General features: G+C 50.0%; 12 protein-coding genes and 3 long non-coding RNA genes across 20 annotated transcripts; 8 read left to right on the top strand and 7 right to left on the bottom strand.

Moving 5' to 3' along the window:
• Window positions 1–2,711: 2,711 nt before the first annotated feature.
• On the top strand, window positions 2,712–6,236 carry LOC120704310 (tyrosine-sulfated glycopeptide receptor 1-like). The gene has a single exon (XM_039988654.1). The coding sequence runs from the start codon at window positions 2,768–2,770 to the stop codon at window positions 6,047–6,049; it is 3,282 nt and encodes a 1,093-aa protein (XP_039844588.1). The 5' UTR covers window positions 2,712–2,767; the 3' UTR covers window positions 6,050–6,236.
• A 17,298-nt stretch (window positions 6,237–23,534) lies between these two features.
• Window positions 23,535–24,023, bottom strand: LOC120702278 (keratin, type II cytoskeletal 2 epidermal-like). Its single transcript, XM_039985997.1, has one exon. It carries the CDS (start codon window positions 24,021–24,023, stop codon window positions 23,535–23,537), a length of 489 nt encoding a protein of 162 aa, XP_039841931.1.
• A 12,728-nt stretch (window positions 24,024–36,751) lies between these two features.
• Window positions 36,752–38,348, bottom strand: LOC120705246. Its single transcript, XR_005687853.1, has 2 exons — window positions 37,377–38,348; window positions 36,752–37,105 (listed from the first exon to the last, which is right to left on the bottom strand). It is a non-coding gene; the product is annotated as an uncharacterized LOC120705246 (long non-coding RNA).
• A 6,194-nt stretch (window positions 38,349–44,542) lies between these two features.
• LOC120704308 (tyrosine-sulfated glycopeptide receptor 1-like) lies at window positions 44,543–48,480 on the bottom strand. The gene has a single exon (XM_039988651.1). It carries the CDS (start codon window positions 48,077–48,079, stop codon window positions 44,894–44,896), a length of 3,186 nt encoding a protein of 1,061 aa, XP_039844585.1. The 5' UTR covers window positions 48,080–48,480; the 3' UTR covers window positions 44,543–44,893.
• On the top strand, window positions 48,111–49,485 carry LOC120704309. The gene is made up of 4 exons (XM_039988652.1): window positions 48,111–48,248; window positions 48,453–48,502; window positions 48,839–48,926; window positions 49,060–49,485. The coding sequence occupies exons 1-4, from the start codon at window positions 48,240–48,242 to the stop codon at window positions 49,174–49,176; spliced, it is 264 nt and encodes an 87-aa protein (XP_039844586.1). The 5' UTR covers window positions 48,111–48,239; the 3' UTR covers window positions 49,177–49,485.
• A 3,803-nt stretch (window positions 49,486–53,288) lies between these two features.
• On the top strand, window positions 53,289–54,008 carry LOC120704307 (probable calcium-binding protein CML29). Its single transcript, XM_039988650.1, has one exon. It carries the CDS (start codon window positions 53,416–53,418, stop codon window positions 53,887–53,889), a length of 474 nt encoding a protein of 157 aa, XP_039844584.1. The 5' UTR covers window positions 53,289–53,415; the 3' UTR covers window positions 53,890–54,008.
• A 9,739-nt stretch (window positions 54,009–63,747) lies between these two features.
• LOC120702277 lies at window positions 63,748–65,748 on the bottom strand. The gene is made up of 2 exons (XM_039985996.1): window positions 65,703–65,748; window positions 63,748–64,352 (listed from the first exon to the last, which is right to left on the bottom strand). Exons 1-2 carry the CDS (start codon window positions 65,746–65,748, stop codon window positions 63,748–63,750), a joined length of 651 nt encoding a protein of 216 aa, XP_039841930.1.
• Window positions 65,749–75,186: 9,438 nt separating this feature from the next.
• Window positions 75,187–80,367, top strand: LOC120704305 (IAA-amino acid hydrolase ILR1-like 6). 2 transcript variants are annotated; one of them, XM_039988648.1, is made up of 3 exons: window positions 75,201–75,860; window positions 77,100–77,225; window positions 78,773–80,367. In XM_039988648.1, the coding sequence occupies exons 1-3, from the start codon at window positions 75,369–75,371 to the stop codon at window positions 79,634–79,636; spliced, it is 1,482 nt and encodes a 493-aa protein (XP_039844582.1). In that variant the 5' UTR covers window positions 75,201–75,368; the 3' UTR covers window positions 79,637–80,367. The 2 variants fall into 2 exon arrangements, with proteins under 2 accessions (XP_039844583.1, XP_039844582.1); XM_039988649.1 differs by lacking the exon at window positions 77,100–77,225 and having other exon boundaries at window positions 75,187–75,860.
• Window positions 80,368–90,510: 10,143 nt separating this feature from the next.
• Window positions 90,511–92,242, top strand: LOC120702276. The gene is made up of 4 exons (XM_039985995.1): window positions 90,511–90,565; window positions 90,721–90,847; window positions 90,905–90,977; window positions 91,061–92,242. The coding sequence occupies exons 1-4, from the start codon at window positions 90,511–90,513 to the stop codon at window positions 92,240–92,242; spliced, it is 1,437 nt and encodes a 478-aa protein (XP_039841929.1).
• Window positions 92,243–92,248: 6 nt separating this feature from the next.
• LOC120702275 (nuclear polyadenylated RNA-binding protein 3-like) lies at window positions 92,249–93,067 on the top strand. The gene has a single exon (XM_039985994.1). The coding sequence runs from the start codon at window positions 92,249–92,251 to the stop codon at window positions 93,065–93,067; it is 819 nt and encodes a 272-aa protein (XP_039841928.1).
• Window positions 93,068–103,072: 10,005 nt separating this feature from the next.
• Window positions 103,073–107,089, top strand: LOC120704303. Its single transcript, XM_039988646.1, has 6 exons — window positions 103,073–103,594; window positions 103,740–104,598; window positions 104,685–106,363; window positions 106,441–106,497; window positions 106,575–106,661; window positions 106,738–107,089. Exons 1-6 carry the CDS (start codon window positions 103,524–103,526, stop codon window positions 106,880–106,882), a joined length of 2,898 nt encoding a protein of 965 aa, XP_039844580.1. The 5' UTR covers window positions 103,073–103,523; the 3' UTR covers window positions 106,883–107,089.
• A 450-nt stretch (window positions 107,090–107,539) lies between these two features.
• On the bottom strand, window positions 107,540–108,766 carry LOC120704304 (thaumatin-like protein). The gene has a single exon (XM_039988647.1). The coding sequence runs from the start codon at window positions 108,592–108,594 to the stop codon at window positions 107,839–107,841; it is 756 nt and encodes a 251-aa protein (XP_039844581.1). The 5' UTR covers window positions 108,595–108,766; the 3' UTR covers window positions 107,540–107,838.
• Window positions 108,767–116,917: 8,151 nt separating this feature from the next.
• On the top strand, window positions 116,918–121,267 carry LOC120704301. Of its 5 annotated transcripts, none has more exons than XR_005687522.1 (5): window positions 116,931–117,569; window positions 117,676–117,838; window positions 117,965–118,057; window positions 118,913–118,995; window positions 119,175–121,267. It is a non-coding gene; the product is annotated as an uncharacterized LOC120704301 (long non-coding RNA). The 5 variants fall into 5 exon arrangements; XR_005687519.1 differs by having other exon boundaries at window positions 117,062–117,569; window positions 118,913–120,940; window positions 121,050–121,267; XR_005687520.1 differs by having other exon boundaries at window positions 116,934–117,569; window positions 117,673–117,838; window positions 118,913–121,267.
• Window positions 121,268–122,559: 1,292 nt separating this feature from the next.
• On the bottom strand, window positions 122,560–124,168 carry LOC120704302. The gene is made up of 2 exons (XR_005687523.1): window positions 124,054–124,168; window positions 122,560–123,822 (listed from the first exon to the last, which is right to left on the bottom strand). It is a non-coding gene; the product is annotated as an uncharacterized LOC120704302 (long non-coding RNA).
• A 4,617-nt stretch (window positions 124,169–128,785) lies between these two features.
• On the bottom strand, window positions 128,786–129,985 carry LOC120704300 (ethylene-responsive transcription factor 3-like). The gene has a single exon (XM_039988645.1). It carries the CDS (start codon window positions 129,756–129,758, stop codon window positions 129,156–129,158), a length of 603 nt encoding a protein of 200 aa, XP_039844579.1. The 5' UTR covers window positions 129,759–129,985; the 3' UTR covers window positions 128,786–129,155.
• Between the last annotated feature and the right edge of the window lie 9,852 nt (window positions 129,986–139,837).

Raw genomic sequence — 139,837 nt, 5'->3', positions numbered from 1 at the left:
CTTCCGCAGGAAGACTCGCCCACCTACCGCATTTAATGCGATGGACAAGGCGTGCTCTGCCACCGCGGTACACAAGACAGCCTTTTGTCAGGCCCCGCTGCGCGCCGCGTATTACCAAGGAGCACAGTGGAGCCGCCTGAGCCGCGCCCGCGCAGAGCCCGTCTGCCGCATTAAATGGATACGACGGCCCGGCACTTTTCCATCATGCCGCCTACGCCGCACCCTACACAGCCGCTCAGCTACGTAACAAGCGATGCTACTAGCTGCGTCGCGCTCCGTCTCGACAAGACAACGCCAAGACATGATGGACGGAGGGCTCCGGGAGCAGGCGAGCGAATCCAAGAGAGAGATCTCCTTCGCCTGCAACGCCATAATGTGTGAACACCTCGTTATTTTATATCGCATCGTTGGGCCCACCTGTCGGGGATCCAACAGTCGTGTACGCGCCCCCTTGAGATATAAAAGGGAGGTGCCCGCTGTGCACAGGACAATCTACACAATCCAGACAGGCAAAAACTCTCGCACCTTCTCACTCTCGTGGAAGGCAATACAACACACAGTGGACGTAGGGTATTACGCTCCGGCGGCCCGAACCACTCTAAATCCCGTTGTGTTCATCGAGTTCTTGAGGAAGATTGATCTAAGACTAGCTAACCCCCGAGTACACACCCTCTGGGCTAGGGCGGGTGCCTTCCGCCACCCGGCTGTGGTTTGCAGCACCACGACACACTCAATGTCTCTTTCAGAAGAGTTTTAGTTGGGGATAAGTTAACTGGTGGTATTTTCTTGTTGTAAGTCTTGTACATATTAATCTAAATGAGGGGATGTATTGTTTTACGTGGAATCTACATAAAAGTGGGGCATTCACAGTTAATTCAATGTATAGGCACCTAGTCAATAACGGTTTCAAGGCTACGCAAGAAATTTGGCATATGAAGATTCCTCTCAAAATAAAAATATTTATGTGGTATCTTAAAAGGGAAGTGGTCCTAACAAAAGACAATTTAGCTAGAAGGAATTGGAATGGGTATAAAGCTTGTTGTTTCTGTAGTAAGCCGGAAACTATCCAACACCTCTTTGTTGAATGTCATTATGCGAAATTTTTATGGCGTGCAATTCATCTTGTGTTAGGTATACCACCACCAATAAATATAGAATTTTTGTTTAATAACTGGTCTAAACAGGGAGGGCACAAGCACAATATATTGTTATTGACGGGGGCCGTAGTTATTTGCTGGTCAATTTGGCTCACAAAAAATGATACTGTGTTTAACAATTATAGACCAAAACTTTTTTGCGGGTGCTTTTCAGGGGGACATATTGGCTCCGGTTGTGGGCTCTGTTGCAGCACACTGATGACCAAAGAGAGTGGCTAGTCGAAGCTTGCCAGCTTCTAGAGTCTTCAGGTTTGCAATTATTCGCATCCTATGGATGACCCTTCATTTTATGTATTGGTCTTTAATTTTAAACTCAGTTTGGTTTAAACTCTGAGGGTGTGACTGTAATAATTATGGACTGATGCCTCTCTCTAGAGAGGTTTGAAGCCGGATTTTTTTTCCATTATTTAAAAAACTTATCATCTACCACCTCTCCATTGACCAACCTTTTCTTTATAATAGCCGATTGGACATCAATGCCTAGTCACCATCCCAAATAGAAAACACCCAAAGGTGCATTTTGTTATTTCTTGACGAGAAGAAAAGGACACTCCCGAGTTCCTTATAATATCCAGTCTTGCAAACCACTAATCCTTGTCCCAACTAGCCATGAACCCAACGTACATTTAATTGTTCATATATATACAATATTTCTCTTGAAAAAATGCTCGTCTACTCCCTAGTTGTAGACTCACAATTGCAGCGCTGAATCCATGACACGGAAATAATTAAAAAAACTCAAGTTTTTTACTTTCTAACATTTTCAGTTACGAAATTCATCCGCCAGATTATAGAAACTGCACGCCCATTCGTCAAGGACCCGGACGGCAACCAAAAAAAAAACCCCCTCCCCTACAAAAGCCCATCCTGCAGTTGCCATCACGACACGTAAGGCTAGTGACATCGACGAACCCAAAACATTACCACTCCAACATGCACTTCTAAGGCTGTGTTTAGTTCGCTAAAAAGTTTGAATTTTGATACTGTAACACATTTCGTTATTATTTGATAATTAATATCCTCATCTCGTATGAAATAATTATACTATGTAATTAGTTATTTTTTTAATTACATTTAATGCTCCATGTATATGTTCAAAGATTTGATGTGACAAGGATTGTATGAAATTTTTTGGAACTAAACAAGGCCTCAATATTCCTCTGACCGACTAACCATTGGCTCATCAGCTGTAGATAATTGCAACATGTTTTCCGTTCCAAAAAAAGATAATTGCAACATGTTAAAGAATAATAAACCGTCCTTTCCACACCCAATCACGGTTCAGCCAGGAGGGGGCAGTCCCAAAAGTCAACCCTGCCCCTACGAGATGACTTGCAGCGCACTAGCATCAGCTCAGCTGCCTGCAGTTGACCTGCATGTTAATGACCATTTCAGTTTGGGTTCATGAGCCACTAATTCTATTTTTTTCTGTTTCTAGAAGAGGGCATCAGCTAACAATTGACAGTTCGATATTCTATTTTTTTGAGATTAAACGAAGCGAGCTGTTTCGAGATTAAACGAAGAGAGCTTTCTCGACCACGCTTGAGACTTGAGAGTTCTGTAACCCCATTGGTCACCACCATGCGTAGCACCTGGAACTCGGCGATTTCATGGCGGTTGGGCAGCGGCCGATGCAACTGAATCGCCAGGTCATCGTCTCGGGGGTGGTACTACTGCTAATCTCGTTGCTGTTTCTCTGCGACCGCGCCGGCGCGTGCACGGCGGAGGAGAGGGAGGCCCTGCTGTCCTTCCTCACCGATCTCTCGCCGCGGCCCAGCGACGGCATCGCCGCCTCGTGGCGAGGGTCGCCAGACTGCTGCGCCTGGGAAGGCGTGAGCTGCGGCGGCGATGGCGCGGTCACGCGCGTGTGGCTGCCGCGCCGCGGGCTCGGCGGGACGATCTCGCCGGCGCTCGCCAACCTCACCGCGCTCACGCACCTCAACCTCTCCGGCAACGGCCTCGACGGCGCGTTCCCGCCGGCCCTGCTATCGCTGCCCAGCGCCGCCGTCGTCGACGTCAGCTACAACCGCCTCTCCGGCTCGCTGCCGGACTTGCCGCCGCCCGATGGCGCGGGCGGCGGCCGTGCGCTCCCGCTGCAGGTGCTCGACGTGTCGAGCAACTTCTTGGCGGGGCAGTTCCCGTCCGTGATCTGGGAGCACACGCCGAGCCTCGTCTCGCTCAACGCCAGCAACAACAGCCTGGAAGGTGTGATCCCATCCTTGTGCGTGAGCTGCCCGGCGCTCGCCGTCCTTGACCTCTCCGTGAACGAGTTCGGCGGCGGCATCCCTCCGGGGTTCGGCAACTGCTCGCAGCTGCGCGTCCTCAACGTCGGCCGCAACAACCTCACCGGCGAACTCCCCGGCGACATCTTCGACGTGAAGCCGCTGCAGCGGCTGCTGTTTCCGTCGAACAGGATCCAAGGGACGCTCGATCCCGAGCGCATTGCCAAGCTGAGCAACCTCGTCGCCCTCGATCTCGGCTACAATGCGTTCACCGGAGAGTTGCCGGAGTCCATCAGCCAGCTGCCGAAGCTGGAGGAGCTCGGGCTCGCGAACAACAACCTGACCGGGACGCTCCCACCGGCGCTCAGCAACTGGACCGGCCTCCGGCGCCTCGACCTCCGGTCGAACAGCTTTGTCGGGGACCTCGACGCCGTCGACCTCTCCGGCCTCGGCAACCTCACCGTCTTCGACGTGGCCGCCAACTACTTCACCGGCACCATGCCGCCGAGCATCTACTCCTGCGCGTCGTTGAAGGCGCTCCGCGTGGCGAACAACCAGATGGGAGGGCAGGTGGCGCCGGAGATCGGCGACCTGCACCAGCTCCGGTTCCTGTCGCTGACAATAAACTCGTTCACCAACATCAGCGGCATGTTCTGGAACCTCCGGAGATGCCGGAACCTCACCGCGCTGCTCGTGTCGTACAACTTCTACGGCGAGGCCCTGCCGGACGCCAGCTGGGTCGGCGACCATGTCAGGAATGTCCGGCTGCTGGTGATGAAGAACTGCGAGCTGACGGGGCAGATACCGTCGTGGCTGTCGAAGCTGCAGGACCTAAGCATCTTGAATCTCGCCGAGAACCGCCTCACCGGCCCGATCCCGAGCTGGATTGGCAGCTTGAAGAAGCTCTACTACGTGGACCTGTCCGGCAACCAGCTGTCCGGCGAGATCCCGCCGTCGCTGACGGAGCTGCCGCTGCTGACGTCGGAGCAGGCCATGGCGGATTTCAGACCAGGCCACATGCCACTCACGTTCTCCCTGACGCCGGACAACGGCGCGGCGAGCAGGCAGGGCCGCGGGTACTACCAGATGTCCGGCGTCGCCGCGACGCTCAACTTCAGCAACAACTACCTCACCGGCACGATCCCGCGCGAGATCGGGCAGCTGGTGACGCTGCAGGTGCTCGATGTCGGCAGCAACAACCTCTCCGGCGGAATCCCGCCGGAGCTCTGCAACCTCGCCAGGCTGCAGGTTCTGATCCTTCGCCGGAACAATCTGACGGGGCCTATCCCGCCGGCGCTCAACCAGCTCAATTTCTTGGCCGTATTCATCGTCTCGTTCAACGACCTCGAGGGGACGATCCCGACGGGCGGGCAGTTCGACGCGTTCCCGCCGTGGAGCTTCAGGGACAACCCCAAGCTCTGCGGCCCGGCGATCGCCGTCCCATGCGCCGTAGTACCCCTTGCCGCCGGCGAGTCTTCTTCATCCAAGCTTGTCGGCAGAAGGGTTCTCGTGGCCATCGTTCTTGGAGTCTGCTTCGGGGTGGTGTCGCTCGTCGTCTTGCTCGGATGCGTTGTGATCGCCGTCAGGAGGTTCAGGTCGAAGGGATCGGTCAGCGACGGCGGGAAGTTCGCGGACGCGTCGATGTTCGACTCCTCCACGGCGGAGCTCAACGGCGACGAGTTGAAGGATACGATCCTGTTCATGTCGGAGGCCGGCGGCGACGCGGCGAAGAGCCGCCTCACGTTCCTGGACATCCTCAAGGCGACCAACAACTTCAGCCCGGCGCGCATCATCGGGTCCGGCGGCTTCGGGCTCGTCTACCTCGCCGAGCTGGAGGACGGCACGCGGCTCGCCGTGAAGAAGCTCAACGGCGACCTGTGCCTTGTGGAGCGCGAGTTCCGTGCGGAGGTGGAGGCGCTGTCCTCGGCGGCGGCGCGGCACCGGCACCTGGTCCCGCTCCAGGGCTTCTGCATCCGCGGCGGGCTGCGCCTGCTGCTGTACCCGTACATGGCCAACGGCAGCCTCCACGACTGGCTCCACGACCGGCCCGGCGGCGCCGACGCGCTGCGGTGGCGCGACCGGCTCCGGATCGCGCGCGGCGCCAGCCGCGGCGTGCTCCACATCCACGACCACTGCACGCCGCGGATCGTGCACCGGGACATCAAGTCCAGCAACATCCTGCTCGACGCCTCCGGCGAGGCCCTCGTCGCGGACTTCGGGCTGGCCAGGCTCATCCTCCCCGACCGCACCCACGTCACGACGGAGCTGGTGGGCACGCCGGGGTACATCCCGCCGGAGTACGGGCAGGCGTGGGCGGCGACGCGGCGCGGGGACGTGTACAGCTTCGGCGTCGTGCTGCTGGAGCTGCTCACGGGGAGGCGCCCCGTGGAGGTGCTGCCGTCTCAGCGGCGGAGCTGGGAGCTGGTCGGGTGGGTGACGCGGATGCGGGCGATGGGGAGGCACGCCGAGGTGCTGGACCACCGGCTCAGGGGCGGCGGCGGCGACGAGGCGCAGATGCTCTACGTGCTCGACCTCGCCTGCCTGTGCGTCGACGCCGCGCCGTTCAGCCGGCCGGCGATCCAGGACGTGGTCAGCTGGCTCGAGAACGTGGACACCATCGGCGGCGAGTCATCCGAAGATGTAAAAAAGATCTCTGCTGGCCAGAGCTAGCTTAATTTGACAGACTCTTGCTTGAAAATTGAAACGGCGAGTTCTGCGTCAGTCTGTGGAAGGATGCAATCTTGCGGGAGCTGTCGAGTGTTTTGCCGGATTAGGGACGGCCCTGTTTAGTTCCCAGAAAATTTTCTACAATGCTTGTCACATCGAATGTTCGGACACATACATAGAGCATTAAATATAATTGAAAAAAATAACTAATGACACAGTCTAACTGATTAACATGAGATGTATTTTTAAGTCGAATTAATCCATAATTAGATATTAATTGTCAAATAACAACGAAAATATTATAGCGTCAAAACCCAAAAAAAATTGCGAACTAAACAGGGCCATGCGGTGAGTTAATGGCTAATCCTGGCATGCGCAGCCCCTCCTTGGTCATCGCGCAAGGGGCTAAAACGAGCACGATATTTGGACGGAGGGAGTATATATCTATCCCAAGTCCCAAAACAGAATGGAATTTGAAATCGCCCTCCGGAGTCCGGACCGGAGGAACTGAGAAGCGTCAGCCCTCGCCTCTCTCCTGTCTCCTCCCCCACCCGCCTCCCCACTCCCCCTCGCCTTCCCTCGTCCGCCGCTGAAGCCGTTCCGTCCCACCTCGCCGTCGCTCTCTCCGCCCTCGTATACAGGACAGGTACAAGCACACCTCCGTCCCTTCCCCTCTGTTTTCTCCCTTTGCGGCCTCCGCCTCGATCGCCCGGGTGTAAACGCTGTAGGGCGTGATGATCGCTCCTGTTCCCTTTCATTTTCGCACTTTGGGTGCTTTTCCTTCTTCCGATAGGGTTGTAAGACCTTGTTGATGTGCATTTGGTGGTACTTTAGGGGGCGGGGATGCGATCGTGCAGTGTTGGTGCCGTGTTGCGTGATGGTAGCGATGGAAGTGGATCACTGTTAATCTCCCCTCATTCAGTTCGAAAACTGCTGGCGAGTCGGTGCAGTAGCTTCACTCGACACTCAGCACTATAGGCATGTTGATTTCTGAATGGGGGGAATCGAGAGCATCAGAGGCATTGATATGGTTTTCTGGAATGGTGGATACGGCTGAGCAACGCCTGCTGTAAACTTAACTGCAGTTTGCCTTTTCAGGAGAACGTATTGTCCTGGTTCAGTATATTTATTGTTTTCTCCACAAACGTGTAGATTTATTTATTAATCCAGAAACGTTTATGATAAACACGATTTTCCTTTCATCTTGTGTGATTTATGAGTCTTATTGCAATGCATCCCAGCAACCAATTTCTCCTAAGTTATCCCAATGCTTGTCAGTCATGAAACATTATATATCAATTGATATTGAGGGGTGCATGTTGCAGTGTTGGTTTCATAATACTGAAGCTATGGAGGATTCTGTACAAGTTGCATGTGTAAAGCCAAATGCTGCAGATACTGCATTTCAGATTTACTCAATGAAGCGGTCAGCATATGCTGCTGTGCTGAGAGCATTCTGTGCTCGCTCAGACATTCTCTCAGGGGTACTTCCTCACTCCTATAAGTTCAACTGTGAAGTATTATTACTAAGCAAATAATATACAGTAGGAAAATATGGTGATCTACTGATCTGTTACTCTATACCATGACATGGTTGTCGGTACCCTGTAGCAGAGATACCCACTCTTACTGCGGCAAGACAGGACCCGCGTAGTTATCCGTAACTGCGCGCAAAGGACGGAGTAGCCAGGCCCCACGGGTCAGGCTCTTTCCTCACCAGGCCAACGGCCCCGAACCCGTTCCCCGCCTGGGGATGGGTCCGGAGACGCCACGTGTCTCTAAGGAAGGGAAGGTCCGAGCTGACAGCCGAGGCCCCGGACCCCCCGTAGGGGTCCGGGGCCTCCTGCGTCCATCCGGACCCCCCTTACTGCGTGGGGGTCCGGAGCCGCCACGTGTCTCGGAGGCACGGGCATGGGTTCGTGCGCGAGTCCTCCGCTAGGAGCTCGCGCACCCACCGCATTTAATGCGGATGGTTAAGGCGTGCTCTGTCGCCGCGGCACGCGGGACAGCTTTTGTCAGGCCTCACTGTGCACCGCGTATTACCAAGGTACACAGTGCAGCCGCCTGTGCCGCACCCGCGCAGAGCCCGTCTGCAGCATTAAATGGATACGATGGCACGGCACTTTTCCATCATGCCGCCTACGCCGCAAGCTACACAGCCCGTTCAGCTACGTGGCAGGCGACGCCACTAGCTACGTCTGGCATCGTCCCGACAAGACAGCGCCTGGACATGATGAACGAGGGACTCCAGGAGCACGCAAGGGATTTCAGGAGAGAGATCTCCTTTGCCTGCGACGCCATAATGTATGAACAGTACGTTATTTTATACTACATCGTTGGGCCCACCTGTCGGGGACCCAACAGCCATGTACGCGCCTCCCTTGAGATATAAAAGGGAGGCGCTCGCTGCGCACTACAAGCTCCCCAGACACACAAGCTCTCGAAAACTCTCTCTCGAGGGAAGGCAATACAACACACAGTGGACGTAGGGTATTACGCTCCGGCGGCCCGAACCACTCTAATCCCGCTGTGTTCATCGTGTTCTTGAGAGAGATCTAACTAGGACTAGCTAACCCCCGAGTACACACCCTCTGGGCTAGGGCGAGTGCCTTCCGCCACCCGGCTGTGGTTTGCAGCAGCACGACATTTGGCGCGCCAGGTAGGGGGAGCTTTAGCTGGTCGCAGTTCATCTCTTCCTCGTCTCGATGGTTCGTGTGGACGATGTGGAGATGACAGAGGGTGTGACGTCCTCCACGCCACACACCTATCGCGTTCCTGCTCCAAGGGCAACTGTGCCTGTGGAGCAGCCACCGTCGGCAGCGGCGCGCGCTGCTCGCCGGCAAGAGTCAGGGCGCCCATCAAGGGCCCGCTCACAAGCTGCGAGCGGCGGAGCGCTGGCAACGGCTAGGGAGTTGCTTCGCAACCCCCCGGCTGAGGCAGCCTCGCCAGACGCTCTGAGGCAGTGGCGGGACGACGTTGACCGTCTCCTCCACCTAGCTCAGGCCTCCCCCAGTTCTGCAAAGACTGGGCAACGACCTCCGCCCGACAACGCGGTGGTACCCTACCGCCAGCGTCAGGGCGGTGCGTCGGCGTCCGTGCGCTCCCCCACCGTGAGGGGTGCACGAACAGAAGACCTGCGGGCGGAGCTCAATCGCCGGCGCGCGGGAGAGGATGCCCGCATCTCCGTCGAGAGGGCGCGAGAGCGCCGTCTTAACATTGAGGGCCGCAATCTCAACGCCGACTTGGACGTGGTGGCGCCCAAGCCCCCGGTGAACGCCCGGATACAGTCAGGCGCACCGGTGGCTGGGGTGGGCTGTGCTGCACTGGCGGAGCACCTCCGCGCCGTGGCATGGCCGTCCAAGTTCCGCCTGCACCTGCCGGAGAAGTACGACGGCACCACTAACCCGTCTGAATTCCTGCAGGTGTACGTTACCGCCATTACAGCGGCTGGTGGTAACGGCGCCGTCATGGCGAGCTACTTTCATGTAGCCTTGTCTGGGCCAGCCCGGACTTGGCTCATAAACCTCACACCTGGGACGATCCAGTCCTGGGAAGAGCTCTGTGCGAGGTTCACGGCGAACTTCGCCAGCGCATACCAGCAGCATGGTGTGGAGGCACACCTTCACGCCGTGAGGCAAAAACCCGGAGAAACGCTCCGGGCCTTCATCTCGCGCTTCACCAAGGTACGGGGTACCATTCCTCATATCTCAGATGCGTCTATTATCACTGCTTTCCATCAGGGGGTACGTGACGAGAAGATGCTCGAGAAGCTGGCGACACACGAGGTGGAAAAGCGTCACTATGCTTTTCTCCCTGGCAAACAAGTGTGCCAGGGCTGCTGAGGGCCGCGCATGGCACTCAGCCCCCCAAGACGGAGACACCAAGGCTAGTGGCTCCGAAGCTATCGCTCAGGGCGGTAGCAAGAAGAAGAAGAACAAGAACCGGAGCCGTAGGGAACCGCATTCTGGCGGACCAGTCGTTGCAGCAGCAGCACCAGCAGCAGCGCCGGCAGCGGCAGCAGCGGCCGGGGGCCAGAATGCACATGGCAAACGCCCTCGCCCGCAAGGTGGGAGTGGAGGTTCATGCCCAGTGCATCCCACCGCTCGCCACAGTGCCGCTGACTGCCGTGAGATCCAGAAGCTCGCGAAGCGGGTCAGTGGGCGGCGTGAGCAGTCCTCCAAGGATGGTTCACCCCTCCTCGCCAGCGGCCTGGCAAGGAGAAGGCCTCCGACAGCGGAGCCGCTACTGGGGAAAAGGAGCTGGGGTACCAGTCCCCCGCTCAGGAGCTGAAGGGCGTCTACCACGACGACGACTCCGATTCCGACAACGGCGACCGCCGCAAGAAGCTGTACGTAATGTACGGCGGAAGCTGGGAGCTTGTCTCCCGGCGGGACGTGAAGACCCTTCGCCAAGAGGTCCTTTCGGTGAAGCCGGGGGTCCCGAAGGCGGCGCCTCACCAGAGGTGGATGAACACCACCATCTCTTTCGGGCCATCCGACTGCCCGGTGAATATGGCCGGAGCTGGTGTACTACCCCTAGTCACCGCTCCTGTCATATCCAACGTGAGGCTCTACCACGTGCTGATTGACGGTGGAGCTGGCCTCAACGTCATCAGTTATGCAGCGTTCAAGCAGCTGCAGATCCCGGAGTCCAAGCTGACTCCCTCTCGCCCATTCTCCGGAGTGGGCCCACATCCGGTGTTCCCTCTGGAGAGCATCACATTGCCGGTCACATTCGGGACCGAGGAGAACTTCCGCACAGAGAGCGTTCTGTTCGATGTTGCGGAGGTGAACCTCTCGTTCAACGCCATCATTGGCCGACTGGCACTCTACCGCTTCATGGCCATTGCTCATTACGGATATTTGGTCTTGAAGATGCCTTCCCTGCCGGAGTCCTCACCGTGCAGGGCGACCGCACCGCTGCCGTCGCTGCAGTTGAAAGACTGCATGCTCTGGCGGCAGAGGCAGCACGTTCCGAGGAGGATCCATCTACCTCGCAACCCAAGGCGCCTGCAAAGGCTCCCAAGGTCCAACCGTCCGATCCGGACCATGTTCCCGTGAAGACGGTGCAGATTGGAGCGGACTCCGCCAGGACCACCCCCATTGCGGGGAACCTGGAGGAGAAATAGGAAGACGTGCTCATCGCTTTCCTCCGGGCAAATGTCGACGTGTTCGCTTGGGAACCGTCGCAGATGCCCGGGATCCCCAGGGAAGTGATCGAGCACAATCTGAGGATCTACCCTGACGCCATGCCGGTGCGCCAGAAGCCTCGGAAGCAGTTCGTGGAGTGGCAGAACTTCATCCGCGAAGAAGTCCGCAAGCTCCTACACGCTGGCTTCATCGAGGAGGTCCACCACCCCGAGTGGTTGGCCAACCCGGTCGTCGTCCCAAAGGCCAACAGGAAGCTTCGGATGTGCATCGACTACACCAGCCTCAACAAGGCATGTCCCAGAGACCCCTATCCTCTTCCGCGTATCGATCAGATCGTGGACTCCACCTCCGGGTGTGACCTTTTGTCTTTCCTAGATGCATACTCTGGTTTCCACCAGATTCAGATGTCTAGAGAGGATAGGAAGCATACTGCCTTTGTAACAGTAGATGAGCTTTATTGCTACATTGTCATGTCGTATGGTCTAAGGAATGCCTTACCCACGTTTGTACGAGCTATGAACAAAACCTTCTGTAATCTAATTAGAGACATTGTTGAGGTTTACGTCGATGACATTGTGGTCAAGACTAAGGTAGGGTCAACACTAGTGGAAGACCTGTCCCTCGTCTTCGACCGGCTCCGCACCACGCGCACGAAGCTGAACCCCGAGAAGTGCATCTTCGGCGTCTCAGCAGGGAAGCTGCTGGGTTTCCTGGTCTCACATCGAGGCATCGAGGCAAACCCAGCCAAGATCAAGGCGATCGAAGCGATGAGGCCTCCTGGCCGCATCAAGGACGTCCAGAAGCTTACTGGATCTCTCGCTGCTCTTAGCCGCTTCATATCGAGGCTGGCTGAGAAGGCCCTTCCCTTCTTCAAGCTATTGAGGAGGTCTGGTCCATTTTCTTGGACCGAAGAGGCTGAACAGGCCTTCCAGGAACTGAAGCAGCACCTCACCTCGCTGCCAGTATTGGTGGCTCCAGAGCCCGGTGAGCCGTTGTTTCTGTATCTTGCTGCGTCTGCGGAAGCAGTCAGGATGGTGCTGGTCGCCGAAAGGACGGAGCAAGCTCGCCAGGGGGACACCAGGGTCTCCCCGGCCAAGGATGGTGAGCCGGACCCCGGACACGGGGGCCCGTCAGCCTCACCCCAGCTTAAAGGTCCAGACCCCACACAAGCGGGTCCGGAGGAGCCTCGTCCCAGTGGGAACCCAGAACCGCTGGGGGCCCAAGGACCTGATGTGGTGGATAAGGGCGAGCCGGACCCGGTAATTAAGGTCCGGACCGTCCAGAAGCCAGTTTACTACGTCAGCGAAGTCCTCCACGAGGCGAAGGTCAGGTATCTTGAGACGCATAAGCTTATTTATGCGATACTTATCACGTCCAGGAAACTGCGCCACTACTTTCAGGCACACCGAGTTGTCGTAGTGACTTATTACCCGCTAAGAGCGATCCTGCACAACTCTAACGCCATAGGCAATATCGCCAAGTGGGCGGCAGAGCTGGCTGAGTTCCAACTGGACTTCCAGCCCCGCCATGCAGACAAGAGCCAGATCCTGGCTGATTTCATAGCGGAGTGGACTCCTTCCCCAAGCAATTCTGGGGGTCCGGACGTCAATGCCGGACCCCCGGAGCCGGAAATCAGGACACCAGTCTTCACCGAGCCCCACTGGACACTCTTCTTTGACGGGTCTGCCCGCGAGAAGTGGGCTGGAGCTGGTGTGGTCCTCATCGACCTAACCGGAGATCAGCTGAAGTACATGGTGCACCTTGAGTTCAAGACCACCAACAACATGGTGGAGTACGAAGCTCTAATCTTTGGCCTGACGCAAGCCCTCTCATTGGGAGTCCGGCAGCTTCTGGTGAAGGGGGATTCCCAGCTAATCATCAAGCAGGTCCGAGGGGATTGCAGCTGCAACAATCCCCAGCTCGCGGCATACCTCATGCACGTGAGGAAGCTCGAGAAGGACTTCGACGGCTCCTGAGACCTACCGCCCAGCCAGCCGAACAGGGTGAAGGGGATCAAGCTAGCACCTCGAAGCTAGCAATCCCGGCGGCATCCCACCTATGGTGCCAAAACTGGGTTGTGTGCTCTGTTGAGGATCCTGGTGACCTCATGGAGCCACCCCCACCTGCTCAGGAAGCTCCCGATGCATGGATCTCCGAGATCCGGGGCTACCTGAAAGATAACATCCTCCCTGATGACGATGTGTCCGCTGAGCGCATAGTCCGATTGGCTAAACGCTACTCAGTGGTAGAAGGGGATCTCTACTGCCGTGGCGCCAATGGTGTCCTTATGCGGTGCATTTCCCAGGGAGAGGGCCGCGAGTTGCTCGTGGAGATCCATGGAGGTGAGTGTGAAAGTCATTCCTCATCTCGCACGCTTGTTGGCAAGGCCTTTCGGCAAGGCTTCTACTGGCCAACAGCACTCCAGGATGCGGCTGAGCTGGTAAAGTCCTGCAAAGCATGCCAATTCCATGCAAAGCAAATACACACACCGGCTCAAGCTCTGCAGATGATTCCGCCCTCATGGCCATTCGCTGTGTGGGGTGTGGATATCCTGGGGCCATTCCCCCGGGCCGTCGGCCGGTACCGGTTCCTCTACGTCGCCATCGACAAGTTCACAAAGTGGCCGGAGGTTACCCCTGTGGTGAATATCACAAAGAAATCAGCAGTCGCATTCCTCAAGTCCATTGTGTGCAGATTTGGCGTCCCAAACCGCATCATTGCGGATAACGGGACCCAATTTAAAAGCAGACTCTTCCAAGAGTACTGCGAGGACATCGGCATCCAGATATGCTTTGCGTCCGTGGCACATCCCCGCAGCAATGGGCAGGTTGAGAGAGCGAATGCAGAGATCCTCAGGGGACTCAAGACCCGCACCTACAACTGCTTGAAAAAGCATGGTGCCAAATGGGTTGATGAGCTCCCATGTGTACTATGGGGCAACCGGACCACACCCAGCCGAGCCACCGGGGAGACTCCGTTCTTCCTGGTCTACGGGGCTGAAGCATGCCTTCCCCCAGAAATTCACCTGGGCTCACCACGGGTCCAGGCTTTTGATGAATCCATGCAGGAGCAGCTGCGGCATGACGACGTGGACTTCGTTGACGAACGAAGGTGGCGAGCAGCAATCCAAAATGCACGCTACAACCAGGCGCTCAGGCGCTATCATCAGTAGTTCGTGCACAGTAGGGAGCTCCGGGCTGGCGACCTCGTCCTCAGACGGATCCTGAGCCGAGCAGGGCTCCACAAACTTTCCCCCAGCTGCGAGGGGCCCTTCAAGGTTACAGAGGTATGCCGGCCCGGATGCGTTCGCCTCGCCACAGAAGATGGAGTGCCGCTGTCCAACCCATGGAACATAGAACATCTGCGTAAGTTTAACACCTAGGCAGAGCAGGGAAATAAACTTTTCCTTTGTAATAAGTTAGAGTTAGCGTGCGGCCCAGAGCGGTTGGGGGCCACCCTCATAAACCCGACCTCTGGCATCCATCGCACCATCGGCTAACGCGCGGCTCAAAGCGATAGAGGTTCGACCTCGTAAACCCGGCCTCTGGCATCCATCGCGCAAGGCCATGCACATCAATATTGCAAAGGAAATAATTTCTCCCAAATCTGTCTCTGTGTCAAAATTTAATTTCGCATTCTGATTCTCGAGATTTTACCTTTCTAACCCCCGCGGGGACCTCTACTCTTTGTTGCTACAATTAAGATCTGCATTGAGCTGCTGGACAGCCGTACAGACCTGGACCCTCTTGCTACTAGAGAGGGGTCCGGACCCCTAGGGATCTACTCTGGAGAGCGGGTGCTTGTTTCCTGGGGTGGTCCGGAGCCCTGTGTAGCCGCTTAGCTGGTTCCGTACCCAAAGCCTACACACTCCACCACCCTGTAACGAGTGCTCTAGTACCTGGAGCCGGGTAATTAGGGGCCCGGACCTTGTTCCAGCTCAAGAGTTGGCTTCCTAAGTCCTACACAGCATGTCCAGCCCTATATCTCAAAGGATCGAGTACAACAAAGTGACCTCACCCACTGCTGCGAAGGGTCTGGGATGATGAAGCCGGGTCCGGAAAGATCGTACTATTTCCTGGAATGGTCCGGAGCCTGTGTAGCGCCTTAGCCTGGTTCCGTACCCTAAGCCTACGCACTCCACCACTCTGTAACAAGCACTGAGCTACCTGGACCTGTGCATCTAGAGCCCCGGACCTGGTACCAGCCTGAGATCGGTCAAGGATGAGACCCGCGGGCCTGCTACTAAGCTGTAACTTTGATATGGTACACAGGTTAAGCCCTGACTGGTGGTAGCCAGCCTCAAACCATTGAGCCTACCTACCAGGGGGTCCTGGCATCCGCTTCAAAGGTTTCATGCAGATCAAGGTCCAGTCTCAATGGTAGACAGACTCAAAACAACTGAGTCTATCTCCCAGGGGGCCCGGATCATCCGCTTTGACCCAAGACATCATAAATGGATTCTGCATGTGTCAAACAGCTAAGTTGCAATATCATTACTACCGTATAAGCGAATTTGATTCTTCTCTCTGTAGTTCTGTATGCTACACAGGGAACAAGACGCTTGCTTGCCTTGCAAACTATGCGGCACCTATGCCCAAGGGGGTACGGAGTATCTTCTACGGCTCAGATGGCAGACAGGTCCAATCAACTGAACCTATCCGCCAGGGGACCAAGGCGCCGGGGTGCTACATACCGCAAATCAGCAACTGACAAACAGCTAAGTTGAAGTTTTCTTCTATTTCAAAATTTTCAACTAATACAACGTTTGTTACATAATGCAAAAGATACAAATATACAATCCCCAGCTCAAGGGTCTACAGGCTCTCGCTTGAAGTAGGCGGCAACAAAGTCGACGAGCTCTCGTACGCTGTCCCAAGCGGCGGCCTCCGTCTCCACGACAGGACCATTGACCACGGGCGTCAGCAAGATGGCCGGGTCGTGGCTCCGGAGGCAGGTCAGGATGTGCTCCACCACCATCCGGATCAGCTCGCGACCCTCGGCTTCGAGCTGACCAGCAAGGACCGGCTCTAGACGCCGGAGCCTATCCGAAGCAGAACTCAGCACTGGGAGGGCGTCAGCTATCGAAGCTGGCGGCTCCGCCACCTGGATCGGGCTCATTCCAAATGGCACCAGAGCTAGGCTCGCTTCGGCCGCCCAGTTGGCAATCTGCTGGGGCCCCACGCGCTGGTCCTCCTGGTGCTTCCGGACCGCCTCCTGTACCGCCTCTTGCACCCGGGTGTCCAGAGGCGCCTTGGCCACCTCCACCTCGTGGGACCTCTCCTCGAGCTCGCGGGACCTCTCCTCGAGCTCGGCCTTCCTCTTCTCCGACCACTCTTTCAGCTTCTTGAGGGAGTCCCGCTTATAAAGGGACTTCCGGTCCTCCTCCAGCTCCGCCTCGGCAACAGTCAGCTTGCCTGCTCTCTCCTGCAGTTGCTCGCACAATCCCTGCAGAGTCGCAGAGAAGACGTCGAGCTCCTGCCTGTGGATTTCGAGACCCTGGCTGCGAGTCTCCAGCTCGGACTGCTGGGCCACAAGGCGAGTCTCGAGGTCGGACCGCTGAGCCGCGAAGCCAACAACCTCCAAGGCAAAAGTCTCCTCCCGCTGGGCCAGAGTCTTCTCCCGGCTCGATACCGCAAGCTCCCAGTTGAATACCTTCAGAAGGTTGGCACGATAGGCCTCCTGGTCGGCTTTGAGCTTCGACCGGGTTTCCGCAGCACGGGAGGCTTCCACCTTCGTGTGTGCCTCCAGGCGGGTGTGCCAGTCGGAGAGGCGCTGGCGTTCGCTCTCTAGGGCAGACCACTCCCGCCGGAAGGCCGCCTCGGCGGAGGAGGTTGCCTCCACTATCGACCGCCAGACCTGGGTCAGTACCTGGGGAAGGGGAGTCGCTTCCTCCTCCGGGAGTTGGAGCTACAGGAGCCGCCTGCCAAAAACAACCTCCAACTCCTCCTCTGCAACAGGACCGGAGCTGGAGGTGGGGGCTTCTGCTGCAGCACTTGTCTCCGGCGCCTCCGCCGCCGATGCGTCGGGTGCGGCTGCACCCAGCACCGGCGCCTCCGCCGCCGCAACGTCGGGCACGCCAGCGCCCAGTGCCGGCGTCTCAGCCACCACAGCGTCGGGCGCGGCAGCGCCCAGCACCGGCGCCTCCACCGCCGCAATGTCGGGCGTGCCAGCGCCCAGTGCCGGCGTCTCAGCCGCCGCAGCGTCGGGTGCGGTAGCGCCCAGCACCGGCGCCTCCACCGCCGTAGCGTCGTGTGCGTCAGCGCCTAGTGTCGGTGTCTCAGCCGCCGCAGCATCGGGTGCGGCAGCGCCCAGCGCCGACGCCTCCGCCGTCGCCACGTCGGGTGCGGGTGCGCCTAGCACCGGCGCCTCCACCGCCGCAGCGTCGGGTGCGTCCGCGCCCAGTGTCGGCGTCTCAGCCGCCGCAGCGTCGGGTGCGGCAGCGCCCAGCACCGACGCCTCCGCCGTCGCCACGTCGGGTGCGGGTGCGCCTAGCGCCGGCGCCTCCGCCGTCGCTACGTTGGGTGCGGCTGCGCCCAGCACCGGCGCCTCCACCACCGCTGCATCTGCTGCGCCTACAACAGGTGCCCCCGCCGCCGCAACGTTGTGTGTTGCTGAATCTGGTAATGACGCGCCTGTCAGCGCCACATCGGGCATCATCGGGCAGGCAGAGGTTGTTGTACCTGAGGATCCCGCGCCCGCCGTCGCCGCTGCTGTCGCCGCCGAGGCCGCGGTCGCCTGGCCACCAGCTGACGAGCCGGCGATGGTAGAAGAACTGCTTTGGGCGAGGAGCCCTGGCAACAAGCGGAGAAACCTTCAGCAAAAAGCAGAGCACTTGGCATAGGGGAAGAGCGCAGAATAACACTAACCCAGAGGTGCCGGGTCCCCAGCATCCTCGGAGGCCCGGCCTCCGCTCCTCCTCCTGCTGCTGCTCCCGCAGCTGCGATGCAGGCGCAACCCGGGCTTGCTCCTGATGCAGCTGCTGTTCCCGTGGCTGCGGCGCTGGCGCAACCCGGGGTTGTACCTATTGCTGCTGTTGCCGCTCTCGCGCCCACTGCAGCCACTCCTGCGGCTGCTGCTGCTGCTGTTGCTGCCGGTGGGAGGAATCTCTCGGCGGCGATGGTGGCGGCGCAGTCGCCCCGGAGGACCCGTGAGGGCCGGCGGTCAGGGAGCTACCCTAGCCCGCGCCCTCAGAGGTCCTCTGACGCTTCGTGGCGGGCTCCGAGACCAGGGTCCCGTCGCCCCTGAGTAGCCTGCGCCGAACTGCATCCCCCGACGATGCACCGGAGCTGCTCTGTATCCGGCTGGAACTGGCTGTAGCGGCGCTACTGGCCACGGCCTGCTTTCCCTTCGTGGTGGCACCGGACCCCGCGGTGCTCTGTGTAGCTTGATCCCCTGATGCGCCAGGGATCCGAAGCCCACGGTTCGGATCGCCCCCGGTCTGGCGTGGGGCCAGCCCCCTGTCGTCAAGAGTTGGCAGGGTAGCCAGCACAGCCACCCTCGCGGAGTCCTCGCAGAGGGGAACAATACCCTGAGGGAGGATCAGGTTCTCCGGGATGAAGGCGTCTCCCATCACGGCCCACACCAGGACCTCCAGGGCTTCCTGGGTCAGGTCGCTCCCCTCCCCGCGGTGGGTCCTGCTGCAATCGTTGAGGCCGGTGAAGCTCCAAGCGGGTCACGGGCGCTGCTTCAGGGGGGCGATCCGGCGCTTCAGAAAGTCTCTGAGCACGTGCCACGAGGTGAGGCCGCTCTCTGCCAGCGACCTGATCTTGCCCCGCACGGAGTCGAATTCCGGCTGCAGGGACGGCTTGGCCCTCCAGGATCCGCGATCGGTGGCGGGCCCCTCGGTCGGCAGGGCGAGACGCTCGTTGGCTTCGGTGGTGGCGATCACCCAATCCCTGCGCCACTCCTCCCACTTCCCGCCAGTAAGGCCGGGAATGTAAGGAGTCGGCAGGTCACTCCTTATCTGGAAGTAGTACCCCCCCACTTCGTCATTTCTCCTTCCGGACCTCACCAAGATGAAGAAGTAGCAGAAGAGGATGACGCAGGGCCGCACTCCCACGAACATCTCGCACAAATGCACGAAGATGGACGTCAGGAGGAGGGAGTGGGGCGTCAGGTGCTGAAGTTGGAGGCCGAAGTCTTCCAGCAGCAACAACAGGAACGAAGAAATCGGCAGTCCCACGCCGGTGGAGATGTGCGTGGTGAATAGCACAAACTCCCCGGCGCGGAGGTTGCCAAGGGTAACCGAGCCTGCTCGGACCCCCCAGCCGGTCTCCTGTGCACTCCACCCAAGCAGGCGGCGCACCGTGTTCAACTCTTCCTCCGTCTGGAAGCGGCGGGGATGAACAAGGGATGCCATCTCTCTGTGGAGGTGAGGAGCAGCCTGCGTGAGGAAGAAAGGGGCAAGAAAAGCTCGAAGGCAAAGGGGCGCAAAGGTTGGAAGGAAGAAGGCGAATGCGGGAAAGTAACCGCGGTATGCGGTTCGCCCCATTATAAAGCCTGACTCAACCGGCGCGCCCCGAAACCGTCGCCGGAACCCAAGCGACGCCCGCACCTGGTGTTAACCGCCCAGTCCATGACATGGGGGCCCAGGCCCACCTGTCGGGGAGAGCGGGTGACCAACAAAGGTGTGAAAAGACGGGATCTGAACCGTCGTCCACGCGCGAAGCGAGGCGGAAGCTGAGCTGACGTGCGCGTATTAAGCGCTGGCGTGGCCGAGCTTTTCAGGAACTGCGCCGGTGGTAAATGATCTGTTTACTCCGGCCGCAACAATGCCGAGCGTCGCGCGTGTGACTAGGTGAACCACTGTGCGTGGGGGTCATGAGTCAGTAAGCCGTTGCGATGTGATGAGGCAGCAAACAACCCGATGGATGGTCAAAGCCGGTCAAGACCCCTGCAGTAAGAAGCTTCAAGCTATGCAGAGCCAAATCGCAGTAGTGGCCCCACCTGCGGGTTCGTACCTCCCCCAAGGTGGGCCCGGGGGCCACTGTCGGTACCTTGTAGTAGGGATACCCACTCTTACTGCGGCAAGGCAGGACCCGCGTAGTTATTCGTAACTGCGCGCAAAGGACGGAGTAGCCAGGCCCCACGGGTCAGGCTCTTTCCTCACCAGGCCAACGGCCCCGGACCGATTCCCCGCCTGGGGATGGGTCCGGAGACGCCACGTGTCTCTAAGGAAGGGAAGTTCCGAGTTGACAGCCGAGGCCTCGGACCCCCCGTAGGGGTCCGGGGCCTCCTGCGTCCATCCGGACCCCCTTACCGCGTGGGGGTCCGGAGCCGCCACGTGTCCCGGAGGCACGGGCGCGGGCTCATGCGCGAGTCCTCCGCTAGGAGCTCGCGCACCCACCGCATTTAATGCGGATGGTTAAGGCGTGCTCTGTCGCCGCGGCACGTGGGACTGTTTTAGTCAGGCCTCACTGTGCACCGCGTATTACCAAGGTACACAGTGCAGCCGCCTGTGCCGCACCCGCGCAGAGCCCGTCTGCAGCATTAAATGGATACGACGGCATGGCACTTTTCCATCATGCCGCCTACGCCGCAAGCTACACAGCCCGTTCAGCTACGTGGCAGGCGACGCCACTAGCTACGTCTGGCATCGTCCCGACAAGACAGCGCCTGGACATGATGAACGAGAGACTCCAGGAGCAGGCAAGGGATTCCAGGAGAGAGATCTCCTTTGCCTGCGACGCCATAATGTATGAACAGTACGTTATTTTATACTACATCGTTGGGCCCACCTGTCGGGGACCCAACAGCCATGTACGCGCCTCCCTTGAGATATAAAAGGGAGGCGCTCGCTGCGCACTACAAGCTCCCCAGACACACAAGCTCTCGCAAACTCTCTCTCGAGGGAAGGCAATACAACACACAGTGGACGTAGTGTATTACGCTCCGGCGGCCCGAACCACTCTAATCCCGCTGTGTCCATCGTGTTCTTGAGAGAGATCTAACTAGGACTAGCTAACCCCCGAGTACACACCCTCTGGGCTAGGGCGGGTGCCTTCCGCCACCCGGCTGTGGTTTGCAGCACCACGACAATGGTAATATGATAGATACTTTTGTTTCTTATGTCACTTCTGAAGATATCTTGTTGAAACCTTACTTTTCCTGCCCTTATTAGTTTCCTTACTTTAATCCTCTTTTTTTTAAGAGTATGTTTAGATATTACACTGTTCAGGTGAATTTCATGATAGAATTTTGTTTTTCTAGAAAATGCACGATAGCATATTCAGTATCTTTTTCAGCTACATATATGTGTGTTACATGCTACTTACCTTTGCCTTCTTACAGGACAAAGTAAGATGTCTCACTGAACTGAGAAATGAGCTGAAAATATTGCAGACTGAACATGCAGAATGTCTTGTGAAAGCCATATCAAATAAGCAAATCAAGCCTTTCAGGTGAAATAGTTAGTAATCAGTATTGCTTCTCATAGTAAAACATATTTTTTAGATAAGGGAAATAGTAAAACATATATGCTGATTGAAAGAGTTATCTGTTCCGCAGCTCCAGATTTCTAACCCTTTGAAATTTCCGATGCTATATGTTGGCATCTAGTATTGTTTCATGTTTCTGTTTGGCCTAGATAAATATTTTCATGTTCCTGTTTCCTTGTCTCACCTAAGCAAATTCTTCCAAATACTGATCACCGTCATATTAGATATATTACAAAACAATTTATGTGAACTGCTGCATTTCTTGTCGCAGTGCCGGCTTGCACTCCAAAGGAAACACTTGCAGTACTGAAGTTATAAAGGATTTTGTTGCATGCGTCCTACCAGCTGCTGGAGATACTGCGTTTCAGATTCACTGCTTGGAGCGATCAGCATATGCATCAGTGTTAAGAGCTTTCTGTGCTGTGACAAACCACCTCTCATGGGTATGTCTGTTAGCTATACCTCATTTTCCTATAAACTCCAAATACAAGTAATCGGATCATAGATGATATAACCGTTGGATCACTTGTATATTCTTTTATTATACTCTCTTGGATCCAGATTTTAGTTCACTTGGGCTTTGTCCCAAGTCAAATTTATTTAACTTTGAGCAAGTTTACAGAAAACTGCACCATATTTTGAAATTACATTTATTTGAACCTCCAGATGTTAACATATTTTTCTAAAAACAAAATCAAAGTTAGAGAAAGGTTTGACTTAGGACAAAGCCAAACTGAACTATAATTTGGAACGGAGGGATGATGACATTGTATCCAGGCTTAGCTTTTTACCTGTTTGCTTTCTTCAGTACACTTTCACTTTACCTGTACCATTTTACAGTTACAGGTCAAGCTTCTGTCTGAACTAAAAAGTGAACTTAGAATAACGCATACTGAGCATAAAGAAGTTGTTATGAAGGTCAGTTCAGATGAGCATATCAAGTCTTTGAGGTGAGCATGTTTAGTCATTTGTTCTCAGTACAAAGTGCATGCTTATTAAATGCATTTTCTTTCCTGAAGTTTCACATGCCTAACCTTTCTTATTGAGCAGGAAATTTAGTTTGGCAAATCTGTCTGTTGTTACAAAGACCAATCCAGCTTTTGATGTGCATGCTGTGCTTCATGACAAGATTGGCTCAACTGGTCAGGTTTGCACTTCATCCACAAGCTGCCTCAGTTTGATACAGAAATCACCACTATCAGAGAATTCAATGTTCTCCACAAGGTGTCAATTTTCTTTGTTTCCCACTCACATCAAGTTTTCACAAATAAATGCATTGATGCTCATTTATTGTGACGGCTAATGGAACAGAGACATTGGGATATCAGATACTCCCTCTGTTCCAAAATGTATGTCGTTTTGGATTTTTTAGATTCATAGTATTTGCTATGCATCTAGATATAACATATGTCTATATACATAGCAAAATATATGAATCTAGAAAAGTCATAACGACCTACATTTTGGAACGAAGGGAGTAGCTCTAATGGAGCCAAAGAAGGACCTTATTTTGAATCCCGCACAGTGGTACCTGCTAAAAGGTTGAAAGCTGTAAATGGGCAGGCACCAGCATACTTAAAATGTGGCCCTTCTAATCAGTTACCAGTGGCAGTTTCTGTTGGTGTATATGTGAGTGGCCCTTATGGCCCATGTATAGCTACTATATTACCCACCCTTCTAGGATTTGGAGGAATACACTACACTATTCTCTCCTACATGGTATCAGCTTAGCCTCTCTCTTTCTCTCCCCTCCCTGCAGCCGCCGCCATGGCCGGCCGGCAGCCGGCGCCGCCGTCCCTCTCCTCTGCTGCGAGATCTACCGCGCTAGCCCCTGGTGCTAGCGGATCTGGTGCCCTGGCGCCCTGGAACGCGCTTGCCCAGCGGGCACCCGCCGCTGCTGCGCTAGGCGCGGACGGCGCCGCTGCAGCCGCCGCCCAGGGCGACTGGCGCGCGCCTGCCGCCCAGGACGCAGACGCGAGCGCGGCCGCGGGTGCTGCGGGGGCCGCCGCCGCAGCCCAGGACGCAGGGGCCTTGGTGGGCGCGCCTGCTGCCGCCGCCCCTACAGCCCCCGTGGCCCCCGCGGCTGGCGCGGGCGCTGCCGCCGCCACTGCCCACGCGAGCGCGGCTGGCACGGGTGCGGCCGCTGCCGCCGCCGCTGGTGGCTCTCCTCCTCCCTGGCGTGGGCTGGGCATGCCCCCCGCGAACGCACCGTTCGCCGCCACCGTCTTCCGCGGGAAGGAGGCCCTCATCGCCGAAGCTACTACGGCAGACGCCGCTCTCGCCGCGGCCCACCTCGTCGCCAAGTCCGAGGCTACGGCGGGTCAGGAGCGCGTCCGCGCGGCTGCCCTCGCTTAGGAGCGCGAGCGCTCCGCGGCGGACGCTCTCACTCATCGGGTCACCGAGGTGGAGCACTACTTGTCTTCTCCGGTCAGCAACCCGTTGTCACTGAGCACGGTGCTTCGTCCTCTCACCAGGCTCCGCCCCCCGGATCTGGACACCGGCTTGACCCGGCCGACCCCATGGTCGCCTAGCTCCACCTCCAGGCCGCCGGCGTCCAGAACATCCGGGCGCTGGTCACCGTCCTCCTCGACCCCGTGTCCTCCTCCTACGAGCGCTGGCGGGACCAGGTCCTCCTCGTTCTCCGCCGCTACGCCCTTGACGACCACGTCCTCCTCGACACGCCGGTCGAGGCGAGGGACCTGGGGTGGCTACGCATCGACAGCGTCGTCATGTCTTGGATCTTTGGGACCATCTCCCTGGATCTTCAAAACATCGTCCGGACTCGCGGCGGCATCGCGCGCGAGGCCTGGCTGGTGCTCGAGGCGCAGTTTATCGACAACGCCGAGGCCTGCGCTCTCCGGCTCGATGCCTCCTTCCGCACCTCCGAGCAGGGGGACCTCTCTGTTGGGGAGTTCTGCAAGAGGATGAAGGGTATGGCCGATGACCTTCACGACCTCGGGTACCCAGTGGCCGACCGAATCCTGATGCTCAATGCCCTGCGGGGTCTCAACAGTAGCTATGACCACCTGCGGACATGGATCACCCGCCAGAGGCCCTTTCCCTCCTTCCTGCAGGTCCGGGACAACCTCGTCCTCGAGGAGATCACCAGGGGTCCCGTGACCGGATCGTCCTCGTCCACCTCCACCGCGCTCGTGGCTGCTTCACCAACTATAGTTCATGATCAAATGTCTTGGACAAGCAATTCAAGTTCAATATTGAATTGATTTCATATCTTTGTGATGGTTGTCATCAATTACCAAAAAGGGAGAGATTGAAAGCCCTTGTTTGGTTTTTGGCTAATTGATGACATACCAAGTTGCTAATGGTTGTCTAACATTAGATTAGATATATTAGCAACAAGTGATGACATGGAGCTAAGTGGCATGGGAGATGACCACAAGATCACATGGAGCATGTACATGGTGATGAACATGGTGATCAAGCTCATGGAGAATGGTGAAGGACCAAAGCCCGGGAGATCAAGGCAGGTTTTTTGGTTTAGTGGTCAATGAAAGCGATCGGGTGCTCTAGCCTAAGAGGGGAGGGGGTGAATTAGGCACAAATAAAAACCTTAACCTATGGCTCCAACTAGTTTGCACAAAACTTAAACTAAAACAAACTATCTAGATGTGCAACTACGGTTCACCTTAGTGTGAAACCCTCATCCCAAAAGAGTTTTGCAACCTATAGCCAATCCTAGCAAGATACTACACTAAGAAAGTAAAGGCACACAAGTTGCTATATGAAATGCGGAAGCTTAAAGAGAGGGATGAGAGGAAGCGAACTCTAGACACGAGGATTTATCCCGTGGTTCGGATTGCCACAAAGGCGCCCCTACGTTCACGTTGTTGAAGCACTCACGAAGAGTATCGCTTCCCGGCAATCAAGTCTCTTCCGTGAACACAATCACGGTCACCTTGATCCCGATCTTCACTAAGGGAGATTGCCCACGAAGGAGGGGTCTCCGTCCCCCGCACAATGTCGTTGACGCCGCTCCACACCAAGCCGGAGGGTCGTTGACTTGCCGGCGAGTCACCAAAGCTCCAAGGAGGCCGGCGCACCGAGATACAACTTTGGTTCACTCTAGAACCACAGCACAAGGATCTAAACCTTGCTTGATCACTCACTCAAGAGCTAACCTTGCACTAACACTCACAAAGCTTGTGCTAAGGACTAAGGATTTGATCTTTATGCTCTTGGATGGCTTGGAGATGTTCTTGGGTGTGTGTGAGATGTTCAGGAACTCTAGCAAACTTCAAATGGCCAGGGGAGCTCATATATATAGGCCTCCAAGTCGAACTATCCATTTGTAGCCGTTAGCAGCTTTCTGCGTAGGCATCGGAACATCCGGTGCATAGTGCATCGGTTCTTCCGGTCACTCTGCGCTCTGAACTAGTCGTTGGCTTCTCTGACACAGCTGCAGCACCTTCAGGGACCATTAGTTGAACCGATGCTTATGCGTCGGTTCTTCCGGTGACACTTGATACGCAGATAGCCGTTGCCCTTGCTGACGTCATTGCACCGACGCCTTGCTCCGATACACCACCAGTTCAACCGGTGCTGAAGGCGTGGCTCCCTCGCGCTTGACATCGTCTCTGGAACATAGTACGTTGATTGCACCGACGCTTCTCTTGACACCGTCGGTTCAACCGGTGCTTCATTTTTTCTTCACTTGATCTCCAGAGGCGCTCAGTCTTGCACCAAAGCCAGGCCATCGGATCTTCCGACAACCATCGGATGCACCGATGCTATAGGCATCGGTTCTTCCGGTGCTACTGGTTTCAGTAGAACTCGTCCAATTCAGCGTTTCTTTGAGTTCTTTCTTCATGTTTTGCTTTGTATGGCCTTTCTACTTCATCCCTGGGATCTAGAAATGTTCACTTAACAAAACCATTAGTCCCATTGATTGCGTTGTCATACGATCACCAAAATCACTCGAAATGGCATAAATGGTGCCATGTTCATTACAATCAAGACACCATAGAGGGTGTGATCACATTTAGGATAGATGGTCGACTATCAAGAGGGGTAATCACGGTTTCCGAAGTAGAAGTGCCACTAGGTCCATTCTTGAGAGCAGATGCATTAGAACTAGTGCACTAACCATCTAACCCTTGAGATCGTGCTAGAAAGGTTGCTAACTCTCGTACACAAGTGTTGAGATACTTGGAGTTGGTACACATGCACAAGGGTGAAGAGAAACAGTCAAGTTTCAGCTGAGATACATTGACCGGACGCTGTCGCTGGAGTGACCGGACGCTGGGTCCGTGCGTCCAGTCATGGCAGCGTGAGCGCGGGCCACCTGGCTGGTTTGACAGGACGCTGGGCGCGTCAGGTCGCGAGTGACCTGACGCGTCCGGTCATGTTTTCGGCACCCGGGGACCTCTCTGGAGATGACCGGACGCGGCATATTTATGATGTCAGCACGTCCGGGTGTGAGGACCGGTGCATCCGGTCATCACTTGGTGGCGCGCGAAGCAGGGGTGACAGGACGCAGGCGATTCATTGTTCAGCGTCCTGGTACAGGGACCGGTGCGTCCGGTCGTTGGCTGAGAGCAGGCATCGGTCGTTTGACCGTTGAAATATAATGAATAGTGTTTGAAGCTGTTGGACACGTGGACGGCCGAGGGTGACCGGACGCTGGGCGTGCGTCCGGTCAGCACTCACCGGTGCGTCCGGTCGTGCCACAACGGTTGGAATTAATTCTAGCCGTTGGCTGACTTTGAGGGGAGCCTATATATATGCTTTGGCCGGCTCTTGGGTAGCTCTCTTGGCCATTTGACATATTCTAACATCCCTAGAGCTGAGCATACTCCTCTCCACTCATCTCCTTGCTTGATTGCACATCTTGAGTGAGATTGAGTGAGTTCAAGTGCATTTGCTTGAGAGCTTGCATCTAGTGGCACTTGTTCTTCTTGGTGGCTGCGATTGCTTGTTACTCTTGCGTGTTTCCCGACACGCTAGACGACTTGGTGCAGCGGGATCGTCGACAGAAGCTTGGTGCTTGTGCTTCGTCTCCGATCGGTGGATTGTGAGGGGTCTTGTGCCTTCCCCGCGGGAGATCGCGAAGGGCAACTCTAGTGGATTGCTCGTAGCTTGTGGATCCCCAACCGTAGGATTGGCACCGGCCATTTGCTTGCGAATCATCAAGTGGGTGTATCGCTACAACGGGGACTAGCTTGCCGGGAAGCAAGTGAACCTCGGGATAAATCTTGTGTCACTTGCTCGTTGGAGATTTCTTGTGATATCCCGGTGATTGGTTCATCCTCTACTCATCAACGTTGGTATAACAATCCCCTCTCTACCTTGTACTTTCATTCTTAGCTTTTGCCTTGTGTAGCTTAGTGGTAGAGTTGCTAGTTTGTGTAGTTAGTTTTCTTGCTCACCTAGGAGTAAAGTAGTGACATAGTTGTTGATTGCAATTAGAGATCATAGCCTTATCTAGAATTGTGATAGGTGGCTTGCATAGCATAGAAAGCTAGCGCGTAGAGTTTATAGGCTATTCACCCCCTCTAGCCATTTAGGACGTTTCAGGGGCTCACCGGCCGGTGTAGATAGAGCTGAAAGTTGGGCCGTGCCGGGCTGGCACGGCACGGACCCATCGTGCTTCGGGCTGAACCGTGCCGAGCCGATAAGGCACGGAATTTTACCGGGCCGTGCCTTGCTGGGCCTAAGACCTGAAACCACGGCCCAGCACGGCCCAAAAGCACGTCGGGCCACCTTTGGGCCGTGCCAGCCCAAGCACGGCCCACAGATCATGAATACCACCATTTGAAAGGTTTTTTTCCACAATGGCAAAAATTACAAGAAATTAACACTAGTGATCCTCCAGATCTGCAGCTGCCGGGCCGGCCCAGGCACGGCCCGGGACACCGTGCCGTGCCGGGCCGGGCGGCACAATGGGCCGAAATCTCAGGCACGGCCCAGCCCGCCCTTCGTGCCGTGCCAGCACGGCCCAGTTGTTTTCGTGCTGGGCCGGGCTTCGTGCCCAAGTTTTCGGGCCATGCACGTGCCAGCCCATTAAGCACGGCCCAGATTTACAGCTCTAGGTGTAGAGTACGTGACGGCATCACATGCATACGGGCATTGCCGTGCACTGCTTTGTGCGTAGGCTAATAGAGGAGGAAAGAACAACGGCGCTGTTCGGCTGATCCAATACGCCGGCTGATTTCGACTGATTCAATAGTACTTTGTGAGAGAGAATAAGCTGAAACAAGCTGGCTGAACAATGAAATATGCACCGCCTGCTGCCTTTCCATAATCTCCTTTTGAGTTGGATGATGCTTTGAGCGGTAAAGCTGGTTTTCTGCAAGCCGAAAGACCGGCGGGTTTTATTTCTTTTCGGAGAAACCATTCAGAGTTCAGAACTGTCTTCGCTTGGGGATCATTCTTCATTCCCCAAAGATTGGGCGCCCATCTCCACGCGCGCAAATCCATTATCACAGTCGTTCGCTCATTTCCTATTCGCGCGAACGATCCAACACGGGAGCAATAGGTACAGCCAACCACACGCTAGTCCTGCGGCGCTTCTTCTTCCCTAATTTTTATTTATTTCTTCTGCATGTGCCCACTCGTGTCCACTTCTGCTACATGTGCCTACACACGCTTGTTTCTTCTGCATGTGCCCACTCGTGTCCTGCGGCGCTTCTATTCTTTCTTCTATCCCCTTTGTGTAACCATTGGCATTGGGTCAATTAGAAACATAAAAAATTCCATTATGTGAAAGTTTAAATTAACAAGGATTCTTGTGTCTTTGTTTAATGAGGTTTAGGCATCTGACAAGGATTTATGCTTTCATTGTTTGATGCGTTTAAGCCATCTTCTTGTTTGTTGGTTGAAAGAGTATTTAAAGAAAATAATCCAGATTCAGTTAATTTAGAGAAAGCAAAATTGGCACTCAAAGTGAGATTCCCCTTGAACTCATTATGGCAGTGCTATATTTACATTCATTTCCTCTTATTCCAAATATTTTTTTTTGTGCTTTGATGATTTTTTTTTTTTGCCTTGAATCAGGCCCAAGAAAAGAACCTTTTGGATGCACTTGCTAAGCTTTCTGAAGTACCATATGATGGTACGTCACTTTGTAGAATCTTAATTAGTTCATATGTTAAATAAAGTAAATTCTAGAATCCTAGAAATGCAAGATATGATAATCATGTCTTAGAGCAATGCCATAAATGCATAAACATGTCTAACAAAATATATACACCGAAGATTTTAGCTATCCTTTTCTTTAAAGAAAAGCAAGAAAGTTTCTTTAAACGAAAGAAAAAAAAGGCAGCAATCAGTTTACTAATCAGTGATCGGAACTGGGATTAGCTAGAAAGAAAAAACTTACATAATGTATGGGTTTTCGTGAGTAATTTGAAGACTTGAGTGGATTGTGAACATGACAGATTTTGGCACTTCTGTAACTGCATTTTTTATACCATTTCATATATTGTTGTTCCGCGGAATCTTATATCAAATTCCACTGAATATGGAGATTGTTGTCTTTTGCAGTTTTTATCACCATTTAACCTCATTCTCACCTATACCTACCACCTAACTGAACTTGACGTTTTGCCCTTGAGCTTTGTAGTTGCTTATTTCGGTGCTAACCATAACCATGGCCCGGTCAACCTCAACGAGCACGACGATGGCAAGGGCGACGAGGCAGTGCTGCCAAAGCTTGTGAGTTCAAGCGTCGAGACGTCGCCGGAGACTAGGCTGAGAGACGGTGGAACAGAAAACAAGGTAAAGATCCAGGGCATTGCTTCCGTGGCGTTGTCCCCTTCAGCGGCGACCCCCACCAGCGGCACTGCCAGGTCATCCCCGCTCCTCCTGGCCCCGCCACTGCTCGTGGCCGCGTCTTCTGCCCCTGGCGGGCTGATGGCCGCGGCACCGCGTCCTCGGCACCGTGCAAGAAGCGGTACCATACCAAGTTCACGGCGGAGCAGAAGGAGCAGATGCTGGAGTTCATGCAGCGCTTTAGTTGGCGCATACACGAGGCCAGCGAGGAAGTAGTTGATGCCTTCTGCGCCCAGATCGGCGTCCCCCAACGCGTCTTCAAGATCTGGAGGTACAAGAAAAGGTACTTTGCCAAGATTCCCACCTCGGCACCGTGCAAGACCAAGACCAAGTTCACGGTGAAGAAGGAGCGGATGCTGGAGTTCGCGTAGCGCTTTGGGTGGCGCATGCACACAAGGCCGGCGCGGAAGCTGTCGACGCCTTCTGCGCCGAGATCGGCGTCCCCCAGCGCGTCTTCAAGAATTGGTGGTACAAGAACAGGCACCTCACCAAGATTCCCACCTCCTACCTCAGCACCGTGCAAGACCAAGACCAAGTCCACGGCGGAGCAGAAGGAGCGGATGCTGGAGTTCGCGCAACGCTTTGGGTGGCGCATGCACAAGGCCGGCGCGGAAGCTATCGACGCCTTCTGCGCCCAGATCGGCGTACTATTAGCATCCGCTCAGTCCAGCCAACACTCTACCATAGGTTTGGACTTTTATGCGCACACGGCCCACTTACAAGGCAAGAGCTTACTTCCTCCCAAAAGCCCGGACTGCGCACACGGCCCACTTACAAGGCAAGAGCTCACTTCCTCCCAAAAGCCCGGACTGGTAGGAGAGGGATACTCTCCCTTATAAGGGGCATTGTGGCCGCATGCACAAGGCCGGCGCGGAAGCTGTCGACGCCTTCTGCGCCCAGATCGGCATACTGTTAGCATCCGCTCAGTCCAGCCCAACACTCTACCATAGGTTCGGATGTTTATGCGCACACGGTCCACTTACAAGGCAAAAGCTCACTTCCTCCCAAAAGCCCGGGACTGTTAGGAGAGGGATACTCTCCCTTATAAGGGCACCGTGGCCTCCTTCCCTTGGCGAGGTGGTACTAAACCTGAACAGCCCACCCCCCATAAGGTGGGAGTCCTGACATCCCACCCCCCATAAGGTGGAACCAGGAGCTGATACCAATTGTTAGCATCCGCTCAGTCCAGCCCAACACTCTACCATAGGTTCGGACGTTTATACGCATACGGCCCACTTACAAGGCAAGAGCCCACTTCCTCCCAAAAACCCGGACTGATAAGAGAGGGATACTCTCCTTCCCTAGGCGAGGTGGCACTAAACCTGAGCAGCCCACCCCCCATAAGGTGGGAGCCCTGACATCAAATGTTACACGCGATCAGGTGTTGGGCCGTCAAGATGAAGGAGAACCTGGGCCTCGGGCTGGCAAGTGTACAAGGAAGCCCAATGTCCGTTTCACTGGAGCTGAGTGGAAGTAAGAGTTGTGCCTGCGTGCACGATAACAGGGCAAGGCCCGTGTAAACCTATAAGAGACAGAGAGGCGTGAGGATTCGGCATTCAGAAAGTTGTAACAGAATTCAAACTCTTGCTGTGAATATTGAAACAATTTGCCCCATGTGTGCCCGGCTTGATGAGGATTGCGGACACCTCTTCTTTAAGTGCAAAAGGGTGAAGTCTGTATGGAGGTCTTTGTGCCTGGAGGACACGCGAATTCTTCTGGCTAGCAAAACTTCAGCCTTGGAGGTCATTGAAGCCATCTTATCTCTCAGTGAGGAAAAGATCAAGGTTGTACTTTTGCTCTGGTGCTGGTGGTCAGCTCGCAACAAGGCAAATCAAGGGGAGAAATGCAGCTCTACTGAAGAGATTTGCAATTCTGTCACCTATCACTTGATGAGCATGGAAAAGCTTCAGAAATCATCTCCGTCCAGAGCCCCTTCTCTGAAGGCGAAATGGCAGCCTCCCCCAGCAGGCTCCTACAAAATAAATTGTGATGGGTCTTATCATTTGAATTTGGGTATGGGCGGCTGGGGGTGTATTATCAGAGACCATAACGGTGTTTTCTTAGCAGCAGGGGCTAGCGCGCTGACTGATCTATCTTCCGCTCTTCATGCTGAGAGCATTGCATGCATGAAAGGCCTGGAGCTAGCTGCATTCCTGGGAATGCAAAGGGTGCTGATTGAAACTGATGCTCAAATTTTGAAGTCAGCTCTGACATCCAAGGAGTATGACCTTTCTGATCTAGGAGTGTTATTTAGGGAAATAAAGAGTAGGATGGTGTGTGAGTTTGTTAATTGTAATGTTTTGAAGTGCCAGAGGGGTTGTAACCTTGTTGCTGACTGTCTGGTTGCTCATGGGGCGAGTTCAGGTGTTGCTGATACTAGCTTATGGCTAGATCACGCACCAGACTTTATTTGTAATCTTGTATCTGGCGATATGCCTGGAGATGTCTAATGCATATGGAATGTGTTTCCATTCAAAAAAAAAAGAATTCAAACTCTTGCCTAATCATTCATCATGAACCCATCTTCTTCTCCGCCTTTGCTATGCATCTCGTCTAAACCTACCGCAGTTCTCCAATTCCCTGCCTATTGCTAACAATCGGCATCGGATTCCACCGGGTCTTGGCCGATTCCGTCGCGTGTTCAACTCCGATTCCTTCGATCGTCGTTTCCACAAGGCTCCGGTTGGTTCATATGATGATTCAACTCGCGGTCTGAGCAATCCGCGCGAGTAGAATCAGAGATCCCGTAATTCAGTCCACCGGAACACGATCTGAGCCGCGCTGGATTCCGCCCTTCCACCAAAACCCCTCTCCCACGAACACTTTACTCGTCGCCAACATCGCCTTGGAGTCATGAATCCGAAACAAAGTTGATCATCGATGAGCTCAACAAGTAGTTCAAGGAGCACGACTAGAAGTGGGATGCGTGCATTGCCGAGCAGGAGTCCAATCTGCAACGCCAGATCCACGATCTAGAGTTGTGGCAAGGAGCGCGCCTATCCGCCCTAGAGACTGCCGCCAAGTCGTTCGATGAATGGCGCCCTTCGATCGAGGGCCTCGTCGACGACATCAAGCTCACCGTTGACAAATCGAAGATGGAGGTCTCGAAGATCTCGAGGAACTGGGAGCGCGCTGTCCTGGATCTGCCCGCAACGACACTTGGAGTGTTGGCGACTTCCCCTGCATCAGCGCCAGAGCTCTCATCAACAACGTCACTCGAGCGTCCTCCGCCGCCGTCGTTCGTACCGACTCAAGCAGCGCCGATCGAGCGTCCTCCACCCTTGGCGTTCGACGGCAAGGCTCCTACGGTGGTCGAGCGACCCCCACTGGGCGCTACTGAATCATCGCCCCATGGGCACGGCGTCGTAACACATCACTGGGAGAGTGGATACGGCGTCGTTTCGACCCTGATTCATTCCCCGATCAGGGGTATGCCACCATTCCCACCTCCTCTTCCTACCGCTCCTAATATACATCCATCTCACGCTCATGGTTGTCGTGGTGTGGCAAACCACAGCCGGGTGGTGGAATGCACCCGCATAAGCCCAGAGGGTGAGTACTCGGGGGTTAGCTAGCGACTAGTTCGATCTCGCTCAAGAACACGATGAACACAGCAGGTTTAGAGTGGTTCGGGCTGTCTGAGCATAATACCCTACATCCACTGTGTGTTGTATTGCTTGAGTCTGAAGGGCTTGGAACTGAGTCCAGCGTGAGTCAGTGTGTGCTCTAGAGAGCTTGTGAGTGCTTGTCCTGTGCAGCGAGCGCCTCCCCTTTATATCTCAAGGGAGGCGCGTACATGACTCCTGATCACCGACAGGTGGGCCCAATGATGTAGTATAAAATAACGCACTGTTCATGCATTATGGCGTCGCAGGTGAAGGAGATCTCTCTTCTGGATTTCCTTGCCTGCTCCTGGAATCCCCCTTTCAGCATGTCCAGGCGCCGTCTTGTCGGAACGGCGCCAGGCGTAGCTAGCGGTGTCGCCTGCCATGTAGCTGAACGGGCCGTGTAGCTTGCGGCATAGGCGGCATGATGGAAAAGTGTCGTGCCGTCGTATCCAATTAATGCAGCAGAGGGGCTCTGCGCGGGTGCGGCGCAGGCGGCTGCACTGTGTACCTTGGTAATACGCGGTCCACAGTGAGGCCTGACAAAGGCTGCCCCGCGTGCCGCGGTGGCAGAGCACGCCTCAACCATCCGCATTGAATGCGGTGGGTGGGCGATTCTTCGAGCGGAAGACTCGCGCTCGAGCCCGCGCCCGCGCCCGTGACTGCGAGACACGTGGCGGCTCTAGACCCCCCGGCGGTATGTTGGTTCTACCGCGTGGGAGGTCCGGATGGACGCGGGAGGTCCCGGACCCCTATGGGGGGTCCGAGGCCTCGGCCGACAGCTCGGAGCTTCCATTCCTCAGGGACACGTGGCGTCTCCGGACCCGTCCCCAAGCGGGGAGCGGGTCCGGAGCCGTTGGCCCGGTGAGGTAAGGGCCTGACCCGTGGGGTCCGACTGCTCCGCCCTTTACCGCGTAGTCACGGATGACTACGCGAGCCTTGTCTTGCTGCAGTAGAAGTGGATATCCCTGCTACAGGGTACCGACAATGGTGATGGTAGCAGTCAATCTGTTGGTAGCATGTCTAGTCATCCCAACCCAAAGGTCCCCAAATTTGATTTCCCAAAGTTTGATGGTTCACAGCCCAAATATTGGCTTAGTCAGTGTGTTGATTACTATGCCTTGTATGGTACATCCGGTGTTTCACGTTTCCCAGGTCAAGGCAGCTGTATTGCCAGGTACCATAGTCATTCCATCCTTGCCTTCCACTACTGACATCTCCCGTGTTCCAGAAGAGATATTACAGACCCGTACAGTTCCTTCGCCATCCGGCTCGACGGAGCAAGTGCTGATACGTTGGTCCGGCTGGGATGAAGCGACGGCTACCTGGGGCTCCTGCTTGGGGTCAAGCAGGTTGACTGGGGAATGTTACACGCGATCAGGTGTTGGGCCGTCAAGATGAAAGAGAACCTGGGCCTCGGGCTGGCAAGCGTACAAGGAAGCCTAATGTCCGCTTCACTGGAGCTGAGTGGAAGTAAGAGTTGTGCCTGCGTGCACGATAACAGGGCAAGGCCCGTGTAAGCCTATAAGAGACAGAGAGGCGTGAGGAATCGGCGTTCAGAAAGTTGTAACAGAATTCAAACTCTTGCCTAATCATTCATCGTGAACCCATCTTCTTCTCCGCCTTTGCTATGCTTCTCGTCTAAACCTACCCCAGTTCTCCAATTCCCTGCCTATTGCTAACACGTACCCCCAGCGTGTCTTCAAGTAGTGGTACAAGAACATGCACCTAGCCAAGATCCCACCCTCGGCTCTGTTGGATGTGTTCCAAATTCAATTGACCATGACACAGGCCGACTTCTGACGAAGCATAGCGGAGGCCCGTGGAGGGCCCGAAGGCCGGGCCGGAGCGAAGGCCCTATAGGTGATGGTTTGTTATGTTCAGGATGAGTGTTTTGCCAGATTAGGGAGAATTGATCCTTATGCCGCATGTCTGATCACTGATCAGGGAAATACTTGTCTTGTTCGGCTGGCAGCTTCAGCCAGCCAGCAACAGTGTTTTCCTCTCATGCCAAATCAGCCCAGCCACTAGTCAACCAACAGTGTTTTCCTCTCAAGCCACCCGCCACCAACCACCAGCCAGCCGAACGAGGCGACTCTCGGTTGGCCGGATAACAACGAGCGCCGAGCGATTTTGCACTTGGGCGAATAGCAGAGCAGCAGCAGGAACTGCGAGAAAACTGTCAAACGAAGGGAGGGATTTTTTACGGCCTGTGTGGGCTTGTATCCCACTTGTTGTTAATTGTTCGGCCTCGGAGAAAAGCCTACAGATTTTTACTGGGCCTTTCAAGTTTTGGGCCTGTATGGGCCTTTAATGCTCTATGCGGAGCCTGTACATGAAGCGTTTGTATGGGCCTTTAGTGCTCTACTATGCTCTATGCCTCTATGCTCTATGCGGAGCCTTTAATTTGACAGACTCTTACATGAAGCCTGTACTCAACCAGTAATTTTCAAAATAGAAGAAAAGAAAAAACAAAGTACTCAACCAATCAGCGTTTCTTAATTCTGATGAGCTGGGCTCCAGAACATTCGGCGGGCACATGCATGACGGCGTTCGGGAACAAAATTATAAATTCACGACTCACGAGTCTCGGAACCAGGAAGGAAACAACAGACCAACAAGCTTAGTTTCTTCCATGTACCAAGAAGAGCTTTATGTATTACAGCTGCCTGCAGCCTGCTAAACCAACAAATAAAAGAACATCTGAAAAAGAAAGAGAGCAAAAACGGAAAAGAGCTTAGCTACGCTGACATAACCTGCTAGCTACTGCCCATCTGACTGGCTAATTAACATACACTAACAATAACTATATAAACCAAAAAAAAAGGGGGAAAAACTAGTGAACTACTAGCACTACAAAATTGCAAAAGCTAGCCTAGGTAGCAGCTAGTACATGCAGACGCGACGACGATCCTAAAACTCGATCGGACGGTGTGCGATTTCCTTGCTCCTCGATCGCGCGCGCTTCCAAACCATCCAATGGTCAGGTTCGTCCATGCGACCATGCCCCATGGCTGATGGCTTCATTCGGGACCAGGACCTCACCGGCGCTAATTCCCTGAAACATGAAACACCATGCTGTCCATGCAGAAATCAGTGGAAGTTGCAGGCTGCAGAGCTTGGTCCTGCTCTACTGGTATTCCCATGAACGAGCACTACGGATCATGTGTAAGCAAGTGAAAAAAAGAATGATAGAGGGAGGAGAGGACGCTGCTAATTGCCACTAGTTTTAATTCTAGAGAATTTTAGCTTGGATCAAAATTCACACGCCAATTTTGTCCATTACAGCATCGTGAAAAAGAATGATGAGCTAGCATCAGAGATTCAGAGTGTGCGCGTGTGTGTATACCTCATCTGTTCTGGATCGGGTTCCAGCCGGATCTGGGTATCCTCCGGCCGAAGCTCGCCGCGGCCTGCTTGAATGGCATCCTCCGGCCGTCGACCCGCATTTGCTGCTGCGCCTGCTCGGCCTTCTGCCGGCTCGTTGACGGCCGTGACACCAGCATCCGCCGAGCCGCCGGTCGGCCGCTGGCGGCACCCGCGTCGGCAGCGCTCGTCAGCTCCGTGCACCACGCAGCTGGACACGAGCTCAGGAGGAGGAGCGCCACTAGCAGCAGTGGCAGCGCCACTGGACAAACCCTGCTGCTGCTGGAAGAACTCATCATCATCTGCAGACTGCAGCAGGAAGTGCAGAGGGCTGCAGGCCCCTGGTGCCTGGTGGTGTGTTCCTCCTGGGACAGTGTGCGAGCTCAGGGAGGTAGTGGGTGGTGTGTGGATTAGAGCAAGGATCGAGGAGAGGTGGTGGGAGTTAACATGGGCTTTGGGCGGGTTTTTTTTCAGTGCCGGATACTATAATCACTATCATACCACTAGCATGTAGCAAGCGGCGCTATTTGGTAACCGGGGGTCGGATCTCGGACCCGGTGGCGGATTCGTACCGCAAGCCGTATGATTTCATCAAAATTCAAAATCAAGTAGACAAATAGTGGTAGTGCAAAGAGAAAATGCTTTTCCAAATAGAAGACTTATTATGGAACTCCTGCGCCCCAACTGATGACACTGGCCAAAAAAAAAACATGCGGTACAAATATACAATTCTTCAGTATGCATGCAGCATGCACACCGATTTTGTTTTTCCTTTGTTGAAACCTGACAAATTTCGAGAGAAGATTCAAAAAAAAAAAAGACAAACGGAGTCGGATGCTACACGGTGACCCGAACCCGCTGCATACAGTGACCACCACTGACCACCCAGAGCATCCTGTGGGAATTCATGTGCTGATTGTTTTCTGCATCTTCCCACTAGGCGGCATGTGCTGCATCTTTGACTGCACTGCTAAACCCTTTGGCTTAATTCGGTCTAAGACTGGGGTTAGTTGGTCCCAAGGACTAATGTGCCAGTTTTTTAACTGCTCGCCACGTTCCTTTCTGCAGGGGAGGTGGCTGGATCACGTGATGCAGGCACGTGATCTGCGGAAGATGTTCGTGGTTCCTGCTGCTCCATCTCACTTTTACCGGTCGAAGTTTCTTCTCCTAAACAGTCAGTCCGTAGAAGCATAGCACCTTCTGTTCTTCTTGTTGTTAATTACTAAACCGTTAGGCAGAAGTAGATTATCTGGAGAGTTCCAGTTTTCAGTTTTCACCTCATCAGACTCAACAATGGCTACATCAAAACCAGGAAGCCTCAAAAGAGTTAACTGCATGCTGTTTTTTTTTCAAACAGTTCATACATGCTTTTGCAGATAAGTTCAAACTGAATCCAAAGAATCAGAAAGTCGGCATAGCACCGACACGATTCAGATTTCTGAACTTCGAGCATTAAAGACTGGCCTCTATATTAGCAGGGACAGTTTGAACTTGCTGGTAAACCTACCCTGAAGTCCTATCACAGTCAGTGGTAGGCTGGTAGCAGTAGTCTGAGTCGCACTTGAGGCACTTTTGGAACAGCAATAGACTATTGCAAAGCATCGTGCCCCTGGCGTGCCCTCTGAATGTCTGAATAAACAAGGTGGGAGACGATCTGAGTGATCGCCCGGCCACGTCAAGGGGAGATTGGTTAACTGCAGCGCCCAAATTGTCGGGTGCATCAGTGTATGCAAGTTGATCGCGGTTAAAATTTTAAAGTACACAACTAAGTCGCTAACCTTCTGATTAACACTGACTGACTGGAGACGAACCCTGCAGGTTCAGTGACAGCCTGCCACTCTGCCAGTGTCGTCGTGCATTCGCGTTGGGATCGGCGTCTCATCAGTCAGTGGCAGGAATGGATCCTAGGAAGGAATAATATGGCAGGCACTCTCGATGGGCGAGACGGCTCAGTTACCTTTTGATGGTCGGTAATTTGTTTAATCAGGCTGCGTGATGACGCACTTTGTTCCGCAGATGCTCTGAATTTCGGGTCATTCTAGTTCAGAGTTTCAGACTTCAGACAGTCTGAAAGTCTGAACTCTGCAACCACTGTACTTCACAGTTTCTAAATTTACATCCTGCAGCGTTCTTAAGCCTGTAACGCGGTAATAAGACGACGAGAGCATCTGCATATGAAAGCAAAGATTAGCAGAGACTGTATGATGAGACAGCGCCCAAAAGGCGGGGTGCTGATCCATCATCCATGGCTGAGCGAGCGAGTCAAGCGACCGCCACACAGCTGTTGCCGCGCGTGCAGGACTAATAAAATATACAGGCCGGGTGGGCAGGCGCCAGAGCTAGCTGGTGATCAGCCATGGCTGGAACGTGAGGCTCTTTTCCTGGCGCCCCGATCGGTACGGCGGCGTGCCGCCGCCACGTGCCCCCCCGGCGGCGAGCACCAGCTAGCTTCGGCTGCCTTTTCACCGCTCGCCTTTTGAGCACGGTGCGTCGAGTACGCGGTCCGTGTGTGTACGAGCTGCACGCGCGGGCGACCGGCGACGGCGGCGGTGAACTTTTCCCGGAGGATGGCCCGCCGCGTACGGAGAAATGGGGGAATGTGACCTGAGTTTCTAAGCCCAATTTTAGTGGAAATTTTATGGTCACAGATACCTAGACTAATCGTGCGATGAAACTCTCCTTACATCCCATAAAAATTCATACTTCTCTCTTCTTGCCACATCAGCAAAATTGACGACATTTGATGTCATGAAACTCTCCATAAAATCTTCATTGAGACTGACCTAACGGTGTACGCACCGACAGATTTACTGCTACTGTTTACTGACGGTGATTAATTTATCGGCGATTCTTCCTTAACCGTGTCTGCTGAAACTGAAGCTGTTCCTGGGAATGTTCCGTTCACTTGCACTTGCACATGAACCGAGCATTGTTCAGTGATGAAAAGAAAGCTAACCTTTCTTCCCGAAACGGATGGGGATGGTCCAAGTCCAAGCCCGACGCGGCTGCTTGATTAGGCGTACCTGATCAATGATCATGAGGTGTCCGAATTGTTTTTATGCAGTGTCGGATTGGATCGCCGGACACATACGATGCCTCTGCTGCCCTGCCTGCGCGCACGGATCCCCATGTCCACCGTCGTGCTGCTGATGCTGCAGCTGGAAGCAGAAGCATGGATTGGAAGCTGGAGCGGGGAGCAAAGCAATTTAAAAACCGAGGGTGCAGGCCTGCAGCAGGGAGGGATCCAAGAAAAGGTTGTAACTTCTGCAGTGTGTTAACGCCTAATTTCAGTAATTTGTACTATAACCATCACTCACCATGATCTACCGGATGCTAACCTCGGATGGAAATGACTGTACATTTGCAGGTTTCTTCGGGCACGGTTAGGCGTCGCTTCAGGCGATGTTAGCGCCAACCATCATCTGAAGCAATAAGCGGGATCAATTTTTCTTCCGCGAGAGCACTTTCTATTAGATCGAGATTTTAGACCTGTCACGGTATTCGGACTGTTTTCCCTTTTTTTCATGTGCATGCATGCAAGTGAAGACAAAATTGATGATATCACCCACATGCAAGGGGAGTTTGTACAAAAAAACGATAAATCTTAAACGGTGCGTCCAAATTAAATTCCAACTAGGTGATACCCCGCGCGTTGCTGCGGGATTTCTTAAATTTAACGTGAAATTTGAAAATAAAAAATTAAGATGATTGCATGGCAACATTCACAAAAAATCGATGGAAAACTTAAATAGATGGCCCTAGTTGATGTTGATGTAGCATTTGATATAATAGATTCCTATATGATGCGGATAACTTGCATGTTAAGAGAAATATAGTTAATGACTTTAGTAGGTGTCATCTATATAGGCTATATAGTTGATATGAAATTTATTTGCATGTTATTTTTTATCAAGATCCAGTAGAAATCGATAAACTAACGCCAATAGAATATTTGATCACATTATAAAAGAATAGGTGCTCAAAAAAATAGAGTATGTATATGAGTCTTTACGTTAATAGATTAAAGATTAAAAGTATTGCAAAAATAGAGTATGTATATGACTTTATGTTAATAAATTAAAGATTAAAAGTATTGCACATAGTAGAGATTATATGGACATTTTCTTGTTTATTGAATCTCATAAAAAATGATAAGCTAAAATAAGAAACACCAATAGAATATTTGATGACATTATAGAAGAATAGGTGATGAAAAAATAGCATATGTATATGATTTTATTTTAGTTAATTAAAGATTAAAAGTATTGCATATTGTAGAGATGACATGAACATTTTTTGTAATTAATAAGGTAGTTGAAAGTTAGTGGGACACTTAGTGGAGAATGATGTGTACATCTTGCATGAATAGAGAAATAGTTAGTGGGTGCTATCTATATAGTATATATAGATTACACCACTATCTTTTTTATGACAAGATCGTCAAAACAAGATCACACTTGCTTATGTTTGCACAATATTTTTTAAAGGTAGTTTTAATACTAAACAATTAATTTCGACTACTAGGAACAATTATTTTAACAACACGAAAAAATGATAATTTTCTACGAACAAAAAAATTAAACATGACGAACAAATAATAATATACTACGAACAAACAACTATAGAAAATTTGGATTCGTACCATTAAAAGATCCCAAAGTTAGATATATACCATCGTTATCTCACTGACATATGGGGCTCACATGAATCAATGACACGTGGATCACGATGGTATATTTCTAACTTTGGGATCTTTTAATGGTATATATCTAATTTTTCCAACTATTAAACATCGCGAACATTTAATCGTATAGGATAAATAACAAAAAATGCATGTCACGAACAAATGGATCAATGCCACGGAACAATTTAATATATAAAGCGAACAAATAATTTAGAATTATGAAACAAATTAGTTACACGCAAAAAAAATAATTTGGCACGAAGAAAAATGCAGCTACATAGTTAAAAAATATTTTTATGAGCGAATAATTTAATCTACAAAGAATGTCGCGTTAATCTTCATAAAGAAAGTCTAAGATCCAGCTGCGTAGATTAGAAACAAAAAGAAACAAAAAGAAAAGAGTAAGAAAACAGCAAGAAAAAAAGAAAAGAGTAAACAAACAGTATGCTACTCAGGGGTAGACTAGGAGAAGAAAAGGAAACAAAGAAAAATAAAAGATCAAGAAAATAGAAAGAGAAAAAAAGAAAGAAAAGAGTAACAAATAGAAAAAAAGCCTAGCTTTGCATGCATGCAGTACTCATTGGTACTACTAGCATGTGATGTTGAAACAGTAACTTCGTAGCGCGTGTGTAATGGGTTGCTATAAATTTATTTGGTCCAATCAAATCACTTTGCATGCTGCCTCATATAACTAGTCGGTAGACATCAAATCAGGGCGCACTAAGCTAAGTAATTGGACCAAATAAATTAATCAAATAGCCCACCAATGAATCTAGCATCTTTCAGGCGATGGATCGTGAATTTGCAGCCCGCGCGACATATAGCCTCCGCGGGTTTCTTCGGTTCCATTCGTTGTACTCTGTCAAAGAAAGAAGGAATATTCAGTCTCATGTGTATTAATCCCTTTTGGGCCTATCCCATCAGTAAAGGCCTATCACATCTGGAAACACGATGAAACCCACGGCAATTTGCAAGACGGCCCACTAGCGACCCAAAAGGCCCAGGCCCAAGCTCCTGTAAAGCTGCGTTCTTCTTTCCATTCTATCCATCCCCTCCTCCCCGCCGGCGGCCGCAGCCACCGCCTGGCTTCCCTTAGCGGCCGGTCCCATTCCGCCATGGATTCGCGCGGGCGCTGCTGGGAAACTAACTGCAGCCAGCTACCGCGACTAGTCCCCGTTGGTCAGTATATCATTTGATGCCCCTGACATTTGTTTTGGTTGGATGTCGGTGCTGTCCTTTCCAGTGCTTGCTCCTCGGAATTGTATGGTCTGTAGATGCTAGCATTCCGCATGCAAAATTGTCGGACTGTTAGGATACTATGGCCTGTCGAAGTGTACATTGTTTTCGTTTTGCTCTGAATCAAGTAATAAACTGGGTGCTTTTACTTCCTATGGTTGCTCTGAATCTGGTACTAGGACTGTAGGAAGGGAGTTTTTTTTTAGATTAAGGAAAATTCCAACCTTGAACATTCACATTGTGAATGTCTACGGTCAAACTACAAGAACTCTTAGGCTCTAAACCTCAAAATGAGAGATTAAAAGGCACAAGAAAGAAAGCTCTAAAACAAAAAAAGAAAGCTAGAAGACTGCGCTTCAATCTTCTTCTTCGTTCACGTTTCAATCCTGCAATAGCTTTGCGGCAGCACCAATCCAACACATCTCTCGTCTGCTTAGAAACTTGATGTTTGAATCTTCGGTTGCTCGTCAATTCCTTCCACGTAGAAACCACATAAAAAAAGATTTCGCTTAGGCAATGAGTTTAGGTACACAGAACCCCAAGGCGACGCCTCCATGGAGAACATGACGTTGAAAACGCCATCGTCGCCGATCCGACGAGCCGGAGTTAGGTTTTCACCCGGAGAACTGCTAACCCTTGCAGAAAACACCACAACAGCGCCTCAAAGGAGGGAAAACGACACCTAGACAGCGCCGCCGGTGTTGGCCTGGTACCGGCTGGCCGCCAGATCCGTTTCCCACTGGATCCGGCTGCCCCAGCCTCCAGCCGCCTGGACGGAGAAGCTCCTCCCTAAGGAGCCGCTGCCGCCGTCAACAAAATGAAGCAGGACGCCCTGGTCGTGAGATCTGCCAACGAAAGCCCTGCCGCCGCCTTCCTCGCGGCTGCCGGACTAACATCCACCGCTCGAGCAGCAGCAAGGGAGGCAGCTGGGTTGGGGAGCCTCTGACGGCGGCGCAGCAGACAAACCACCCGCGTCGCCCATTTCAAGCACCGCTAGTTCATATCATCTCCCCTTTCGGGGTCAACCAACAAAATCCAGCCCCGTTCCTGAATTATGCAGTCCACATATCCGCCACTTGTTTGATATAATTACTTGTACAAGTATGCTGAGCAAACCAGAAATGGTAGATGGATTAATCAATAGCTCGATATGCTTTTGGTGCACTTTCAATTTCAATGTCCATGCAATTAAGCTTGGAAACGCACATTACACCGAAGAGAGAGAAATGTGAACACATGAATCTCATAACTGTGAGCCTTTTATTTCACTGAAGTACATACACAACTGTACAATTTGTTAGAAAACTAAATGTAGGTGAATTAAACAAGATCTCAGTATTCTTCTCATGCACTTTCCATGTTCATGCGATTGAGCTTGGAAGTACAGGATTTTTCTTAAAAAAGAAGAAGAAGTAAAATTGTATAAAGGGCCTCATAACCGTGGGCATTTTCTTTTCAGAGATTTACACACAGCACACACTACTGTACGAGTACAATTTGTTAGAAAACCATTCTTGCACAGAAGTTACAACTAATTAGGTGAAGTACAAGATGACCACCTAGAGTCTGTTGTCCTTTAACTACATCTGCACCTGGAGGTCTACATTTACACTGTCCAGGCAGGACACAACCTCTTGGATGGTTGGCCTCAGGCAAGGATTGTGGTTGATACACTTGCAAGCGACTTCAAGCACATTCAGCATTTGCTCATCATGTCCTCTTCCTCTAAGTGCAGGATCCAAGACCTCAATATCCTTTCCCTGACACCGCATCTCCCGTACCCATTGTACAAGTTCCTTTGACTTGGTCAAGAGCTGGACAGGCCTCTTCCCTGTGAGCAGCTCAAGCAAGACTACTCCAAAACTGTATATATCACCTCTCAGTGTGGCCACCCATGCCTGCCCGTACTCAGGAGGAATGTAACCCAGTGTGCCTACCAGCTCTGTCGTGACATGTGTGTTATAAGGAAGAATCAATCTGGCGAGGCCAAAATCAGCAATATAAGCATTGAATTCTCTATCAAGTAAGATGTTGCTGGACTTGACATCGCGGTGAACAATGTGAGGCTTGCAGGTGTTGTGGATATATGAAAGGCCGTGGCCTGCTCCTTGTGCAATCTTGAGCCTTGTTGGCCAATCGAGAAATGAGTTGGCGCCATCCTTGTTGTGAAGCCAGTCATCAAGACTCCCATTCTCCATGAAAGAATATATGAGGAGCCTCGAGCTTCCCTGGATGCAATAACCCCATAGTGGAACAAGATTCTCATGTTGTGCCATGGAGAGTGCTTCAACCTCTGCTGTGAATTCTCTTTCCATGAGACACATTTCACCATTGAGTTTCTTAATTGCAAGCTTGGATCCACAGGGTAGTTCAGCCATATACACTAGACCATTACCTCCACAGCCGATAATGTTCTGCTGATCAAAATTATTTGTGGCCTTTAAGATATCACTGAATGTGAGATTATTTGATTCTTCCTTTCCTCGAGGTACCATCACCACAATGCTTCCCTTTATCATATCGCACAAGTGCTCTGAAACAGAGTTGAATGAAGTTGCTCCTATGTCCCTGTTATTACTGCTCTTATTTCTGTTGGCAGATTTTGTGGTTCTTATGGATATAAGAAGACGTGCCAGCAATAAAAGTATAGCAAGCCCGCCGAAGAACACACCTAAAGCAAGTGCAAAAATGGGCTTTTTCTTCCGCCTTTTCATGGGGGTTGTATGTGTTCTTGTTGAGTCACATTGGATGCTGAGCATACGGCCACATAGCTTGGTGTTCCCACTGTAGCTAGAATTTGCAAATGTATCAAACTGCCATCCAGTTGGAACAGGCCCTTCTAGTTCATTGTTAGACACATTGAATACCGAAAGGAAGTGCAGTTCACTCAATGTTTGTGGGATTTCACCTGTGAGCTGGTTGTTTGACAGGTCTAGCACTTGCAGGCTTGTGAGGTTGTTGATTTGCCATGGTATCTCTCCAGATAAGTTGTTGGAGCTGAAGTTTAGGACATCGAGCATTTTTAACTGACCAATCTCTGGGGGAATGGAACCTGTGAATCTATTGTGGCCTATATTCAATGAAATGGGAAAAGCATTGAGCATCCGGTATTGACGTGTCGGTGTCCAATATACTGGTAACTCTAGGAACTTGGGGTCCAACTGGACAGCGTTCTTCTGATATTGTATCATTGGCATATTCATCAATGCAATTGGGATATCCCCTGCAAGGCTGTTGTTTGATATGTCTAGATAGAAGAGGAGTTGCAGTTTATTAATCCAGGATGGTACCAGTCCGGTCAGTTGATTGTTTGATAAATCTAACATCTCCAGCTTTGTGAGCTTTGATAGCCAAAGAGGGATTTTTCCGACCAAAGGGCAAGCATCTATAGTCAGGACCTGAATATTCCCAAAACCATCAATTGCTTCATCTTGCGGTATGGTTTCACCGTTGAAGTTGGTTCCAATAAGCAGGGAGGTGAGGGTCCTGCAGCTCTTGAGCTTTGCAAGTGCATCTGTGATATTTGTAAATGAGTTATTTGTAATTGAAAGGAAGGACAAGGACCTGAGATTGGCAATGCTTGGTGAGAATTGGCCATGAAATTTGTTGAAAGCCAGCCGTAATGCAATTAGATTGCTACATGCATAGATGCTTTCAGGAACTGTACCAGTGAAGTTGTTCATTGAAAAATCTGCAGTTCTCAGATCCAACTGGGAAAAGTTAACTCTGCTAAGATCTCCCATAAAACTGTTATTTCTGATGGTGATGTACCTGAGACCTGTGCAGTTACCTAGTGCCGATGGTAGCTCTCCAGACATCAGGTTGTTGTCTAAGTGGAGCTCTTCCAATCTACTCAGCTGCCCGATAGAATCTGATATATTACCACTGAACCCATTTGATCCAAGATCAAGGATGATCAGATTGTTGAGCCTGACTAGGTTGGAAGCATCAAGAATCCCTCGTAAGTCATTGTTTGGAAAAGAGAGCTGCTCCAATGAGGTTGCATTGAAAAGTTCATGAGGTAGAACCCCTGTAAGGTTGTTGTGGCCAGCCTTGAGTACTTTTAACATGGAGCAATTGGCAAACTCTGGGGAAACAGTGCCACTGAATTCATTCAAAGAAAGGTCAAGCATGGCAATTGATGGGGCGTAGTTGCAAACAGAAGATGGCATCAATCCAGTAAAAGTGTTGTTGCTTGCATTAAGAGCAACCAGATTTTTCATCACTTCCAGTGTTGTGGATGGGAACTGCCCTTTAAAGAAGTTGCTTGAGATATTCAATACCTGGAGAGGAAGACCAGAATTTGAGGATTGCCGCCGCTCTTGCAGAGGACCAGATAGGTAGTTGAAGCTGACATCCAGGACAAGGATACTGTTGGAGAACAGCAATTCTGCTGGTAGACTTCCTTCAAGTGAATTGCGGGACAAATTGAGGCGCAGCAGCCCGGTGAGATTGCTGAGGGATGGTGGGATGATGCCTTTGAGGCCTTTAGAACCAAGCAAGACATCCGTGACCACACCACCAGTGCTGCAAAAGATTCCTTCCCATTGGCAGCAGTCTGTGCTGTTGATCCATGACACGTTGAGGCCGCCATTGCCCTCCTGCGAGAGCCCATCTCGAAAGTCAATGAGGGAGCTCCTTTCTTGCTCCGTGCAGGAGCTGACGAAAGAGGCCGAGGAGAGCAGGAGGACGAAGACGAGGCCAAAGAAAGGCACCGGTAATTTTGAGTTGCTACTGCTGCTGCATGGCAAATTCAGTGGCTGCATGATTCTCTCATGAAACTCCCTGATGCAGAGGCGGGCGCTTGGTTTGGGCTCTGACTAGCTGAAGAACCAGAGGTTCTTTCTACGACAGCATGGAGGAGGAAGAAGCTGTTTGTTGGTTTTGTGTTGTTGATCTATCCTCGTCTTCTTCCCTGGAGGAAAAATGGCAAAGGTATATGTTGAAGATACATCCAAATCAGTTTCTTACACGTTTGCCACCAGCATTTTTTTTTCAATAGAGTCCAGAGTGGAAAAAAAAAGAGAAATAATTTTCTTGCCCACTTCACATGTTTGACGTTTTGCTTCGGTAGCTACAACTCTACGTGCAAAAGTCCAACTATCCTGTACAAAGCCTTAGTTGGTTATCCTTCTCTAGGTCGTCATCAAACTTTGGAAGTTGCCACTGAATATCTTTTTGGAGCCCAGGTTGGTATTGAATATTGCACCATGCTGATATAATCTATTGCTGCATATATTCATGCATATCTTCTGAATCAATGATAGGACTCTAAATTTATAAGAAACCAGACCATGGTTTTCACCAACCTAATTTCACATGAAAGTTTCTGCGCCATATTGTTTGCTATATATTAGCACATGAAACCTTGAGAACAAAAATCACTTGAGCATGGAAATTATGACCTAGGACGGTTTAAATTCAGATCTTTCTTTCTTGCAAAAAGAAACTGCTCGTTTTCTCTACATGCCCATCGCACTGTTCTCCTGACAGTTGTGAACCCTTTTCCGGAACGATTTTTGCAGAACAGGGAAAAGGCGAAAGCAACAGCCAACAGCCGATCAGGCGCTGAAGATTTGCGTTTGCTCGGGGCACTTCTGGAGGAAGTGGCAGGTGCATCGAAGAGCACTACGCACTTATCCTGAATTCTTGATGCACATATCTTTCGGCCTCATCCCCCCACATAATAATCGACCTAATAATTTTTAAAAGGCAATCATTAACGTCCTGGTCAATGTGTCCGCAGCCTGTGGCTGATTGCGGAGCAAGTGGATGGAGGTCGGAGCTCGGGATAATGGCGCGGCCGGGGTGGGTGGCTGCGGCTACGCCCGGCAGGGCCGTTTACTTTTGGAGCGTTGGGTGATGTGTACGTCTGCGAGAAAGAAAGGAAGGAAGGAAGCGTCTGTGTTTGCCTTGGCCCTACGGCGTGCGACTCTGCGACGATGACCTATGCATCTATGGGCTATGGATCCATGGATCGTGACAAAAGAAAATATGGGAGATAACGTGGGACGGGGAGATGGTCAGATGGGCAAGTCAGGTCGCCGTGAGATGTGCATAGATTTTGATCATTATCTTTTTTCTTTCTTTCAGAGGATAATGTATGTGCATAGAGTTCTAGGAGCTGCTTTGCTTGGGGATTGCTAATCAATCCATGTGATTTTGCAATGCACGGCACGGTCCTTGGATCCATCCATGCCGGATACCTCGTGCGTACATCCACTCGTCCCTGTCGACGAACAACAAAATCACTCGATCCGGATTCAAACCATTTCAAAATCCGAAATTTTCACTCTTGATTCATCAGGAAAACTCTGAATTCACTCTTGACTCATCAGCATCAGCATCAGGCAGTTCACATCGATCACTTACTGTTGCACACGAGTGCACTGCAAATTAGTCCAGTCAGAGGCGTGCATGACTCAAAATACACGTACGTATGCAACTCGAAGACGACCGTATGTGTACAAATAATACAGCAGGAAAAATCACCGGCGTATAGACCCGGTCTTCGGAAGGTAGAGGTCACCCCTCATCAGTATCTCGCGCTACTCCCCTGCCTTCACACTAGGACACCGGGCCACCGACGAACGTGGACGGGAAACTTGGTCAGGTGATGAGCCGCACCATCAGACGCGATGACCGGCCAATTAGGCGACGGTTTAGCTGATGCACGCGGCCACGAACGCGTCCAGATGCTGACGCCCCAAGCGGCGCCAGTCTTCGCCTCCCCGGCGATGTCAGATAATTAATTACTGTATTTTATCGGCGTTTAATAATTAATTAAATTCCCTCTCGCTTTGCGTACGGTGAGAGGGTAGAAAATACGGGACGGGTAGGGTTTTTTTTAAAATTATTTTACTGTGAAGAAGACGACGAGAAGAGTTGACATGACTCCATGATCGCCGGTGGTTTGGTTGGGAGGCGAGGCGACGGGGCTGCTCTGTGCGGGCGTCTGTACAGACACCGGAGGTGGTTGGCTTGGATCACATCAGCAGCCGTCCCTGTCCTGATGGACGGCTGTGCGTGCGTGGGTGGGTGGATTTGGTGATGATGAGGTGATGACTGGTGAGTGATCCGTATCGTAGAAGCACCAAGAGTTGCCGCGGAAATGGTTTGCCCACACACACTTGCATTGCATGATCGACTTATTCGATGGGGATGTGTTATGATGCATGCCATGCTTTGGTACATATTCGACTTGTCTCCACTAAAATTATACCGACCATTTGTAATCAGAGGCGGGGTCACATAGTCAAGATATTTCATCATGCATTGCTTAGCACTTGGTAACATCACTTGCATTTACCCGCAAAAAAAAACATCACTTGCATTTAAAAACATATCACAAAACTCTCCAAAAAAAAAAGATCACAAAGCTTCTCCTTTTCTTTCTCTTTTGCCACATGCCCACATAGTACTAGTAGTAGAAAGCATGGGCAAAATCATTCAAGGGAGCCTTTCTGTTAGGCAGCATATGTTCCCCAATCTCATCTCAAGATTTTCTTCTCACTGTTTATTACATTAGAAAGGAAAAGGAAGCAGCTCATTGGTCAACTAATTGTCGGCCGTGCGTCCGGCTGATTTAACTTCACGTACCCAGGTCTCGATCGTGTCTGCAAAGTCAGGAACGTGCTTGCATTGTCCCCGTGCTCGCATCGTCAACATCTTGGGTGAACGGTTTGGCGTTTGCCCGGCTGTTAGTTGCTGGCGCTTGGCATTAGGCGAGGTGGTTTTGACAAGGGCTCAATTGAATACGAGTCCGTACTGACCCAGCAATCTAACCCCATCACTGTCCTTGACTTGCATCATGCATGCTAAACTGATCGCATGCAAGTGTGATCTAGCAGCACAGACTTTTCTCGCACACCCAACCGTGAGCTTGATTGAGGTCGACCTTTTTTTGTAAAGATAAAAAAATGTCCCGGAGGTTGTAATGTGCTATCACATGCACCTCATCGACAATGACCAGACAAGTAAGTAGGCTTTCACGTAACCGAAACCTTGTAAAAATTATATACTACTAGTGATGAGGTATTCACACACTTGAAAAAAAAAATCCAAGTACACGGTGTCCGGTTGAAACCGGGAAGGAGAAACTGAGGTGCCTCACCGGTTGGTGGCGTCGGGAGCGGTTGACCTCGGTGTGCTGATCCAATGTCCTACCAACTCCTTGAAATTGTTGCCTGGTCTCTACCTCAGCACTCATCAGGTGTGCGTAACCTGTTGCTCCTCGTTCAGACTTGGTTGCAATGGTTCCTACCTGCAAGCTGATTCTGAATCTCTGAATTCAGAGTCCTCAATCGAGTTCAACGGCATGGCGGCAAGTCAGCAGACAGGGGCAAGTAAGCGAGCTCCCAGGTAAGCCGGCCCAATTTAGATATCACAGGCGTATCTCTGCGTATCCAGGACCGGTTCTTCTGGAGTTCTAGTCCTTGTCGAATGTTCAGGGACAGGTCAGAAAACTTGATCGAGGATACAGTGCCTCCTGAATTTTCTCCATTGCTGACTCTCTCGCGAACATGCAGGAGAGGAGATCGGCTTGGCCTTTGACGAGTTCGTTGGGTGGGTGCCGGATCAAGCTCTGGAGCATGGACAGTGACCGGTCAATGTAAGGGGCTGTGCGTAGGTGTGTGTTGATTTTGCTCCGCGTCTGGGCAGCTGTAGCGATGGAGAGCAATGGCCAATGGATGCAGCAACGAAGATCAGCAAGTCGTACGGCCGTGTTGAATACTTTGCAAGGCGCAATATTTTTCTGTCTTGTGAAAATGGAACGAACCATGTCTAGCTTTCAGGTGAGAAAAAAGTGCGATCTGGTGGGTACTCAATTGTTGACACGTAAAGAAAAGACCAAAAAGCTAGTAGTTGGGACACGGAAAAATGGCAGAAAAAGGAATTGGCGTTAGATATGGGTCCTCGAACTTGTCTCGCTATGTCATCCCGGTCCACGAACTCCCAAATCGTGCTATTACAGTCCCTAAACGCTGTTTGGGGCTCATTAGAGGTCCATAACGGATCTTTGACGTGGATCAAGCCATCCGAGTCACCAAAAAAATTGCAAAAAAGCCCCCGCCTCCCCATCGTCCTTTCATTCCTGGCCATTCCCGATTTGTTCTTCTTCAGTTCATCCTCTTTCTTCAGCTGCTCCTTCCTCTTCGGGTCTTCCACCACCAACTCATACTCCTCCTCCCACTTGTAGAATTGGCAGCCAGAGCCACGCTGCACAACAAGCACAAATCAAGTGCCAAATCGGCTGCTAACGAGCTCGACATCCCTGACATGGCGACCTAGGAGCGGCGGCGGCCGCGGCGGTAGCGAGCAGTAGAAAGGGGAAAGGGAGCGGCGGTCGGGAATGGCCAGGAATGAAAGGACGATGAGGAGGCGGGGGCTTTTTTGCAATTGTTTTGGTGACTTGGATGGTTTGATCCACGTCAAAGACCCGTTATGGACCTCTAATGAGCCCCAAACAGCGTTTAGGGACTGTAATGGCATGATTTGGGAGTTCGTGGACCGGGATGACACAGCGAGACAAGTTTGAGGACCGCCCGTGCATTTTACTCAAAAAAAAATTTAGAGAAAGGAGAGAAAAAAAGAGAGAGGGCTTAGTCGTAGGCCCAGCAACAACGGGAAAAAAATGAAGCTGAAGAAGAAGAAATCACGCAGATCACCAAAGAGTAGCCCACGAAAGGTTTAGGCCTTTTCTTCAGTTGATATTTTCCCAGGACATGAAGCCCACTTTGGCTCAATTACCTGTCGTCTCCGTTCATCGATCTCCATCCATGGCGTGAGAATCCAGCCGGCTTGTCCAAAGGAACCCCACGGCATCGCGGCGCGGGAACACGATGCTCAATTATGTGTCCCATTCCATGTCGACACAAAGCAGCCAAAGATTCAGATTCTCCAGTCCAGTCCCTGCCACACCTCACACTCAAGCACAACGCTCACTGCAATCCTGCTGCTCTGACAGACCTTCCGTTCGAACGCCGAGGTTCGAGATCACTGATCACCTCCTCCTTTTTAAGGCCGCGTGCTTGCAAGCGAGCAGCGCTCAACCACAGCAACCAGCTGAAAGAAAAAACTCACGCATCCCTGCAAGATCGCAATGGCGGCGCCGGGGCGGCCGCTGACGGTGGACTTTGAGGCGCTGAGCTACATCAGCAGCCTGGTGGAGGCGTTCCAGGCGTTCGACTCCGACAACGACGGGCTCGTGACGGCGCCCGAGCTCCGCGGCCTGCTGGCGTCGCTGGGCCTGGACAAGTCGGAGGCCGAGGCGCGCGACATGCTGGCGCGCGCCGACGGCGACCGCGACGGGCGGCTCAGCGTCGAGGAGCTCCTGGACGTGATGAACGCCGGGGAGCTCGGGCTGGGCGCGCTCGGCGACCTGCTGCAGTCGGCGCTGCCCGCGCTCGAGGCCGCCGGGGGCGCGCTGGTCGGCGCGGACGAGCTCGCCAGGGCGCTCAGCGTCATGGGCGCCGCCAGCGCCGAGGACTGCGCGGCCATCGTCGAGTGCCTGGACGGCGACGGCGACGGCGCCATCACCATCGAGGAGTTCAGGCTCATGGCCGACCTGCTCTAGATCGACCCTAGGCTGCCGCACCTACGCTTGGAACGGTGTCTTATTTGCTCTGTGCTCGTTGTGGTGTTCAGCTATGTACTGAGCTTGACAATAATCAAGTGCGTGTTCATCTGTGATCCTCCGTGGACTGAGCAACGTGCGAGAGAACGCGCGTGTTTACGGCCTCCCTGTGAAGACTGCAGGCTGCAACCATGGAAGAGCACCGGCCACACCTCTAATGGTGGTGGGAAGCTGGAGCCTGAAGGTATGGCGCGGCCGCGCCGCAGGGGAACGGCTCCAGTGGAACTCACCGCACGTCTGTCCCACGGTGGAGGCGCTCCTGGCCTGATGAACGCCGGGGAGCTCGCGCTCGGCGCGCTGCCGCCGTCCGACGCGCCGGCGCTCCGCGGCTGGAGGTAGCCGCCGGGCACCACCCTTTCGGTCCGGCACTTGCTCTCCCGAGCATCCCCTTGAAGCGGTCAATGTGCAAATCGTGACCGCACAAGTGCGATCGAACTGATACGGACCCCAGGGTGGACGGTATTTCATTTACCGTCCACCCCAGGTCGTTGTTTCGTTGTTGCCCGACCACACGCCAGGGCTTCGGTCTGTGTCTTGCCAAGCGGCAAGCGCGGCGGCGGCTGCTGCAGTCTCGCATGTGCCCGCCTTCGCCGTGCTCCTGCGTCCGTCCGAGCGGCCGCCGATGGCGTCGGCGCCGCCACCAGGTTTCGCCCAGCCATCGATGGCACCGTCGTCAGCAATGAGGAGCTCAAGCTCACGGTGACCTCGTCGCCGGCCCCGCGCGCTCTTCGTTGCTTGCACACTGATCCTCGAATTTCGACGCGGAGGACGCGGCAAGCAGGACAGCAGGCACGCGTCGGCGCCGTGGCGGCTGCCTCGCCGGCATGGAGGTGCTCGTGGAAGCGAGTAGCGGCGCCGTGGAGCTTCGGCTGCGCGGCCGCCGGCAGAGGAACGGCTCGGAACTCACCGCGACGGCTGGCTTGCGGCGGACGTGTTCCTGGACGTGATGAACGTCGGGGAGCTCGTGCTCGGCGCGTGGCTGCAGCCCGCCGTGCCGGCGCGCTCGATGGCTCGAGGTAGACGCCGTCCCTCTCTTTCAATCAAACGACGAGCTCCTGCCGTCCTGCGTCCCGAGAGTTGACTGTGGTCAATAACTTCTTCAAACCATTCCCTTGAGACGATAAGTATACGCAAATCTTGGCCGCACAATCCCGATCGAATGGAGACCCTAGGGTGGACGGTAAATGAAATACCGTCCACCCCCGTTCGTCGTTTCGTCGCCCGACCAGGTCCCCGTCTCTCGCCGCGCGCGCAGCCGCTGCATTCCGCCATGCTCACCCTCGTGCGTCGCGTGGCCACGATTCGCGTCCGGCGACGGCAATGGTGAAGGTCACCTCCTTGTTGTGAACGGGTTTTTGCTCTCGTCCTCGGCTCTTCTCAGGGCGGACCTGCCGGGAGTTCGGAGTGGACTCTCTGTTGCGGTTGCAGTTCGCCATGCCCGAGGTCAAGGCCGATGCCGACTCGCGACGGCCGGCTCAGCGTCAAGGAGATCCTGCTGCGCTCTGCACTGCCCGCGCTTGAGGCCGCCGCTGATCGGCGCAGACGAGGGCGCTCGGCATCGTGGGAGGACTGTGCAGCCATCTTCGAGTGCCTGGATGGAGACGACGACGGCGCCATCACCATCGAGGAGTTCAGAGGCTCATGGCCGACCTGCTCTAGATCGAACCTAGACTACTGCAATACCTACGCTTGGAATGGTGGGAAGCTGGGAGGTATGGCGTGGCGGCGTGGAACTCACTGCGGCGGCTGGCTCATGGTGGAGGTGCTCCTGGACCTGATGAACGCCGGGGAGCTCGCGCTCGGCGCGCTGCCGCCGTCCGCCGTGCCGCGGTCAGTAACACCTGCGAATTTTCCCCTTGGAACGGCCAGTCTGCAAATCACGGCCGCCAAGTCCAATCGAACGGTTTCGACGGACCCCAGGGGTGGACGGTATTTCATTTACCGTCCACCCCCTGGGTCGTTGTTTCGTTACCGACCTCGCCAGTCGCCATGCCCAGGGCGGCGGCAGGGCCTTCTGTCCGTGTCTCGCAAAGCGCGGCGGCGGCTGCAGCCCGCCGTTCGCCCGTGCTCGAGGCCACACATCCCGTCCAGCGAGGGCGACGCGCCGACATCCGGCTCCTTGTTGATAGCGCGCAGGAACTCCTGGACACCATGAACGCCGGCGGTTCGAGCTGGGCTCGCTGGTGCTTCTGCTGCAGTGCCGCCGAGCTCGTGCCTGGGGACCAACGAAACGCGGAGAGCGGAAGCGCCGCGCCCAGGTCGATCGAGGTCCCGGTGGCGCAATGGGTGCCGTCGAGATGGTTAGCAGTTGCACCTAGCCTTTTATGCAGAGCCCGCGACGGCGCCATCAGCAATGAGGAGTTGAAGTTCATGGCCGACCTCATCGCCGCCCCGCGCTTCGCTGCTTGCACCCTGAGCCTTGGAGTCCGATGCGTAGGATGCGGCGAGCAGGTATGCGCCGACGCCGCTTGCAACTCGTCAAGTCTGTAGCCATGGAATAGAAGGGTACCGGCCACGCCCATAGTGGTCCGAAGCTGGAGGAATGGCGCAGCAGGGCCGCACGGCTGCAGGGAATGGCTCTGGCGGAACTCACCGCGGCAGCTGGCTCATGGAGTCATGGCGGGCGTGACGAACGCCGCGGCGCGCTGCTGCATTCCGCCGTCGCCAGCGCTCTACGGCTGGAGGTAGACGCCGGGCCCCACCCATTCGATGAGACTCAGTCAAGGCAAATCTTCCCCTTGAAAAAAATCTTGACCGCACAAGTCCGATCAAACGGCCGCGAAGTACCCCAGGGGTGGACGGTATTTCAATAACCGTCCACCCCGGGTCGTTATTTCGTTGCCCGACCAGCCATGGCTACGGTCTGTGTCTTGCCAAGCGGCGTCGGCCGCATTCTCGCGTCGCCGTGTCCCTGCGTCCGGCTGGCCGCCGATGGCCTCGGCACCGCTCCGGGTTCCGCGGCGTGCTTGCGTCCGATCCATTTGCCCGGCCGTTGAACAGTCTGTCGTCAACGAGGGGCACGCGCCGCGCACCGGCCGATGCCGAGCGCAATGGCCTGCTCGTCGTAGGAGGTCGTGGATGCCGACAGCGGCGGCCAGCTCAGCCTCGAGGAGCTCCTGGAAATGATGAACGCCGGGGAGGTCGGGCTGGGCGCTTGGCGACCTGCTGCAGTTGGCGCTGCCTGGTGCCTGCGCTCGAGGCCGCCGGGAGCGCGCCGGTCAGGCGGACTGCGGACGAGCACGCCAGGGCGCTCAGCGTCATGGGCGCCGCCGGCGCGCCGAGGATGGCCGACCTGCTCTAGATCGAGCCTAGGCTGTCACCCACACCTACGCTTGGAACGGTGTCTAGTTTGTTGTGTACCCGTGGTGTTCACCTATGTACAGTGAGATCGCCAATAATCAAGTGGATGTTCATCTATGGTCCTCCGTGGACTGACCAACGTGGAAGACGAACACGCGACGCTTGCAAGTCGTAAAGGCTGCAGGCTTCAGCCATGGAACACGGCACCGGCCACCCCTGTCCCCCTCTAATTGTGGTGCCGTGGTGGGAAGCTGGGGCGTGGAGGTATGGCGCGGCCGAGCCGCGGGGCGGGGGAACGGCTCAGGTGGAACTCACCGATGCGTCTCGTGCGCGGTGGAGGTGCTCCTGGACCTGATGAATGCCGGGGAGCTCGTGCTGCCACAGTCCGCCGTGCCGGCGGCCGGCGCTCCGCGGCTCAACTTCTCAAGGTAGCCGCCGGGCCCCACACTTTCTGTCCGGCTCTTGCTCGCCCGAGCATCCCCTTGAAGCAGTGAATGTGCAAATCGTGGCCGCACAAGTGCGATCGAACGGCTGGGATGTACCGTCCACCCCTGGGTCGTTATTTCATCGTCCGACCACGCCGGCAGGGCCTTCTGTCTGTGTCTCGCGAAGCGCAGCGACTGCTGCAGTTCGCCGGCGGCGGCGATCAAGGCTGTTAGAATCACTGGTTCTTAGTTTCTGTACAGGATCTACTCTAGATGCACAAATCGAGTCTAGGGGTACACATTCTGAGTAAATAATCAAGAGTTTATTCCTAATCTAATACAAGAGAGAGTCAGAGAGAGATGGGTGAGAGGGGACGCAGACCATCGGCGGCGGCTGCCGCAGAGGAGGAGGTGCCGGCGGGTGCCATGGCGTCGATGGAGTCGAGGATGGAGGCGAGGAAGTCCGGGTTGGCGAGGCGTGGATCCGGCGGCGACGGTGGGTGGCGAGGGTACCGGTACCCTTCGGGCCGGTACCGGCACTGGCCGGGAACGGACTTGGCACCGGTGAACATCGTGGTGGAGGGAAGAGGCGCTGGTGGAGCTTCCCGTCAGCCTAGCGCTCCCCGAGATCGGATCGGGACTGTGGAAAGGGTTTCTGGCGGCGGTCAACTTGGGATTCCGTGCCCCGGCCTCTTCCTGTTCTTAATATAGCGCTGGCGACGGGGCCCACCAGTTACATTGACTGGGCGCCCCCGATCAGGGCGCGATCAAAGGAGATTTGGCCCGATCTTTGGATCGGGCCTGGAGATCTCATTTTCTTATTCTTGTTCTTCATCTGAGTTTGTCCATCCCATCGCAGATCGGTATATAGGGCGTGCCTCGTTATGACAATTATTACTGTCAGATTAACAACCACAATCACCTTTCCGGTCTAAAACAGAGTCTTATTCTAGGGCCCTCTTTGTCCAGGAATCATAGGATTTCCCTTAAACCCATGCCGGCTAAGTGTTCTCTGAACACATTGGGTGGTAGGCCTTTTGTGAGCGGATCCGCTAACATCTTGTTCGTTCTGATATGTTCTAGACAAATAGTTTGATCCTGGACTTGCTCTTTAACAACATAAAAATTGATGTCGATGTGTTTGGCAGCACCACTCGACTTGTTGTTATGAGCATAGAATTTCAGTGGTTTTTCTATGCTGTCGACCACTTTCAATCCGGGTACGAATTTCTTTAGCCATGTGACCTGCCCCGAGGCCTCGTAACATGCCACAAATTCAGCATACATCGTGGAGGATGCTGTAACTAACTGTTTGGAGCTTTTCCACGATATTGCTCCTTTTGCAAGAGTGAAGATGTATCCAGATGTGGACTTTCTATCATCTACATCTCCTGTAAAATCTGAATCTGAATACCCTTCTATTTCTAAAGTTTCTGATTTTCTATATGTTAGCATGAGGCCAGTTGTGCACCTCACATAGCGCAAAGCTTTCTTTACTATTTTCCAGTGCTCTATGCCTGGATTACTCTGGTATCTGCCAAGTACCCCGGTAACGAAACTTAAGTCAGGGCATGTGCACACTTGTGCATACTGTAAGCTTTCGACAACTGAAGCATAAGGCACTGCCTTCATTTGCTCGAGCTCATACTGGTTCTTGGGACACTAATGTTTCCCGAAACTGTCGCCTTTGACTATTGGAGCAGGTGTGGGCTTGCTCGTATGCATACCGTATTTCTTTAATGCCTTTTCTAAGTATGCTTTCTGTGATAACCCTAAAACCCCTCTTCTTCTGTCTCGGTGAATCTCAATTCCTAAAACGAATGAAGCTTCACCAAAATCTTTCATATCAAATTTCGAGGACAAGAATTTCTTTGTCTCCAGTAGTAGATTAACATCACTGCGAGCTAGCAGAATGTCATCCACATACAAGATGAGGAAAATAAATTTTTCGTTCTTGAACTTCGCATAAATGCAATTGTCCTTTTTATTTTCTTTAAATCCAAACTTTCTAATTGTTTCATCAAATTTCAAGTACCACTGCCTCGAGACTTGCTTCAAGCCATAAATCGATTTTCTCAAGCGGCATCCTAAATTTTCTTTGTCTTCCATGACAAAACCTTTGGACTATGCCATGTAGACATCTTCATACAAATCCCCATTTAGGAATGCCGTCTTCACATCCATCTGATGCAATTCTAAATCATAATGTGCCACTAAGGCCATTATTATTCTGAAAGAGTCTTTACATGAGACCGGAGAGAAGGTCTCATTGTAATCTATTCTTTCTCTTTGCGTGAAGCCTTTTGCCACGAGCCGCGCTTTATATCTTTCTATGTTCCTTTTGGAGTCACATTTCGTTTTGTAGACCCACTTGCAGCCTACTGTTTTGACTCCTTTAGAAATTTCTTCTAAGTCCCAAACTTTTTTAGTATTCATGGATCTCATTTCATCTTCCATGGCTGCAAACTATTTGGATGAATTGGTACTTTTCATGGCTTCTTCAAAAGAGGTGGGATCACCCTCATTCTGTATTTCTTCACTATGATAGACTTCATAGTCTTTAAAAATAGCTGGTTTTCTAGTTCTTTGTGACCTTCTCGGGGCCACTGCAACTGGTATTTCTTGCACAGGAGGCTGTTGTTGCTCCCCCTCATCCATGGCAACGGGTTCTATTTGGTCCTGAGGAACAGGGTCCTCATTTCCATTTGATGCCACGCTAGGAGGACCAACAACAGGTGGTGGAACCGCAGTTTCCTGCACTGCAACGTCAGGTAGACTGACAACAGGTGTTGGCACTGCAGTTTCCTGCTCTAACGGTGCCACAACCACAGGTAACGAGAAATAAGACTCTTGAATCATCGGAGTGGGAACGTATACCCGCTTCTCCTCAAGGTCGATTTTTCTGGCTACCATGCTCCCCCTGATCATCTGATCTTCTAAGAAGGCAGCGTGTCTTGTTTCTACAAACTTCGTGTGTCTGTCGGGACAATAAAAGCGATATCCCTTAGACTTTTCTGGATAGCCAATAAAATGGCAACTGACTGTCTTGGGATCTAGCTTCTCAATGTTTGGATTAAACACTTTGGCCTCTGCTGGACAGCCCCATACGCGAAAATGATTAAGCGAGGGTTCTCTTCCTGTCCATAGTTCATACGGTGTTTTCGGCACCGATTTACTTGGCACCCGATTAAGAATGTAAATGGCGGTTTTTAACGCCTCCATTCACAAATTAATCGGTAACGTGGAGTAGCTCATCATACTTCTGACTATATCCATCAGGGTACGGTTTCTTCTTTCTGCTACTCCGTTCTGCTGAGGCTCGCCCGGTGTAGAATACTGGGCAACTATGCCATTTTCCATAAGGAACCTTGCAAAAGGTCATGGAACTTGGCCATAGGGGGTGTGTCAACCGTAGTACTCTCCCCCACGGTCAGATCTGACTGTCTTAATTTTTAAATCATGTTGGTTTTCTACTTCTGCTTTGAATATCTTGAATTTATCCAACACTTCTGATCGTTCTTTGATTGGATAAATGTAGCCATAACGCGAGTAATTGTCTGTAAATGTTATGAAATAAACATAACCATCTACAGTAGTGACAGGGAATGATCCACATATATCTGTGTGGATTATTTCTAGAATTCCCGCACTTCGTTTGGCACCTTTCTTTATGTTCTTAACGATTTTTCCTTTAATGCAATCAATACATTGTTCTAAATCTGAAAATTCTAACGGTGGAAGAATTGATGCTTTCACTAAGCGCTCTATTCTCCCCCTCGAAATATGACCTAAACGATAGTGCCATAATTTCGACGAGATTGCATCAATTCGTTTGCGTTTCTTAGTAACATTCTCATATGAGGAGGCATTCTTATTCTCAGAACATACTGCATTCACATTCTCAGATAATGAAAACAAATATAATTTGTCTTGTCGGAAGGCAAGACCAACACATTCTGAATTAACTTGTATCTTACACTTGCCATCACCAAAATGACAAGCAATAGCGTCATCATCTAATTTAGACACACTTATTAAGTTTCGTTGCAAAGACGGTACATAAAGAACATCTCTCAACTAAAGTACAAAGCCACTATGTAATTCTAAGTGAAATTCTGCAATGGCTTCGACTTCAGCTTCTACACCGTTTGCAACTTTAATTCTTTTTGCGCCTCTTGGCAGGGTCCTCCTCATACTTGATCCTTGTAAAGAATTAGCAACATGAGTAGTTGCACCAGAATCAATCCACCAAGTGGATTTGTCATAACTTAAATATAGGGATTCATCTACAAAAGTAATGGTGTCCTCACCCTTTCTTAACAACTCTTTCAGAAATTCTGGGCAGTCCCTCTTGTAGTGCCCTGTTGGCGCTCCTTAAGTACCCATTTTATCCCTTGTTTATCCTTGATAAAGGCATGAATTTAATATCAAAATCACTAACCGTCCTAACCCCGGCCTAATTATTGGTCATTTTCACATTTGCACATATATTTTGGAGGAACTTCGTTTTTGCAGGTTTTTGACCTATTTTGGAGCATGAAATGACGAGGCCCGTGATCAAGCGCTAACACGGAGAAAGACGAAGGCCAAAGCCCAAAGGAATGACCAATGCCCATGTTGATTCGAAGCCCATTCATGCACATCCATCCTCCAAGAGAGCCCAAAGGACCAAGCCCACGAAGATGAGATCAAGATACTTCAGGATTAAGCAAGACAAATGAAGATTTAAGGAAGGATTCCCAATCCTATGCTTTCCTCGAAGATATCTCTAAGATAACGACATCCAAAGGGGTGCAATCGTGAAGGACGTAAACTCTAGAAGATGCGAGGAGTCTACACACGAAAGATGAGACCGAGACGGGCACGAAAGATGGTAGGCCGGCTGGCCTAGGCCCATGAGCCGGCCGGCCTAGCCTGTTTCCAAGGCGGTTCGGCCTCCCCTTCGACCAGTGGCTTCCTCGGCTCATAAATAGCTCGCACCTTATTCAACTCGGGGCATCCATCCACACAGAACTCGACGAAAACCTAGGACCAAGACCGGAGGGAGACGACGGCCGCCGCAAGTCTTCGAAGTTGTCTAGGAGATGGCTTAGGCCGCCCCTAGCTGCCATGGCCTCCCTGTGTGGTTGTGCCATGGTGGAGTTCATGAGCTAGTTGGATTCATCGATGGTGTGCACACGGTGGTGATGATCCAAACACATCTATTATGTGAGTAATGATAATCATGTCTTCCGAATCTATTATCGATCATGTTTCTTCTTTTTGATTTCGTTCTTGCCTTGGGTGCGCTTATTCCTAGATCTATTCTCGAGATAGATTGTGTGGGGTGTTCTTGTAGCTATGGTGGCTAGGAGTTCATACCGGATCTACCCAAGGGGGTTCGACACGTCTAGCATGCTTCGGGGTGCTTTTGTCCAAAGGGAGCGTCATGACAGGGCGTGGCCTGAGTAGAGGGGTTCCCGAGGGGTTGGATTGGAGGTTTTGATTTAAGGATGCTATTGATTGAGATGCATGATTTATTTGCTCGTTAGCTTGAACTACAACTAGATGACGATAGGTCTAGTCATGTCTTTGGTTTTGCTATGGTTACGCCTATGTTCATGGATGAGATCAACCATTACACAACACTCATATCTATTAAAGGTTTACTCTATATGTGCAATTCATGCTTCATGTTAGAATAGATCCGTTAGATTAGATGGAAAATCTTAGGTAGTTCTTTGTCGATCCACGAATTGATAAACCTTGGGGGAGTACTCTAAGGGAAAAGCTACCACGATCCGTGCACTTGCGGTACATAAATTGGGGCGCTAAGGAGTGTCAACATGCCCTCTCTTTTTGCACTTCAGGCACTGGTCTTGTTCAACTGGAAAATTTTCCCAGTCTTTCTGTGGAGGTGGTCTGGAAGGGCCACTCTCATGCTGATTCTTGTCTGGTGGGAAAGGTCTCTTGTTATGCTGGAAGTTCTTATTCTGAAAGTTCTTTTTTTTTGTGCTGAACTTGAAAAGCAAGCTCACCACCATTGGAGTTCTTAAGGCGATCTTCTTCTTGAACACACATGCCAATCAGCTTGTCAATACCTCCAATCTTCTGGAAAAGCGTTATAGTTGACATGAAATGCCTCAAACGCCTTTGGTAGGGACTTGAAGACCAGCTGAACAATGAACTTTTCTGGCAAAGGCATGTCCATTGTCTTAAGCTTGTTGGCCATGTGGCTCATTTCTAAGATATGTTCTCTGATGCCACTGCCAGTGTATTTCTTGGTGATAAGCTGCTCAGCAAGAATGACAGCATAAGCCTTAGAAGAACCAGTAAACTGACTCTTCACCTTTACTAAATATTCTGAAGCGGTGTCACAATCTGGGATCGCCATCTTGATGGCATCTGAAGTGGAACCCTTCATGACCATAAGACACTTGCGGTTGGAATCGTTCCAACGTGTCTTGTCAGCATCATATCTGGTCATAGCAGAGTCATAATTCTTCTCTCGGATAGCCCAAGCAGCAGCTTCTTCATTTTGTGCCCTTACGGGCTTTTCTGGTTCTTTTGGAGCTGGCGTTGTGATGGCCAAATCTATATTGGCCATCGCCAGAGCTATCTCCAATTTATGGTACAATTTCCCATAGTTGTTGCCATCCAATTCAGGAATGGCATTCACATAAGTCATAGCATTAGAGCCTGAAATTTGAATTAAAAAATATGAGGACAACAATAAATGCATGTATCAATTTAACGTTGGTCAAAATTAAAACATGCGATAATCTGTGCATTAATTCCTAATCACCATTGGGCAGAAAAAGAAATAATGCATAAAGAATTCTGGACAAAATTACAATATTGCAATAACAACTTTGGTCAGAAATTACAATATCATAATATATAAAAAATTCTGAGAAACAAATTCTATAAGCCTCTATATTAATTATCTCGTTGGTTCAAATTAGCACAGAGACAAAAATAAATTCTTTGCAGCGAAACCATGTAAAAATTCTGTATATTCAAAAGCAAAATTCTGTTTTCTTGATTCTAAATAATTTACACTTTGGTGCAAATTCAAAGTGGTATTCAAATTCTATTCAAATTCATCAAAACATATCCAAAATTGCTTCTGAAATTGGAAAAATACCAAACTGTGCTCGCGGTCCGTTTTTTGAATGTGGCCCACGTCCTGCCCGCGCGCAGCGCGCGCTCTGCCGCGCCTGGGCTCGTGGCCCAGTAGCCAACGGTCGGGCCGCTGAACCGGCCCAGCGCGACGCCCGCACAACGCCCTCATGGGCCGAATTCGGGCCGTTCGGTCGGCGATGACGCCCTGACCGTCGGATCGAATCCGACGGCCGGGAGCCGCCCTCAGCGGATCAAAACCGTGGCCGGCCGGACCCCTCCAAACCCTAGCGACTTTTCTTTCTTTCCTCCCCCTTTCTCGGCCGAGAGCGCGGTGGCACTGCCGGAGGCGGTCGGCGCTGGGGAAGACGGCTGCGCGGCGGCGCCCCCGCCGGTCCCCTCGCTGGCGCGCGCGCTCAACCGAGTGGGAGCGCGATGCCATCGAGCGGACTGGAGGTGGTGCACGGGCCGCGCGCCGGTTCTGAGTAGCGGCCGGGGCCCCGTGCGCAGTTGCGCAACGGCGACCGGCGGCGGCCGAATTCTTTGGCGCGCCCCGACGAGCGGCGGCGGCCGAGGAGGTGAGTCCCCCCTTCTCTCGAGTTCTTGGTTCTGCAGGGGCTTTTCTTGGGTCTAGGGTTAAAGCTCTAGATGTTCTTGTTCGATCCGAGATCAAAACTCGATTTCTTTCATCTCCTTCTACTTTCTGAGCGTAGATCTGAGCAAAATAACCCCAAAACTTCGATCTACTTCTAGATCGGCGAATGATACCAATGTTAGAATCACTGGTTCTTAGTTTTTATACAGGATCTACTCTAGATGCACAAATCGAGTCTAGGGGTACACATTCTGAGTAAATAATCAAGAGTTCATTCCTAATCTAATACAAGAGAGAGTCAGAGAGAGAGATGGGTGAGAGGGGACGCAGACCATCGGCGGCGGCTGCCGCGGAGGAGGAGGTGCCGGCGGGTGCCATGGCGTCGATGGAGTCGAGGATGGAGGCGAGGAAGTCCGGGTTGGCGAGGCGTGGATCCGGCGGCGACGGTGGGCGGCAAGGGTATCGGTACCCTTCGGGCCGGTACCGGCACTGGCCGGGAACGGACTTGGCACCGGTGAACGTCGTGGTGGAGGGAAGAGGCGCTGGCGGAGCTTCCCGTCGGTTTAGCGCTCCCCGAGATCGGATCGGGACTGTGGGAAGGGTTTCTGGCGGCGGTCAACTTGGGATTCCGTGCCCCGGCCCCTTCCCGTTCTTAATATAGCGCTGGCGACGGGGGCCCACCAGTCACATTGACTGGGCGCCCCCGATCAGGGCGCGATCAAAGGAGATTTGGCCCGATCCAGGCCTGGAGATCACATCCAACAAAGGCCGCCCATCCCGTCCGCTGAGGGCGACGCGCCGACGGCCGCCTCCTTGTTAATAGCGATCTGGAACTCCTGGACACCATGAACATCGGTGGTTCCAGCTAGGCTCGCTGCTGCTGCTGTTCAAGCTCATGGCCTCCCTCAACGCCGCCGTCGCCACCGCCGCGCTTCGCTGCTTGCACCAGAGCCATGAAGTCCGATGCGTAGGACGCGGCGGGCATCTGGCACGCGCTGACGATGTTCGCAACTCGTGAACTGTGGAACAGAGCACCGACCAGGCGACCACGAAGCTGGAGGTATGGCGCGGCCGCGCGGCAGGGCAACAGGCGAACAACACCATTGGAACTCATCGTGGCAGCTAGCTTCACGGAGTCATGGTGGGCGTGATGAACGCCGCGACGAGCTGCTGCCGTCCGCTGCGCCGGGCTCCATGCCTCCATGGCTCAAGCTCCAAGGTAGCTGCCGGGTCCCACCCTTTCGATGCGGCAACAGGCTCGTGTTCAGTTGACTACGGTCAATAATTTCTGCAAATGGTCCTCCTCGATCAGTAAATACGCAAATCTCGGCCGCAGAAGTATGATCAGACGGCCGAAAGGGACCCCAGGGGTGGGCGGTATTTCATTTACCGTCCACCCCCTGGTCGTTGCCCGACCACGCCAGGGGCTCGGTCCACCTCTCGTCAAGCACGGCGGCGGGCGGCGGCTGCATTCACGCTTGCGCACGCTTTTGGCTTGCCCCTGCGTCCGGCGGGCCTCCGCCGGACGCGTCGCCGCACTCGGGTTTCGCCGGCGTGCGTCCAAAAGCCTGTCGCCGAGGAATGGCGCGCCGCGCGCGCCGGCGGACGCCGAACGCAACGGCTGGCACGTCGTAGGTGCTCCTGGACGCCGTTCAAAAGTCCTCCTTGTGAACGGCTCGTCGTTGTCCTCCTCAGCGCGGAGGAGCTCCCTGCCGGGAGTTCGGACGGGACGTAGTCTCTGTTTCTGCTGCAGTTCGCCGTGCCCGAGGTCAAGGACTCAAGGTCCGAGCCTGACGGTAGCTGACGTTGATGCAAACTTGAGGTTCGTCTACGTATCATGATCGGGATCAGCAAGTGGTAGCACGCTAATTTTGAAGGACAGGAACCTGTTGGGTTTTCTGATATCGTGTGCGTGCAGATCATTTTGCTGTGCTCGTTGTTTCCTACGCAATCTCTCTGAAGAGTGCAATCCCAAAGTAGACCGCGAGGACTTTGCCAAGCAGAATGACAAGTCAGAATGTTCATGATTCAGGAAGGATATGAAAAGCAACTAATCTTGCAATTAGCTCTGGGATCCTGAAAATCAGTAATAGTTTCAGGAGCAGAACGGCCGAAATTAACCAATGGCCAAATACACAGAACAAGCCGAATACAAAACAAACAAAGCCCGTTCTTCCCCGCATCGCATTACTCGAGGACGTTTTGCATCACAGTTTACACATAGATTTGATATAGCTTTGATGTCGATTTTCAATGAACCCTAAACTCCTGCAGAGTCCTAAATCGGCTGAAGCGAGGGACAGCAAACATCGCCGGGAAGCCGTGGGGTTTCTCTCGGGCCGGTGTTTCCGCATCAACGTGGGCCTAATGGGCTCGATTTACTTTCAGAGTATATGGGCCGCACACAGCGCGTCCACTGAAAGAAAGCAAGCACGGCGAGGGCCTCCCCGTCGGCGGCGGATCCATGGTCCCGTCTCCCGACCTCTCTGCGACGACTCTGTGCCTGTCTCTTCCAGCGCCGATCGATGCTCCTCGCACGTGCGGGGCTCGTTCAGATGAAGAATCACACTACGCGGCGGGTGCAGCCCGGCCGGTGTCTCGCACGCGTCCGCGTGTACGCGGCGGCGCGCTCGTCGCCGGTCTCGGCACTCGCCGCCGCCGCTGATTCCGTTCCGATCGAATCCGCGGCGAACTGGTGGTGCCAGGCTGCCAGTCAGGTCGCCGAGCTGGATCGATCAGGATCCGGGCGGGTGAGTTCACGTCTGCGTCTCGCCACATTTGCTCGTGCGAGGCACACCGGGGAGTACCGTGAGGACCCCAGCCGGACCCAGACGCCGGCGGACAGGCGCGCACCGCGCACGGTTCCCCCACCGGCCACCGCTACTCGCTGTCACCACCGCCGTCGCCGGGGAAACGCTAGTGCTGCCAGCGAACGTGCCAGCCCGGCCCGGGAACCATGAACACGCCCCAGATTGGCAGTGCCCCGGGCGCGGAGGAAACGGCCCCGGAACGGACCAGACAGGCGTCTCAAGACGCAGAAAGGCGAAGGCGAGGATACTGTCCGCGTCGTCTCGTCTGCAGCAGAAGAAACAACACCGTCATCAAACCAAGTTTAGTTGCTCTGGTTCTGGTCGCTGTCTACGTGAAACAACGCAAGGCAGGAGCAATAACTACTACCTTCATTCCAAAATATAACAATTTGTTGACTTTTAAAAGTCAAACATTTTCATCTTTAATAGTAGATGGTAAAAAAATATAAAGTTTGACAATATAAAAGTGATATTAGTTTATTCATAATGAAACCAACTATCATAAAATATAATCTTTTTTATTTAAAAATAATTATTTTTTGAGATATTATAGGTCAAAAATAAAAATGTTTGACTTTGAAAAGTAAAAAACTTATTATATTTTGAGAAGGAGGTAGTAATTTCCTATTCTAGCTGGCTGCGGCTGCCTCGGCAGTGGCCAAGAGCCCAGAGTCAGCAGGGTCTCCTGTAGCTGTATTAGTAGTTAGTCAACACATGGAGCACCAGTACTGTACAGTATTGTTTCTTTTTCTAGCAGGAGATTGATGCGTTACTACTCTTCTCTATTCTCTATCTGAAAGGGACTCCACGGGACAGGTACGAGGTGCCGAGGTAACGTACCAAAGCTCGATTACGGATCAATAATGGCCGTCCGGACACCGGAGCCAACATGTCGTCGCAACTCGCAATCAGCGCGCAACCAAGCTAAGGCTGACCCCAAGGCATATTGCCGACGCAAAACTAAGTTTGCCTCGCGTGCACAGTATTGCGCGGTGCAGTAAAAACGCGTTGTTTCCAACAGCAGGAGCTATATTGCTGGTTGGCGGGCTTTGATAGTTACATTCCCGCGCATTTGCTCCTCTCCATCGAGTAGCACTGTGAAAATGGCGGGAGTCCAGCCAAACAAGTGCCGCGCTCTACACTAGGGCCCGCGTATTTTCTCCTCCCCATCGAGTGGTACTGTTAAAATGGTGAGAGGCGAGCCAAACAAGTGCCGCGCTCTACGCTAGTGTCCATTCATGGTGTACTGTCTATGTTTTCAGATTTTGCTTATTTCTTTCAGATATGGCATCAAAATACTTTCGACTTTCATCCTTGGGTCGTAGTTCTGACCTCAGGGACGAGGACGATGAGATTGAAGCTGCCGCTGCAATTTGTATGCTGCAGTGGAAACGTCGAAGGGGGGTTCTGTTCCAGGACATCGAGTTTACAACCGTGATCGTGCCGGTGCTGATAAACAATTGATGGCTGATTACTTTGTTGAACGACCACTTTACAATGAGGACCACTTCAGGAGAAGGTACTTTGTAGATACATTGAGGTCAATGCTCAGGAGAAAATGCATGTATACTACAACACAAGTTCCCACGGTTGTTGCAATCAAACACTACTAATTTGGTACTACATCTGATGAAAGGGCGAATCCTATATGCAAAGTTGTGCATAAACAACCGCATCAACACGTACAAGCAGCAAAGAAAAGAAACAATGGAGCAGGCAGGGGAATCAAGCACCCTACATCCGAGGGATCCCCTGCTCTCCCTCCCCCTCTTGCCACATACAGATAATCCCCAATCCAACCCCAGATCTACAAGTTTGTATTCCAAAAACAAATCTGAAACAAATTACCTACCTTCTATGGTCGCCGGCAACATGGGATGCCGATCCAAGTACTGAAATCAGGCAATACCTTGTACAGATCGAAGGAGTGAAGATTGGGGGCAACGCACCTTGTCGATTCAGTAGTCGCTTGTGCCGCCGAAGGTCTCGGCGTGGAAGATCTTGTCGCTGGCCGCCTGCAAAGCACCTCGTATGGCCTTGTTGCTCCGGAGAGGACCCGTTTCTCGCGCGCAGCTGGAGATTTTGACACTTCCGCGCTACAGTCATTGCTTGTCTGTGAGATGCATCGAGGAGAGAGGGATGCTATTTTTACGTCTCCTCTCTCCTCCGAGCCAAAATGCCTTTCGTTTATAGCTCTCATGTTGGAAGCTCGTTGTTACCACGCACAGGACCGTCGGAGATGCAAAAGCACTGTGCGTCGCGTGATGCATCACCGTTGGGGTCAGTCTAAGCGGCGACCGGCGGATGCCTTTTTCTCCGTGTTGTTCCCATCCATTTCGCCGCGAGACGAACGTGATCCTAGATTCCTAGTGGCGCCCGGCGCCGCCGCCCTTTTTCCGGCGACAGCTCCATCCCGTGGTCGCCTTCCCGTGACCATCCCGTCGACCCGTCCCTTCTTCTTGAAGAATGAAGATGCCTTGGCACGTGCCGCGTCGACCCGATCAGAGAACCAGGCGCCCGCTGCGGCAGGGCACGGGTGCGTCGGGTCCCCCTGAGAGTGTCTAGCGGTCGTGTCCCTTGTGCGCCCGCGCACGTGCCCGTACGACCTGGCACCTGGGCAGCGCGTCGTACCGTGCGCCGGCGCGTAGCTGAGGCAGAGCAGCATGACCAGGTGGCCAGGTACCGTGCCTACCAGGCCACCACTGCCCAACCAGCTGCCTTGGTGGTTACGTGCCCTCTCCACTCAACCGGACGACCACTCACCTCCAGCCGCCACACATCACTCGCCGGAGCTATCCATCCGCTTCTTCAGACCGGCCGGCGGCCGGACAGGACACGCTTGCCGCCTGCGCCCCAGCACGTTTGCCTCGTGGGCTCGTGGCGCATCGCTCCCCGGGACGGATCGGACAGCCCGGCACGATTCTTCTCCGAGCTGAGAAGTTCCGTGCTGCCACTCCGGATTTGCTCGCTTAATAAGCATGGAAAGTAGTAGGAAGACTGTCTTTTCCGCGAGCAGTAGGCAGCTGCACTTTTTCTCCAAAAGAAGGGTCCGTTTGGTAGAGCTCCGGCTCCTTAAAAAACAGCTCCGGCTCCGGCTCCTCTGGTGGAGCGGCTTTTCGGGTGGAGCCGAAGCCGTTTTGAAAAACATTTGGCAAAACAGCTCCACCAGTTATATTGAGATTGTGAAACGTTTGGCACCCCAGGCTGGAAAATGCCGGGCGGCGCAAGAAAACGGCTCGAAACCGACCAAGCATCATCGGGGAGGCGCCAAAAGGCGAGCGAAACCGCGCCCGATGCTTAGGCCCCGTTTGGTTGCGCGATGTAAAAATTTTGAAAAGGCATCTTTCTATATTTGAAGTACTAAATATAGACTAATTACAAAAATAATTACAGAACTCGTCTGTAAATCGCGAGACGAATCTAATGAGCCTAATTAATCCGTCATTAGAGGTTGTTACTGTAGCATTACTGTAGCAATTTAGCGCCTGATTACAGCCTAACTAGGTTCATTAGATTCGTCTCGCCATTTACAGATAGCTGTCGCAATGCGTTTTTTATTTTGTCTAGATTTAAGTCTCCATGCAGGTGCCGAAAAAAAAATTTGGAATTTTGATTTTTGTAACTAAACACGGGCTTAGCCTTGGCGTGGCGCCGTGGCCTGATATCTTGCTTTCTTCTTTCGATCTCAGCTGAGCTAACCGGTGATTGATTGTTACCTTACCCGACCTGACAGGCTGACACTCGCCTGCCTCCTACCCTGTATGGTAGGCCACGGCAGAAGAAACCCTTCCAAACCCGGCCAGGGTATTCATGCTACAGCAACCGAGCAGAAACGGAGACGGCTGATCGCGACGTTGCATTGCATCGCCGGGCAGCGGCCTTACGGGACAGCGAGTGCGGCCGAGCAGCGCGGCGGTGCCGGTGCCGGGCCTGGTCCCCCGGCCTCCCGCGAAACGAGGCCGGCCGGAGCAGCGTCATCCCCGCCGGAATTGTGGCAGGATAAGGACCCGGCCGGGGGAGAACGGGTGGGTGGGTGGCTCATTTCCACCACGCGCTAAAGGTGCAGGGCAGGCGGCGCATACGGCTCCTCCTGCTCCGGCCACGGTTCTGTCTCCCTGTTGACGCAGGCGCGCACCACTCGGCGTCTATGTACAATGCTCAACCTGAACTGCGCTGGGCTTGGATATTCATGAGCGGTTTTATATATAGTAGATGCTAGGACAGCTGCTGATTTGGTTTATATAAAACGATTTGACCAAACTTTGATGGTTAAAATAAAATAAGCTAGGCCACACTTGAGGTGGCCACGTTTGGTTGCTGGCCTTCCATTGCCACACCACAATGTGGCGTAGTGTGGCCTGCCGCAACCGTGGCGTCCGAATCCTCCGCCACACGCCACAGCCTCGCCACACTTGGCACACACCAGAAGACAAGCAGCAGCAGAAAAACAACAAGGAGATAAGGCTGTGGCGGTCGAAGCTCGATGCGAACCAAACAACAGCCGAAGTTAGTGTGGCAGCTGAAGTTTAGTCGTGGCAGGGTGTGGCTCCAAACCAAACAGCCCCCAAATCCCTTGTGCTAGGCATGTTAGATCATATGACTTTTTTATTTGAAACATATGGCCTCTTGTTGCTCGAAAAGAAAAAACACATGGCTTCTTTCACGTGTGTGTACCATATGGTTCCTGATTAAATTTCGTTGGTCTCAGAGAATTATGTGCGTCACATCGGAGTGGTTTGAAGTCGTAATAATGGCCCGTACTGTGCGAAATTAAAGTTTGGTCTACTAAATGAGAAAAGGCATGATAGGCTGCAGGCGCAACCAATGCGGAAAACATGCAGCACCCTACTGTTTGTTTGAATTGGTTCTCTCTTTTTTTTTTTTATGAAAGCGTTTGCCTTGGTACTTTTGAAAGTGAAGCAGAACTGGGCATAGCTATTGTTCAAATAAATAGTGACAACAAGCGTTGGAAAACTGACGTGCTACCTCCAGCATGACACGTCAGCGAGCTGGTAGTCCTGCCACGTCATACTTTTGTCCAGCTAGAGCAGAGAGAAGAGGAAGAGACATATATAGTAGAAGCTATCTCTTCGCACTCTCAGATCATGTGACAATATTGATGCTCTATATTGTGTGTTCTGTGCTAAAACTAGACTATTTAAAGTGTTGACTTTTATACAATTAAATAACTTTTGATGTGGAGGAGCCATACACAAATCACTTGGAGAAAAGGAGATATGTTAGATATATATATTTTTTCCAAAACTTTAAAATTGTTCCACATCGGTGTGGGGGCAAAAGTTTCATTTCGGACATGTTTGGTTCATGTACTAAGGTTACACCACTTATCATAGAAAAATTGCTAAAGTTGATTTGATAGAACTTAGGTGCTCGAAACTGTTGACACACCTTACTAAGTCTAAGAGAATCATTGGCGCGTGGGACTTAGTTACTTAGCTAGCAGGAAATCTTGCAACAACTACGACTGTAACCAACAAACAATGGCCTAAATTCGTCAATGCAAATTTATCTCAGGCACGGGATTATGAGGTTGGCCCCATTCAAAGGACTTTAAGTTAAATTAAATTTACAGAAAATAATTTGACCCATAATAAATTATATTTTCATCATCCACTTCATTTGATGGGCTAGCTACTAATAGTGTCTTCTCTATGAACTCTATCAAACTTATAATAGACGAAGCGAGCCAGTTTCTCCATCTCAAACCTTGTAGCTAGAGGTGGTGTAGGGCCCAACATTTTGAACTAGAAAATCTAAGGACCGGGCTCTAAAAAGGCTGAGCTCGAGCTAAAAAATTTAAAGACTTTGTTGGGCTGTGAGGAGATCACTAGAGTCATAGCTGTTACCAACCCTACTTGTAGCAGTATCACTCACAAAAAGAGCCTCCGATCCATTCCTCCACTATGAATACCCACCTCGCACGCCCATGCACAGCAAGATCGAAAGCAAGCAGGGGTCGCTGCTAAACGCCCTGTTTGGAACCGTGGCGGGCGTAAGCACGCTGCGTATAAGCAAAACGCGGTTGGAAGCTCGCTTCTCGCGATTTCGCGTCCGCACGTTGAAGTTGCTGCTTATTCTGCGATGCGTGGTTCTCGAACGCGCGTTGAACGCCGGCTGTTTGGCAGGTTTATTCCGCATTTTTTTTTGGCTCAAACGCGCCCCATAAGCGGAAACAAATACGCCCAAAATTAACCAAGCAGACTCGTCTGACTCTTGTCAGCGCCACCCGCGGCTCATGAATACTTGCATGCTCGCAACGCCAGCGCTGGTACTGTGGCCCCCATCCGCCCTGCGCCGCTGAAAAGTCTTGTGCGTTTGGGTGGTGGCTCGCCGCACCGGCCCGCCCGCGCGGCGGGTCGCCGTCTGCCAGAATAATCCCGGCGACACGCGATCCCACCCGACAGTTACCGCCCATCGCATCTCAGAAATTAAAATCGAATCCGGCTTAATAAATTTTGCCCTCTTTTCATTCCACACTTGTGTTTTGGTCGTGGTCACGGGCCCAGGGCCCAGAACTTATCTAAAACTTTGGCCGATTTTTTGACGCCTGCCAGATGATTACAAAATACGATCGGGCTACAAGAGGGCCCAGCAGTGCGGTTGCATTACAAAACTGCCGGTGCTGGAACGGTGACGCACTGACGCTGGTCGCAACACCAGACGCTACGCCACAAGCGACGCCAACCCGTCACAGGCGAGCCGGCAAGCACAGCAAGCCACTGAACCTGAGGTTCTGAACCATACTAATCCAGAACATTTTTTTTGCTCTTAAAAAAAACAAAACCACTTCCTCCTAGTACCAATCCTGATGGCCGCGGCCACTGACGCGTCACTGTCAGCGTGGGCCCGGCCTCGCGCAAAATAATGCGGGGCGCGAGTGGTTTACAATGATACAGGCACGAGCGGAATTGAAAAGGGGCAGAATGGGAAAGAGAAAGGTGAGGCGACGACGAGAAGAAAGAGGCGCGCGGGAAGGGGTGGGAAAGGGGGAAAAAAATCTGTCGTCGCTGCTTGCTTGCTCCCCTTAATTTAATCCCCGCCATTCCCCCGCCTCCCTCCGTTTTGCCCCTACCGCGCAGTGCTAGGCCGCCGCTTTTGCCCACGCCCACTGCCCGCACGCGACGCGACGCGAGCCAGCTAGCTGCTCTGTTCAGGCGCCACGCCGCCATGGCAACCGTGGGGTGCCGTCGCGGCCGCGCACTGCGCGCGGTCCTCCTGCTGCTCGCCACGCTGCCGGCGGCGACCCTCGCGCCGGCCGTCGGCGGCTCGGCGGCGTTCCTGGAGGACGGCATGACGATCCTCGGCGCGGCGGGGTCGGTGGCGAAGGTGGGCGGCAAGGCGCAGGGCGGCGCGAACGCGAGCGGGACGCGGCCGGGCGGGGGCGGCAGGTACTACCTGGGGTGGAAGGAGGAGATCGCGGCGCTGGCGGGGCGGCCCGAGCTGGCGGCGTGGCTGCGGCGGGTGCGGCGCCGGATCCACGAGCGCCCCGAGCTGGCGTACGAGGAGGTGGAGACCAGCCGCCTGGTCCGCGACGAGCTGGCCGCCATGGGCGTCGGCTTCCGCCACCCGCTCGCGCGCACGGGCGTCGTCGCCACGCTCGGCACCGGGCGCCCGCCCGTCGTCGCGCTCCGGGCCGACATGGACGCGCTGCCCATCCAGGTACGCGCCTTGTGCATGGACGTGTCCATACTGCTACTCCCATACGCTTTGAACACGCGCCATATATACTGCACATCGATCGATCAACTCATCTTTTTTAAAAGTTTCTCGTGCTTCACGTCTTTTGTTAACAAAATTCAAATATTTCCTACTAATTTTCTGCATAATTCAGTTTATGAATTGTTAGCACATCCTTCTTCGAGTTGAGAACTATCCAGAAACCGCAGTGTACCCACTTGCTTAATGGATGAGATGGTGCACCAATTAACTATGCGAATAGTTCTGCACTGTCAGCTAATGCATGACGATCTTTCAGCAACACGGTCAATTTCTCTCTGCTTTTCCCCCTCTCCTTTGCTCTCCAAACTACTATTTTCCTTTTTAAAAACAAAATTAAAGAGGCTGAGGGGTTCGTACAGGCTTACAGGGTGTACTAGTTGGCGATGCGCGTAGGCTTGTGTCCTCCGTGCAAGAAACTGTTGGTCCTCTGGGTGGTTGCGCGTAGGCTACCTGGAAGGGCCGCACGGGTGTCCCATGTTTCCTTTCTTGTGAAAAATGTGAGCCTCCTTTGCGAGCAATGCGCCCCTTGTGATGAGGGCCTCTGCCTGCCTGTCATCCCTGTGGGTGGCCAGGCCTGCCTACTTGCTGGTGGTGCAATGGTCCAGTGGTCCTTGCAACCAAAAGTTTCTGAAAAAGAAAAAAAATTGCTATCACTGAAAACTACTCGCAACGGAGAGTGAGCGAGAGAACAGGGCAGGCCGTGGAGGAGCTCGTCCTCAGTCCTGACGCCCAGCTGTGGTCGCTGAATCCCCGAGCGGATCGCGGCGCCATCTCGGCCGAATCCCCGATCGATCGCATCGGGAGCCCCGTCCTGGGAGAACCGGGACAAAAGCTTCTCGTCTCTTGCCCGAAATGGCATCGGCCGCTGGTGAACCCCGGACAGGCAGGCCGGCTTCTCGCCGCGGGAAGTTGATCCGCCTGAGTGCCCAGAACCGGCAGCTCTCAGTTTTTACGACCAAAAACACCTCACCAGCAAAGCCTTCTTTTCACGCCCGGACGGACACGGACCGATCGCCGTTTGTCTGCTCATGCGTGTTCGGCAACAGCAGCGGCTTGGCTCCGCGCCAAATGCCGCTTTTCTGAAGAGAAGATGGCACGGCGAGCTGCCGTTCCAGGTTTGGCCCGGCACTGCGCTGCTGGCTGACGACGCGTTCCCGTGCCTTGCTTTGTTTGTTCCAGGAGGCCGTGGAGTGGGAGCACAAGAGCAGGAACCCCGGGAAGATGCACGCGTGCGGGCACGACGCGCATGTGGCCATGCTCCTCGGCGCCGCCAGGATCCTCAAGGCCCGCGAGCACCACCTCAAGGTACGCGCCCCCGCCACCATCTCACTCTCACTCTCTCAGTTTCAGCTCGATCAGCTAGCTGTCTGGAAAATCCTTTGAAACTAGCTCAGCTGCTGCCACATCTCTTTCAGCGAGCCTCCATCTCTTGCCGTGCAAGGGAGTCTCCGCTGCCTTACTGATGTCATCGGAAACTCTGAACATTTAAATTCAGGAAAGAAAAAAAGTATCATCTGAACTTTCTTTTTTTTTTTAATTTAACTTAAAACGTGATCCGAGTTTTGGTCGCTAGATTCGCGTTGGGAAAAAGGTTCCGCTCAAAACGATAGTTTAAGACGAGTATCAAAGTGCGGAAATGATGTGCCACCACTTTAGTGTTCGGTGATCGGTTGGTGCTGTCATGGCATCATGCTAATGTCAGCACTGATTCTTTATTTTTTTTTCTAAACAAGAAGCACTAATTCTTTTCGTCACGTGCATCTGGCCCGATGCTGGAGGACAGGTGCAGTGTCACTGCCTCTGTCTTGTGACTGACGGGCGCCATTTAGTATTGCATCAGGGGATAAAGTTATTCCTCTGCAGTCTGCACTCTGTTGATCCGTTCTTTCAAGAAATGCAGATGCGGTGATCGATTATCGATGCTGTCGTGGCATCATGCTAATTTCAGCGTCAGGGGTCATGCGAGTGAGCACTTGTTCTTTTCGCCACGTGCTCATCTGGCCCGTTGCTTGAGGACAGGTGCAGTGTCATTGGCTCTGTATTGTAGCGAGCGCCTTTTAGTATTGCATCAAGGGGGAAAAAAAAGGTTATTCCTCTGCATTTTGTTCTTCTTCTTGGGTGCAATGTGGTGCTGGTACTTGGTACGGCACTCCTTGGGTGTTGGTTCACTGCTTTTCAAGCATCAGATGCCTCCTGATTAGTGTCACTGCCACTTCTTTATGCCCCAATTTTAGGCTTTAGCTACCATTGACAAATGACAAGGCACTGTTATCCTGCAAGTGTCATATGTTGGATATGTTAAATGTATTCTTGCTTAGCGATTGACACGAAACGGCATCTACCACTCTATTTTTCCATGCCACAGCAAATAAGTTGCAAGTGTCTCTCTGTACCTCTATGGATTTATACGATGACAAGAGTACAGGGCACCTTGGTCCCTTTTGTGATGGCGTTGTAACAAATGTGTCGCCATCTTCGGCAGACCTGTCCCAATCCCTACAGGCTACACCAACCACTCAGCTATGCACGGTGGCACAGTTGTACGGTAACCAGAGCATCCAAATTTTTACTGCTTAGACTCTCATGTACTGCTACGTCGATATACAAGAGTAGGAAATGGCGCAGAAATTAGGTTCGAAGTTTCAATCTACTTGTCGGTTTTATTACTGGATAATGATCTTAAACTCTTTTTTTTAGGTTTAATGATCTTAAACTTTTCATTGTTTGACTCGGAGAATGATCATCTTAGGATTGTTACGAAGCTTAATACATTTACAATTTCTCTTGCTAGTATGAGAAAAACGTTACAGCATAGCAGCTCTGAACTTCGCTGGCAATTTCGGTACGTGCAGGGCACAGTGAAGCTTCTGTTCCAGCCGGCCGAGGAGTCCGGGTGCGGCGCGAAGCGGATGATCGAGGCCGGCGCGCTGGAGGGCGTGGAGGCCATCTTCGCCGTGCACGTCTCGCACCAGCACCCGACGTCCGTGATCGGGTCCCGGACGGGGGCCCTCCTCGCCGGCTGCGGCTTCTTCAAGGCCGTGATCCGCGGCGACGATCACGGCCGGGAGCAGCGGCGGCGGCGATCCGCCGCGGACCCCGTCCTGGCCGCGTCGTCGACCATCATCAGCCTGCAGAGCCTCGTCTCCCGCGAGGCGGACCCCCTCGACTCGCAGGTGGTGTCGGTGGCCGTGGTGAACGGGAGCGACGCCGGCGGCGGCGCGGCGGCGGCGGCGCTGGTGCTGGGCGGCACGTTCCGCGCCTTCTCGAACGCGAGCTTCTACCAGCTGCGGCGGCGGATCGAGGAGGTGATCGCGGCGCAGTCGCGGGTGCACGGGTGCGCGGCGGCGGTGGACTTCTTCGAGGACGAGAGCTTCTACCCGCCGACGGTGAACGACGCGCGCATGTACGGGCACGTGCGGCGCGTGGCGTCGGAGCTCCTGGGCGCGGGCGGCTACCGCGACGTGCCGGCGATGATGGGCGCCGAGGACTTCTCCTTCTACTCGCAGGCGGTGCCGGCGGGGTTCTACTACATCGGGGTGCGGAACGAGACGCTGGGGTCCGTGCACACGGGCCACTCGCCCTACTTCATGATCGACGAGGACGTGCTCCCCACCGGCGCCGCCGTGCACGCCGCCATCGCCGAGCGGTTCCTCGCCGACCACGCCTCCCTGACGGGCTCCCCGTCCCCCGACGACCTGGTCGACCAGGAGCTGTGACCGACCCGGCACGGACGAGAGCCCGGCTAGTTGATCGATCGATCGACCGGCGCCGGCACGGGCACGTTGGAGACCTGGCCGATCGCTCGGGCGTCTTGGGTGGTGGTTTCCTTTGCGGCGTGGTGTTGGAACGCGGGCTCGGATTGGTTTGGTTTTTTGTGGCCGTCGGGCTCGTGATCGATCGGCTGGTCCGCGGCCGTGACGCGCCGGTGGGTTGGGGGCTTTTCCCGTGTTCCGTTTGCCTGAGCCAAGGAGCCGTGAGGGACGGGCGCTTTGGCGCGTGTAAAGTGTTAAAGATGGAGGTGTCGTTGCGAATCCGCCGATCCGCGTTTCCTTCCCGGCAGCAGATGAGACGTGGAGAAGATGTAGAAGACCCGTCTCTCTTCCCAATCCCGAGCACACAAAGAGCACAGAAGAGACAAATGTGGGTGGCACTGATCTCTTATTCCATAATGATAGGTACATGTTCCATTATATAGAGTCAATCCTTCAGGGGCATATTCGGTATAAGCCCATTATTATCTCCAACCCTATGGATATCTTAACACTCCTCCTTGGGCGAATACCGCGACTAGCATATGCCTCGTTAAAAACTCCTTCCAAAAACCCAATGGAAAAAAATGGAATGGAGAAAAGAGTACATCGTAGCCGCTTAATATATTATACTTGTTGCCTCATTAAAAATCTTACATGAGAAATTTCTGGAAAACTCATAAAAGAAAAGAGTGTAATTAACATCTTCAGGATGTATTATAATCTTCTGGATTATATCTAATAGGATCTTCAGGACCCAAAAGCAATAGCAAATATTTAGGGGCGGACTCCCCTGAACACTGCAGGTCTTTCAAAAATCCAATTCCAATTCCTCGAACAAATTTTCTAAATGTAGTAGCAGGAAGAGATTTAGTAAACAAATCTGCCATATTGTCACATGACCTAGCTTGCAATATTTTTTACCTCACCCTGCTTTCTGGAGATAATGAGGATAGAAATATTTAGGAGCTATATGCTTTGTTAAGTTATTCTTTACATAACCTGTTTGCATTTGTGTAACACATGCTGCATTATCTTCGTAGATAATAGTGGGAGTATCGGCAATATTAATGCCACACGACTTCTGGATGTGCTTAATCATACGCCGTAGCCAGACGCACTCACGTGTGGCTTCATATAGAGCTATAATCTCTGAATGATTTGATGATGTTGCTACCAAGGTCTGTTTAGATGACCGCCATGAGATAGTTGTACCACCACAGAGAAACACGAATCCAGTTTGAGATCTGGCATTATGGGGATCTGACAGATATCCAGCATCTGCATAGCCCACCATGGTCAAATCATTTTTCTTCGGAAAAAATAGACCAAGATCAAGAGTACCCTTGAGGTACCTCAATATAGTTTTGACGCCAACCCAATGCGTCTAGTAGGGGCTGCACTATATCTTGCTAGCAAATTTACCGCAAATGCGATATCAGGTCGTGTGCAGTTCGCAAGGTACATCAATGCCCCAATAGCACTCAAATAGGGAACTTCAGGTCCTAATACATCCTCATTTTCACTCTTTGGTCTAAATGGGTCTTTGTCTATGTCGAGTGATCTCACGACCATGGGGGTGCTCACAGGATGTGCTTTCATCATATTAAATCTCTCAAGAACCTTTTTTTTTGCATAGGTCGACTGGTGTATTAAAATTCCTTCAGGGAGATGCTCGATTTGCAGGCCTATATCTTTCATCTCAAACTCCGTCTTGAGATAGGCACTCGCCTCCTTAATGTCCTCTGTGTGGCCAGTGATATTCAGATCGACATAGACTGGGATGATACAGAATCCATTCTGGGATTTTCTAATGAATACATAGGGACAATCCTCGTTATTTACGTAACCTCTCTTCTGGAGAAATTCACTTAGCCGGTTGTACCACATCCGACCAGACTGTTTCAGCCCATACAGTGCCCTCTGCAACTTAATGCTGTACATGTTGCGATTTTCCTTAGGATCCGGAATTTTCAGTCCACCTAGGACTTTCATATATATATATATATATATATATATATATATATATATATATATATATATATATATATATATATATATATATATATATATATATATATCCGAGTCCAGTGACCCGTATAAATACGCGGTCACAACATCCATCAACTGCATATTTAGATTTAATCATGCTGTCATTGAGATTAAATATCGGAACGTTATGCCACTCATTACAGGAGAGTATGTTTCATCATAATTGATGCCGAGTCTCTGCGTGAACCCTTGTGCTACAAGCCTCGCTTTATATTTCACCACCATATTATTCTCGTCCCTTTTACGAACGAATACCTATTTGTATCCAATAGGAAATACTTTGGGGGCGTCGGGGCGACAGGCCCGAATACTTGCCTCTTTTTAAGCGAGCGCAATTCTGTCTCTATCGTTTCTTTCCATTTGACCCAATCTGAGCGCTTCCGGCACTCTGCCATGGACTTTGGTTCAGGATCCTCATCAATAACAGTAGCGATTTTAGAGAAAAAAATTTATGTCGACAACTGTAGTCTTTCTATTATATAAATCTCTCGACTCAACATAGTCTGTGGCAATTTCTTCATTTGCATCATCCAGCTCATTTTGATTTCCCGTATTATTCAAGTCTGGTTGTTCTGATGCCCTTGTGATATCTGTTATATTTGTGCGCACTAGTGCACTAGGGCCTTTGCCTTCAGGGCATGTCACTTCTGGGACTACTGATTGGGAGTGCAATGCTTGTACTCTGGTGTTCTGTTTTTGCGGACATCTCCGTGGCGCATCAACTGAGTCATCCGGTTCTCTCCCCCTTTTCCTAGGATTGGGGGCTCGAGTAGAATCCATGCCCTCCATGGGTATCTCTACTCTCTCCGGTGCATTAGCCGCAGGAATATGCGATTTTGACACTCCTCTTATATCAGTAAAAGCATCTGGTAAGTTATTTGCCAATTGTTGTAGGTTTATTATTCTCTGAACTTCAAGTTCAGTATCTTTAGTGCGTGGATCGATGGAATGAAAACCCGTGTCATTCCATTCTATTTCTCGGCATTTTTTAGATTTAAGGTACAATCCTCCCCCTAGTGCCGGGAAATGATCTTCATCGAAGATACTATCAGCGTACCGAGCCGTAAATAGGTCCCCAATTTTTGGCTCCAAATATTTGATTATGGACGGAGTTTCATAACCAACATAAACCCCCAACTTCCGGTGAGGTCCCATAGATGTATGCTGGGGTGGTGATATCAGCACATATACAGCACAGCCAAATTTTCGCAGATGGGAAATCATTGGTTGCTATCCACATGCTAATTGGTGAGGGGAAGCAGAGTGATATGCAGAGGGTCTATATTGGATTAAGGCAGTAGCATGCAGCACTGCATGGCCCCAACAACCGGTGGGGAGGCCGCTATTCAGAAAAAGTGGCCTGGCAATTAATTTAATTCTTTTGATTAGGGACTCGGCAAGCCCATTCTGAGTGTGGACATGGGGTACAGAATGCTCTACATCAATGCCCAATGCTAAACAATAGTCATTAAATGCTTTTGAGGTGAATTCGCCAGCATTGTCCATCCGAATTGACTTAATGCGATTCTCCGGGAAATTAGCACGCAAACGGATGATTTGAGCAATGAATTTAGAAAAAGCGTGGTTCCGCGTAGACAACAAGCATACGTGGCTCCACTTTGTAGAAGCATCTATAAGAACCATGAAATATCTAAAGGGTCTTGACAAAGGATTTATTGGACCACAGATATCACCTTGAATTCTCTCCAGGAAACCCAATGGCTCAGATTTTACTTTTAGGTAAGAAGGTTTTGTGATCAGTTTTCCTTGTGCACAGGCAGTGCACAAAAAATCTTCTGGTTTAGGAAACTGACTCGCTTTAATGCCATGGCCAATAGAGCTATTTATAATTTTTCGCATCATGCCTAATCCAGGGTGACCAAGCCTTTCATGCCAGATCCTAAAGGATTCTGGATTTTTAAATATAGTTGACATCGCAACATATTCTAGAGGGGGCTTAATTTTTGTGTAGTACAGTCCAGAGGAGGTGCCAAGTGCTTGCTCGACCACTTTTATTTGGGTGTTTTCAGACTCCATTATATTGAGGTATTCAGTATCTCTTTCACATGCAGTGGTAATATGATAGCCACTACGACGGATGTCTTTAAATGTAAGGAGATTACGCTCAGCTCCCGGATATAGAAAAGCTTCATCTATAAAAATCCGGTATCATTTGGGAGGACCACAACAGCTCGACCGGAACCAATGATGAGGCCATTGCTTCCGGCAATCGTGAGAACATTTTCAGTTCGTTTCTGTAATGTCTGAAAATATTTCGTATCTCTCAATATTGAGTTTGTGGCAGCGCTATCGACTAGGCAATAATCCTCTTCTTCAGGCTCCATAGGACCAGTACGTCACCTCTCTTGTTCTATTAAAATAATTGATTTAATTCACCCATGCCGTAATGATCAGAGAGCACTTGGGAATACATATGTACAGGGAAAAAATGCATAGAAATAAACAAATCAATGCATTTATCGAACAAGATAAGGCCACAAATTTAACCACAACGAACTAAGATATAATATTTAAATGCTAATGTTGGACCAAAGCAAATAATCCAGTTTGCTCAACTGGAGCATTATTACATCACGCCAAAGTTCTTCAGGAAATAAATCAAACTGACTAATGAGACCAAATTAAAATAATCTAAGCAAATGACTCATGACGCAGGGACTACTTCATGTCCCCATAGTCATCGTCGAGGGTGTCCTCTTCATCGAGGTTGTAATCATCGTCGCCGTCCTGGGTAGCTGGAGTGGCATCAATTGGATCAACATCCATAGCAGCAGAAGTATCATCTATCTTCTGGATAGATTGGGGTAGCACCGCAACGTGCTCTCCAGTCACGACGTCAACAGGTGCCTGAACAAAATGAGCCTCTGCATTTTGACGCTTCTTCCAATCCTAATACATCTGGATCAGGTGTGGTTCAGTCCTACATTGGCGAGACCAATGGTTCATTGATCCACAACGGAAGCAACCCTTGTTCGGATGCTCACTCATATTTCCATCGCCTTTCTGGCCATTCTGGGCCTTACCTTTTCCTTGACCGCGAGGCTTCTGGCCTCTATTAAATTGCTTCTTAAACTTCCCCTCATTATGTCCTTGCTTCTTGCTGTGCATGCCTTTCTTGTAAAAGGTCTTATTCTTCTTGTGAAAACTTGCATGTGCTTCGGGCAATGCATTTGAGCCAACAGGGCGCATATTAAAATTTTTCATCAAGAGCTCATTTTGAGTCTCGGCAGCAAGAAGGTCAGAATACTTTTTGTACCTATTATTACGGTACTGCTGCTGGAGCACCATATTTGAAGGGTGGAAGGTCTCGAGAGTCTTCTCAATCATCTCGGCATCTGTGACTCTCTGCCCACAGAAGCGAAGCTGGCCAACAAATATGGTGAAGTGCAGAGTTGTAGGCCTCCACAGTCTTGAAGTCGAGGAAGCGCAATTGTGACCAATCACGCCTGGCCTGAGGGAGGACCACTGTCTTTTGCTTGCCAAAACGCTCCTCGAGCGCTAGCCACAGCGTAAGCGAGTCACGCACCTCAAGATACTCCTGCTCGAGGTCTTTGTGGATATGGTGCCTCAGGAAAATAGAAGCCTTGGCAATCTCATGCGCTGGGACTGCAGGTGCACCATCCGCACGTGGAGTGATTGAATGAGTCAACTGCATAGCTGCCCAGTGGAACTGACAGTCCACATCCTAGGTCTGGTAGTTCTTGCCATTCAACATGAGGCAATCGAACTGCCTTGCCGCGACGTCACCCATTGCCTATAAGATCATGTAACATACTTCAGGTAATTAAGTACACATGAATATAGCTTAGATAAATCAGTTTGACACACACACACACACACACACACACACACACACACACACACACACACACACACACACACACACACACACACACACACACACACACACACACACACACAAACCAAAGAGACAACCAGCCACAAATATTATGAGTCACTTAAACGCGCTCATCGGGGCACAGATCACATAGGCGCACGAAGTAGATAAACCTTATCGGCGAGCTAGCAATGAGTGCAGGTGTCGGCATACGGTGACACATCTGTGCATGCAAGTATGTGGTGGCAAGGGCGCCATACGACTTCGGGTAGAACTGTGCTAGGATAAGAAAAATACACCGGCGTATGCATAGGTTCCAATCTATGCAATGGGTTAGCCAGTGCCGCAAACCAGTTTACCAGGAAAAAAAAACTGAGTAACACTAGTCATGGAATCAATCCATGGATTGAAGATCTATACTAGTTTGCTGATCACAAAAAGCTAATTAGACATGCTAGCTTGCTAGATACAGGATCATACTAGCAAGGTCGCCGGCGTTCACGCAGGGGCCCAAGAGGCACATGCATGTTGGGATGGCCGGCGCCGTGATTATTCATGCCGCCAGCATACGCATGTCGTGCGGTGGGTTAGCCGGCGGCTGCCGCATACACGGCTCGTTCCTTGGCATGCAGAAAAAAAAAGAAAAAATGCCACCAGGAAACAAATACATCTACTGATAGAACAAAGCCATACTAGATTGAATCTAGATTGAAGCAAAAACTGCTTACGAGAACCAGCAGGGTTCTAAACCGTGCTGGATGAAACAAATCTAGGATTAAAGCAAAACGGATCTACACCGAACTATATAGATCAGCAACGAAAACAACCAAGAACTTATGCAGTTCAATGTCTTGCGGTAAACATGAACGCATCTATTAAACAAGTAAAAGGTCTACTCGCCACCAGAATTCATTCTACTGAGGAGAATTCGGTGGGAATCATGAACGACATACCTTGAGTGGTAGAGCTGCTGATAACGTGTTAAGATGTAGGTGTCGTTGCGAATCTCCCGATCCGCGTTCCCTTCCCGGCAGCAGATGAGACGTGGAGAAGATGTAGAAGACCCGTCTCTCTTCCCAATCCCGAGCACACAAAGAACACAGGAGAGACAAATATGGGTGGAACTGATCTCTTATTCCATAATGATAGGTACATGTTCCATTATATAGAGTCAACCCTTTAGAGGCATATTCGGTATAAGCCCATTATTATCTCCAGCTGTACGTACGTGTTTTCACCCCAGCTGGGGGGAATGTGCGGAAAGGCTATATATCGCCTAGGCTACATATGTCAGATCCATCGCCTGAAGCACAGATTGGGCCGTTTTTAATTCCATCTAGTCCAATAGCATCACATGCAGGTACTGTGCCCTGACTTTACTTTCTCTTACATGTGCATCCGCATGCATGCAATTTGGTTGGCCGCATGCGCATGGCAAAACATTATTTGCTTTTTAGTTTATTATTTTTTCACTATACTGCTTCGATTGTTTCTTTTTCTTTTTTCTTTCTATTTATTTCCTTCATTATTTTTTCCTTTTTTACTCTAAGCCTGCATATGCAGATTTATTTTCATATATGCATATTCTTTTGTTCACATTTAAAAGCGATTCATACTCATTGTAGCCTAATTTATCTATATTGTAGATTCATACATTAGTATGTGAAAAAAATAATTAGTTCCTTTTTATATGCTAATTTGTCTTCACGTAAAATTATTTGTCTGTGTGTAACTAATTTGTTCGCAATGCTAAATTATTTGTTCGCTATGTAGGTTAAATTTGTTCCGTGATGTTGACCCATTTGTTCGCGATGTTTATTTTTTATTATTTATTCTATACAACCAAATGTTCACGGTGTGTAATATTTTGTTCGTTGTATATTATTATTTGTTCATTATGTTTAATTTATTGTTCGTAGAAAATAATCATTTGTTCGTGTTCTTCAAATATTTGTTCCCAGAATTCGAAATTCACTATTTAGTATTAAAAAATATTTTAAAAAATATCGTGTAAATATATGCAAGTGTGGTATTATTTTGAAGATCTTGTCGTCAGAAAAATAATGGTGCATTCCAAATTTAATCCGAGTGTTTGGTTTAATAGTTATAGCTTTTTTTAGTTTTAGATTTGCATGCATGTGGTGATGTCATCATGTTTATCCACTTCTGCATGTATGCGGAGTATTACTTATCAACAAGTGCAGCAATCCAACATAAATGAGCCGGCCCAAACTATAATCATGCACTTGAGGCGATGGTTCCGCCAAATATCACCTTAATAGATGGATAGGCGCCCCCGGGAATGTGACCGGTGCTTTCTCTTTGCTTCTTTGATAGGACCGCGCCTGATTGATTGGGCCTGCGAGATAAATTGAGCTTGAGAATACAGAACGTACTGGGCCTAAAGTTGTTGGGAGAGGAAAGCCTAGGCCATTTTCCTATAAAGCCCGCCCAAAATGATGGGAATTATCATCGCCACTCTGCATGCAGTCACAGTCAGCAGCATTTATGTACTGATGCGGAGCCCCTATTTTGCTGTCCAGACATTCTATTTAGTTTGTGTGGCGGATGGTTGGTGCTAATTTATTATGAGAGAAAAGTATTGCTAATTGGTTGATGGCTGATGACTTGTATTGATTTGGTGTGAGAAAAAAGCATTGTTGGTTAGGTAACTGATAAGGCAGCCGAACAAAGTGAAGTAAAATCATCCAACAAAAGGGCCACCGGCTCGGCGGCTCCTCCAGTGGAGGTACCACCGTTGTACCAAAGTAGCCAGTGGCCACTGGTGTTTGGGTAAGGCAGGATTAGTTGGACCACTTGGTCAAACTTTTGAGCACGAGGTTCTCAGACCAAATATCTAGCTTAGCGATCCAAACCAAGGCCGTGTTTGGTTCAAAAATCAAAATTCCAAAAAAAATTTCCGGCACCTGCATGGAGACTTAAATCTAGACGAAATAAAAAACGCATTGCGACTGCTGTCTGTAAATGGAGAGACGAATCTAATGAACCTAATTAGGCTGTAATTAGATGCTAAATTACTACAGTAATGCTACAATAAATAACCTCTAGTGACGGATTAATTAGGCTCATTAGATTCGTCTCGCGATTTACAGACGAGTTCTGTAATTATTTTTGTGATTAGTTTATATTTAGTACTTCAAATATAGAAAGATGTCTTTTCAAAAATTTTACAGCCTGCAACCAATCACGGCCCAACCCCCCCCCCCCCTCCCAAAAAAAAACATTGCGGTTCAGTGCATGTCAACCAAACGAAAACAAGACACCTTTTTTCTGGACTGCATCAAACCTTGCCAAACAAATGGGTAGGGGGGCAAACCTAGCTGAAAACATGGCCAAAGGAGTCGGGGCTACTCAACAATGGCGGCACAACTCGTTTCCTGCACGGATTCTCTGGCCGGGACCCGGGAGCGGCTCACTGTTCTTTTCTGGGAACAGACGGGGTTGAACCGTCGAAGAAGTGGGGGGTCCTGCGGGGGCGCCATGTGAGCAGGGTTTAATTTTTCGGTGGAATTTTGCCAAAATTCCGTGTTTTTTCGTTTTCGCTGTTAACCGGGAAAAGAATTTTCGGTATATTTCGTTTCAATATTTAAAAATTCAAAAAAATTGTAAAAAAATATTTTAAAAATATGATAAAAACTAGGTGTTTTTATGAGCGAGTAGCACTTGAAATAATTCAAAAATATGTTGATTTGGTTGGTTAAATTCACTAAATGGGTTCGGACACGTTAAGATTAATGACACCCGTTAACGGTTTTAGCTTACCCAACGCCCGTGGGCGGAGTCTGGGCCTTTCCCCACTCTCGTTCTCGGCTTCTCGCTCACCCCTGCACTCCCCCAGCCGCCCGCCGCCGCCGGAGGCGATTCCGGCGTCCCGGGCCGAAATTTCGCGGGGAAGGAGCGGAATTTTGGCCGGGATCTACCAGATCTCGGTGCCGCAAGACCAGGCGGTTTGGCGCCGACGTTTCCGGCGGTTTTCGTTTAAATACCGGCGGTAAACCGCCACTTATCGCCGGATTTCGCCGCGGGCTCCGGGGAAAAGGTATGAGATGTTATTTTGTGATGATGATGCTCGATGTTGTTGATCTAAGTGAGTTAGTTTTGATATGTGATGAACTTCATAATATTTTTGCAATGGGGAAGCTAGGGTTAGAGGGTTTGATATTAGGTATGTGATGAACTTCATACTATTTAGCAAGATAGAGTTAGTTTTGATGTTAGGATTTGTTAGTTGATTTGAGATTGTAGTGACAATGTGAAATGCAATGTATAGAAAAAAATATGTATATATATGGACTTGCATTATGCTACTATGTGATATTCATGAACTTACACCGTGCTATTTTTCTTTAATTGTAGGACAATGCTAGACCTAGCGTGGGAGCATGGTCAAAAGATCCGGGGTGGTTTCAAATGCAAGTATTGCAAGGAGGAGAAGGGTGGGGGAGGGGCAACACGGTTCAAAGAACATTTGGCACATAGGGGGAAAAATGTGAAGGACTGCCCTTCGGTTCCGACCGAAGTTAAGGAATTCTTTAGTGAGCAGTTGGACAGGAACAAGGTAGAGCAAAAGCAAGGGCCCGAGAAAGGGTGCTAAGGGACCAAGCAGCAAGGGGGCGGCACATTGACCTAGAGGAGGAGGGTGGCCAGGGGCACGACGAGGATGCAGAGCTACAGGCTGCCTTACACCAGTCCCACCAAGAGTATGACTTTATGCCGCAAGCTGGGCCACGATACGAGAGGGGTGGCGGATCTGGATCTGCTTCTGGATCTAGAAGTGGTGGTGTTGGAGCCAGTGGTGGACCGCAGCCTTCGAGTTCGGAAGGAGCCAGTCACAAGTCCCCGAGAGGGTTAGGGACTACCACTTAGGTTTGAGCAGTGCTCCACGGCAGCAAAGGATTGATACCGGCCCATGGACTGTCAAGGGGAGGACATCAAGAGAGCTTCTAGGGAGGGCATGGGCGAAGGCGTGCCATGCTGTCGGTATTCCTGGCCGGAAAGTCGATGACCCATATTTAAAGCTGCGATCGTGGAGCCCCAGAAACAAGGTAACAACGTATATTTTGAGCTACATTACATATCCTTCATTGTGATCTCAATGCTTTCTCTTCTATGACCGCAGGTGTTGGAATCAAAATACCATCAGGGAGGGAGATAGATGGAAAATATTTGGATGAGAATGTGAAGGAGATAGAGAAGGAGATAGAGAAGTGGAAGAAAGAGTGGGATGAATGTGGAGTCACCATCATGTGTGATTCGTGTACGGGGCCTATGCGTAACTCGGTCATTAATTTCTTGGTGTATAGCGGTGGCACCATGTATTTCTTGAAGTCCATCAATGCGTCCGACAAAATACAGGACCATCAATACTTGTTGAAGGTAAGTCGATCTATCGATGCATTGTTCTCACCTTGGCAGAAAATATAGGACCATACGCATATCACATTGGCATTGTTGTGCAGGAGATCAGAGTAGTGGTCATGAAAGTGGAGCCTCACAATGTGGTTCAGCTTGTCACGGACAATGGTTCGAACTACAAAAAAGCCTGCAAAATTCTCTGTCATGAGTTCCCTAACATTGCATGGCAGCCTTGCCTTGCCCATACCATCAACCTTATGCTGAAGGACATAGAGAAGTGGCCGGAGCATGATGCTTGTATTCGAAGCGCGCAACGAATTTGCAGCTGGCTCTACAACTCCAACAGTCTACACAGCATGATGAGGGAAGCCATTGGTGGGGAGTTGGTCAAGTGGAATGTAACAAGATTTGGGACCAACTACATGTTCCTTGAAAGCATGTACAAGAAGAAGGACCAGTTCATGACATGGTTAGTGTCACCTGAGTTCCGACGGTCCCGCCACTTCAATAGTGCAACTGGAAGGTACGCTTACGAATGCATGACAAGTATTGAATGGTGGGCGAATATGGAGTTGGTGATCAATGATGTTGAGCCTCTGTACATGTTTCTGAGATTTGCTGACTCCGACAAGACACCTAATTTGAGTGAGGTGACAATGGAGTATCAAAGCATGAGGCAGACATATGCCAGCAAGTTCAGCAGTGACTGCCCCCAGTTTAAAAGGATCATGGCTGTGATAGATGCAAGGATGAGCACAGTGATGTCAGGCACCTATATGCCCACTGCTTGTGCTCTTAACCCTTACGTGCAGTACAGTTTGGGCACATCACAGACAGTCATGGCAATAATGCGCAATGGTCTAGAGAAAATGTTGAATACTAATTCTGTAGCAATTGCTTTGCAGGAATTTGAAACATTCAGGACGAAGCAAGGTGAGTTCTCTAGTGACATTGCTAGGCGAATGGCCATTGACCGTAGAACTTCACCAGCTGCTTGGTGGGCTACATTTGGGGGAGATACACCAGTGTTGGAAAGGGTCGCCCGATGCTTGTTGTCGCAGTGTGCAGCCTCTAGTGGATGTGAAAGGAACTGGAGCACCTTTGCATACATCCACACCAAACTGCGCAACAGGTTGAGCCACCAGAAATTGGACAAATTGGTCTTTGTAAACTACAACCTCCGCTTGCGTCTGCAACGTGCTACTAGGGTGGTCGATCCATATGACTATGATCCAGTTAGCAGTTTCATGGATCTTTCTTTGTACCAGCAGTCGTCAGTAATTTAAGATTGGATGCAGCAATCAAGGTCCAATGGAGACCCAGCATTTGATGAAGACTCAGACTTCACTGACACTCTATTGCCGAGCCAGATGTTCACTGACAAAGGCTCTGCTCATGCTCACGATGAAGATGTCGAGGCATGGGCCGAAAAAACAATTGGGGACATACATCTGGGAAAAAGGAAGACTAAGATTGGTCCCGAAATGAGAAAAGGGAAGAAAACACGCACTGAAGAGGAGTTTGGTAGTGACGAAACCACACCTGAGCCTAGTGGTGGTGAGGAGATTGGTCATGATGATGATGACGATGATTCTAGTAGCAGTGAAGGTGATGGCAATGATGGCAGTGACGGTGATGCCAATGATGACGATGATGGCAACGACAGTGGTGGTAGTGATGGCGACGAGGGTGGAGGAGCTGATACTTCGGCTCCTCATATAGCTCCTACTATAATGCTCACTGGGGAGGAAGACTTCACCCATGCAACACAAGATACAGATCATGGAGCACCTACTTCACAACGACAAACAACATCGACACGTCGACATGGTCGACAGGCCCCACTTGCATATGATGAAGATAGCTCCAACTCTGCCTCCAGTGTTCAGTACTACAACCCGTACAGTACTTCTCCCCCTGAAGGGGGCTTTCTGTGGCCACCACCAGGGGTGGTGAACCCGCCACTTCCGCAGGCAGTTGCAGCATTGTCTTATTTGAATTATCACGGCTGCCTACCATATGGAGCTCCACAGTTGCAATATCACTCACCTATGTATGTGTATTTGCCACCAACAGACGAGCCGTATGAGGGACCACCAGGAGAGATATGAGTAGTAAAGAATGCAGGTACTTATCCTATCAACAGAATTTGTCTCTACGTTTTGCTTCCTCTGCTTATTCAATTTATTTCACATAAATATTTAAATGCAGAGAATATGCTACATGGACTTAGTATGGACTATGTCTTTGCCTCTGTTGTATCTTTGGATTGTAATAATTCTAATGGACTTTGGACTATGTACGCCTAATTTTAATAGACTTTGGACTATGTATTGGGTTATATGTCTGGACTTTGGACATGAGTTATGTGTTAAATGGTGTAATTGTCATTGTTTTGTGGAGTTATATATATGTTATGCATTATAAACTGTCAATATACAAATAATCAGGGGAAACTCTGCCAAAATTTTCAATTTTTTCATATATACAGAACACTGACATCATTTTCTGTTAATATGCATCATTTTTCGGTCGAAAAACGCCGAATTTCGGTCGAAATCACCAAAATTTCGTCCAGAATGAATCGGAATTTCGGTTTTTGAATTTAAAATCCCTTTTCGTTCGGAAATAGCGATATTCGGTGAAATTTTGGCCGAAATTTCGTTACCAGCGCATGACGGGATTTCTGAAAAAAAAATGAAAAGGTTAACCCTGCACGTGAGTGGCCACATGTCATCTCGCCCGCACCCGCAACGGTAGACAAGTGCCGGGACGAGCACCATCATCACTGACGGCCATGTGATGCGGGCAAGCACGCAGACAGGCTCGAGCTGGATGCCGTCCCGGCGCGAGTCCAACCCGCTGCCTGCCACGACCACGAGCTCATGTGCGCCCCATGCTAGGGCTCCCTACCTGCCTTTGTCTCTTCCTTCCTACCACCACCAGAGCCAGAGGGGATGGAAAGGAAAAACAAAGGCAAACGAAAGCTGGGCAGTCTGGTACCAGATCGTGTGATCTGTCGATGGAGCTGGTGATCTTTTGCAGGCAGCGGTGGTTGGACTCGGACCTTGAAATTGAGAACGCACGGATCGGTGATCCACACGCCTTTTGCTGCTCTGAAAAGCTCGGATCGCATCACATATTCGCATGCATGTTCTCCTCTTTTAACCTTTTGATCGCTTTCTACGTGCCCCTCTGCCCTTTGAATCAACCAGGGGTAATGTGAAAATAGAAATGGAAATGTACCATACGCCCATATCCCCTCCGAAGTCTGAAGAACGCCCTATTCGGTTGCTCGTAATTGGCTGGGCTGGTGGCTGGGCGTACAGTTACAGTTGGTAACCATTGTTCTGGTTGGAAAAAGTCGCTGGCTTATCCACTGAGATGATTGGTACCCTAACTGAGAATGTGCGACGCGAAGAACAAGGGGGGAGCCAGTTGCGGATGCCGCGACTTCCAGCCGTTCAGCTGGGCTTCCGGATTAGCTCCAGCCTTCGGATCAGTCCAGCCAATTACAAGCAACCGAACAGGCTGGAAGATTTCGCAAGTAAATCGTGGTGCATTTCACCATAAGAGGTTCGGAAAAATCATCAGACGTTCAGACTAAACTGACCGAGGAGTTGATCTTATTTGACTCTAAGCTAGAGGAAGTAGTTTAAGAAAGTGGATCACTGCGTCGGTCACACGGCACACCGCAATTATCCCATCGCCACAGTGCCACTGCCGTACGTCTCCAGTCCAGAACTGCAGGGTGCTCCATCCGTGCCTTGACAAATGGGTTTTGGACGTATCGATCACGAGGGCAGTACAGTACTTTTGGTCCTCCTGCGTAAAAAGTTCTCCGTAAGTGTAGCGCGCAGCAGCTAGTGCAATTATCGTGGCTGCTGCCTGCTGGCTAGTGCAATTAGCGTGGCTGCTGCCTCCCTGAAAAGGAGTCGTCTTCTGAGCGAGTGAATGACTGCATGGACCTCACTTGTGCCGCTCCACTCTCATGACGGACTCGGCAGCGAGCAGACCTGCGTAGCGCCCATGACGATCGGCAAGTCAGGCCGGCACGTTCATCACCAGAGAATCCAAAGCTAACTCACGGCCAACCGGTAGTAGGTGAAGTGGAGTAACGCCAGGACCGGCAACTGGCAACAACCAGACCAAACTTGACCGTCTACTGAAGAACCACCGAATCAGATGCAGATCACTAATAAACAACAGGTCGCATCAGGAATGTTTGGGCTGAAAGCCATTTCAAAACCGGAGTTTGATAGTTTAAAACTCTGGAACAGCTTGGAGACCCGACTAGATCCGCAGCGGCTCAAGACGAATAAGAGCAACTATTACAATCGGTGCAGAGCAGGCGAAATGCATACTATGTGAAAGAGAGAAGAAATGAGAGAGAAGGTAGCGGGCGAGCGGCGAGACGCTAGCATCCAGCAGGCACATAGACTGTTTGGTCCCACAAATGTTGCTTCTTCCGCTGGACATTAATTGATATCGCTTTCACGAAATAAATGAAGCTACAGTCACAGAATAAAAATGTAGTACCCAGCTGAGCTGGAGTTTGTTTTCACCGGCAGGTCGGCGATATTATAAACCTTGCTCTAAGAGCAAATCCAACCGCTCATGTATATAGATTTGGGTCAATGTGCAGGCGGGACGGGTCGTGGCCGGCCACAAACCCACAAAGCTCGCCGCAATCAATTTGTTGCGGGTTCGTGGCTGTCCGCAAGCTCCATTGTTGACAGTCAAAATTGGCACCAACCGGTCTGACCGGTATGACCGAGCGGTCTGACCGGTCAAGGCACTGTGGCCTGTCCGGCAGGGGCCGACCGGTCTGACCGGTAGGTCCGACCGGTCTGACCGGTCCAGGTAGAGTCCGAGTACAACTAGAGATTTTTATAGATTTAGATCTGTAAACAGGATTTCTTGCGGGATAAGTCCACCCCACCCTATAAATATAAAGGGTCACGGCCGATTAGAGCAAACAATCGAACAAAATCAATACAAACTCTACTTTTTATCTTCTCCTCCAAACCCTACCTTTTCCAACCCCATCTGCTGTTCTTCCTTCGTCTCCGCGATGTTTGAAGGCGTTCTAGATGGCCTGCCGATCCTAGAACAACCCTACGTGCGCCTACCCTGACGGGGTCCCTCCCGGGTTCGCGTTTGTCGGCCGTCGCCGATTCTCACCGGCGACCGGTCTGACCGGTCTCTTAAACCGGTCTGACCGCTCCACGCAGGGAGAACTGCATTGAGCACTTTCTCGCGTCGCACGATCTAGTGCGTTCGTGTGTTGACCAAGGTTTGTGTCAACATACTTTTTGGCGACTCCGCTGGGGAAGAAAGATCTTGGTTAATAAAACCGATCTAATCTACTCCAAAGAAGATGGGCTCTAACACAGAAATCAACAAGGAGAACATCATCCCTTCATATGAGCATCTTCCGGAGGACGTTTGTTTGCTGCTGGAGGAGCGCAAGAAGAAGCGTGATGAAGAGGATCTACAAGCGGCGCTTGCGAGCATCAAGGTCGGTCGAGGCGGCAAGGTCACCAAGATCAAAGAAATCAACTTCACTTCTACCTCCTTGGATGCATCTACTGAGGTAACACCTGCAGCAACTGCTCTACCTTCTGGTGTTACTATGGAACAAATTCAAAAATTGTTAGCAGAGCGTGATGTTTATTGGGTTAATTGGTTTAGCTCTAAGGAAAGGGAATCGGCTGGTAAGAAACCAGAATCAGCCGATGAACCTCCATCTGTTTCTACTTCTGAATTTTATGTTCCTCAACCATCGGCAGCATCTCCTACGAGTCAACCTCAGTATGGGATGCCGATAAATTATTTCAGTGGTCAAACTGTTACACCCACATACACTGATCCTATTATGAGTATTCCTGGTTCGGCCAACATTAGCCGAACGAATGAGATTGTTCAATACACACCACCAGAAATCTCCAGGAATTCAGTGCCACACCCCGGTCCTATCTCCGACGAGATGTTCGACCGATATGTGCAGCGTTGGCAAAACCGGTAGCGACCGGTCAGACCGGTATATCAGCCCGGTTAGACCGGTTCCCCCCAACCGGTCCGACCGGTCGTACCAACCGGTCCGACCGGTCCATCCGGTCAGTTTGTTTCAAACCAGCGAGAGGTATCTACATCCACACAGCCAAATTCTTCAAGTAATTTTGATAAAATGCTTACTGATTATAAGAATGATTTGGCTAATCTGCTTAGAGAAAGTTTTGGAGTGGATGTTAGAAGCAAAACCCGCACATACCAAAAGGCGTATCCTACTTCGTTTGATTCGGTTGCATACCCTGCTGGTTTTAGGTTGCCTGAGTTTGTTAAATTCAATGGGGAAGATACTAGGAGTACTTTTGAGCATATTAGTCAGTATCTTGCCCAATTACGAGAAGCTGGTTCAATAAACGAGTTGAAAGTGCGTTTATTTTCTTTATCCTTAACTGGAACCGCTTTCTCATGGTTTTCATCTTTGGCACCTAATTCTATTGGTTCATGGGAACAATTAGAGCAGAAGTTCCATGAGCACTTTTTCTGTGGGCATGATGAGCTTAAGTTGTCTCACTTAACATCGGTTAGACAATCGCGTGATGAATCTGTCAATGATTATGTAAGACGATTCCGCGATACAAAAAACCGATGCTTTAATGTGAATATTGCAGAAAAAGATTTAGCTGATTTGGCTTTTAATGGCTTGCGCTCTCATATTAAAGAAAGATTAGAGGGCTATGATTTCTTTACCGTTACTCAGGTGCATCAAAGAGCTTTGGCTATAGAAAGCCGAAGCAAAGAGCCTCAAGAGTCTCAAAGACATCATTGTTCTAGTGTGCATACTTTAGAATGCAATTCAAATTGTTCGGACGATGAATCTAATGATGTGTATGCTGCTGAGTTTGCTTGGCCATCTCAAGCTAAACCATTTACTTGTTCTGCTCTTAAGCCGATTCAGAAAAATCGGCAAGATGAAAAATTTACTTTTGATGTATCCAAGTGCGAAAGGATATTTGATGAGTTATATATGATTGGATACGTCAAAATGTCACATACTCTACCGCCGCCTGAAGAGTTGAAGCGGCGAGCATATTGCAAGTTTCATAATACTTTTTCACATGCTACTAATGATTGCAATGTGTTACGTAGACAAATTCAATCGGCCATTAATGAAGGACGATTGGTTACTCCTAATATGCAGGTTGATCATAATCCTTTCCCAGTGCATGTGTTGGAATTGAAAAATCCTAAAGTGCTAGTTCGGCCGAGTCAAGCCGAATCAACCAAGGGGAAGAATGTAGTTATTGGTGATGAAAGACCTGAAAAGAAGCTGACACAGGAGATCCCTCAAGGTGTAAAAACACTCGGGGGGCAAGACAAGAGGAAGGCTGACAACAAGTCGACCGGTCTGACCGGCCACAGCGGCGGTCTGACCGGTTCGACCGGTCATGGAACCGGTCTGACCGGTGCGCCCAGTAAATCTGGGAACTCCTCCAAAATTAAGACAAAGCCGAGTTTTAAAGAACTCTTGGCTAAATATGAGAAGGAAGGGAGTGCTCAGAGACAGGAAGGGCCACCAAACAAAGTCAAGGATACGGGATCATCGTCAAGACATCAAGAGCAATCGAGTCAAAGTAATTATACTTCATCTAGTGGACCGATTGCTCCATGGTATTGTTGGTATCCTTATTTTTATACACCTATGGATTATAGTAGGATGCATATGCAATCATATTATATTCAATATCCTCCTATGTATCCAAATCATGCATTATTACAAAGACCGATTGTTGCTAGCAATAATCCGGTCAAGCAAGATGTTGATTGCAGCAAAGAGAATGGGAAGAGCAAGGAGCAAGATTCAAAGTATTTATAGCCGAGGTGGTGTCCCTCAGGTTTGTCTCATACTCAGAAGCGAAGGCTGCAACGTATGCGCAAGAAGGAGGCAATGTGACAACAAGTGGAGACCGTGCCGAAGACGTCAGCGACAATGAAGAAGGTGTGGCGGCCCAAACAAGTTGTTTCAACATTGACTTGAGCAAAACATGGCCGATGTAGTGTTAATCATCGCCCTTAGACAATTTTGGCTCAGAAGATTGTGTTTTGGTAAGCAAGCTTTACCAAAAAACAGGGGGGCATATGTTGACAGCCAAAATTGGCACCAACCGGTCTGACCGGTATGACCGAGCGGTCTAACTGGTCAAGGCACTGTGGCCTGTCCGGCAGGGGCCGATCGGTCTGACCGGTCCAGGTAGAGTCCGAGTACAACTAGAGATTTTTATAGATTTAGATCTGTAAACAGGATTTCTTGCGGGATAAGTCCACCCCACCTTATAAATATAAAGGGTCACGGCCGATTAGAGCATACAATCGAACAAAATCAATACAAACTCTACTTTTTATCTTCTCCTCCAAACCCTAGCTTTTCCAACCTCATCTGTTGTTCTTCCTTCGTCTCCGCAACGTTTGAAGGCGTTCCAGGTGGCCTGCCGATCCTAGAACAACCCTACGTGCGCCTACCCTGACGGGGTCCCTCCCGGGTTCGCGTTTGTCGGTCGTCGCCGATTTTCACCGGCGACCGGTCTGACCGGTCTCTTAAACCGGTCTGACCGCTCCACGCAGGGAGAGCTGCATTGAGCTCTTTCTCGCGTCGCACGATCTAGTGCATTCGTGTGTTGACCAAGGTTTGCGTCAACATCCATCAAGTGGGTGCTAGTCCTTCGCAGGGTTTCATTTACCGACCGGACCGGCCAAACCGTCGGGGTCCGGTACCGGTATACCAGTCCGGTTTGGCCGGAAACCGGTCGGTACCTGTCGAATTCAAATTTGAATTCAAAAAACTCAGTTCAACCGGCTCGTACCAGTATACTGGCTGGTTTGACCGGTTTGAATTCAAATCCAAATTTAAAATCGCATGTGTAACCGGTTTGGAACGTTATACCGGCCGGTTTGACCGGTTTACCAAGTGGGCCTTAATGGGCCGTCTCATTTTTTTTCCTTTTCTTTTTTGGTTTAACTTTAAATGCACGAAAAGTATGTTAAATGAATGAATTTTTGAGAAAATTTGACACCATTAGATTCGTCGCACCTTGAAGTATTTTTAGGAATTCTTTTGGGAATTTTTCATTTTTTGAATTCAAATTTGAATTTGGGCCGGTTTGGTACCGGCCCAAACCGGAACCGGACTGGACCGGTTTGGCTCGGGGTCAAACCGGACCGGTTCCCACCGGTTTTGTAAACCCTGGTCCTTCGCGGACGTTGCGGAACAAGCTGTTGAACCCGCAAACTCCCGCAGCTAGCTTATGTGTGGCTACCAACTCATGGTGTTGTAGACGACAGGCACCCGCGGATGTAGGTGCGGGTTTGATGAAAACCCGCTCGTAGGCAAACCCGCGGGGTTGGAAAAAACCCACCCGCAGGTAGACCCGCGGGTGCATTTCTGCACCCGCACCCGCACCCGCGGGTTTCAGGCGGGTTTCGGGTGCCCGCGGGTGTGACAAAAGATATAATAAAAATGCACAAATCCGTCAATTTAAATAGTCAAACATTACATTTCTATAAGTAATAAGGGCAAACTAACAACAAATTCCCAAATTCAAAGTATTAACGACAAACTAACAATAAATCCATAAATTTTTTTGCTCATTTTATAGTTAGGATAGTTGGAATAAGCCTTACCTAAACACGTTGGGTTAGAGTTTCTTTGTTTGCGGATGGGTGCGGGTCCACCAGCGGGTGGAATCTCAAACCCGCACCCGCACCCGCAATACACGGGTGCGGGTGCGGATCCACCCACGGGTGGAATATCGAACCCGCACCCTCACCCGTCAGGTCTAAAATCCGTGAATACCCGCATCTGCGGGTGCAATTGTCATCCACACTGACCAAGATCTATGGGTCCCACCTGCTTGAATAATCTACTCATTTCCTTCCCCATCTCGCCGGAGAGAACAAAATCACTGCTCACAACCAGTGCGTCGCCGCCGCTGTCGCCCGCTGGAGCTGGAACCAGCTCCGCGCATCCTAGCAGGCCAGCGTAGGCTGTTGCGCCGAGCCACATTCCGCCTATGTCAGACGCCGCGCCGACGGACACCCTGGTCCCGTCGTCCTTTTTGCGGTGTGCTGTCGTCCACGCCGCCGTGCTCGGAGGTGAGGGGAGCAGGGGAGGAGCCGCGCCAATGAGAGAGGAGGGCGGAGGGCAGCTGGTTCGCGCGCTGCGAAGAGCGATTGCCGCGGCCGGATGAGCTGATGCCGCTCTCGAAGATGCTCATCACACCCGATCTCGACGTCGCCTTCGACATCCAGACGCACGGCAGCGGCGGCGGCGAGGGGGGGTGGGAGGCAGGACTGGTGGCGGCGCAGGAGGAGATGGACATCGATGGTGGCGACAGCAGCGTCCGCGACAAACTGTAGTTCTTTCTCGCGGGTTATCGTGGGTTTATCCTCTTGTCCGCGGGCTTTTGCGGGTCTGTCACTGTTGGGCCACAAAGAGTTTGCAGCTGGTAACATCCGTCGCAAAATAGCAGTTTTGCGGGGCGGGTTTGCGGGCTCGTAGAAAAACCCGCCCTACTTGCATCTTGAGATTTGGGTCTCTAAATTTAGAAAAAGAAGAGAAAAAACATCTTCAGACTCTTCATCCCTCTCCTCTCGCTATCATCATCGCTATCTCTCCCCTCCCCCTCGCTTTCTTCTCCGAGCGGCGCTGGCTCACAATCTCCTTGCTCGCACGCCCTCCCCCTCCTCTTCCCGCGTTCGTCGCAGCTCCGGTTCCCCCTCCCGCCGGCGCAGCATCGAGGCCGCTCAACTCCGGCGTCCCCTCTCACTGGCCCCCCTCGGCGCGGACCTCCGGCGCGAGCTCCGCCAGCGCGGCCCCCGCCGCTTAGCTCCAGCAACCCACGGCATCCCGGCCCACGCAGCAGCGGCGCAATTCCGTCATCGCGCACCCCTCCGCCGGCTCGCTTCGCGGCCGCATGCCCTATCCGCTGTCGGCCCAAAACCAGGAGAGTTGGCCCAACCGGGCGCACACCCGGAGGAAATCCTCCTACACCCCAAAACCTAGCCCAAGAGGTGAGAGACTCCCCCCACTTTTATGTTGGTTCAACTCTCCCCCCACAACCAATGTGGGACTAATCCCAACAATCTCCCCCGTCACACATTGGTGCCCCTTAGCACTGACCGGGCCCACACCACAGTCCACCAGTGACCGGCTCCACACACGAGCACATATGGGCCTCACACCCGCGGTCCACCACTGACCGGCTCCACACACGAGCACATATGGGCCTCACACCCGCGGTCCACCACTGACCGGCTCGACACACGAGCACACACGGGCCTCACACCCACAGTTCACTGGGCTTCGGGCCTACACCACCCAAGTGTGCACGGGCACAGGAGATTGCGGACCCAGCTTTGATACCAATTATCGGCCCAAAACCAGGAGAGTTGGCCCAACCGGGCGCACACCCGGAGGAAATCCTCCTACACCCCAAAAGCTAGCCCAAGAGGTGAGAGACTCCCCCCACTTTTATGTTGGTTCAACTCTCCCCCCACAACCAATGTGGGACTAATCCCATCCAGGACGAGCTCGGCCGTTGCGCAGCCCCTCTTCTTCCATGCGAAATCCGGCGAGGCGTCTCTTCTTCAGGGAGGCGCGATGCTATTCCAATGACGCAAAGAAGAAGATGGATCAGGGGGACCCACTGGTCAACGGGATAGTGGGAGATGGGGATGAAATACTATTTGTTGATAGCTAAATGGCTAGCTAAATAACTAGCGTGATTTGAAGAAGCTTTGGAGTTGCTCTAACCCGATGAGAGGACCTCCTCCGGTCTCCGGTCTCCGGCTGTCGCGGCGGTAAAACCCTGTGCGAAAAAGTGTCCTCGAAGCTCGCGCTCCTCGGAATTATGATGTCCCCGAAAAAGCCTGCCTAGCTACTGCGGCTCACTGCACGACGCTACGGACGGCGGCGGGTAGCCTGGGCGCCTGGCCGACCTTGCCACGTCCAGTGCCCGGACAACGCTAGTGCTGCTGCTGTGCTGCTAGAGTGCTAGGGCACCATGAACCGGTGGTCGAAATGCAGATCTGAACGATGCTTTTACAAAAGGCAAAATTTGCCCAGAGACACCGTTAAAAGCATGGCTTTGCCAAAGACCACTAAAAAATTACATCCCTGCCGAGAGACACTGTAAAATCAGTTGCATTGGCTGGAAGACACCAGAACTAATATTATAATCAACTTAATTGGGAAGTGATAGGAAATGACACTTTTACCCTCCTACCTTATCCTCCTGTCCACGAGACTTCCTCCTCCCGTCCAACACAACATCGCAGGCTGCGGCCCTCCTCGCGGCCACACCAACAGGCGGACGGCCGATCTCCCCGGCGGCCGGCCCTTCGCCGGCAGCGGCCACGCCGGCGGCAGGCCTCCCCAGCACGCAGCTCTCCTCGGCACGCGCGACTCGCTCCACAGAGGCCCTCCCCCCCCTCCCGTAGAGTGCAGCTGCGCCACTCCGTCGCCGCCCCTTCTGAGCGGCCAAATCCGACGGCTGCCGCAAGATGGAGGCTCCACGATACCTCAGCGACATTTTCCCACAGGAGGCGGCCGGCCTTTCGTGGATTCCTGATGGGTACAGTCTTCTCTCATTTCCCTCTAGGGTTATTGCTAATTTTGAGCAATTGGACTTGTTATCGAACAGTTAGACTCATTTTTTCTAAATAAATCATATATATTGTGTGTTGATTGTACTATGGTTTGTGTCACTGTTTGTGTAGGATGGATCCCAATTCGTCCTACAGGCTTGCTGTTCGTGTAGGCGCTTATGTTAAAATTAATGATGATGGCAGTCGTGAGTATTGTGAGGCTCTTAACATTGCTAAGATCTTAGACAGGGATATCTCGAATTGGGATGATATGCTAAATGAACTTGCAACAGACATTAACCTAGGGTGTAACCACAAGTTGCGTGTCACCTATTGGGACAAAATGAGTCGTAACTATGAAGAAATTACATCTGATCAGAAATTGTTGCATGCAATTGACATGTATTGGGAGATAAGAAGACTCTCATTGCAAGTGTGTGTTATCAAAAAGAATGATTCTGAATTTATGCATGATGTTGGGCGGCAGGAGAGCATGCCTTGTGTTTTACAAGGAAGCACTGATGCCCCAGCCAAACAAATTAATGCCCAACCTCCACTTGAAATTGCATCACCTCTTCTGGAGTTGCAAAATCAGAATAGTGCTGCAGTGCCTTGGGTGGATGATGATATAGAGTATGTCGGTTTGGATGATGAGGATCCTTTCAAAACTTTGCTTTCTGATTCATCCGATTCTGAAAATAATGGTGATGTGGAGTGTGTTGGCTTGGAGGACGATCTAGTTGTTGACGATGCATGGGGTTGTGAGACTATTATCCATGTGACTGACTTAGACAACCCAACAATAGCAGTTGGTATAATTTTTGGGGATGGTGATACTTTCAAAAAGGCTATTAGACAATATGCAATAAAAGGTGAATATGAAATTGCAGCTGCCTATTCTGAGTCGACAAGGTATCGTGGTTATTGCAAAGCTGAAGGGTGCAAGTGGAAGATACATGCTTCCAAGATGCAAGGTGAAAGTACATGGAAGGTACCGAAGCGCTAATTTTGTACTGTTTTTTTAATATTCCAAATCTGTGTTGATTGTATACTATTTTTTTTGTCTATTTGATGTAGATAAAGAAGATACCATTTGAACACACTTGTCACAGCACCGGAAAAGTTGAGAAGAATAGCATGGCAACCAACCACTGGGTCAGGGACAGGGTTCTTAATTGGCTTACAAAGGATCCTACAATTGGAGCTGCAGCATTGAAGAAAAGACTGGAAGAAGAGTATCACTTGCAGCTGTCATATTATGTAGTGTGGGATGGTAGAAATATGGCTTTAGAACAACTCAAAGGCAAGTGGGATGATAGTTTTGAGCATGCTTTCAGTTTCAAGGCTGAGGTGGAGACAACCAATCCAGGCAGTTTGGTGGATATTGAATATGAGCAAGTTGGAAATAAGATGAGATTTACAAGAATGTTTGTTGCCCTGAAATCTTGTGTGGATGGTTTCCTGAATGGTTGCAGGCCATTTCTCGGTGTGGATTCTACCCATTTGACTGGAAAATGGAAGGGTCAACTTGCATCCGCAACTTCTATTGATGGGCACAATTGGATGTTTCCTGTGAGTTATGGTGTATTTGGATCAGAGACAACTGAAAATTGGTTATGGTTTTTCAGCAGACTTCATCAAGCTATTGGATCACCTCCAGGTCTAGTGATCTCAACAGATGCAGGCAAAGGAATTGATTCAGCTGTTACACAAGTCTTCAAAAATGGGGTGGAACATAGAGAGTGCATGAGGCACTTAGTCGCAAATTTCCAAAAGCGATTTCGAGGTGAGGTCTTCGAGAAGCACTTATGGCCAGCATGTAGAGCTTTTCAAAGGCACAGGTTTGAAGAGCACTACGATCTGATGTATGAAGCCTGTCCTGAAGCTATGAAGTGGATACATGAAAACCATAAGCACCTTTGGACAAGGCATTTATTCTCTGAGGCAAGCAAATGTGACTATGTAACAAATAACATAGCTGAAACATTCAACAGCTGGATCAGGCAAGAAAAATCCCTACCTGTAATTGATCTTATGGATAGGATAAGACAGCTATTGATGCAGAAAATGTTCTTGAGAAGAAAAATTGCACGGAAGCTTAAAGATAAGATGTTGCCTAACATCATGAAGGATCTCAACTCAAGGAGTAGGGGGCTGAAATATATGTGGAGGTATTCACACAAAGATGGTGGTCAAAATGATGAGATGTTAGGTGAAGTCGAAGGTGTTACAAAGGATCTAGTTCATTGGAGGCATACTGTTGATCTTCAAGAGAGGAAGTGTACCTGCAGGCGTTGGCAAGTTACTGGTCTTCCATGTACACATGCCTTGTGTATTATCACCTCAATTCGAGGTTGTAATATCGAAGGCTATGTTCATGAGTACTACTCTGTTGCCAAGTTCAAGAAAGCCTATGAGAAGAGTGTGAAGCCAATGACAGATAGCAAACAATGGCCTAAAGTTGACCCTGGGTTTAAGTTGTGGCCTCCAATTCTAAAGAGGGCAGCAGGAAGACCAAGGAAGAGAAGGTACAAATCAGCTGCAGAAGGAGGAACTGTAAGAAGAACCACAAAATGCACAAGATGCAAACAGTTTGGACATATGGCAAAAACATGCAATGAATACGTATATGATTCTGATGCCCCACCACCTGCTCCTCCAAAGCCAAAGAAAAAGCGAGGCAAGAAAAGTGTCACTGTAGTACCATCTAGTGTTGTTGCCTCGCTGCAAGAACAACCATCACGTGCTGATCCATTGTGAGCTTTTTTAACTCAATCTTTTGTGAGTTTTTTACAATCCTTACATGTATCTTACATATCTAAATAACTCGCAGCGCTACACCAACTAGAGCCATCAGTTGTGCTTCTACACCAAGCCCTGTGACAAGAAGGTAGACCTTTAATTTGAATTTGAATATTCGTCTTTCTTCTCAAATCTGCAATTTCACATCTTTCTATCTTCGTGCAGCATGTCAAGGAAGTTGTTGGAACTAGAGCCATCTACACCAACTAGAGCAATCGCTACAGTTTCTACACCGAGCCCTATGACAAGGAGGTATAACTCTTCTACCCTTTATGCATTTCTATTTCTTATGTCTACTGTGTTGATATACTTTTATATCCACTTGCAGCCGCAAAAGGATACTAGAACTTGAAGACATCATAGAGCCAGTTGCTTCTCAAACCACATCTCCAGTTGCTATTGAGAAGGGAAAGGCAAAAAAAATTGAAGGTTGTCAGGTCCAGGAAAAATTAGAGTGTGCTGAAAAAACATGAAGGCAATATTTTGGAGCACTATAGCTCAAATTATGTTATTTTCTATTGCTGCACTTGCTAGGGAAATGTGGCTGAAACATGTGATGTATTTGCTGTCAAATGTGGCTGAAACCATGTCATTTTGTATTGCTGAATCTGATACTTAAATATTGATGAACCATGTATTTTCTATTGTTGGATATGCTCCCGTTGCAGCTAATAGATCTATTTGAAGCACAGGGGTATTCTTGTCCAGATTTATATGTCTTGTGACTTGTTTGAGGTGAAATTGTTATTATATGAGCCATAGTGTCTTTCAACAAAGGGATATGTATTTATAATGGCTTTGAGCAAAGACAAACATTTTTAGTGGTTTTCAGCAAAGTCGCGCTTCTAACAGTGTCCTATGGCAAATTTAGCCTTTACAAAATTACTACTACAGTGCGCAGCAGCAAAACGCAGATCTGAAGTTTTGAGCTCGTGTTCCTGCTCCAATGGCACGTGATTTGTGCTGGTGAGGTTCGAAAGCATCTTGAATCCGCAGCAAATCAACGGCCAAGATGTGGCACCGACTAACTAGCGGATTGCTGCTGCTGCTGGAGGGGAAGAGGATGCTTTTAGATGCATGACGGCAAAACGAATGCACGCCAAAAACACAACCAAAACGCATTCTTGCACTGAAGCACAAATAGATCAGTGGTAAAACCGGGAACAAGTTCATCAGACTTTAGACTCGAAATGCATAGCATTATACCCATATTATACTCCTGATATACCATCGATCTCGGCCTACCAGCGGTAGACCACCAGATCTCTCAGCACACTACGACAAATTTAATTCTCCAAGATGCAATGCAACGGTAGCAGGAAGAAACCAAGAACAGCGACGCACTCTCGCAGCCGCCTAAACTACAGCAGCTAAACCCAGGTGCCTCCTGAACACAACGCCATTGATTTCGTCCGCCGGGGTTTCAGGTTCAGCGGTGGTGGGGGCAGAAGGTGACGACGTAGGAGGCGCCGGCGGAGCAGGTGAGGATGGAGGTCGGGTCGTCGTAGGCGTAGGAGTAGGCCTTGGGGCACGCCGACTTGAAGAGCCGCGAGTAGGCCGTGGGCTTGCACTGCTGGGGGCTCCCGAACTGCCCCGTGCAGCAGTACTGCGGCGAGCCGTAGGCGGCGCAGGCGCTGCGGCACCCCACGACGCGGTTCCCGTCGCCGCCGCGGACGGCGAGCCCCTGTGGGCACACGCGGTTGAGGTCGCTCACGCACCCGGCGGGCACGCAGTTGGCGCCCGACCCGTGGAACGGCGTCATGGCGATGGGGATGTTGTACCCGTCCACCAGGCTCACGTCGTAGAAGTCCTGCGCCGCGGGCGCCGACGCCAGGGTGATCTCCGCCAGCGTGGCCGGCGGCGCGCCCCCGGCGCCGTTGCAGTAGAGCGTCCCGCCGCAGTCGCCCGTGGCGCACCGCCCGCGCCCCGCCGCGTCGAACCGGCACCCCTGCCGCCCCCACACGCGCCCCGACCAGCCGGCGGGGAGGCGGATGGTGGCCGCGTGGCCGGGCGCCAGCTGCATCCCGCCGCGGGCGAGGAGCTCCTTCCCCGCGCTCGGCTGGATGCCCGGCCACACTGTTTCGCCGCACCGGTTGTACAGCGCCAGCGTCGCCGCCGACGCGCCCCCGGCCGCCGCCAGGAGGAGCACCGCGGCCGCGGCCACCGCGCGCATTGCCATCGCCATGGCTGGTCCCCCACTCCTCTCGGCTCCGGCTGCTGCTACCTCGCTCGCGGACGCAGGCCTCGCGCGGAGGCGGCGAGGAGAGGGGAGAGTGAGCTCTGGGCGGCGCGCGGAGTGAGCAGGGGAGGGCAGGCTGGGGAGTGTCGCGCTCGCGCGGCGTGAAACGTGGTGGGGTTCGCGCGGGGCGTATTTAATGAGCGGGGGAGTGAGGCAGAGGTGGAGTGTGAAAGGTTGGTGGCAACAGGCCACTGGCTGCTGCCTTCCTTGCTCGCGAGGATTTTTTTTTGGCTCGGGGTGAAATGGTTGCTGGACGCCGGAAATTGGGCCGTGTTTAGTCCTGTAAATTTTTTGAAAATGTATCTTTTTACGATTGAAGTACTAAACATAAACTAATTGTAAAATTTACTATAGAATTACGCTAACAATGTAGCGTCAAATTACAGTTTAATTAGGTTTATTAGATTCGTCTCGCGATTTACAGGCAGCAGTCGCAATGCATTTTTTATTTCATCTAGATTTAAGTCTCCATGCATGTTCCGGAAAAAAAAATTGGAATTTTGATTTTTAGAACTAAACACGGCGCAAGGCTATGTTTTGTAAAAAAAAATTTGCGATGGAATCTTACTAATTTGAAGTACTAAATGAAATTTATTTATAAATTTTTTTGCACAGATGGGTTGTAAATTGCGAGACGAATCTAATAATGCTAATTAATCCATGAGTAACTAATAATTAGAGAATAGTTACTGTAGCATCAATGTTACAAATCATGGATTAAGTAGGCTTATTAGATTCGTCTCGCGATTTACAGCCCATCTATGCAAAAAAATTTATAAATAGACTTCATTTAGTACTCTATGTATGTGTTGAAATATTTGATGTGATGTTTTTTGCGTTTACGGATTTATGGGGCGGAACCTCCAGTTTGGCATGTAGAAAGGGGGACCGTCATCGACGACACGAGAGAGATGTACTGATAAACTTACGGCTACGGAAACGTGGTCCCTGGAAGCTCGATCTGTTTGTTGGTACGTCGTCGTACCGTAGTGAATTCACACGCACTGTGGTGGGTTTTTTTTCCCCATGGCGTCAGTTTTCTCATAAGAGGAAATACCAAGGCTTCGGTGGTCTAGTGCCTTAACATGTAGCGGCACTGAATCAGGCAGGTGAAAGTGACGCGTCCGAGAGTCCAAAGACTCCAAACCCACCTTGCATTGCTAATTTGCTAGTGCTGCTCCCCTGTTCGTCTCGGCACGCTTAGCCGGAGAATAGCTGCTAAATGTTTTGCTGACGCAACGTTTAAACACGCCGTTAATAGGCCAGCTACAAGCCTTACCAACCAGCCAGCTGACAGTTAGCTATTAGCCAGGTCTCCTAGTTAACACACTGCTAATTTTAGCTCTGGGGACCCAAACAAGTCTTCAATTGCAGTGCAGCACAACAGCCTTCACTTCCTTGTAATTCCTACCCCATTTTAGATCCACGATGCTAGCCGGGAGGCCCGGGACAGCCAGCTAATCGGTTTTTATTAGCAGCTATTTTGGCTTGCCTATTAGCTGTGCCCAGTTTTGGATCCTCTGCCTAGTTGATCTGGAGTTCTGGACTACTACTAGTTACTCCGCACTCCAGTAGTACTGATTTTAGTACTGCAGCTGCAGCCTCCAGCTCCAGCCTCCAGCTCCAGCATGCCGAACGCCCAGAATCAGTGCTAGTCAAGATCTAAACAGAGCACCGCGCGGCATTGCAAACCGGCTCCGGCTCCGGCTCCGGACGGGTAGCACGGCACGAGCAGGCGGGGCTCGAGGCCGTGTGCCGCCGTGCCTCAATCAATTTGCCCGCAGCAGCAGGACAAGTCGAGCGCGTGAGCGCCGGTCCGTGCGAGGAGGGCAGCTGCGCGCCTTGTGCGCGTCGTCCTGCCTTCCGGACTGCCATGATGTCCATGATGGGGATCGATCAATTGCTCACGTGGTCACGCCTCCAGCTTTCACGCAAAAGCCCAAGCCCCCTTGACAGAGCTTCTGCGCGCGCTCTGCTCTGTGCCATGTTTGGTTTCACCCTGAATTTTTTTTCACAAAACGATGAATGTGTGCATGGAGTACTAAATGAAGTTTATTTGTAAAATTTTTTCACGGATGGATGTAGTTTTTCGAGACGAATCTAATGAGCCAAGTTCCACTATGATTGGCTACAGTGATGAATAACCGTATCTAATCATTCTCTAATTATGCGATCAAAGACTTTATTAGCTACAATACATTCTACAATACCATGATTATAGAAGTTGTTTTGTAATTAGATTTTATTTAATATCTCTTAAAGAGGCAAAAATATTTTTATGAAAACTTTTACACCCCTAACCAAACAAGTCCTGTTCCACTACGCTACACACGCAGGGGCGCTTGATTGCTTGAAAAATCTCGCATCGCATGTGGTCCTTGGCCTCCAGCTCCAGCTCGTGACATGCTGCGCCACACTCCTCTTGCCCGTGTCAGCCTTCAAAGTTCAAAACCGAGCTGCGCGCGCGAGACAGCACGGGCACCGGGGCCACGCACACACGGCGACCGATGATGCTGTGCAAAGTCAAAAGGCAAGGGGACCGACCGACGTCAAACAGGGACAGAGACAGCACGGGCACCCTGGGCCCTGTTTGTTTTTCTTTATCAGGCTTGCTCCAACGGTGCCCTCTATATGGCCCCTCACCCCACGTAGGGGGAGCTTTGGGGGAAATCCGAACAGTTCCCCCCAAAGCTCCCCATATATACGGAGGAGTTGAAACTCCCTTCATATATAGAGTGAGTTTCAACTCCTCCTATATCTCTAATCACACCGTTTTTTCATGATATTAATCTCGTTTGAGCCCCGTAACATAATAATAATGCGTATTATGACAGTACAAATACTGTATGATTTTTTTAAAATTCAAAAATGATAAATAAATAGTTAGTTAATGAGTGATAGTATATAGAGGGAATAGATATGAGGGGAATGGTTGGAGAGAAGGAGTTATAGAGGGAGGAATCTTTTGGAAGGAGGTAGTAAAATATAGTAAATAGTATGTTTGGGGGAGTTGGATGGGGGGAATGGTTGGAGATAGCCTCATAGCATGGCACACAATTCCCGAGAAAAGAATGTTACATGTATGGAGTACTAAACATATTTTATTTGCAAAACTTTTTCACGGATGAGTGTAATTTTTCACGACGAATCTAATGGTAGTAATTAATCGATGATTGGCTACAGTGATGCTATAGTACTATTTTCTAATCGTGCGGTCAAAAGCCTCATTAAATTCGTCTCGCGAAGTAATACAGGACTGTAGAGTTAGTTTTATAAATTATTTTTATTTAGTACTTCTAATTATTAATCAAAATTTTTATACTACTTGTGCTAAACCAAACCAGGGCCCAGGGCGGAGGCCTCCTCGGGGCTCGGCGCGTTTTGTTCCGTTCTGTTGCTGGCGCTCGTGCCCTCGCGAGCCGCGATGCTGGGTTGGGTTGGGGGAGTCTCACGGTGGGACACGGTGGTCGGTCGGTGGCGCAGTGAGATCCGGATCCGGGAGGATTCCGCAAAGAAACAGTATGGAACGGTGCGAGGCACTAGGGGCTGTGCCCTGAAAACGGGTAGAAAAAATCACATCGGACACTATAGGATACTGTAGCATATTTCGTTTGTTTGTGGTAAGGGGGTGTTTAGAAACATGGACTTCAAAAAAGTCCTAGGGACTTTTTAGTATTTAGAAGTATTAAATAAATATTAATTATAAAACTAACTGCAGAATCCTGGGGCTAAACTGTGATACGAATCTAATGAGGTATCTTAATCTATGATTAGCGAATGGTTACTGTAGCATCATTGTAGCAAATTATGAATTAATTAGGCTCATTAGATTCGTCTCACGAAAAAGCACTCAGCTGTCAAAAAACATTTATAAACAGATTTTATTTAATACTATAAAATAGTAAGATTCCTTTTGATGTGATAGTGACTTTTGGAAAAAGTCTTGGAGCCAAACAAGGTCTAAATATTGTCCTATCATGATCTAACTAGACTCAAAAGATTCGTCTCGCAACGTACATCAAAACTATACAATTATTTTTTTAATTACCTATATTTAGTACTCCATACATGAGTCATTTACTATATTTAATGTTTCGATGTGATGGAAAATTTAGATTTTTTTATCTAAACACACCCTAGACACACCCTAGAAGTTGTTGAGCCAACGGCAGAATGGCTGCTGCTGCTGCAGTGACGCGCGGTGAGAAAAAAAAAAAGAAATGTGGAGCCGTGGACGTGGGCCAGCGCGGGGCGTGGCTGCCGTGTGCATGTCGCGCGGGTGTCAGAAGATAATTTTCGGAGCGCGGCGACGGGGAGGTGCGGTGTGGTCGTGGGGAGGAGCGAGCGTCATGTCGCAGCGCGTGGGCAGGCCGGCGGCCGGCCCTCCAGCTTCGCCCCGCGCGCGCGTCCAGCCGCCGAGAGGGCGCGCGGCTCACACCACGGCCTTGCCTCGCCAGTCGCCAGTCGCCAGTCGCCAGTCGCCACCGCGTTGCAGCCCCCGTGCAGGTGGACGAACGCGCCGGGCAACCACCGCCAGCGCACGGCACCACGCGTACACGCTTGGTGCTGCGCGTTCGCGAGTGCCAGCGCGCAGCCGGGTGCCAATCCCGCTGCCGATGGGCGATGGCCGTGGTGCTGTGGACGGCAAGGGGTTTTGTTGCTGCTCAGATGTGACGGGTGTGAGAACTGCCACTCGATTTAGATGAAGATTATTGATTAATTTATTAAGATGATGGTTAACACGTGTTCGTCTTTCAACACACTACGTATTAATCTATATCTTAGAGGTATTTAATCAGCACAATTCACCTAAAATGACCACAAATCCGGAAGTCCCGGTACGTGTTTGCCACATGCCCAGGATTAAACACACGTACCGTTATACAAACGTATACACAGTGCCGATGAACCACAAAAGCAGTTTTACATTACCAGAGTTCAATACAGGTTCGATATAAGAGGGTTCAAACTAACTTTCATTACAAGACTTGGACTCACGAAAGCCATATTAAACAGAAACTTAAAGTTTATTGTATTTACATGCTCTCACGGAGCTCGATTACGAAAAAGACATACTAAGATAATGATACCTTGCTCAAAGACATCATTATAGCCACAACTAACTACTCCCCCCAACACTTGGATCAGCGGGGTAGAAGTGGCCGAACACCACTTCCGGCTCATCTGCAACTAGATTTAGAAAGCAACCTGAGTACAAAGGTACTCGCAAGACTTACGCGAATAATTAAATAAGGATCACGCATAGGCTCAACAAATGAGACTTTAAGGTTAAATAATTATTGCATAGGCATAAGCCCTCTAACCTTACCCTAGCAGAATTAATTATTACTGCCCAACCACAGATAATTTTAGCTGGTTAGAAGCATAATATGAAATACAATTGATTGCAGATGTGACATGAACCAAAGCCAACAATATCGAAACTCTCCACGAGGAATTCGACGAGCTAAGAGCTTGCTCATAACCGAGAGCGCGGCAATTCGAATTGATTTAAAACTTTGCAAGGGTGTACTACTTTACGCACACGACATAAAGACCATGCAACTCACCCAACCGGCCAAGTTGGATAAGGGGGCACTCGTGTCAACCGTTCCCAACTAGGCTCAACCGTTGAGGGTACGCTCAGCTTGCGTGGAGAGTAACCTAGGTTCACCGGGGACACCTCTAAGCCTCTCTGCATAGCCCCTTGGCCACGCATCTAGAACCGGACCTCAACGATCAAGTCAAAGAAGATAATTGGCTCATCCGTACCATTATTTGGATATGTGGTAGCACGAAAAGATGGTCAAAGTCGATGGCATCCACGGACGGTCCTTAAACGATCCAAGCGGAATATACCCATGTGACAACATTCTCTAGGCCATCCATTCCGCTCGAATCTCGGTACTACTACTCCAACAGAACCCCAACTACTTAAGTGCGATCAAGGATAACCAACAGGTGTGATGTTCCAACTAATCCTTTTTGCGAGCAAAAGGAGTACTCTAAGCAGAACTAATCATCTAGTCAGTTTAAATAATTAACTGACTAACAAGTGACAAGGACATGAATAACAAATCAAGGAAGAACAATACATGAACTTGAGTACAAGAATGCAATACATACATACTATATAATCCAATATTACTCGGTGATATAACTAGCTAACTCAGATTAAATAGGAGCAAGGAATCATGCTTAGCTGCTTGCCTTGGTTAACTTCGGGCTCGACCGCGAACTGGACTCCGAGTTTAGGCTCAACGGACTCGGCGGGCTCCACGGATTCGACCTCCGACGGTTCGGTCACTATAATACATGAATGCGATGTAAGAATTAAGAAATGAACTTTCATAGCAAGCATAAATCATAGAACAAATTGAGCAAGTAGAGAACATTACAAAGAACACATAAAAATTGGGTTTGCAGCAAAAACATTTTCCTACAATTCATCATAAATATATTAAATTTCAGCTAATCAAAATAAGATAAATTATAAAAGGCATGCAAACTTAACTAAACAAATCCAAGAAATTATCATAGATACCAAGCATGAGTACAAAGGTAACAAAACTGGTTTCACCCTTTTATCACTTTTCAGTAAATAGTTCTACAATAAAATATTTTCAGATAGAGCATACGAAATCACACTAAAACCTTAACAAACAGTAAATAAACATATGAGCAAGTTGCATCACTAGAAACTACACTTCCCAAGGAGTCTAGTAAAATTCGGTTTGGTATTTTTAGAGCAATATACAAATAACTAAGCATTTTAATCACTTTTGAAAGATAAAATTATAGATAAATCCACAGCAAGGTAACATGAAAAACAACATTTTTTCCTAAGTAGATCTGAACTAGAGGAATCCAACAAAATAAGTTTCATATTTTTCTAAGCTATACATGAATTTCTATGAATTTTGCAAAATCACTACTCAACACAAAACCTTGAAAAACGCTAGATGCACCCCGCGGCCAGCCAGCCCTGAGACCGACAGGTGGGCCCCACGGGCAGTGGCCCTCCCGGGCCAGGTCAGGGCAAGGCCAAGGGCCTTGACCCGCACGGGAGCGCGGCCACGACGCGGGCGCGGCGCGGCGCGCGAGCGCAAGGCGGCGCAGCGAAGCGGGGCCGGAGCAGGGCAGGGGCGCGCACACGGCACGTCCCAGGGGGTGGCGAAGCTCACCGGCAAGGCGCAACACGGGGAGCGGTGGTGAGAAGGCGCGACGTGCCTATGCGGCGGCGGACGGAGGGGAGCGGCGGCGGCCCTGTGCGGTGAGGGAGGAGGTCGGGTTAGGGGCGGAATCGGTCGAGGACGGCGAGGGGATGCTCCCCACGCGAGGAATCGGCGAGGGGCTCACCGAGGGCAGCGAATCGCGGCGGTAACGGAGCTCGGAGGTTATGGCGGCTATGGAGGTTTGGGGACAAATGGGGCTAGGGTTTGAGGGAAAAGTGGGCCGGTCGGGCTTTAGGGCGAGGAGAGGAGTGAGAGGGCGACACGGCACGCGAGGATGGCCGGTGCGTGGCGCGAGGATGGCCGGCGGCGGTGGCGACGTGTGGCGCGTCGAGGCAGAGCAGGGAGGAGGAGAAGGGGAGGCTGACGGGTGGGCCCGGCCGAGGAAAAGAAACGGTTCAAGTTTGAAATTCAAAACATAGGTGTTCCCGGGCTAAAAAAATCACCAAATTTTTACTAGAGATAGATAAAATCACCAAGAACACAATGCAATAAGAATCACTCGAAAAGCTTTTGTAATTTGGTCGCAGTAGAAAGAACAATGAGACTATTTTTGAAATTTCCTAGAATTTTGTGTCTCTGTTCAAAGGTCATAAAATCATGAAAAAATATTTTTAAATCAACATTTGAAATATAGTATTTTAATAAAATTTTTGGAGGCCAAGTTGCATAACAAAATTTGAACTTTCTTAACAAGCACATATTCAACCACACACAAAATTGAATTCAAAACAAAGCACACATGCACATGATGCTCCTTTATACCTTAATGATGCTCATGATGATGTTGTTAACATGTTAATTATGTTTAAATTTTTTGAGTCGTGACAACGGGCACCGGAAATGGCAGCCGTGCCGAGAATGCTGATCATTACTGATAGGCTAGTTTCCGAACGCATGCACTGTGCCCAGTTGGCAAGCTGCGCGACTGCAAAAAACGCAGGTGATGCACGGAATCAGGTCGGCCGGGCTGCACGGCGATGTCCCTACGTGAGAAAAGAAACCGCATCCCATCCACGCATTTTCTACATATGATTCCCCCGCGGCTCGGCGGCCGACCAGGCCGTCCACGTCGTCGTAAAAAATTTTCACCGTACGTTCAATGATTTACGGCGTGTATTGGCTCATGCTGGCTTGCTGCGGAAAAAAAAATCCCCCCATTCGATCTCTCAGGAAGGATCTCGTTCACGGCTCATTCGAGTGCTCACCTACTCCTGTGCCGCACGACTACCTCCGCCTGCCGCCGCCGTCCTCCTTCGGGCTGGCTCTCCACCGCCGCTCCCCGCCGTCTGAGCCGTGGGTGAGCCTCGCCGCCCTACAGTCTTCCTTATGCGCGCTGACCCTGCCCCCGCTTGCCTCCCTCGCCGTCCTGCCTCGCCGCCTTGCCTCTTCCCGCATAGGTCGCCACCGCCGCCCATCAACCCCGCCACTGGCCGCCGAAGCGCGTCTCCCCGCCCGGGCACTGCTTCTCCTTGCCCTTCCCCGCCCGGACAGCTGCCGCTCATCCCCGTCGGCCGTCCTCGCGCGGCGATCGCCATCCATCCCCGCCGATGTGGCCCACGCCATGCGCTGCCGCCAAAGGAGGCGCGCCGACCGCCCCTCCCCGTTCGCGGACATGTCCCCCACCCTTGCCAGCCGCTCCTCATCGCCTCTCGTGCGCCTCTGGATCCGCGGTCCTCGGAGAGATAGGTGCGCGCCCGCTCTCCCCAATTTCTCCTCCGATTTCTTCGCTGGCTCATTTTTTCCCTGGCAATTCGTTGCACGGGGCATCGCTGCCGGCTCCTGGGGGCAGCAGCTACAGGCTATGCCGGTAGGCTGGCATCTCTTTGAGGAGAGGCCTCATCCACAGCCTCACGGATCCTCTTCGTGGGCGCCGTGCCGGAGATCCATCCGGACTTGAATCGCGATGGCCTCTGGTTAGCGCCCCCGGGTGCTTCGATCCGCTGTCTGGCCTCTTGGTAAGCAACTCAAAATAATTATTATATTCATCAGTTTTATACCAATCTACTTATCGTCTTCACCAAAATGGAGTTTCTGGTGAGGATCATTAATGAATGCTCATCGTTGTTGTTGCCAATTTCTAGATCCCCTCCCAAAGGTTCAGAAATGACAATTGACAAGCCATCAGTACGAAAGCAGAGTTTTAGGTCCCAATAATTAACCCGCCGTCCTACTGGGTGAAGATTTCTCACCAAAATTCATTGATGTTCTGCATTAACTTTTCTATCTGCCAGCATTTTTGTAGTGTTCAGTATACGTATTCTGTACAGCTTCCTATGACATTGCGTTGCTGTCAAGATGCATACTTGGCAAAAGCAACATGTACTGGTAGAACAAAAGGGAGTTTCCAGTTTGTAGGCTGAACAGTACAATTCAAAATGAGAAGCTCTTACATAATTCCAGATTAGACGAGCACAATTATTTAGAGACAGTTTGCAAATTCATTGCTACTGAAAGTATATGTTAGAGATGATATCATACTTGCCTGGAAAGCCATGCAGCAGTAGGGTAGTCTATTCCCATCAATCCAGTTACTTACTCCATGAACAAAGGGCATACTGCAGACCTCTACAAGTGCCGCAAGAGTTTCCTGTGTAAATCCCAATAATCCAATCAGTATTAGTTCGTAATGCAGGAGTCCATGAAACTGAAATTCTAACAATGTATTGCTATTAGCGGGACACTATTTTGAAATTCAGTAACTCCTCAACAAATCATCCCACTTAGAAGTGATTACACATAGGTTATTACAGATTATGATAGCATGTTATATATATATATATATATATATATATATATATATATATATATATATATATATATATATATATATATATATAGTGATTCTTTCATGTTGCAGTGATCAAGACATGCTTAATTCTTGAAACTGGATAGCTGCATGTATTAACTAGCTAATCTTTGTTTTTTTAGATCCCAATTGTACTTAATTTATATGATCCATTGTGGAGGGACCTTGTTTTGCAGTAAGATAACTTCTATATTGTGTTATTTTTCTAATGCTCTGTGAACAGATGCTATTTGAACAGAGGAAAGCTCGATGATTGGATAAGATCGGTGGACTGATGATGGATGCTTGTTTCAGATCTCTGCTTGTGTTAGCTTCTTTCTTGACAATCTGAAAATGTTTCTTTCTTGACAAACTACCTTTGTTCAGATTCTTTAGATGAACCAATGAAGCATGCTTATATATTAGAATAATTGATAACTCACCAGCATTAGGGGCTACAATTCTTTTGTTTTGCTCTACCTGAACAATTTTTCTCATCTTAACAGTTGCAAAGCATCCTAGAGAAATATCAGATCTAGTGACATCGCTCTTTACTGCTTGAAATTCTTTCACCCAAGACACCGAGAGATGCTGATCATGTTTGCGAATCCAAATTTTGGTGCTAGATGCAGACCTGGTTTTGTTTTGTTGCTTCTTACTGCCTGATATTCATTCACCTGAAAGATACTGATCAGGTTTGCCAATATAATTTTTGTGCTGATTGCTGACCTAATTTGATTTGATTGCCTGATAAAAATTAATATACTTGGATCAATATACTTTGTATTCAAACTGTTCTGGTTGCCTCGAGTACTGTCTATCATATAAATCTTTGATTACTGAAGTTGGGGATGATAGGATTGTATTATGTGGTATAGAATTATAGCTACCACAGTTGGAGTTAGTCACACCTCGGCAGCGTTAATTCTTTTGGAGCCCTGCAGAGTAATCCTTAATCTTTGCCTATGAACGATCATCATTGCAAGCTGTTCTATTCTTGTAATGTGCTTACAGTTTTAGTTTACCAGATTACAGTCATTACGGACTGGTCTGCATATTGTATACCAAATTATTATATTATTTGTTTTTCTAGGTAAGCCACCTTTTTTCCCTTTGCATAAATGCTCCATTATAGAGATCTAAAGTTGAGTACTTGGTTAATCACATGAACTCCCTGTGTTAGTACTCTATATGATTCAATTTCATTTTCAAAATGTTGGGCCTTTCAAATGAAAATCTAGATCTACTAATTTCTCTCCTCTTTGTTCATTCTGAGAGGGGTTACTTTCAAATGAAAATAAAAAGGGTTAAACCAGATTACACGGTGTATTTAAACAACTGTAATTTATGGACGTTTCTTGCTTTGAGGGGAAACAATTTTGAAGGTGATGCATTAAATGCGAAGCAAAGTTGAATAATGCCCCGAACCAATACTTTTTTACATTAATTGTTTATTGTTATGGTGAAAAGGAACTATAAAACATAGTTGACTAATGCTCTGTTCTTTAGAGTTGCAGGCCTTGAATGGTTGTCTCACGATCAAAACATATGGTGGCCTGAACCAACAATGACTTCCTGTATGTTCCAGCATTGGACAATATATGGTCATGTTTATAATTTTTACTACTGCTGGGAAGTATGTTCATAATTTTTTGAAGAGCTAGAGGAGTTGGCTTAGTTCAAGGTATTGGTTGCACCAGCGCTCTTAAGTTCTTTTTTAAACTTGAACACATATTCAGATGAAATACTTAGGTATCCATACATGTTAAAAGAATCATTATTAGATATGTTGATGCTTAAGGGCTATACCGCTAGATTGTTTACTGCAACTTGCAACTGTATTTATTTTTGCTAAACCAGCATGTAGTTCCTACCTGCATCCTACTAGCTCCATTGACTCATCATTTTCCCACCTAATTTTTAGGTATGTTATATTTACTCATTAGCATTTGATTACTTAAATAATATACTCCTAATAACCATTTTGCTACTGATAACACATGTTTTCCCAATGACAAATCTTGCAGGGATCCTGATTTCAAGGTACATTCCTAACTCTATCAAGGTCCAAAACTCTCTTCTATTACAGCTTCTACTGCCAATTGCAGTATTTTTTAATCAACATTATGCAAGTAACCTGGCACAACATTGCACCTGTTCCGGAAAATCTTTGGTCTCAAATCACAAAGTGTTATTCACAGCAAGAACATCCAATAACTGAATCTCAGTAGAGCAAGAAAGCAATTATTTGTTGCAGGGACCTAATTTGCAGGTGCAATTCTGGCTCAGCAGCTGTCACGCCATTAAATAGAAAGGTTTATATTTTTAAATCTTGTGTGGTTACTATAGTACTAATAGTTTTTAAGTTCAAAACCCTGCAGGACATCTACGCCTATATTGGGAAGGTCACTCCTCTCGGACCACCACAAATTAGGTTATGCTAAATTTCAAAGTAGCTTAAACTATGTAGTTGATAGTTACTACTTCCTAGGCAAAATGTAAAATAAAAAAATTTCCTTGTATTAACCATAAATTTGGCCTGATGTTTTTATGTTCCCCGATAAATAATATGAATGTATTAATGTTACAAGTTCCGGTATTTAGATTGCAACTTTATTATCACTTACAGAGCTTACATATATTTAACTAGATTTTCTATTCCATGAAAATCTAAATAATAAAATAGATACAAAGCAAATATGAGTGCGCGCCTAGAGTGCTATTTTACTACATCTTTAACTCCAATCTTTCTGTTTCTCTTTTCACTGTCAAATGTGAAAAAAATATAAATACCATTCATATAAATGCACGACTCCTGTGAACAAAAACTTCTCTTACCATGATAATTACCTCCAGTAATTCAATGAAATTATGAGCGCGCGCAACGCGCGCGCAATCCACTAGTCCATCCATCCATCCATCACGAATTCACGAGGGTTCGAGTAGGCGCGCGCTTGCACGGTTCCGGTAGTAGCGGCATCCGCCACGCGGTGCGCGATTCCGCCGCGAATAGGAACGGACAACGGAGCAGATGCGATGGCCGACGGGGGAAGGGATCAAACCGCGTGTACAGAACATCTGCACGCCCTTGGCCCAGTTGATCGGTGCTGCCTGCTGACCGGGGAAGACGATGCCTGAATGGCAGTGAACCGAAACCGTCTCGTGGTCAAGCTGTCAAAGAATTCCTTTCTTCTGACTTTTTAGACCAGCCTAGTCAAAGAACTTGGGAGTGGTGTACGTGTTCAAAGACGACGACGACCAGGGGAAGAGTAGGCTCGCCTGAACCTGCGAGCCTTTCTTACAGCAGGCCAGCCCAGCAAGAGGCCCACGAAAGCAGGCCTCTTCGTATGGGCCGCCATGAGAACAGGCCTGAATCAGCCTGCAAATTTATGCGTATGTTCTGACCAAAGTCCCCAAAAGCTCCTGCCCCGAAGCGAGAAAAGGCGGGCGCGACTATGCATCACTTCGGGTGATGGTTTCACAACCCATCACCTAAAGGCTCCAACAGTAATTATCTTGTAGAGTATTGATTTAGACCGGTCCATTAGATGGTTTGACTGTTGTGATAGGCATATTGCCAGCTAATCAAAGGATACATGCATGCAGGAAAAGATACGATACTCACGTCAGCCACATGCACACAGATTTGGGAAATAAAAAAAACTATAAATATTAAACTAAGCATCTATATTAAATTTGGATTTTATCATTATCTTTTTCATGACAAGATCATCAAAACAAAGAAAAAATAATTTAACAAATAATTATTTTTACGAACAAATTTTTACACATAACGAACAAATAATAATGTAGAATGAACAAAATATTAAACATCACGAACAAATGAGCTAACATGGCAGAACAATTTAATCTATAGAGTGAACAAATAAATTATACGCCTCGAACTTTTATATTATGACAGAGAGTAATAGAAACATATCAAAGAAATATAAGAAGAATAGGTAAAAAGAATGGAATAAAATCAAAGAAAGAAAATATAGAATAGAATAAGAATACACGAGAAGAAAAAAGTAAAAACTAGTTTAAAAGGAAAAGGATAAATTAAGATAAGAATACAAAAGGAAAATAAGTATAAATAAATGGAGAAAAAGACATAATTTTTATAAATGTAGGCTTAGAATAAAATAATAGAATGAGAAAAAAATAACAATGGAAAGAAAATTGTACATAAAAATCTAGTGGTATGAATATATAGTACAAAGAGTTATACTGTCTCTCTGCCATCCTAGCTACTCACTAGTCCGCTAGCAGAAACATTAGGAAGCAAACCCCGTAGCAACCTACCAGCTGTATTGGACCCACAACGTTAGTAATAAAAATCCCATCATCCAGCACCACATGAGCTACTGTGTTCAACTAAAAGAAGTTAATATACAAAGGAAAAAGAAAAAGAAAATAGAAAGAAAAAAGAAAAGAAAAAGAAAAATTAGAACCCAAAAGAAATAGACGAAAGAAAAGAAAAACAGTAATAAAAAGATGCACCTCAGCTTTTGGGTAGCAAATACCATGTGTTAATCACGCGGCCAGCGACCACATGCTGCTGCGGCTAATAGGTCGCTAGTTGCATATTGGCTAGCTCACGTATGTAATCACGATAGGCAGCCCAACTAGTATGTCAGAACTATAATTTCTATGTTAGGCCGATTCGCTCCACCGAGACTACTTTGCTCTTTCAGGCGATGGATATAAAATTTGTAGCACGAGCCATGCATAGTCTTTCCGAGAAAAGGCTGCTCCGCTTCTTTCGCATGTCAGATACGAATATCCAGAAATGGCAGGGGCAAAAGGGATCCAGAAACAGATTGTACGGATCCAGTGAAAAGAGTCTCGTCAAAAGCTCAACTGCTGGCCAGTAGTAGTAGATTCCGTAGAGCGCGTGGAGGATTCTTCTTCTTGCCAAATGGCAGTAAACGACTAACGACCCAAGAGGGTATAAGAATCAGGATGAAAGTCAAATCTTTGGACCTTCAGAATCACACCATACCAGCTACCAGGGCACCATCCTGCCATGGCAAGATACACATTTCCACAGCTAAAAAGTCGCCAGCAGCACTTTCGGCATTGCCCATTCCAGCCCCACCTGACCTGACCAGCATTGAGCACGCAGCAAGAATTTTTCTCCAATAAAAAACGCTGAAGAGGCGAGTGAAGGCATCAGAATCAAGACATCAGAAAACAAGCATCCTCATCAATCAAACTTAGTTTGCATGATGAAATCAAACATTGGAGATAACCATTGTACAGTTCAATTCGACGCCTTGTTTCGGGGGGAACATGGGCAAATTTAACAAACAGATGATGAATGCATTTTTTTAAACACTGATGGAGGGGGCTAATCATGCATAAGCAGGAGTTGCACATCACCTTACACACCAGAATGAGATGAGCTGACAATACAACCATGGCGATGCGCAAGCATCCAAATGTGGACATCTACATCATTCACTGTCCCATAAGTAGTCTTCAAGAGTTTGTGTAACACCTCCGGTGTTTAACACTATATAAAACAGGCAATTAACATGCGATGACACGTTAAACCCTCCCCCAACTTCTCAATTACTGCAAAGCCGAAATTCAGTTTAAACACGTCAAAAAGTCAACCCTCACACTTTTGCTCAAATGAACTCTTGCCCAAAACGAAAGTCGTAGAGTTGGACAAAACAAACAGCTTTCGTGTTCAAAGTTTTTCAAGTTCTAACATGAAAATTTGAATTAACCCCGAAAAACAAGCGGGATCATTAAACTTGAATTCAAAATTTGAACTTCCAAACCATCGCTCAAATGAAGTTTTGCCTGAAAGGAAAGTTGTAGGAAATTTAATTTTGAACAACTTCCGTGTTCAAAATTTTTCGAGTTTCAATTGAAAATTTCGAGTTTTTGCTAAGTCAAACAGTAGACTTTCTTTTTTTTTTCTCTCTCCACTCTCTTTCTCTCTCTCTCCCCTCTCTCTTCCCCGCTGACTCCCCTCTCTGCTCTGCGCGCGCGCAGGCACTTGAGCGCGCGTGCGCTTGCTGCCTCGCTGCGCCGCTGCCGCGAAGCCGCTGCCCCGCACTGCCTCGCCGCGCCGCTGACCCCCGCCCCACTCGAGTGCGCACGCTCCCGGACGCCGCCCGCTGCCGCGCCCTGCCGTTGACGCGCGCGCCGCGCCAAGCGCTCGGCGACGCGCCGCCATCGTCGCCAAGGCGCCCAAACAGGCCGGCCGTGCCCTGCCGAGCCGCGGACCACGGCCAGCCTTCATTGCCGCTCGCTACCCACGCCACCGGCCCGCTTGCTGCGCCCTGACCCGCCTTGAAGGCCGCCTGGCGAGCACGCCACCGCCAGGCCGCGCGCACCGCCGCCACTGCCCTCTTCTGCGCTCAGCCCCTCCTCACGCCCTCACTCCCCCTTTTAGCTCGCGCCGCGCGTGTGCCCGCTCGCCCGCACCCCATTCCCCACGCCCACGTCCCACCCCTTCGCCCAGAACGGCCAGCGCCGCTGCGCAGCGCCGCCGCGCCCCCATTCCCGCCCGCCGAGCCACGGCTCCCGTGGAGGGCCCAGCTCAGCGCCCCTCCACCCCCACCGAGCACGCAGCGAGCTCTATTTCACCCCCAGGCAGCTCCCAGGCCCGCCCAATTTCCCCCGGAGCCTCCCAGCGCCGCGGAACACCGCCGCCGCCGTCGTGAACACCGCCGGCCGCCCGCCCGCCGCGGACCTCCCTGCTCCGCCCCTCCCCGCCTCCAGTCGAGCCCCGAGCTAGCTTCCTCAGGGCGAAGTGAAGCTCCCCGGCCTGCTCTTGCCCCTCCTCCCGCACCGGAGCGCCGCCGCTCGCTGCAGCCGCCGCCGCCGCTCCCTGGACGCCGCCGCCGACCCTGCTCCGGCCGTTCCCGTCGACCACATCACCCACCCCTAGGTAGATCTCGGCGAGCTCTTGCCCTAGGACCCCCTCCCCGTCGCCGGCAAGCCCCTCCTCGCCGGGAAACGGGCCGCCGCCGCATCCCCTGTCTCCTACCTCCGGCCAGGGACCCCAGCGCAATTTGTTTTAGGTTTCCAGGGGGTTAAGTGAAAGATCCAGGGCCCCTTTGCAATCTGTGTTTTTGTATTTTCTAGATTTTCCAGTGAACTTGTAAATTCGTTTAAAAATCGTAGAAAAATCGGAAAAATGCAAACTCAACTGTTATGGAATCCTAGAAAAGATATCTACAACTTTTGTTACATGCACTTTTTCATTTGCTCAATAGTTTTTATTTCTTTTAAAAATGCAAAGGAAATGTGGTTTATATTAGATCCCAAGTTACAAGCATGTGTTGTTAGCCATTTTTGGTCAGTGGGGTACATGTTAGATGTATAACATTGTGTAAAAGTTTCATAAACTTTTGACATGCCTAGCTATCGGTTTATTTAAATCTTGCCTTATGCCTTGTTTAAATTAGTTTGTTTGTACCTACTGTTTAACTTGGTTTACTGAGCTCAAACTTTTACAGTACCTTTAACTTGATGTTTTGTTGCTGTACAAAAATTTTGAGAAATTTTAGATGGGTGGAACCAGTCCAACTAATTAATAGTATAGATATTTACACTAAATCAAGAAAAATAGTTTCTGTACATGAAAAATTCTAATAATTTTTCTAGGGGTTAACCTTGAGTTTATAACCATACTGATAAGATATGAGGCTCTGGAACTTAGTATAACAGCCTATGGAATTTAATTTCGATCCATGCAGCATTACTTTGTGCTATTTTTTCATGCCCTGTAAAATGCTTATTAAATTGTGAAAAATTTATGGCAGGCTTATCTTTAGGTATAAAACCTTCAGTTAAAATTTCATTACCAGTACTTGCATAGTTTGACCTGTAAAATTCATTTTTGTTTCCAGCAGTAGCTGTTTGTTTTATTTTTCGTGGTAAATAGGCTGCATAAAATGGGCTGAAAATTTCACAGTAGGCAAGTTATTTAGATATGTATCATACATAAAAATTTCGAACCCAAAATCTCGGTTTAACATTATTCATGATAAGGACATGCTTAACCTAGCATTAAATAAGAAAAATCTTTCTTTTGCTGCATAGGGATAAAAGAGACAACCCATCCGAGTTACTTTGTGGAGTCAGTATAATGATTATTACTCTATAAATGGTTGCCCAAACAATGTAACAGAATATTTTATAAATCATCTTGAGTTGCGTTGAATTACAACTCTATAGTAAAGAATTGTTTAATTCGTATTACTAATATAACTCACGCATATGCATTTCATATAGATTCGACTACTCTCCCTGACGGTACGTACGAGTTGGTGCCGGAGTCCGAGAGTGAGCAGCGTGAAGCTCAAGTGAATCTAACTGAAGCCACTGAAGACCTGAACCAGAGTTCAGAAGAGCCCAAGGCTAGCTCCGCTCAGGAAGGCAAGCCCCGGATCATGTTCTACCTATTTGAAATTATGCAACTATGTATATTCCTGTTTATCTGTGCATTTAAGTTGCAGGAATTGTTTGGAACCTTAGTTGCATGATCCTAGGCACCTATGCTTGAACACTAGTATGTGTAGGTCGCTAGTTGGCTATGCTAATGGTTCGGTAGAAGTCGAGTGATTGCCTGTCACTCGCGAGCTCATAGGAGTTGAATGCTTACTACACACTGCAACATAAGGTTTACGGGCGGGGTTGTTGTACTTGTGATACCCCGTCTGTTTAGTCAAAATGGATAAGGCCGCGGTGTGTGGTAGTGGTGGTTAAGCGTTTGAACGTACTAACCACATGCCGAGAATATGGTAATCGGTAAGCTTAAGTACCTGATGGAACCGGCCGTGGAACATACTCCCCACTGTCTGGTCTATGGTCACGCACGGGTGCAGGGCACCCTAGGACGGTGGGCCTGTTTCATGCCCGGGGAAAAAAGGGAAAAGTCGCGTGGGTGATTGCATTCCCCATGCGTGTGTTTAGGTCTGCCTGGCCAGGTTAACAAAGTCGATTCGAATCGTCCGTCTCTCACGGATATTGAGACTGCTTAACCCTTTTGCCACATAGAGTAAGAAGTGGAACAATGATGATGAGAAATTTGGTTGATTGATGAAAATAATTGCTTTCCACCATGTATGCTTTAGGATAGATGCTAATGTAGAGTGGTTAATCATAATAGAACTTGAAAGCTAAAATCGGAAAATAAGAACTCACTGCTATTCGGCAAAGACAAACCCCTCAAGCCAAAAGCCTTGCATGTCTAGTTAGAGGGTTAGTTATATCCTAGTCGGGTAAACCTTACGGAGTATTAGTATACTCAGCCTTGCTTGTGGCTCAATTTTTGTTTCAGGTAATACTTTTGAGGACATGATTGCTAGCTTGACTTGGCCGTGTACCTTACCCCCTGGTTGGTCGGTGGAGTGGGATACGACTCCGGCCAACGATGGCAATGCCGAGTGATGTCATGTACGGGCTTCATCATGACATCATGTATCGTCGTTTAGAACTCGTTTTATTTCCGCTGCAATGAACTCTGAACTACTTTCATTTCGAATTTCAAGTACCTTTCAAAGATTTCGAACTTGGTTTGTAATAATTAAGTTAAGACCCTGTAATGTAATATATTTGTGAAATATTGTACTCTCTGGACTCACCTTCGTGTGGGTTACATGTAAGCTTTGGGTTCGATCGACGCTTAGGTGGACTCTTCGGGACTTTACCCGACAGCACTGCCGAATTACTCCGTTTGAAGTGCGTGTTAGCCGGGACTGTCTTTAAGATGATGGTTAGCGCACTTGAGCCGGATTAATTAGGGCGGTACTGCCACAGTTTGCTTCAAGGTAACAAGATGAATCTTCAAGAATTTGCTTCAAGGTCACAGAGTATGATCAACAGGACCAGTTATTATTAAGCCAATGTTTACAAGAAATAGCAAACAATAGAATCAGCCGGCTTGAGAGAAGAACCACTGCAAAACATAATCAAAGTATTGGCTTAGAACATTCAGATAGCTTTATCTAATCCAAGTATTAGCTTAGAACAATCATATAACATTACCCATTGTACTTGACACTTTGTGACTAGCAAGGCATGCAAATAAGTTGACGAATTAGGATTGTTCAGCTCAATTTAGTCAGACGAACCCACTGAGATGATAAAGTAGCAACAAATGGTCTCTATAAATATTTTTTTCTAGATTTCTTCCATATTCTTTCCAACTAATGAAACAACAGTAGCAATATCACTCAAAATACCAGAGAAAGATAAGAAAAAGCTCAGATTTCCTTCCTCACAGCTTACATGGACATGACAGAATTATTCACATATCAAATCATCATCTTCTTCATCATCGTGGTAAGAAAGAAGAAAAAAGAAAGAAAAAGAAGGGAAAAGGCAAGAATTATCCATCTAGCGAGAGAACACCACCGGATCAGCAGCCAAAGGAGGACACCGTTGAAGCAGAGAGCAGTGCTTGGTCCCGATCCTTCCTCTGATTTCTGGTTCGGACGGGATCCCGTCGTTCTCGTGAGCTAGAGGCGAAGCAACGTGTCGTAGCGGGCACCCATCTGATCGGTCTCGGTGGCCGCGTCATGAGGCGGCGGCAGGTTCAGATCGAACGGCAGGGGCGCGCGGGAGGCGGCCGCATCGTCGCCCCCAGTGTCTTCGCAGAGGACGGACGACGAGGATCCGCAGTAGCTGCGGCAGTCCTCGTCTTCCTCCGTCGGAGCGGCGCTGCGCGCCAGGACGGAGGCAGCGCTACGCGCCAGCGCGGCGCGGGTCGCGCCGTCGCTCCACGACTCTATGGTGCTGCTGTGGCTGGACGTGGCCGCTGCCGCCGCGGCAGCCGCCTGCGCGGCGGCGGAGGGGGCGGGGGGCCTGCTGTGCCGCGGCGCGGGGGCCGCGGCGCTGGGGAAGTTGGTGCGGGCGGTGGGCCCGCGGAGGGATCGGGCGGCGGCGTCGTAGGCGCGCGCGGCGGCCTCGGCGGAGTCGAAGGTGCCGAGCCAGATCGGGGTCTTCTTGGCCGGGTCCCGGATCTCGGCGGCGTAGCGCCCCGACGGCCGCCTCCGCACGCCGCGGTACCGGATCTCCGGCGACGGCGACGGCTGCGGCTGCGGCGGCTTCGCCCGGCGCATCGCGGACGGCGAGGGCGGGGGGGGGGGGGGGGGGGGGGCAGGTGGGTGGGTGGGAAGGCGGTGAGCGGACCCGGGGCTCGGCTAGGGTTTGGCCAGTAGTTTATTTTCTTCCATCCCCCTGCTCTGGGCTCCCTTTGCGCCCCAGGTCTTCTTGGTTTTTTCCGGCTTTTTTGCGCTCGCTCGCTTTCGGTTTCTCCTCCCTCGCGCTCGCGTCCGTCTCCACCACCACCACCACCACCACCACTACCCCGCTTCCCTCCGCGGCTCCGCGTCGCGCTCCTGCCTGCGCCCCGTGCCAGCTTGGTGGGGGTGGCCCCCTGGCCGCGCTCGCTCTCTGGACTCTGGAGACGCTGCCCCACAGCGCGCACCCGAGGCCGCCACAATTTGCTTGGCTGGCTGGCTGTTATCATTTCCTAGCGTGCCCGTGTTTGTTTCTGCTTAGCTGCATATGTACGGCAGCTGGAGCCGACCCGGGTAAAAGTTTGCAGATAGACGAGGGATTAGGCGAGGGGAGATACGACCTGCTGTTTCTATCTGTGCCGGCTAACGGAGAGACCTGTAGCCGCTGCTTTTCTGAATGGGCATGAGCAAAATAGACGGCAGACCAAATCAAGAACACAATCGCCGGTGGTACTTGTTGGATTAGTCAACTGTGGGGTGTATACATGTGATACACATGCACATTTATCGTACACTTCGTGATTAAACATTAGTTTTATTCTGCTGTCTTACGTTTTTTATCTTATATTTTTCAAATAAAGATAGATGCGAGTATTTGCCTGTCGGGTCGATAAATAATTATTTTTGTATCTTATGTTGCCTTACACTTATTTTAATATAAAATAATTAATTTTAAGATTCAGACTGACCTCAGGTGGATTGGATCTTTTGGAACACAAAAAAACTAACCATGCTCGATTCAAAATGAGCACCAAACTGCCTTAGGGTCTGTTCAGTTCTGAGCCGAGATCGTCCAGGTCCGGAAGGCCTTCGCACCTACAAAAAGGCTTAGAACGGTTCCAGACCATTCTAGGCCTGAAACGGCCCGAACCAAACGGGGCACTAGTGTGACGGAACCGCCAAATTAAAACTATAATTAAGCGTAATGGCCGCCATTTGAACACATCGGGCGCATTAGCTTAACGGTTTAATTTGGCGATCCTTTCTCAACCCACGTCCCGATCGAAACAACACCGATAGTCCCACACGAATGTGGGCGCAGATGGTACAAACACGACATACATTCGAAAATACAACAATATACACAAGACTCAACCATAAGTTTTACAAACCAAGTTTGAATAAATACATAATTTACAAACTTTGCATTTCTGAAATCCGGGTTCAACTAGAGGAAAGGGGCCTACAACTACCAAAAATGTACCCTAGGGAGATCCCTAACTAAACGTCTCGCTCCACAACCTCACATCCCTCTGCATCCCGGCGGATGAACTTAGAGCAGCAGGGACAGAAGTCTACGTCTGCGTGTCCTACAGTAATGTTTCAATAAAAGCCCTGAGCAACTAATACTCAGCAAGACTTACCCGACCAGTGGGTATAACCTAGCCCACATATCTAGATATGCAAGGCCTTTGGCTGGTGGTTAATTTGCAGAAAACAGCGACTAAAGTAAATCCTTAATTTCCATATTTTAGCTCCACATTCTATATAAATTAACTATAGTCCAGTATTTGCTCAAACCAACTATAGCAATCATAGAGATGCAATCCATAATAATTCAATGTGTTCATTATCATATGTATATAAATATACTCATCATTCCATTATAACATTACGATGCGACGCAGTGATCAAGGTGCCCATATCCGAGAGCGACTGACGGCGAATCGATTCGATTTAACCTTGCAAGGTGGACCTAACCAACACGTCACGTAAAAGCCCCGTTGGACCCCACACACTGACATTTCCCCTCCCCGCCTCGAACTACAGAACCACCCCATCATCATATGGTCAGTCGAGCTCAACGTGAGACTACCAAAAGTAAACATATGCATCCTCATTTCTCCGCGACTACTCGACTACCCCAGGAGGCGAGATGGAGTCATGTACTTTCGAGGTGAGGCAGTACTCGGTTTACCGGTTTCGACTACCTCCTACTCTCGGCATGCGGTTAGTACAGTTCAAACATGATCAACAGGGCCAACAACTGCTCGATCCTTAACCGACACAGGCGGAACTACACCTCTCCCGCCCGGTCTCAGATTCTATTCTTTCTTTCATTCCAAGACTTTCATCCCAAGATGAGTAACTCATAAATGGAAACATAAAATTATCCTATATCTCGCGAGTAACCAAAAATTATTCGACTTCTACCGAACCCTATCTAGCATAGCATTTCTATCGTCTTATACATACTAGTATAACTCAAGGAAACCTAGGGTTCATGCAACTAGGGTTTCAAACAACTCCTAAACGTAATGCACAAGTAGTAAATACATATATAGGTGTCATAATTTAAATTAATAGGATGTGCACCGGGGCTTGCCTTCGGGCTGCTGCTCAGAGCTAGAGTCAGACGGGCCTTGGGCCGGGTTCTCACGCCTCTCCTCCTGGGCTTGCTCCGGCTGCTCCTGCGGTGCCGCAATCACCTCGAACACGACGTCCTCAACGGCGGATGCTACACGAATGCATATGAAATAATTGAGTGCAGCTCAATAATGCAACTATTATATTTCAACTGGAATGCCCTGCGGACTGTCTGCGCCCAAGTGGCGGACCGCCCGCAGTACAACTCTGCCGACCCACCAGAACCAACTACCTCTCTGGACAAATTTCAATATATACGGCGAACCGTTCGCTCCAACATCGCGGTCTGTCCGCAGTTTAACTCTGCAATACCACCAGAGGCAACGACGCCTCTGGACAAAATTTTAATCTCTATTGCGGACCATCCGGCCCTCCTTGGCGGACCATCCGCAGTTCACTCTGCCAATTCCACCAGAGACGATAACGTCTCTGGACAAAATTCTAAACTATACGGCGGACTGTCCGCTCTCCAATAGCGGACCGTCCGCAGTTCAACCCTGCGAACCCCACCAGAGACAACATCGTCTCTGGACATATTTTGATCTCTACGGCGGACTGTCCGCTCTCCAATAGCGGACCGTCCACAGTTCAATTCTACGAAAACACAAGAGACAACATCGTCTCTGGACAACTTCTACTTGACCTGCGGACTGTCCGCCCCTCCTAGGCAGACCGTCCACCGTTCCTATCTTTTGACACCGTGCAACAGGCGACAACAAGCGCGGCGGCGCCGGCGGCTGTTCTCCGGCGCCGGCGGCGCACAACGGAAGGGGAAAAAGGCCGGGGAGTACAGATAACTCACCACGAATCCATTCCCGGGGTCGGTTCGGGCGGAGGACGACCGGAGAGGCGGATCGACGGTGGAGCAAAGCTCCAAGAGGCTCCAATGGTGACCGGTGGTGGTTGGAGTGATTCCGGCCGAGGAGAAGCCGGGCTGGGGGTTGGGGACGGTGGAGGAGGTGCTCTCGCGCAAGGAATCGAGATTTGGTGGCCAGAGGAGGGAGATCGACGGAAGGGGGCGACGACGGGGCGAGCGGACGAGCTCCGCTCGTCTCTGGTCGAAGAATGAAGAAGAGGAAAGAGGATATGACAGGCGGGTTCCACATCCAGGATAAATATATGTCCGCGGTTTTTCCTAGGTGTTACAATTAGCCTGTCCGGCTCAGGTCATGACAGGCTTAGCAATTAATGTGTTATGGGGTCAACGATGATAATCATGATTGAATATTGATTGTAACCCTTTAAACAAGTTATTAAATGAGGAGCTATCCATTACTATGCTTCAAAAATCTTCTATTTGGGGATAAGCCTTTGGTCTAGTCAAAGCTCCGATCCCATTGCCAAAAGGTGGTAGGTATTTGGCGAGGGTTCGAAGTTTCGAACACCACATCACACGTGGACGTATGTTAAGTCAGCGCTTATAAGGAGATAATATTTGTTGAAAGTATGATAGGTAACCTTCCAGGTTAGGTAACTTCCTAGATCGCCTAATCAGAAGTGGTATATAGGACTGGATAAAAAGCTCGCAACACGTTTACTCTCATGGCTAGCTTGGCTCGGCTCAATTGAATTTTGCAACGAGCTGAGCTGAAGATCTGGTTTGTTTACTGTAGCGAGTTGGCTTGGGCCTCTTGAGCTGGCTCGAGCAGCTGGCAAGCCAAACGAGCAATAGGACTTTAACGGCCTGAAGCTGAAAACGCTAGGCGTGCAAGACATAGCAAGCGTCCTGCGTGTAAGGTTTTCCAATTTCTTCATTAGTACATGGTAAGATGGAGGTAGCTAGGCACGGTCGCACGGAACCGCAGGAACTCGCTTTCTACGCTGGAGCCTCCAGCTTTTTGCCCGCCCGCCCCACTACTAGACAACTTTTACCGATAGTTTTTTTTGGGCTAAGTGGCCGACGGTGATTTCTTGCTTTATTCTCTGTCGTCAGTAAAAGTTTTTTTTTGACGTCGTGTTCAAGTTCTTTATTCACCAAGCATTGGATCGACCAGATCGCGATCCACCAAAAGTTTTACAAAATTAGGGAGGGGATCAGCCCAAACTGCAGGTTGATCCGGGTCCCTTTGAAAGCCAACACAAGCCAGCTCATGAGCACAGCCATTGCAACTACGCGATACATGCAGGAAGCTAATGACATCAAAATGTAAGGAGAGAAACACACGAATCTCCCTGAACAACACCCCTCCCGGCGCCTGGTCGAAGTTGCCAGAGATAACAGCCTTCACAAGGTTTGCTGAATCAGTCTCAATGGCCACACGAGAAATGCCAAAGTCCATCACCACCTTCAGAGCCTCCAGACAAGCCTCTCCTTCAGCGATCAGTGCATCGTGCACCCATTTCAAACGGCCTGCACCTGCTAAGACACCCTGCCCAGTGGAGTCCCTTATCACGAAGCCCCAGGCTCCAGTTTTCTCTGCTTCTCGGAATGTTCCATCCGTATTTATTTTCAGGACATTCGTTGGAGGAGGCTCCCATTTTCCCTTGGCTCTCCGGCCTTGATACACATTTTGCGTTGGCTTATCCTCCAGCTGGTAAGAACAGTTGGCAAAGGTTACAGCTCGGCGAGTAACATCTTTAAAGACTGAAACCGCGTCGCGGTACAGAAAAATTATTGCACCACGTCATCATAGCTTTGACAGCCGTCAGATTGGGACTGCATATTACTAGAAACGTCGGATCAAGATCCCGTGACGTCAACTGCTGCTGGCCTGGTCCGGACTCATCTGGATTCTTCGTTAGCTAGCTCAACACCGGTACCGCACTCCAAGGAAGACTGCACGCACGAGCACCTTGCCTATCTTCTCCGTTCCATCCCAACCGGTCAGATGAGTCCGACCGAGCAACTTGCGGCGCCACTGCTCGCTCTCCGTTCCATCCCAACCGGCCAGCCCTGCCACCGAGCTTCTTCGCCTGCCTTGTCATTGCTCGTACATCGGCGACTCCCGCATCCTCCAATCCGCCCTCGTCTTTCAGCTAACCGACCTGATTGACCAAGAAGCAAGAATGATAGTTTCTCAGACGCAAAGATGCTGTAAGATGAAATGCAGACATGTAATGTCGCTTGATTGCTTCAATATTACCCGGCCTCAATTCTTTTAATGGCTTACCTCTGCAGTTCACCAAAATCAAAACATCCGATTGCGTAGAGAACAGTACGAAAGTACCCTTCCTTGAATCTTTGTATTAAGAGGAACCCATCCTTGATTGTTAAACGTCGATCAGAAATTTTGGCCTTAAAGCGATCATAGCAACGTACTCATCCATTCTGACCAGTGATCCCTGCTGTTGTTTTGTCACAAAAATGATCTTGATATATAACTATTGTTCCTCAAATGAGCATGTAGTGCCCCAACCAAAACCAACTCCCTGTGAATGAGCGCGTAGAGGCTTCAAAAGACAATAGTCAGTGAATATGCGGGACTTGAACAAGTGTGAAAGACTTGAAGCTGCTTGGCACCAACTCTCTGTTTGTTGCGGCAATAATTTTTTTTTGAAGTAAATGTTGCAGCAATAATAATAACGACTGCATTGACCCTCCACCTAGGCACACTACCCTTTTCCCAAAAATGAGCATGTAGAGCACAGACTGATTTACAATGGGAGTAAATTAAGGCATCTAGGCTATGAATGTTCAAGTCCATATCCCTGAATTGGGATGCTTCACTTCGTTTATTGTAAAAGGTATAAATTCACCTGACTAGCAGGGGCATATTTCGCGCGGCGACGCCGCGAACTGTTCTAGTCTTCTACTGAAAACCTCCCCTCTCCAGCATTGGCCTTGTTCCTGCTCATCCACCATGCCCATAGTAAACAGATAACAAGCCTTCTTTTCTCCTAATTCAGGCCTAAGATCGACTCCACCACATCTCGAGCAGAATGCAGGTTGAGTAATTGTGTTCTCACATCCTCCAGGTTGAGGCCTTGCCAACATTTCTTCACAAACTTGCATTTCAGAAAATAATGACAACCATCTTCATCTAACCTGCTGCACACTGGGCACAGTGTATCTATATCCAACCCTCTTCGTACAATATTCATTCGGAGTGGCAGACTGTTGTGTGCAAAACGCCAAAAGAATTGTTTAATTTTGGGTATGCAATCCAGTTTCCAAATCTTCCCCCAGAGATTATTAGCTTCTTCGTTGCTCGGAGCACTGGAAGAACCCACCTGCTTCACCTTTGATTGTTCTCTTTTATCTTCCGGAACATGATAGGCAGATTTCGTTGAGAAAATGCCTATTGGATCAAAATGCCATGCCACCATATCATCGTATCCCGACTTGATCGGAATAGATAGGATATTCTGTGCATCTTCAGGCCAAAACACTGTTGTATCTCTAGGATCAACACAGTGCACAGATCGAGTAAAATTTGTCTTCTTTTATTTACATCAAGAACAAGAGACCCTAGATCTATTGCATAACCGGTAAAATAAGGAACGCAGTGAGGGAGTAGAGAGAGACCGTCACCACCAACACTTGAACTCGATCCAGCGGCCATCTCGGGTTCGTTGATGGAGATCCGCTCAAAGGCGGCGACGAGTGAAGCAGAGAGGTCGACGCCGGGCCGACGGTGTCGAGGACGGTGGCGGTGACGGCGGGAAGGAGTCGGCTGCAGCGGAGGAAACGTCAGTGGAGCAGAGGCGGCAGTTTCCCGTTGCTCCTGCGCACCCTCAGATCGGGTTAGGGTTTCCGGTGGGTTTGGCGGCGCACTGGTGAACCTCGTACCGTGTGCCGCCGGCCTCCACCTTTCTTTATAGCGCAGCGCAACGGGGGCCCACCAACCATTAAGGGTTGGACGCCCCCGATCAGGGCGCGGATTAAGGGCCTAATAGGCCGTTGGGCCTATTAGGAAGGAGATCAACCTAACATTCTCCCCCTTGATCTCACTTTGTACTTTAACTTTATACTTTAACCTGAAACTTTTTCTTTAGTTGTTCCATCACAGATTAATGAATAGAGCATGCTTTATCATCACGGTCCAAGACCGATAGACTCAACAGCTACCACACACATCACTGTTTTGAAACAAATTCTTTATCTTTTGGGCCCTTTTGTTTTCCAGAAATCACATGCTTTCCCTTAAACCCATGCTGGCTATGTGTTCCATGAACACATTGGGTGGTAAGCCTTTAGTGAGCGGATCCTCAAGCATTTTCTTTGTACTTATATGCTCGAGTGTAATAGAGTGATTCTGGATTTTCTCCTTCACAACATAAAACTTTATGTCAATGTGTTTGGCAGCACCACTTGACTTATTGTTGTGAGCATAAAACACTGCTGGTTCATTGTCGCAGTACATTCTGAGTGGTCTTTGAATGCTGTCTACCACTCTTAAACCGGGTATAAATTTCTTTAACCATTCAACCTGCCCCGAGGCCTCATAACATGCCACAAATTCAGTGTACATCGTCGACGACACAGTGACGCTTTGTTTGGAGCTTTTCCACGATATAGCTCCCCCTGCGAGTGTGAACACATAACCGGATGTGGACTTTCGGTCATCGATGTCCCCCGCAAAATCCGCATCTGAGTACCCTTCTATCTCTAGGGAATCGGATTTTCTGTATGTTAGCATGAGGCCTTTTGTTCCTTGCACATAACGTAATGCTTTCTTTACCATAATCCAGTGTGCCTGTCTTGGATTACTTTGATATCTGCCAAGTATCCCGGTAACAAAAGCTAAGTCAGGACGTGTACAAACTTGAGCATACTGTAGGCTTCCGACAGCTGAAGCATATGGAACCGCTTTCATTTGATCGATCTCATACTGGTTCCTGGGACATTGAAATTTCCCAAATCTATCGCCCTTGACTATTGGAGCAGGTGAAGGCTTGCACATATGCATACTGTATTTCTTTAGAACTTTTTCTAAGTATGCCTTTTGTGACAGTCCCAATACCCCCTTTGTTCTATCTCGATGAATTTCAATTCCCAAAACAAATGAAGCTTCACCAAGATCTTTCATATCAAAGTTTGAGGACAAGAATTTCTTTGTCTCCAGTAGCAGACCAACATCACTACTAGCAAGTAGAATGTCATCCACATACAGGATCAGGAAAATAAATTTTCCACTTCTGAACTTTGCATAAATGCAATTGTCCTCCTCATTTTCTTTAAACCCAAATTTTCTTATGGTTTCATCAAACTTTAAATACCACTGCCTAGAGGCTTGCTTTAATCCATAAATGGATTTTTTTAAGCGACACCACATATGTTCTTTTCCTTTCATGACAAAACCTTTTGGTTGTGCCATGTAAACATTTTCATACAAATCTCCGTTAAGAAATGCCGTCTTTACATCCATCTGATGTAACTCTAAGTCATAATATGCCACCAATGCCATTATAATCCTGAAGGAATCTTTACACGAAACCGGAGAAAAAGTTTCGTTATAGTCTATCCCTTCTCTTTGCGTAAAGCCTTTTGCCACGAGTCGTGTTTTGAACCTTTCTACATTCCCTTTGGAGTCATGTTTTATCTTATAAACCCATTTACAACCTACTGTTTTGGTTTCTTTAGGAATTTCCTCTAAGTCCCAAACACCATTGGAACTCATTGATTTCATTTCATCCTTCATAGCTTCCAGCCATTTAGATGAGTGAATACTTCTCATGGCTTCTTCATATGAAGTGGGATCACCCTCCATATGAACCTCTTCTTTATTATAAACTTCATAGTCGCTAGAAATAGCCGACCTTCTTTCTCTTTGTGACCTTCTAAGGGCCACTGCTTGTGGCATATTTTGTGCCTCAACTTCTGGCATATTTTCCATAGGGGGCTGTAGCACCTCCTCCTCATGTCCAATCGCGGGTTCAGGCGGTTCCTGGATGACAGGTTCCAAACCTTCGCTCACTGTTGGTATGGGTGGAGTTGCGACTGGTGTTGACACCGTAATAACTGGAATAGTTGGCGCAGCAACAACCGAAGAAGGTACTGACGTCACTATTTCAGGAATTTTTGGTGCAGCATCAACAGGTAGTGAGAAAAATGGCTCTTGAATCATAGGAGTAGGCACATACACCCGCTTCTCCTCAAGGTCAATTTCTCTAGGTACCATGCTCCCCCTGATCATTTCACTTTCTAGAAAGACAGCATGTCTCGTTTCTACAAACTTTGTATGTCTGTTTGGGCAGTAGAAACGAAAACCTTTCGACTTTTCAGGATATCCTATAAAATGGCAGCTTACAGTTTTTTAATCCAGTTTTCCAATATTTGGATTAAACACTTTAGCCTCAGCTGGGCTCCCCCAGACCCGTAAGTGAGTCAGTGAGGGTTCTCTTCCTGTCCATAGCTCATACGGCGTTTTGGGCACCGATTTGCTTGGCACTCTGTTGAGAATATGGATGGCGGTTTTCAACGCCTCCATCCACAGACTCAATGGCAATGAGGAATAACTCATCATACTGCGCACCATATCCACTAGTGTACGGTTGCGCCTTTCAGCTACTCCATTTTGCTGAGGCTCCCCCGGTGTAGAGTATTGGGCAACTATACCATTTTCCTGTAAAAACCTCGCAAAAGGTCCAGG

This window comes from Panicum virgatum, chromosome 4K (assembly GCF_016808335.1).
Source record: "Panicum virgatum strain AP13 chromosome 4K, P.virgatum_v5, whole genome shotgun sequence".
In the NCBI taxonomy this organism is placed as follows: Eukaryota; Viridiplantae; Streptophyta; class Magnoliopsida; order Poales; family Poaceae; genus Panicum; species Panicum virgatum.
Note: the sequence above shows the minus strand (reverse complement) of the source record. Positions and strands in the feature narration are given on the sequence as shown.

What these genes read in the sequence shown, in the direction of transcription:
- LOC120704305 (XM_039988648.1), top strand. Translation starts at nt 75,369, where the DNA reads ATGGCAACCGTGGGGTGCCGTCGCGGCCGCGCACTGCGCGCGGTCCTC. An exon ending in TGGACGCGCTGCCCATCCAG is followed by an intron (nt 75,861 to 77,099) that starts GTACGCGCCTTG and finishes TGTTTGTTCCAG; the next exon opens with GAGGCCGTGGAGTGGGAGCA. An exon ending in CCCGCGAGCACCACCTCAAG is followed by an intron (nt 77,226 to 78,772) that starts GTACGCGCCCCC and finishes CGGTACGTGCAG; the next exon opens with GGCACAGTGAAGCTTCTGTT.
- LOC120702278 (XM_039985997.1), bottom strand. Translation starts at nt 24,023, where the DNA reads ATGAGTGAGAGCGTCCGCCGCGGAGCGCTCGCGCTCCTAAGCGAGGGC.
- LOC120704303 (XM_039988646.1), top strand. Translation starts at nt 103,524, where the DNA reads ATGGAGGCTCCACGATACCTCAGCGACATTTTCCCACAGGAGGCGGCC. An exon ending in AAGGTGAAAGTACATGGAAG is followed by an intron (nt 104,599 to 104,684) that starts GTACCGAAGCGC and finishes TATTTGATGTAG; the next exon opens with ATAAAGAAGATACCATTTGA. An exon ending in CCGAGCCCTATGACAAGGAG is followed by an intron (nt 106,662 to 106,737) that starts GTATAACTCTTC and finishes ATCCACTTGCAG; the next exon opens with CCGCAAAAGGATACTAGAAC.
- LOC120704310 (XM_039988654.1), top strand. Translation starts at nt 2,768, where the DNA reads ATGGCGGTTGGGCAGCGGCCGATGCAACTGAATCGCCAGGTCATCGTC.
- LOC120704307 (XM_039988650.1), top strand. Translation starts at nt 53,416, where the DNA reads ATGGCGGCGCCGGGGCGGCCGCTGACGGTGGACTTTGAGGCGCTGAGC.
- LOC120704304 (XM_039988647.1), bottom strand. Translation starts at nt 108,594, where the DNA reads ATGGCGATGGCAATGCGCGCGGTGGCCGCGGCCGCGGTGCTCCTCCTG.
- LOC120702277 (XM_039985996.1), bottom strand. Translation starts at nt 65,748, where the DNA reads ATGGCACCCGCCGGCACCTCCTCCTCCGCGGCAGCCGCCGCCGATG. An exon ending in CGCGGCAGCCGCCGCCGATG is followed by an intron (nt 64,353 to 65,702) that starts GTCTGCGTCCCC and finishes TTCAAATTTCAG; the next exon opens with GCTCTAATGCTATGACTTAT.
- LOC120704309 (XM_039988652.1), top strand. An exon ending in AATATCTTTTTGGAGCCCAG is followed by an intron (nt 48,503 to 48,838) that starts GTTGGTATTGAA and finishes CGATTTTTGCAG; the next exon opens with AACAGGGAAAAGGCGAAAGC. An exon ending in ACTTCTGGAGGAAGTGGCAG is followed by an intron (nt 48,927 to 49,059) that starts GTGCATCGAAGA and finishes ATGTGTCCGCAG; the next exon opens with CCTGTGGCTGATTGCGGAGC.
- LOC120702275 (XM_039985994.1), top strand. Translation starts at nt 92,249, where the DNA reads ATGCAGCAATCAAGGTCCAATGGAGACCCAGCATTTGATGAAGACTCA.
- LOC120704308 (XM_039988651.1), bottom strand. Translation starts at nt 48,079, where the DNA reads ATGCAGCCACTGAATTTGCCATGCAGCAGCAGTAGCAACTCAAAATTA.
- LOC120704300 (XM_039988645.1), bottom strand. Translation starts at nt 129,758, where the DNA reads ATGCGCCGGGCGAAGCCGCCGCAGCCGCAGCCGTCGCCGTCGCCGGAG.
- LOC120702276 (XM_039985995.1), top strand. Translation starts at nt 90,511, where the DNA reads ATGGACTGTCAAGGGGAGGACATCAAGAGAGCTTCTAGGGAGGGCATG. An exon ending in TAGGGAGGGCATGGGCGAAG is followed by an intron (nt 90,566 to 90,720) that starts GCGTGCCATGCT and finishes CTATGACCGCAG; the next exon opens with GTGTTGGAATCAAAATACCA. An exon ending in ACCATCAATACTTGTTGAAG is followed by an intron (nt 90,978 to 91,060) that starts GTAAGTCGATCT and finishes ATTGTTGTGCAG; the next exon opens with GAGATCAGAGTAGTGGTCAT.